This window comes from Microcaecilia unicolor, chromosome 1 (genome assembly GCF_901765095.1).
Source record: "Microcaecilia unicolor chromosome 1, aMicUni1.1, whole genome shotgun sequence".
In the NCBI taxonomy this organism is placed as follows: domain Eukaryota; kingdom Metazoa; phylum Chordata; class Amphibia; order Gymnophiona; family Siphonopidae; genus Microcaecilia; species Microcaecilia unicolor.
In genome coordinates, this window is record NC_044031.1 from 713,874,031 (window position 1) to 713,993,089 (window position 119,059).

General features: G+C 43.1%; 1 protein-coding gene across 1 annotated transcript; it reads right to left on the reverse strand.

Moving 5' to 3' along the window:
• Positions 1-9,775: 9,775 nt before the first annotated feature.
• SCG3 (secretogranin III) lies at positions 9,776-92,989 on the reverse strand. Its single transcript, XM_030189407.1, has 12 exons — positions 92,790-92,989; positions 92,109-92,161; positions 83,735-83,774; positions 83,421-83,636; positions 82,006-82,148; positions 77,327-77,482; positions 70,813-70,990; positions 65,456-65,572; positions 39,269-39,349; positions 31,721-31,852; positions 15,025-15,102; positions 9,776-11,073 (listed from the first exon to the last, which is right to left on the reverse strand). Exons 1-12 carry the CDS (start codon positions 92,875-92,877, stop codon positions 10,955-10,957), a joined length of 1,401 nt encoding a protein of 466 aa, XP_030045267.1. The 5' UTR covers positions 92,878-92,989; the 3' UTR covers positions 9,776-10,954.
• Between the last annotated feature and the right edge of the window lie 26,070 nt (positions 92,990-119,059).

Consider the following 119,059-nt stretch of genomic DNA (forward strand, 5'->3'; position numbering starts at 1 on the left):
TTCTCCAAGGACAAGTGAGACACGATATTTGCACATATGGGTGATGTCATCCAATGGAGCCTGGGTGGACTTCCCAGAATATTCTAGAAGCGTTTGAAAGACATGCTTGCACACCTTCCCACTGCAGCCACGGGACCAGACAGTCTCTTCTCATCCACAGAACAGTGAAGACGTGTTGTGCCGTCCTCCCCTAAGTTTGTCTTAGTTTGGTTTTTGGTGCTTTTTTGTTTTTGGTCTGTAAGTGCTGCGCAAGACCAGTTTCCCCCATCATTTATTTTTCCCTTTTATTTTGTTGGTGTTTTCAACACTTATAAACTTCTTTTATTTTATGCAGCTCATCGTCCCCCTTAGGTCTGAGCAATCTACTGAAATCAAATTTTATCTTTTATTTTTCAACCATTGAGCTGTTTGATTTCACTTCGGCTGTTTCCCTTGATATGTCACAAAAACATTGCTGGAGGTATTAAGATGCGCTCCTGGTATGCTAGGACCATGTCACTTATTGACATTCATACTTTGGTGCCTGTCATGTCTGTGACTTTGACCGTGTTTCTTTTTGTAAACTCGACAAATGTCAAAAAGAACCATTAGGAGTTGAAGAATAGCTCAAAAGTGTGTTTGGTGCTGAGAAGTCCATTCCATTGACTTCAGCATTAGCAGCATCAGTCCCCATGGCTCCTAGAGCTCTGCCGGACACTGGGGATGCATCAGTATCTAGAGGTCTCTATCTGTTTCAACATCAAGCATCAACGATGCCTGTTGGGGCCAAGCATCCTCGGATCCCACCCTAAGGACACATAATGATTTTACATTGTCCTCATGGCTTGGATGTTGAGGGGTTAAAAGTTGATTCTCTCCAACATCGTGAGGGTTTCTCCCATGTACTGCTAGCTTCCAGAAAATATTCCACTAAATAATTTGAAATGGAAGAGGTTGGCTGGCTGGTGTGAGGGCAGGGCCCTAGACCTTTTTTTTCCTATCCTTCACAAATACTGCTCGAGTTCCTGCTGCCCTTATCAGAGTCTGGACTCAAGACCAACCTTGTTAGGGTTCACCTCAGTGCAATTAAATCAGTTTATAGAAGGAAAGCCCATCTCTGTACACCTTCTACTTGTCTGCTTCAGGAGAGGCTTCCTAGTATTCAAGCCCCCAGTCGAGCCTCCCAGGGTTTCATGGGATCTCAATGTTATTCTCACCCAGCTGATGAAAGCTCCATTTCAGCCACTTGATACTTGCCACCTGAAGTTTTTGACCTGGAAAGTCACTTCAGCCTAGAAGGTTAGTTAGCTCCAGGCCTTAGTAGCTGATCTACCTTTATACAAGATTTCATCACAACAGAGTAGTTCTTTGCATTCATCTAAAGTTTCTTCCTAAGGTAGTGTCGGGGTTTGATCTTAACCAGTCAGTTGTTCTGCCAATATTCTTCCCAAAACCCAATGCCCATCCTGATGAATATGCACTCACACTTTGGACTGCAAGAGACCCATGGCCTTCTATTTGGAGCAGAGTAAGGACCCTGTTTACTAAGCCACACTAGAGGCATGCTAGTGTTTTTAGCGCATGCTAAGTATTAGCGTCTGCTAACCATGTAGATGCCCATAATATTCCTATGGGCGTCTACACAGTGCACGCTAATTTTTAGCATGCACTAAAACCGCTAGCACCTTAGTAAACAGGGTCTTATATTTCATAGGCAGTCTATCCAGCTGTTTGTTTCTTTCGACCCTAACAGGATGGGGGCAGCCATCGGTAAATGCACTTTTTCCAATTGGCTAGCAGACTAAATCTCCTTTACTTACCCCAGACTGGGTTGACTCTAGAGGGTCATGTCACAGCTTTTTTTGGAAAAATGTGCACTACTACTAATATGAGAAACAAAACGTTTGAACCGCACACCCGTACACACGTCTGAAGAATGAGAGTGCATGCATGTTCAAGTGTGTGTGTATGTTTATCTCTGGTGGGGACAATCTCAAATAAATAGAGTTCCTCTTGTGAAAAATTGGGCTGGAATGGAGAAGCCCACTGGTACAAATATTTCTGTGCCCATACTAACTGAAGGGAAGTTTGCAGACCATGGAATTTAGCCAGCAAGTTTTAAAGTTACCTAGGCCAATTCCTTTGAAAACTGTCCTACAATATACCACCTCCACTCTGTCTATTTCCTTTCAGAAACATCAAAGATAACTAAATATTTGATTTTGCTTCATCCATTTGTGAAGCTTTTTCACATGTGAAACTTTGTAAGTTTATACCTCAGACACTGCCCATAAATTTCAGTCTTTGGTGCACTCCACCCTTGGCATCTCTAGTTTGTACTCGAGGCAATGGAATGAGAAAATGACTTCCCAACTGCCCTTGCTCTCAGCCCACTGCTGTAGAGTTGCCACGTTACCCACCTCCAGGAAGGAGATCTTTTAACCAGTTCTATTTTGGAACTTATGTCCCAATTCAGTGCTTTTTATAGTCCCTGAATGTCCTCATTGAAATCAGTGCTTCATGTCCTATACTGCTCCAAGATAAGGAGGTTGGAAATCCAGGCCTGGCTTAAAATCTTCCTTGTGGGACTGGGTAACTTAGCAGCTCTCCAGCTCTAATCATTAAGCCACTCCATTCCAAGCATGTGCATGCCTAGTCTCCATACTCATTCACAAACTGTTACTGCCTCTGCATTCACAGATACAGTACCCTCTGCACTTTTCCCTGAGACTTCTTGAGAGATGGAATGTGGGGCAAGAGGCCATGCATTAAAAAAATCTTTGGGAGGGGGGACCCACAAATGTATGTTTGCCTAACTGGGCCATCCCAAGAGCTGGAAATGTGCCAGGTGCAACATGCCCCTTAGTGCTCCCATCCTACCCACTATGTCACAGCCAAGCAAAGGAGGCAATGGAGAGGACACAATTTTGTAGTCCCTGCCTCTCTTGCAACCCTGTGCAGCCTCACAGCCCGCACATAGCTCACTACAGCCCTTTTGCCTAGGGCCCAATATAGCATTAATCTGGTCCTGCTTCCAGTGCTTTATTGTCTCCCCCTCCCAATCATGTTACCATGTTGCCAATTTCAGTTGGCTCTCATTTTTCACTAAAAGAACAGTACTTGATTTAATGGCAAAAGATGAGTGTGTTACCTATGCTATGCCATACAAACATGCACAGCTGGGTCAAGGTACAGAAACCTGAGCTGAGAAGGTAACTCCAATCCCCAATCATTGGATCCTTCAGGTCATTTCATTGTAATGTAGTTTATTTCCATTACGAGTGCTTACTTGTAGTTTCTGACCTTAAATAAATAATCTCTGTTCTTAAAGACAAGCCATCAAGAAGAAACTCAAAAGCAAGAGCTTGGTATTAAAAAAAGAAAAAGGCAGAGCCCCTAAATTTAGGCTCCGAGGTTAAATGCTTAAGTTTGTCCTTTATTTTCAGTCAAACATAAGAGCCTGTTTTCGGCTGAAAATATTAAGGAGTCCTTTTACTATGCTGTGGTAACCACTAATGTGTGCTTACCGCAGCTGAAAAGGATTTACTGCGGGATGCACTGAGGCGTCTAGTAACTTTGCAATCTATATGTGCAAACCATGCACTAAAAAATAATTTTTTTTTGTAGAGAGGGCATGTCCTGGAGCAGAGAGTGGCTGTTTCTACACAAATCCACACATCTGCATTACTGTGCATTAACTGCTTAACACAGGAGTAGTGTGTAGTCCATTACCAACTACAAAACAGGTATCAGTTTTGTAGGTGGAGCTAATGTGTGCTTTTTGGCACTTAAAAGGGCTTGCGCGCACCCTGTGGTAAGTTCAGAATGTGCGCACACTACCTGCACGCTCAAAATATTTTAAGATAATTTGTCTGAGGGGGTATGTCTGGGGGTGGAGAGTGGGCGTTTCTGTGCTAAGCATTTTATTTATTAGGATTTATTTACCGCCTTTTTGAAGGAATTCACTCAAGGCAAGAATAAGATCAAACATGAGCAATAGGCAATTACAGCAGTAAAAATATTCAAGTAACAATACAAAATATGGCATGGTATACTACTTTGTGTTAAATCACAAAAATACCTAAATAGGGACCACTATTACAACATTAGAATTAGAATGGTATACTACTTGCAATGACAACACATTACGTAATGGAACATTATAATTGGTAGTGAAGGGTAAGGCAAAGTTGTAACATAGAGATGAGTAAGAAAGTAGGAAGAATTAGAGAGTAAGGTGATTAATTTGAAGAAAGTTGCACGTGATGTCAGAGAGATGGTTAAATATTATCTCGGTTAGGCTAGGAGTGGACAAACATGTCCCGCTGCAGTATTTACAGCCTGAGTCAATCCTTGAGTGTGTGAGTGAGACTAACAAGTTAGTTAGTTCTTCCATTAAAGGCTTGGTTGAAGAGCCAAGCTTTCACCTGCTTCCTGAAGTAGAGATAGTTTTGTGTTAAGCGGAGCCTTTCAGGCAATGCATTCCAGAGTGCGGGGGCTACTCCGGAGAAGGCTCGATTGCGGGTATCACATCGTGTAATGTCTTTTGGAGAGGGTGTAGTTAGTGAAAGTCCTTGGGGAGGACCTTAGTGTCCTTGGCGGTGTGTGGAGGATCATCCTAATCTTCAGATACTCTGGGCCATTTCCTTTCAGGGCCTTGAAGATCAGACATAGAGTTTTAAATGTAACCCTGTATTGTACCGGTAGCCAGTGAAGCTAATGAAGCATGTCAGTATTGCCACACACTAACTGATTAGCTCAGGATTAGCACATGAGCATTTACTGCCTACAAAAGAGGTGGCAGTAAGGACTCTCGCACTAATTTTTGTTAATGGCCGTGCATTAATGGTAACAGTGCATGGCCATTGATTTGGAAAATGGAAAATCTGCCATTTTCCGGCTGCAGTAGAAATGGCCTTAGCACATGGACAAGACCCGCATAAGAGCTTGCTGAAGCCACTTTTTACTACAGCTTTGTAAAAGGACCCCAACGTTTAAGAGTCTAAACCCTTTTTGCCCCTTATGTTTATGATTTTAAACCACTTACATTTATTGTTGATGGAGTGGTATATCAAATAAAGCTGAACATTGAATATTTGAATTGTATATCTCCCAATTTCTAATTGTACAAATTCTTACTATGTAGACTTTGACAAACCAGTCATTTCAAGAAGCTTCAAACTGAAGGAATAAGAATGTTACACAATACTGTAGCTTTTAGCAAAGATATTTAATAAAGAAGTTTTGGAATCAAGAGTCTAATAGAAAAGCTTGTACTCTGAATATCATATGTGATATTGGTTGCATTTTACGTGCCAGTATTTATTTAGATAGTAAAGGGTTCCCAGCAAATACAAACAGAGTAAAAGAAGAAAATCCAACACTTGTGACAGAGCTATAGTACCACTGTCAGTCCGCTGTAAATGTCTTGCACATTTCATCCAAATTGAATTTTTAGTTGCCTGGATGACGAGGAATCCACTTTTCCCCGGATTCTATATATGGCGATTAAAGTTGCATTTGCAAATCAGCATACACTGCCAATTTGGGCATGCAACTTAATTGATTAATGAATCAATCAGTGCCAGTAATTGGCTAACAACCAATTATTGATGTTAATTGGCCTTAATTGGGATTTACGTGTGGATCATATTTTATAAGATCTCTGTGTAAAACCTAGGATGTGTATTTTGGGGAGGGGGCGGTCCTATGAATTATGTACATTCTTATAGAATACACATGATCTGAACCTTAATTTATGTATCGGCATTTACGCCTGCTGAAAGCAGGTATAAACGCAGGTGACTTAAGGGGGCCTTTTACTAAAGCATGCTTGTGTTTTTAGCGCGCACTAAAAATAAGTGCACACTAAACGCTAAAGACTCCAATGTATTCATATGGGCATCTTTAGTATTTAGCGCATGCCTATTTTTAACGCATGCTAAAAACGCCAAAACACCTAAGTAAAAGACCCCCCTAAGTTAAGTGTGGATTAGGCACTTAGGTACTATTCTATAAAGTGTGGATACCCTTTTTAGAATACTGATCAACAAACAATTATTTTTAATTAGTGTGATAATGAATTTAGTTCTTTGCCAATAAGAACATCATGACTACAGCTTGCTCAATGATAGCGTTGATTTGATTATAGTAACATAGTCAATGATAATAGATAAAGATAATAGGCTAGGACTCTGCTCCCTGGAACATCCAGGGTTGGGGTTGCTGTGGAAGCAGCATTCATAGCCCCTATGGAGAAGGAGTCTTGGCCATTGCTCAGTGGTGACATCTAGTGGGCAGACAGGGTCCACTTTAGTTAAGATCTTGATGGAGCTGCGGTTTGTGGCCTTGACCAAGGACTTGTTACCATGGCTGACCTGAGTTGAGTGGGACATGTACAAATGGAGGAAAATTCCTTAGGCAGTTGTGAGAAAAAGCTTGTGGTGCCGTAGCCCAACAGAGACCAGTTCCATTTGATGTGGAAGCCCAAAAAGAAGCAAAAAGAAACTGCTGGGTTAAAAAAGTATCTCAAATAGATGAAACAAATATTAGCTTGCATTGGGTGGTTACTTCCAGTTAAATCTGTATCTCTGCTGTACATCCTATTCCTTATCCAGAAAGGTAGCTTCTAAGTTTTATGAAGTGCTTTTCAATTGAGGAACATTTTATTGTGTTTTAAATAGCTTGCCTAATCATTTAGCTTCTTCTTCTTTACTTGCCATTCTATTGCTAAGCTAATGCCCCTATGAACTGCATGCAAATTTATGGAACTCATTTCTGTGATGCAAAATCCAAATAAATAAATTCATATCTCTAGAGGGAAAGGTAATAAACCAGATATGCATCAAAATTTTAAGGAACCCTTATAAAATATTATTAAAAAGATATTAGAGAATTGTTTTTGAAATTGAGATCCTAGTGGAGGATTTTGATTCTGGGGAAGTGGGTTCGATTCCCACTGCAGCTCCTTGTGACTCTGGGCAATTTACAACCCTCCATTGCCCCAGGTACAAATAAGTACAAATATAGTACTTGTATATACTATATATACTGCTTTGAATGTAGTTGCAAAAACCACAGAAAGGTGGTATATTAAGTCCCATTTCCCTTTCCCTAGTATCAAAGTTATGTGAATAAGTTCCTGTTCATCATCATCACAATCTACTACTACTAATAGCATTTATATAGCGCTACCAGATGCATGCAGCACTGAACACTTGACATAGACAGTCCCTGCTCAAAGAGCTTACAATCTAGGTAAAACAGACAGACAAGACATTACAGGCAAGGGAATTACAGGGTAGAGAGGAACAGGGAGGAGGATTAGGGTTTAATCCACAAGATTATCCATGGTGAATCTCCGAGTTATATGCTCAATCTGATTGACTGTCTCACCAGAAACATGTCTGAAACTTCGCAAACTTACCTCAACCTACATTACCCCAATTGTAAAGGACTCAAGTACAAAACCTATTATGGATCCAACTTCTCCTTCTTAGGCAGCCAACTCTGGAATGCCCTCCCCAGACCCATCTGATCAATCAGCAACTATCTACCCTTCTGGAAATCACTAAAAACCCATCTGTTCAAGCAAGCCTACCCAAACGAACCAATCTAATCCTACAATCCCTTCTACCCAACACATATCCAGAAGACAATGACTCAGACTACATCTCCCACCAAATTTCCCTATGCTTTTCCCGTGTCCCATCCCCCTCCTACCCCCTCTACCCCTCCTCCATTGCTCATCTACCCCTTGCTCATACCTCTCCTACTTCCTTCACCCTTCCCCATCTCTACCTACCTATCTCTTTTATTATTCGGCTATAATTAACATATTTTCTCTATCAATTTTCTGTAATCCATATTATTATGTAAGCCGCATTGAACCTGCTTTAAGTGGGAAAGCGCAGGGTCCAAATGTAATAATACATAAATAAATCATTCTGAGAGTCCACTTTATTTCCGTTACTTTGCCTTTGAGATGATACAGACAGACCATATTAATGACTGCTCCTTTCTGAAACTGACTTACATAATTTGAGGACTCATTTTGAATTCCAGCACATTTGGAGGGGAGGGGAGTTATCAAGGTGGGCTGCTAGCTGTGTTATTTTACTGTTAACCTCAGTTATTACTAACCAGGTCTCACTGCATGAATGGGACCTGTGCTAAAATAACCCATCTTAATAGCAGCCTACATTGATAGCTTTCCCCCTTTGCTTTAAGTAGTAAATTTAGAAGAAATCAGAGAAAATATTTCTTCAATCAACGAGTAATTAAACTCTGGAATTTGTTGCCAGAGAATGTGGTAAAAGAAGTAAGCTTGGCAGGGTTTAAAAAGGTTTGGATAATTTCTTACAAGAAAAGTCCATAAGATGGACTTGGGAAATCCACTGCATATTCTAGGATAAGCAGCATAAAATCTATTTTACTGTTCTGGGATCTTGCCATGTCTTGTGACCTGGATTGGCCACTGTTGGAAACAGAATACTGGGTTTGATGGACCTTTGGTCTGTCCCATTATGGCAATGCTTATGTTCTTATATTCTTATTTCTACATGAAAGCAAACCATGTTTCTCAATTAGGGCAAAGTAAAGGTAGGGTACATCTGATTCTATTCCAAGGGCCGTAGTTGCTAACACAGTTTTGTGTGTGTTAACATGGTTAATACAAATTAGTAGTAACTAGGTCTCACTGCATAAAATGGAGACATGATAAAATAGCACATTAAGGTGCCCTTTTACTAAGCCGCGGCAATTTTGAGTTACCACCTGGCTACCGCGTGGCCCTTGCAATAATTTAATTTTTGATGCACATCAGCTATTTGCGCTGGAAAATCATTTTTATTTTCTGGTGCGTGATAAAAACTGGGCAGTAATTGTCATTCTAAGCGCGTAGATGATTACCGCACAGTTAGCGCATGATACCTTACCGCTAAGTCAATGGCTAGTGTAAGGTCTCAGACCCAAAATGGACATGCACTAATTTTTATTTTGCCGCACGTCCATTTTCAGCAAAAATTTTAAAAAAGGCCTTTTTTACAGGCGCGCTGAAAAATGGATCTACATGCGCCCAAAACACGTGCCTACACTAGCGCAGCCCATTTTTTGGCCCACCTTAGTAAAAGGACCCCTAATTCGGTTAGCACGCACTAACTGGTAGCACAGATTCATAACTCTAGCCCCAAAATGTTTAAGGACAGTGAGATTGTGATTTGCTCTAGGTCATATAATTATAGAGTGGTAGCTAGATTTCGAAAGCCATACACAAAACCATTTGTTCTCAACCCAGTGCCTGGGCCACACTCAGTTTGGTTTTTCAGGATATCTATGATGAATATTCATGAGATAGATTGCATACAATGAAGGCGGGTGCATGCAATACTGTCTTTATACATATTCATTGTGGATATCTTGAAAACCAGATTAGCTGGGTATGTCCCAAGGACTGAGTTAAGAATTCATGCTCTAAATTCTACTTTTACTACCAGAACAGATTCCTACTATGCCTAGACTTTTTCAACATACCATCCAGCCTGAAACTTTCTCAAGTTCAAGTTGCATTATATGGCTTTCTTCAAGGGGCAGTGTCTTCTAAAATGACAGTCTTGTATTTTACTCTAAAACATCTTGTAACCTAGTGTACTTGGTTCTATTTTCATATGTCATATAGGTGATGAGACTGATGCACCCATAGTTGATGTGTGAGATTTAAGCACTCTAATGTGTCTGTCACACATGAACTTTATTCTACCACTACATCACTTTGTATTTGTTCATACCGAAACTGGCGATAAGCCTCATTGAGCCTGCAAATAGGTGGGAAAATGTGGGATAGAAATGTAACAAATAATAATAATACCTGAAACACTGGGGGAAGAATGCATGGTCAGTTGACTTAAAGTACATGTGAAAAAAATGTGGTTCAAAAGAAAATGTGCAGTGACACATAAGAATTACAGTTCTCCTGAGAAGATTTTGCAAGTGATTAATGTCATTGGATTAACATCAGTTTATCTTGTTATCTTTGAGGGTGCCTGAGAGTTTGTGTGTGATTCTGTCTTAAACCATAAAGCACTCTTGTATATAATTTTTTGTATTTTGCTCTTAGACATTTACAGCTGTATACAGATAGTGGCATGTTACAAAGAGTAAAAATGGAGCCATACATAATCAAATCTACTGCAGTTTCCAGGAACAGTAATAATGCCCAGGAGAGAAAAGTTCCTTCCTGTGCAACCTCTACATTAACAGCTTGGAGATGCAAAATAAGAGACATATTAGGCCTGACTTACTAAGTTTTTCCCACCATTGATAATGAGTAAGAGAAAACCCCTAATAACTCAAGCCTATTGTCTATTTAATGGCACAAATATTTAAACTGACAGAACATTGTGAACACGCAAAACACAACAGTTGGCAAAATATGATATGCAATGACATTACATTCTTAATTTTGTATAAGACATCTCTGACATTAAAGATGATTTTTGGCTAATGCAATTTTTAATCAGAACTTGAGTCCTAAAGCAGTTCTAGCAGAAAAGTGTCTGTCAAGTACATTTTGTTTTTTTTTGCAACCAGCATCTCTGAAAGCTAAGAATGGGTATACTACTGTATTCTGAACATGACATGTCTGAACAAGCAGTTATGGTAAAAGGCATAAACAGGAACACTCCCTCCCCAGGCATCAATTTAATGATGTCTCTATGTCCTTATCTGCCCTGTTAAATATAGTGTTAGAGTATAATTTGGTTTTTTTTAGATGCAATTTGTCTGCAGATAAAATATGCAGAGCTTGTATAATAGCAACAGAGTGATAAGAACATCTAGAAAAGATTCAGTAAAATGCAAGTTAAACACATTCAAATACCATTCTGAAAAGAACCTGTTTTAGGTCATTAAATTAGAAGTGGGTCTATGCGGTATTTCCTACAGCTTCAGCAGACAGGACTCTTCATCTCTCGGTGCCTCACAAACTGCTGTAGATGCGCTTGATCGTGTTGGCTTCTTCCTGATCCAGGATTCCTTTTTCCACATAAGCATCTGCTTCTTGCTCAACAAAATCTCTTAGTTTTGAAAGATCATAGTCTGAAAGTAGAGAAGAAAGAGAGAGAGAGAGAGAGAGAGAGAGAGAGAGAGAGAGAGAGAGAGAGAGAGAGAGAGAGAGAGACGGGGCTATTCAATTGTTCTCTGAAATAAGGTCAAAGAATTGTTGGTTCTGTGCCCCTCTCTCTGAGGTCTCATTATTTTGTATGTTCACTTTCCATTGTTATAAGTTAAACATACTTACTGCAGATATTGTGGATAGCGTGAAAACCCAATTACCTCAGCAGAAAATGTCGATGTATTATGTGTCACCTCCATAGGGCTCAAAATGTGCCAGATGGATCTCATGAATGGGGAAGAGGTTCCTTCTTTGTATTATTTTTAAAATTAAAAATTAGCTCACACCTTTTGATAGTACTTCTTTGTTAAACTGTACAGTGCTGCGTAACTTTGTAGCGCTTTAGAAGTGTTAAGTAACATAGTAACATAGTAGATGACGGCAGAAAAAGACCTGCACGGTCCATCCAGTCTGCCCAACAAGATAACTCATATTTGCTGCTTTTTGTGTATACCCTACGTTGATTTGTACCTGTGCTCTTCAGGGCACAGACCGTATAAGTCTGCCCAGCACTATCCTCACCTCCCAACCACCAGCCCTGCCTCCCAACCACCGGCTCTGGCACAGACCGTACAAGTCTGCCCAGCACTATCCCTGCCTCCCAACCACCAGTCCCGCTTCCCACCACCGGCTCTGGCACAGACCGTATAAGTCTGCCCAGCACTATCCCCACCTCCCAACCACCAGCCCCGCCTCCCGATCTTGACTAAGCTCCTGAGGATCCATTTCTTCGGCACAGGATTCCTTTATGCTTATCCCACGCATGTTTGAATTCCGTTACCGTTAGTAGTAGTAGTAGTAGTACTTCAAGCTGAGTTATGTTCAGGTGCAGTAGATATATCCCTGTCTCTGGAGGGTTTGCTGTCTGTAAAGATCATTTTCAGTGTGGAATCCAAAGAACAGACCCTGCCGTGGGTGTGGGAGCTGGTGCATTAGGCACATTCAGAGGAATTCTATAAATGGTGCTTAAAATTGGGTGTGCAAATTTGGGTGCATGTCCAATTTACACACACTATTTAATTGAATAACGAGTCTCTTAATGCCAATAATTGGGCGCTAGCAATCAATTATTGGTGCTAATTGGCAACGATTTATATTTATGTGCACATCTTGCTATGCACTATTCAATAAAGATGCTTGTGTAAATCCTTTAGGGCGACACTGAAACGGGGGCATGGGTAGGTTGAAGGCATTCACTAAAGATGCACGCACTATTATATAATTTGAGGGATCCGTGTCTAATTTAGACATGGGGATTTATGCCAGGGTTCAACTGGTGTAATTCCTCGTGCTTAAATGTTGGGAATGGATCCTGGTGTTATGCACTATTCTATAAATGGCGCACAACTCAGATCACTGTTTATAGAATAGTTTTCAGCATGCATTTGTTTTCGTTGCCCAAATTTGGGTGCCATTTACTGAATTTAGTCTTCTGAGAATAATTTTATAACAGGTCACCTGCAGAGTGTTGTAGTTCTGATTTCCTCAATTACATTCCCTATGAAAAGCAAGACTACAAGCTCAACTCGACAGGACTGGATCAACCATATTGGGCAAATCCAGAACTCGCTGGGAACTCTAAGTGGCTTTTGGCCCAAAAGAAATAAAGGGGTCTTTTACAAAGGCACACTGGTGTTTTTAGTGTGTGCTAAACACTAGAGATGCCCATAGGAATATATGATGAATCAACTTCAAAAGGACACACCTAAAGGTTTATGTCATCAAGCAGATGGGGGCTAGTTATACAATGAATAGTCCCAAAAGAGCCCAGCATCTAAAATTTATATATATATATATATATGAATTTATGATATAATCAATTATGGACCTCAGTGGCGATTCGTTTTATAAGAGCCAGAACATCTCTTAACTCGCCTTCAGGCTTATTTTCAAAGCACTTTGGGAGGCTAAGTTCCATAGGTTTCTATGGAACTTTGGGAGGCTAAGTGCTTTGAAAATATGCCTCAATTTGCCTCTTCATAGGTCCAGCATGATTTTTAAATCAGATTCATTAGTTTGATCTTTTTGAATATTTTTATGAACATTTTAGGAACTTTAAAACAATTTCATATCCCATCTTAAATCTTTATCTCATATATCAAAAAAAGCAAGGTGAGCTAAGAAATATTCTGGCTCTTATGAAACAAGTTACCACTGAGGTCCATAATTGATTATATCATAAATTTATTTATATATATGAAAACATTTTGTAATTAAAATTTTAGATGCTGGACTCTTTTGGGACTATTCATAGGAATATATGGGCATATCTAGAGTTTAGAACATGCTTATTTTTAGTGTGCACTAAAAACGCTAGAGCATCTTTTTAAAAGGACCCTTAAATGTAGGAACTGAACACAGATATTTGCATGTCATAGATATCCCTTTAAAAGTGCTATATTATATATAATATATTATATTATATTACTAAAATTAGTAATTTAGCAGCAGTGTTTTATGCTTCAGAGATATTGTATAATTTTTGTTAGGCCTTTAGGACTTTTCTTCTATCTCCTGTTCCACCAACAGCAAGATCTCTGGTTCAGCCATAAAGAACAAAGGAAACCAGATGAAGGCCCAATTACAAGAACCCTTGGATGGGTAGTGAAGATAAATTTCTTTTAGGAATCAGGTTATACTTTCAAAGAGTAAATACTCATTTCTAGATGATTAAATTCAACATTTTATTCAACCAGACTAACTTTTACCTGATTGTACCATGTTCACATTTCAAGCGCCCGGTTTATCTCACAGTGATAACAATTGAGAGATTTTCTTTTGAAATAAATGAAAAATGATATTGACATTTAGGGGTAACTTTATAACAGAATGCCTATATTAGAAGTCAAAAATGGTATCTACTTTAAGCTTATTTTATAAAAGGCAAAAATGAAAACTCAGTCAAAACCAAAGTGTACCATCAAACGTTCATCAAATACCACCTAGATTACCAGTGCTATAACTTTTTAAAAAATGGAGTGTCACATCAAAAATCCTCATTGTTCACTCAAACTAAGGGTAAAGTATAATCATAGGTCCAAGTTAAACAACACCTGGGTATTTAAAGTGCAACAACTTTTCTTACTTCTTTACTGAGTTGCAATCAAAGATGAATCATATAGGAACTAGCGAAAAAATTTACTTATCTTCTTAGTAGATCTCAGTGGCGTTCCTAGGGGGGGGCGGTGGGTGCGGTCCACCCGCCCAGGGTGCATGCCGCTGGGGGGGGTGCCACGCGCACCTGTCCTCAGTTCGTTCCATGCTTCTTCTCTGCCCCGGAACAGGTTACTTCCTGTTCCGGGGCAGAGAAGAAGCATGGAACGAAGGGAGGACAGGCGCGCGCGGCACCCCCCCAGCGGCATGCACCCTGGGGGAGGGGGTGTCCTTTCACCGGGGGGGGGGGGAGCGTGCTGCATCCGGTGGGGGGCGCTGCATCCAGGGGGCGGGGCGCATCGGCGATCCGCCCCGGGTGTCAGCCCCCCTAGGAACGCCACTGGTAGATCTATATTGTGACTTCTCAATTTACTTAGAGAAGATTCTGTTATTCCCTACACCGACTACTGCCTCCTCCAGTAGAGAATACTAGATGGTGTTAATGGACAGATTGGATAGGTCATAAGGTCTTTATCTGCCATCACTTTCTATATTTCTGTTTCACTAGTGCACTGCTCCAGGTAGATTACTATCCCATGAAATTAATTTACCTACCGCAGATTTCCATTCTTGTGCTTTAGACTTACAGAATTGTGTACCAGTTGCAGAAGAGATCACTCCCTAGCCATGATATCACTTCTAAGATATGAAGACAATTGCTGCTTTTCTCGTATTCATACATTTGCAGACCCTCTCATCAAAGAGAAAGAACTGGTTCCTACCTTCTTTATTTCCTTGCTTGTTTTGTTTCACCCATTCAATGTTCTTTCTGATTGCTTCTAAATATGCCTCTGCCTTCCCTTGAAATGGAGAAAGCCAAAAAGATAAGTTATGAATGATTGATGGTGTTCATGAATTCAAAAGAATTTGGTTAGGCTGCATGGTACATTAAAGTTGGTGTACTCTACACTTTCAATGTGTGGAATAATAATCGAGATTTCAGTAGAGCTTAAATATTTGATAGTAACATAGTAAATGACGGCAGATAAAGACCTGCACGGTCCATCCAGTCTGCCCAACAAGATAAACTCATTTTACATGATATGTGTTACTTTATATATTTACCCGAGTCCTTGCCTTTCTCAGGGCACAGACCATAGAAGTCTGCCCAGTACTGTTCTTAGCTAACAACGAAGCCCCTTAAAATATACACTCCAGCCCATTCCTATCTATTCAGTCATGATCAGGGCATAGACCATAGAAGTCTGCCCAGCTCCCATTTTGTTTCCCCAATTACCAGCGTCGCCACCCAATCTCCGCTAAAATTCCATGGAACCATTCCTTCTGAACCGGATTCCTTTGTGTTTATCCCACGCATGTTTGAATTCCAGTACCATTTTCATCTCCATCACCTCCCGCGGGAGGGCATTCCACATATCCACCACCCTCTCCGTGAAAAAATACTTTGTGACATTAGTCCTGAGTCTGCCCCCCTTCAACCTCAATTCACGAAGGTATGGTAGTGGTTTACATAAGAATAAAAACAAATAACTATAAAAACAACAAATGCCAAGCACATCACCAAAAGATGTGATTGCCTTTTTTTTCACAGCAAATCCATTTCCAAAACATGCCTTAAGAAGGGGGAAAGGGAATGGGACTTGCTGTGTTTTTTTTTTGCAACTACATTCAAAGCAGTTTACGTAGTATATACAGGTATTTATTTGTACTTGGGGCAATGGACGGGTAGGTAACTTGCCTAGTCACAAGGAGCTGCAGGAGGAGCGTAGCTCACGGTGGGAGGGGGACAGAGCCTGCGGTGGGGGGCACATTTTAGTCTGCCACCCTGCCGCCACTCCCCCTCACCTCCTTGCCACTTCCCTTCACCGCCTCGTAGCTCCCAACAAAAAAGCAAATACCTTTGTTGGCGGGGGTCCCCAACCCCCATCAGCTGAAGTCTTCTTCAGCGCTGATCTCCAGCAGAGCCACGTTTGCTGCCCTGCTCTTTCTTCTTGCTGATGTCCTGTGGACACTCCTTTACGTGAAACTGAGCATGCTCAGTTTCACTTAAAGTAATGTACAGGATGTCAGGAGGAAGAAAGAGCACAGGGCAGGGAACGCGGCACTCAGGAGACCGGCACTGAGGAAGGCTTTGGCTGGAGGGGGTTAGGGACCCCCGCCAGCAAAACCAGGGGCCCGGATGAAATTTGGGGGGGGGGGTCCAGGCCCTCGTGGCCCCCCTAGCCATTCCCCTGAGCTGCAGTGGAAATCGAACCCAGTTCCCCATGATCAAAGTCCACTGCATTAATCACTAGGCTACTCCTCCACTTAACAAGGCCCATCATAAGTTAAATAGAGCCATTTGTATTCAGTGTCAGTAGCTCAGCAGATCTGACTATGCCTGTATGAAGAGTTAAACTGTTTATCTTTTAGAACAGTGTTAGGTCCATCCCTGTAAAGTGAAAACAGTTTTATACCCACATCAATCAGACGATCCCTCCAAAGTCAGTAGTCATGAGTTAAGGAAACTGCAGAAAAAGGTCACTTTGATGCCAAAGATTGTTTTAAAAGAACTACAGAGATTTTTGACTGAGATTGAGATTACTTCCAGGAATTTGTCCAAACCTTTTTTTAAAGTCCAGCTACTAAATGCTTTTACTACTTGCTCCAGAAATGAGTTCCAAAGCTTAACTATAGGTTAAGTGAAAAAATATTTTCTCATATTTGTTTTAAATGTACTACTATGTAACTTCACAGAATATTCCCTAGACTTTGTACCTTTTAAAAGAGTAAACAGTCGATTCATATTTACCTATTCCACTTCATTCAGGATTTTATAGACCTCTATTATATCTCCCCTCAGCTGTCCTTTCTCCAAGCTGAAGAGCACTAACCTCTATAGCCTTTCCACGTATAAGAGTTTTTCCATCCCCTTTATCATTATGGTCATCCTTTTTGTTCCTTTTCCAGTTCCATTACATCTTTTTTGAGATGTGGTGACCACAATTGCACACAATACCCAAGGTGTGGTCTCACCACGAAGTGATACAGAGGCATTATGATTTCTTCCCTAATAATTCCTAATAGTCTGTTTGTATTTTTTGGCCACTGCCACACAATGAGCAGAAGATTTCAAATGTATTGTCTATATTGACTCCTAGGCCCAGATTCTACAGATGGTGCTCTTAATTGCGCACACAAATTTGAGCACATGCCCAATTTGCACATGTAATTGGTAAACAAGCCAATTAGTGCTAATAATTGGCAAAACGTATGATTTACACATGCATCTTGCTAAGTGCTATTTTATAACGATGAGCGTGTAAACCCATCAGCGAGCAACTGAAAAGGGGTCATGCTATTGGAAGGGCACGGGTGGATTGGGGAAGTTCATCAGAGATGCACACAGTATTATGGAACTGGGGGACTACATGTGAGGATTTACACGAGCTTTTAGTTGGACTAAATTCCTGCGCAAAAAATTGGGCGCGGATCCTGGTGCTAAGTGCTATTCTATAAATGGCACCCAACACAAAGCACCATTTATAGAAAAGCGCTTAGGGCTGTTTTCTTTTTTGGCGCCTGAATTTGGACACCATATATAGAATGCAGGCCCTAATGTGGAACCTAGCATCATGTAGCTATAATTTGGATTTTTCTTCCCAATGTGAATCACTTTGCACTTGTCCAAACTGATGGAAAGCATGGTAACCAAACAACTTACAGACTATATAAACAAATTCTCAATATTACATGAATCACAGTCAGGTTTCCGCCCCCTCCACAGCACTGAAACAGTACTACTCACTCTCCTAGCCAAATTCAAACAGGAAATAGCAATAGGCAAAAACATCCTTCTCCTCCAATGCGACATGTCTAGTGCATTTGACATGGTAAACCATAATATTCTACTAAGACTACTAGATAAATTTGGGATTGGCGGAAACATACTTAGCTGGACCAAGGGCTTCCTAACCACAAGAACATATCAAGTAAAATCAAACTCTAGCATATCATCACCGTGGAAAGCAGACTGTGGAGTACCACAAGGATCACCGCTATCACCGATCCTCTTCAACCTAATGATGACCCCAGTAGCCAAGACCTTATCCAACCAAGGCCTCAACCCTTTCATATATGCAGACGATGTCATAATATACATCCCCTACAGAACCAAACTGACAGAAATCACTAACGAAATAAACCTCAGCTTGAACATCATGGACTCATGGGCAAATGCATTTCAACTAAAACTCAATAAAGAAAACACATATTGTCTCATCCTCTCATCCCAACACAGCGTGGACATAAATAAATAAATAAATAAATAAATAAACCCCACAAGAATCAACACACCAGACTACACCCTCCCTATCTCAGATAGCCTGAAAATCCTCGGCATAACAATGGACTGTAACCTAACACTAGAGAGCCAAGTGGCATCCACAACAAAGAAAATGTTTCACTCAATGTGGAAACTCAAATGCTTAAAACAATTCTTCCCGAGGGAAACATTTCGCACCCTGATACAATCAATGGTACTAAGCCACGCAGACTACTGCAATGGAATATATGCGGGATGCAAAGACCAAACCTTAAAGAAACTTCAGACCGCACAAAACACGGCAGCTAGGCTTATATTCGGAAAAACGCGATTTGAAAGCGCAAAACCACTCCGCGAAAAGCTACACTGGCTCCCAATCAAAGAACACATTGCTTTCAAAATCTGCACCCTGGTTCACAAAATCATCTATGGTGAAGCCCCGGGATACATGACAGACCTGATTGACTTACCAACCAAAAACCTATCCGAATCAAAACGAACATTTCTAAATCTTCACTACCCAAGCTGCAAAGGTCTTAAATGCAAATCAACCTATGCATCCAGTTTCTCCTACATAAGCACACAACTGTGGAATGCATTACCAAAAGCCTTGAAACTGACGTATGACCACCTAAACTTCCAGAAATCACTAAAGACTAACCTGTTTCAAAAGGCATACCCTACCGATCCAGCTTAAATGCCTGAGCTCTGCAACACAACAAAACTAGAGTACGTAATGGACATAACTCAACTCTTCTGTTGTAAGATTCCATAATGTGGCTGTGCTACATGAACTTTATCTTACCACAACATCACTTTGTATTTGTTCACCGGAGTCTACAAATGGCTCTTCGGTACTATGTAAGCCACATTGAGCCTGCAAATAGGTGGGAAAATGTGGGATACAAATGTAACAAATAAAATAAATAAATAAACTTTTATCTGCCATTTGGATGCTCAGTCTTCTAGCTTTCCAAGGTCCTCCTACAATTTTACACAGTCCGTGTGCAATTTAACAATTTTGAATAGTTTTGTGTCATCTGCAAATTTCATCTCACTAGTCATTTCCATTTCCAGAGCATAGTAACATAGTAGATGACGGTAGAGAAAGACCTGCACGGTCCATCCAGTCTGCACAACAAGATAAACTCATATGTGCTACTTTATGTGTATACCTGACCTTGATTTGTATCTGTCATTTTCAGGGCACAGACCGTAGAAGTCTGCCCAGCACTAGCCACGCCTCCTAACCACTAGCCCCGCCTCCCCCCACCGGCTCTGCCACCCAATCTCCGCTAAGCTTCTGAAGATCCCTTCCTTCTGAACAGAATTCCTTTATGTTTATCCCACACATTTTTGAATTCCGTTACCATTTTCATCTCCATCACCTCCCGCGGGAGGGCATTCCAAGTATCCACCACTTTCTCCGTGAAAAAAATACTTCCTGACATTTTTCTTGAGTCTGCCCCCCTTCAATCTCATTTCATGTCCTCTAGTTCTACCGCCTTCCCATCTACGGAAAAGGTTCATTTGCGGATTGATACCTTTCAAATATTTGAACATCTGTATCATATCACCCCTGTTTCTCCTTTCCTCCAGGCTATATATGTTCAGGTCAGCAAGTCTCTCCTCATATGTCTTGAAACGCAAATCCCATACCATTCTTGTAGCTTTTCTTTGCATTTATAAATATGCTAAACAGCACTGGTCCCAGATCAGATACTTGCAGCACTTCCCTATTCACTTTCCTCCACTGAGAGAAATGGCTATTTAACCGGCGGGGAAGCTTTCTGTGATAGATGAGGTGGAGATGGAGAGTGGAGCTCCAGAAATGCAAGATAGCATGATAAATGAGGAACAGGAACAGATGTCAACTGAAGAGGAAGAAGAATTGAAGGAGAAGAACCCAGAGGTGGAGGAATTAGCAGTTGGGCTGCCGGCTTATATTGATATAGATAAATTTGCTGGGCTTCAGGAGAGAGAAAAGTTACTCAATTTGAATATAACACCTAGAGTAAGGAGTTTGATAAATAAGATGAATAAGGCCATTATTTGTATGAAAAGACAGCTTTTGGATATTTTGGAAATCAAACAGATACACTATTGTGCAGCCAAAATTATTACAGAGAGGGTTTTATCACTGAGGACCTGGCCCAAAAGAAAAAGAGATACAACAACTCCTCCTTGGAAAACTTACATTGAGTGAAAAATAAAATCTTTGTGAACAAAGGTGTCCTTAATAGATGGGTATCTAAAAGGATCACAAACACCAAAGATACTGAGGAAGATCCGAAATATCAAATTGAAACATGCAGAATGATGGAGGAAGATCTTATATTCATATGCTCCAATAATAAATTGAAAGTAACATTTGAAGCACAAAAATTGTGGAGTATGAAGAAAACAGACATATCAAAATAAATTATTTAACAATTCTACAGTGAACTGGGAAAGAATATCCGTACAGTGAAAACACCGCCAACTAAAGCAGAAATAGAAACATTCTGTAGAAAGCTTTATGAGGACTCTGTAGAGCATAACGAAGATGCAGAATGGTCACCCTGCATACAGGAGTGTGGCAAAATGGTGAACTTTCCAGCATGAGAATTATAAGAATACTAGTAAAAATGGCCCGTTTCTGGCGCCGATGAAACGGGCGCTAGCGGGCACGGGACTCCCTTCCCCTCCCCTTATGGTACCTGTTCCGGGAAAGAAAGAGTCCCCTCTTTCCTCCTGTAGCGGTGACTTCCTTGCTGCATGGTGTGGGAGTCCGGCTCTCGGCGTTTCAAAATGGCCGCCGAGAGTTGAAGTCTCGCGAGGCAGCTTGAACTCTTGGCGGCCATTTTGAAACGCTGAGAGCCGGACTCCCACACCATGCAGCAAGGAAGCCACCGCTACAGGAGGAAAGAGGGGGCTCTTTCTTTCCTGGGCCGATGGAACAGGTACCTCTAGACCACCAGGGAGACACGCGTAAGGGGAGGGGAGGTGACAGGGAGGGAGGGAGGTTGGTGAGGTTAAGCGTGTGCTACCGTGGGCGTGGCTATGTGGCGAAAGGGGTGGGGTTCATGTACACGTCAGCGGCGGCTAGGATTTGTTGGAAGGGGAGGAGTAGGGAACCTACTGCTCCCAGTGCGTTAATTTGTTTTCATGTTCCGCCCTCGACGTCATCACGTGTGACGCAAGGGCGGGGCATGAAGATGTTGTGGTGGCTTCACCACCATGAAACCACGAACCTGTGTGTGAGTGACTTCAGTGACGTCAGTGTCCTCAGAACGTTGAGGCTGCGTTTTATTATAGTAGATTTCATGAGGTCTTTTTCTCTAGTTTAGCCAGCAGGTGGTGCATGTTTATGTTTAAAGCTGTTATAGAAAAAAATGACTGTTCCTTCTTTAGTTTAACACAGAGAGGAAGTAGCCTGTAGTGATGTGGCCAGCTACTTTTAAAAACTTATTGTTCTGGGCTCTGATTGGCCCAGGAGCTCAAATTCAGTCTGGAAATACTAAATTTCTCTCATTCTCAGATAGGGAGAGGAGAGAGAAAGATCTCTTCACTGAGGCCTTTTGAACAGTTATATTCTATAATCTGTGAGCAGCTATATTTCCTGTACTCCCCAGGCACTATTCAGGTAGTGAACAAGTGTTAGATAGTTTTAACATTGATTCCTGTTTGCGTTTGCTGTACTTTTCCATTTGTTTTATATGATTCACTGTTCAACTGTGACAATAAAGTCTATTAGTTTATTGGCTCTGATGGCTTGGACTGACTAAGAATCCTAGTGGTTTGTGTATTGGGTCTGTGGGTGCTTTCCAGGAACTGTGAGACCCCTGAGAGTGTGGCCTCAGTGTCCTAGAAATCAATGGGGAATAACTTTTGGGTGGGAGACTTGCCCAGAGGCAAGTGGAACCTAATGCGTAGGGGTGGACGGTTGACCAGTATAGAGCACATGTCCAGGTGGGCCTGAGCAGTGCTGGGGATAGACCCTCCAGGTGGCCGTGGGGATAGCCCCAGGTGGGTGCTAAGCGTTCCATGACAAGGAGAATTTGGAACGGGTAAACATTACTCCTTTGGAATGGCTTGAAGTCAGTGGCGTAGCTGGGGGGGGCGCGCAGGGGCCTCTCCTCAGGCGCTTCCCGCCTACTGTAATGCAACTTCCTGTTTTCTGCAGAGGTGGGACGCACCTGAGGAGAGGCCCCGACGCTGGCAGAAGGCTGACTGTGATTCGCTGGTGCCGGAGGGAGAACAGCGCTTCAGGGAAGTAAAAGTGACCACGTGGACGAGGAAGAGAGGGAGAAAGATGCAAAACTCGGGGGGGGGGGGGGAATGGAGAATGGAGAAAACGCTGCTGACAGACAAAGACCAGAGTGGAAGTGAGCCTATCTACTCCACTGTAAGCAAGGAAGCCAATTGTTTCCACTTTCCACCCCTCCTCCTCCCCCGCGCAGCAGTCATTTCAGTTCACTCAAAACAAAGCGAGCAAACTTATGAGATGTTGCACCCACCTTGTCATTCTTTATTGTTGCTCCATCTTAAAAGGTGGAGGAGAAAAGAAATAACAATTGAATATCACAAAAACAGCTTCAAAAATTACTGTAGCTGGTAGAAACTGCAATTATAAACTCTATAGTTTGTGCTCATTTTTCTTCACTTCTTATATATAGATGTCCAGATTTCAGTGAGGCTATCCTGTTTCCTGATGGGTTCATCTTAACTGTAGTTGTAATCTGCCTTCGGAAGCCTGGTGTTATAAAGATGATAGAATATACTGAAATTAAATGGAAGTAGAATTAAACTCTCCTTTCATTGGGGCACATGGAATCACATCTTCATCTGTTTTGTAGACGTTTACCTTTTAGAAACACAAAGGGATTATTCTGTTTTGAATATGTTTCAGGGGCAAGTAGTTTTATAAGTCAAAATAAAAATAACTATTTTGTTTCATGCAGATCTCTTTTGTTTAAACATAAATGGGCTATAAGCCCCTAGTTCAGTCCACTGGTTTTCTTATATTTTGTTCTTGTGATGACATATTATGCCAAAACTGAAAACTCTTACCTCTATCTGGTCAATAATAAAAGGAACACTATCTGCCCTAAAAAGTTGTTTTGTGGCTCTACATGAGGAATTGTGATATTAATAAATAAGTGTATGTTTGTGCCCCTAGTCATGCATCCTACGTTTATATAATCCTTTCAAGAAATCCAGTTAATTGTTTAACATTAGTGGAACATAGCCACATAGGCATGGTATGGTTGCCTTTGGCTCCTAACCACTACTCATTTGCCCCCCTCCTCTTTACCCATTAATTCCCTTGCCCGTGTCTTGTCTATCTGTTCTACCTAGATTGTAAGCTCTTTGAGCAGGGACTGTCTCTCTATGTCAAGTGTTCAGCGCTGCATGCGTCTGGTAGCACTATACAAATGCTATTAGTAGTAGTAGTAGGGCCTAGCTAAGAAACAGGTTAGAGTTAGTCTTCACTGGACCAAACTTGCTTTCCTTGTGCCATCACTATCCAGCAGGATAGGCAGTGTCTTAAAAGGTGGAGGATAAAGGATTTTCTTTTTTTAACAATAAAGAGTGATAACGTGGATGCAGCAGCTCATAGGTTTGCTTGCTTTGTTTTGAGAGTACAGCAATGACAGTTGTGTGGGGAAGGGGAAAGTGAGATTGGCCTAATTGGTTTCAACATTTTGATGTCACTTGGTCTCCTGTCTATTAAACCTCCTTGGAGCTGCCAGAGGATGGACCGTGGGAGCAGGCCAGGGAGATATATGGCCCCAAGGAGGATGGGGAGCGCTGAAAGAGACAGGGAAGAAGGTTAACATGGGGAGAGGAAAGGGTAAATGCTGGACAGGGAGGGAGAAGGACACAGAGTCGATACTGGATAGGGAGAGGAGAGGGACATTGGAACGCAAAGAGGCAGTGCTGGAAAATGAAGAAATGGGGACACAGGGGCACTACTGAAAAGATGGGAGATAGGGACACAGAGGGGCACTACTGAAAAGGGGAGCAGGAGGAGATAGGGACACAGAGAGGCACCACTGGAAGAGGGGAAAGGAGATATGGGGACAATGGTGAAAAAGGGGTGAGATGGGCACAAAAAGGTAATGCTGGAAAAGGGAGAAGATGGTAACACAGGGGTAGTGCTGGAAAAAGGGGGAAGATGGGGACACACGACAATGCTAGAAAAAGGGAGAGATGGGGACACCTGGATGGCAGATGCTAGAAAAGGGGGAGATGAGGAGACCAGGTAGGCTTCTGCTGAAAAAAGGGCGGGGGGAGATGGGGACACAGAAATGGAAGATGCTGAACTGGAGGTAGGATAGGGACAAGGGACACAGAAGGGAGATGCTGGACAGGACAAATAGTGGTGCAGAGGAAAGAAGGATGGTGCACTTGGAGACAGAAGAAATATCAGATGGGCAAAAGACCCTGTAAAGGTAGAAGAAACAGAGAAAAACAGAAAAGAGACAGCGGGACCAAAGCAAATGAGAAAATAAATTGTTCAAACAACAGTAGAGGGGTCATTTTGGATGTACTGCAGCACAGATTTTGATTGGTAGAATCAGGGACTGCAAATCCCATATGAATTTGGGATGTGAGTTCACACTAGGACTGGTTGAAAAATCTCCCTTCTGGAATTGAATCATGTGGTAGCTCTATACACATCTGATAGTGGGGACGTAAAATGCAAGATGTAGTGAAGGAATGGAAGAAGACAAGAGGCGAGAGAAGAAATGGAAAGGCCAACCTGGAAAAGAATTTGTAAGACTGACTCATGGAACATGGAAAAAAAGACTGGGACCAGCCAAATTTCCAGACAACAAAAGTAGGAAAAAATGTTTTTATTTAATACTTTGTAAGCACTGAGATGTACCTGCTTTGTAAAATGTACATTTTTTTCTATTTTTATTTTGCAACGTACAGGAGAAAATGCATTTCTGTCTCTTTTTTTGCCAGTACTGTACTGTTTAGAGTCTGGCTTCCTTGGGTAGGGGGTTTCTATTTCAATTTTTGTTGTTGTTTTTTGGGGTTTTTTTTTGTGGCTCCCTATTCTGCATTAGATTGGTAGCATGGAATGTTGTCACAATTTGGGTTTCTGGCAGGTGCTTGTGACCTGGGTTGGTCACGTTGGAAACAGGATACTGGGCTAGATGGACCATTGGTCTGACCCAGTATGGCTACTCTTATGTTATATAGATGAGGGTCTGTCCATGTTCTGCATGTGTGACTGAGGTGAAGGATAGCATGTAGGATCTGTGTAGGAATGTGTAACAGTGCAGCTTGTTCCAGTTTCCCAATAGTAGGTATATTGGTGCTCCAGAGCCCAGTGTAATATATATAGCACTGTCTTCTTATAGGTGGGTTAGGGCTGTTATGATGTGGTAAGTTTTGTGTTCTAGGGCAGTCCTGGAGTACCCCCTTGCCAGTCACCACACAAACAAAAGCCCATCTGATTTAAACAAGGTGTCTAGCAGTGGAAGGAATGTGTGTGCTATTCCTGAATATTTTTACTTTGTAGTTAAGAAGACAGGTTGCCTGCTCTGGCCAGTCCAGGGACCTCTTCTACATCCTGCCTCTTGATGTAACTTACTGTTTCCTTGTAGGCAGGATGCAACAGAGACAGCCTGTATTAACCATTGCCTGCCATAGCACCTGAGCAACAACACAGACACTGCTGTCTAGCTGACACCAACCAGCGCCTATTTTATAAAAGTCTGCTCCCCCTGAGATCAGAACCTGGCTACGCCTCTGCTTGAAGTAACAACAAAAGAGTTGGAAAACAGGTTTAAAAGATCCCCAATTTGGAAGAGTCCTGGCCCAGATGGAGTGACCAACTTTTGGCTCAAACAATTAATATCTCTTCACTAAGACATGGCAAACTGCAAAAATCAGTTGACCAGGCAGCCAAATCTGACACCACATTAACTAATATCAGGCAGAACACTTCTTCCTCCAAAGAGAGATCCAAGTAATATTCCTAAAAATTATAGACCAATAACTTGTCTACCTACAGTCTATAAGTTGTTAACTGCAATAGATGGCAATAGACTATATGATCATATAGACTCTAATAACATCATGACAATACAGCACAAGGGTAATAAGAGGAGCATATGGAACAAAAGACCAGTTAATGTGATCATGGTCAGTGCTAAGAAAGCAGAAATCTTAGTGTAGCATGGATTGACTAAGAAAGCCTTTGTTAGCGTCCCACATTCCTGGATAATAAATTGCCTTCAAATGCACAAATTACATATTTCAAGTTTACCATGAAAATGTGGCAAACCACACTCCACCTGAAGTAGACAGATGGACAATTTGTCATTCCTACTTCTGTTTTGTTTGGCACTTAATCCACTGAATAGGGGGTACTGCAGTGGACTTCGGAAATTGCTCCCAGGTACATAGCTCCCTTAACTTGCATGCTGAGCCCCCAACCCCGCCTAAAACCCTCTACCCACAACTGTACACCACTACCATAGCCCTTATGGGTGAAGGGGGGCACCTAGATGTGGGTACAGTGGGTTTCTGGTGGGTTTTGGAAGGCTCGCTGTTTCCTCCACAAATGTAACAGGTAGGGGGGGATGGGCCTGGGTCCGCTTATCTGAAGTGCACTGCACCCACTAAAACTACTCCAGGAACCTGCATACTGCTGTCACAGACCTGAGTATGACATCTGAGGCTGGCATAGAGACTGGCAAAAAATATGTTTAAAGATATTTTTTGAGGGTGGGAGGGGGTTAGTGACCACTGGGGGAGTAAGGGGAGGTCATCCCCGATTCTCTCCGGTGATCATTTGGTCATTTTGGGCACCTTTTTTTGCCTTGGTCGTAAGAAAAACACGACCAGGTAAAGTCGTCCAAGTGCTCATCAGGGATGCCCTTTTTTTTCCATTATGGGTCGAGGACATCCATGTGTTAGGCACGCCCAAGTCCCGCCTTCGCTACACCTCCGATATGCCCCCTTGAACTTTGGCCATCCCTGCGACGGAAAGCAGTTGGGGACGTCCAAAATTGACTTTTGATTATGCCAATTTGGACGACCCTGGGAGAAGGACGTCCATCTTCCGATTTGTGTCGAAAGATGGGTGTCCTTCTCTTTCGAAAATGAACTCGAAAGTCTCTTCAAACGTCCTATTAACAAAAACAGAAGAGGACTGATAATATAGACTGATGAAAACTGCTGATACAAATGTTCATGTTGAACATTATATTTGAAGTCACTTGTAATCTCAAAGGCGTTCATAATAATGCAGTTCCCAAAAAGATGAACCCAGTGCATTACTAGACTTAACTCTCCGTTTGAAAAAAGATCTTGAACTTACCTGCATTCTCAGTGATCCTCTGTTGATGGAACCAAAATAGATGATTGCTCCTTGTACTCTCCACTGTGCAAAATACTACCGCCTATGTTTACTAAGCGGCGCTATGGGCGCTTTAGCATTTTTAACACACGTAAATGGTTTATGCGCATTAAATACCAATGCGCCCATAGAAATGTATAGGTGCACTGGTGTTTAACGTGCCTTAAATTTACAGGCGCGTTAAAAACACTAACGCACCTTAGTAAACATACCTCTATATTCCCCCTATGAGAGAGATCTGCATGGATACTGCCTCCATTGTATGCAAATTACCTCAAACATATTCATGAGGGATATCCTGAAAACCTGGCCTGTTTGTGGCAATCAAGGCCTGAACTCCTACAGTTACAGTTAGTTACAGTTAATTCACTTATAACCCACCGGTCCCATATAAATAGTTCACAGTGGATTACAGCAAGATTCTAGAACACAATAGTCTAGGAAATTACATAGTATGATTACAAGATGTACTTGAACCTAAACAGTATCATAAGAGAAAAATAGATAATAAAGCTAACTGCAATCAATTATTTCTTAGTCACATATATCTGAAGCAATGTCTTTAAGCCTTTCTTAAACATAATATAGTTAGAAATAAGTTGTAAATTAACTGGTATAAATTTCCAAAATTTAGCAGCTTGAAAGGCAAACGGATAATTAAAAAGATTTCTTTGAAGTAATACCTCAAGGACTCGGTAAATCAAATAATGCCAGCTTTCGAAAGTTATATAAATAATCGCCAATGAGTAATGCACAAGAGAAATCATATATAATGGAACTTGTCCAAATCCAATTTTCCATAACAAGTAACCCAGCTTAAAAAGTATCCTGACCTCAACAGTTAACCAGTGAAGCTTAACAAAGTAGGCAGTAATTCTATCTGTTTTCTTAAGGAAGAATATTAGGCGTAAAGCCATATTTTGGACTGTTTGAATTTTTCTCAACAGATATTTTGGTAAACCCAAATAGATAAACTCCTGCATCCCTGAGCTGTCATCTAGTTGTAACTGTACTTGCAGCTTATCAGACTATCCCAGATGCTAATTAATTCTATCATTGCAGCATGCCAGACAGACCCAGTATATGAGCACCTACATTTTCAGTGGACTTCCAGTTAGAGGCAGATGCACTAAAGCTAAATGAGCCTTTAATGACCCTCCAACGAGGAAAATTTGATCCGTTGCATGCATCAAAGGGCTTTTACCGAGGAAGCCAGCAGCTAACGAAAACGGAATGGAGATGAGCAATTAGTGTGAAAACCCCATTGAAACGACATGCACTAACCTTTTCCGATTGCCTTTACGCAGGAAAAAGGCAGGAAAACTAACGAGAGGTCTGGACCTCTCGTTAGGACAGCTCTGTGCCAGGAAAAATCATTACGTGAAAAAATAAACAAACTTTGAGCCAATCCCAGCGCATTAGCAGAGCTAAAAGCGCTGTGATTGGTCCAAAGGACGTCAGCAAACACATCAAATAAAAAAAATAAAAAAAGGATCGGGAGGGGGCAAGGGCGCTCATCAGGAGCGTCCTGTATGGACAGCCTTGCCCCCCCCCCCCGCTGCTCCCCACTTTCCGCCGCTCCCCCCCCCCCCCGAAAAAGCAAAATGCTAGCTGCCCCGGTCCCCCTCCATTCCTGTTCCTGTGTTCTGCAGAGCTAACTCCGCCTCCCGTCATTCTTCTGCCCCGTGCCCCGCCCCCGCTGCCCCCCCTGAGGTCGACTACGCCGCTCCCCCCCTCCACCGAGACCCCCCTCCCTATTAACAACCCGAGCAGCGCCTCGCACCTCTTTCAGAAGCGCTGCACGGGCAGGAAGATCTATTGTGTTGGTTGTAGTCTCCATGACGTCTCTTCTTCCCTGGCCTAGGCCCCGCCTCCTTCTGACGTAAGTAACCTACGTCAGAAGGAGGCGGGGCCTGGGCCAGGGAAGAAGAGACGTCATGGAGACTACAACCAACACAATAGATCTTCCTGCCCATGCAGCGCTTCTGAAAGAGGTGAGAGGCGCTGCTCGGGTCGTTAATAGGGAGGGGGGTCTCGGTGGAGGGGGGGAGCGGCGTAGTCGACCTCAGGGGGGGCAGCGGGGGCGGGGCACGGGGCAGAAGAATGACGGGAGGCGGAGTTAGCTCTGTAGAACACAGGAACAGGAAGGGAGGGGGACCGGGGCAGCTAGCATTTTGCTTTTTCGGGGGGGGGGGGGGGAGCGGCGGAAAGTGGGGAGCAAGGCCGTCCATACAGGACGCTCCTGATGAGCGCCCTTGCCCCCTCCCGATCCTTTGTTTTTGGATTTTGCTGACCGGGTAGCCACGTGTATTTGTTGTGGCTTTTTTTTTGTTTTGTTTTTACGTTTGCAGCATGCGCAGAGCAGCCAGCAAAACGCTTGGCTGCTCTGCGCATGATTTAGGGGCCGGTTACCGATGTGTATTGTGATTCTTTGATACATTGTACGTTTGAATACCGATCTGAGCATGTGTGACTTTTTTTTTTGGTGCATTCTTCGTTTTTTAAAAATCGTTAGGGACTTTAACGATTTTGATTTTTTTACGTTTGGTTGCTGCATCTGCCTCTTAGTACTGTAATTGCAGGCTGGCAGACAGACCTAGCTGCTGATTAATTGCATCAGTGCAGTCCACCAGACAGACCCAGCTGCTTGGTTGCCTGGTTTTCTACTAGAACTGTAAGCTATCAGTATACCTGTAGCCTGCCAGAGAGAGGCACATTATTTAGTGGTCATACTTAAATTGTTTAGTCTACCTTTTTGACTTTTTACTTCCTGTGTACTTTTGCAATGTTTAAATAATTTACTTTGAACAGACTTTTGCATTTGGTTGGAGGAGGGTTACAGATAGGAGTGAGGTTACTGCTTTCCCTGATGACAGTCTGGTTTGGGGACTGAAACACTCAACATGAGTTTTAAATGTTTGTTCAATACTATACTTCTACTGGCGCCTTTTGTTTTAAAAGAAGTACTGGAAAGAATATGTGAATTTAATTATGGGCTCCTTTTATTAAGCAGCGGTAAGTCCAACGCAGGCTTACTGCTCGCTATAACGGAAGTAGCGCCAGGCTACAGCAGCAGCCCGGTGATACTTTCCACTCTTACCGTGCTGTCATTTCCGGCACTACAAAAATTTATTTATTTTTGTAGTGCCAGACTGTACCTGGCGGTAATCGGGCAGTGGTTACCGCCAGGTTAGCACGAGAGCTCTTACCGTCACCTCAATGGGTGGCAGTAAGGGCTCCTCCCAAAATGGACACACGACAAGTGCTTTACTTGCTGCCCAGCCATTTCCTGCAGGAAAGTGAGACTTTCCCTTTTACCAGCTGCAGTAAAAGGGGCATTGGCGTGCGTGTAAAACACGCTGGTGCCAGCACCGGCTCCCTTTTGCTGCAGTTTGGTAAAAGGCATGGAGGAGTGAAGGAGTAGCCTAGTGGTTAGTGCAGTGGAGTTTGATCCTGGGGAACTGAGTTTGATTCCCACTACAGCTCCTTGTGACTCTGGGCAAGTCACTTAATCCTCCATTGCCCCTGGTACAAATAGTACCTGAATATAATATGTAAACCACTTTGAATGTAGTTGCAACCCCCCCCCCCCCCCCCCCCCCCCCCAGAAAGGAGTATATCAAGTCCCATTTCCCCTTCCCTTTATTAGTACTTAGGGAACTGAGGGACACCAGAAAATAAAACTCAGTGTGAAAATAGAGAGTTCTGCAATATTCTGAACTCTTCTGAAAAGACAAAGCAATCTGAATTTAAAGTTCTCACTTCTATAGAGTAAATGTAAATGAAATACCTGTCGGTTCTTCTGTATTTTGTGACATTTTTCGCTCTGCATTTTTCGTGGAATCTTTGAATGTTGAATATTCTTTTTCCATGTTGGCTGCTGCTTCTTTTGTGCTGTCTCTTTCTTCGGTGCTTTTGTCTCCTAAAGATGAAGCGCAGAACCATTTATCTGCTTATTATGTAGAGAATTCTTTCAGGTTTGGAAATAACTGAAATTCCTATTATATTTCTAAATATATACAGTGGAAGTTCTGAGGCTTTATTTCAGTGATAAAATATATCTGAATATAGAGATACATGTTTATGAAGAATTTTGCAATTTCATGACCCTTGCTGTCAAAAAATAAAGAGTCCAAACCACATGCAAGAGAAAAAATGTAACTATGAATTACAATGGGGCCCTTTTACAAAGGGGTGCTGAAAAATGCCCTGTGGTAGTGTAGACGCGTGTTTTGATCGTGCACAGAATCATTTTTCAGCGCACATGTAAAAAATGCCTTTTCAAAATTTTTGACGAAAATGGATGTGTGGCAAAATGAAAATTGCCGTGCCTCCATTTTGGGTCTGAACTTACCGCCAGACATTGACCTAGCAGTAAAGTCTCATGCGGTAACCAGGCGGTAATGACCTACGCACATTAAATGCCACTTGGAGTGCGCCCATTACATGCGTCCGAAAATAAAAATTATTTTTCGGACGCCCATATCGGGCATACACCAAAAATGAAATTACCGCAAGAGCCACGTGGTAGTCAGGCGGTAACTCCATTTTGGTGCGCGTTGGGCGCTCGCACATGCTTACGCAGCTTAGTAACGGGGACCCAATGCGAGCACAATCTTTTGTGCTTTTGGAAGTAGTTAGACTCTCCTTTTCAGGCAGACATTTTTTATTGTATAATATCATATTGCTGATGTGGTTTTGAAAGAAATTCTGCTGTCCAGATAGATTATGAAAATAGTAAACACTGCTATATTTATGAGGGTTTTTTTTTTTTGTGTATATGGGTGATTGCATTTACCTCCTTTGTGAACTGTGATGTGCTTTTGCAGAAGCAATGCTCTAACAAATGCAAATAAATAAATATGCGAATAATAATATAACCATATCACTGCTAGAAATGTGAATATAGAATTAACATTTAATATAATTAATTATTTGAAAATATTTATAACCTTAGAATCCTTATCAACCAGATAGGTTCCATCCAGTATGTGCCCCTCTGTCCTTCCCACTTCCATCCAGCATTATGTCTTCCTTCTCCTCCCCACTTCCATCAGCCATTTTGTTCTCTCTCTCCTCCTCACTTCCATCCATGTGCCTTTTTGTCCTCCATACTTCCATCCAGCGTCTGCCTCCTACTCTGACAACCCTGCAGCTGCTGCTAGATCTGCAAACCAGCAGCAAAACAAAATATAAACATTGCAGTACTGCACTGTAGTACCTGTGACTTCCGGCTGTGCCTCGAAACAAGAAGTGATGTCAGAGGGGGCAGGACCGGCAGCCAAGAGAATGTACAGTGTGGCCCCGCAGTGTTTGTACTTTGTTTTGCTGCCACTGCTGCTGATGATTAGGGAAAGTAGCAGCATCGGTAACATAGTAACATAGTAGATGACGGCAGAAAAAAAGACCTGCATGGTCCATCCAGTCTGCCCAACAAGACAACTCATGTGTGCTACTTTTGTGTATACCCTACTTTGATTTGTACCTGTGCTCTTCAGGGCACAGACCGTATAAGTCTGCCCAGCATTATCCCCGCCTCCCAACCACCAGCCCCGCCTCCCCACCACCGGCTCTGGCATAGACCGTATAAGTCTGCCCAGCACTATCCCTGCCTCCCAAACTCCAGTCCCGCCTCCCACCACCGGCTCTGGCACAGACCGTATAAGTCTGCCCAGCACTATCCCTGCCTCCCACCACCGGCTCTGGCACAGGCCGTATAAGTCTGCCCAGCACTATCCCCGCCTCCCAACCTCCAGCTCCGCCTCCCACTACCGGCTCTGCTATCCAATCTCGGTTAAGCTCCTGAGGATCCATTCCTTCTGAACAGGATTCCTTTATGTTTATCCCACGCAGGGCTCACTGGCTGCACAGTGGGACAGGACAGCTGCATGGCCTCTTACCAGAAGATGTGTGGCTGCGCAGCTGCACAGCTTAGAGAGAACAGTGCTACCCATACATCATACTGAATTGTTTTTAAAGAGTTAACCAGTTAGAACATGAATGTAATGGGAGGCTGCCTAGAGCAGGTCTAGAGTGAAAGCATTAACACATGTCAAATTATCATTGACATGTACAGTGGGGGAAATAAGTATTTGATCCCTTGCTGATTTTGTAAGTTTGCCCACTGACAAAGACATGAGCAGCCCATAATTGAAGGGTAGGTTATTGGTAACAGTGAGAGATAGCACATCACAAATTAAATCCGGAAAATCACATTGTGGAAAGTATATGAATTTATTTGCATTCTGCAGAGGGAAATAAGTATTTGATCCCCCACCAACCAGTAAGAGATCTGGCCCCTACAGACCAGGTAGATGCTCCAAATCAACTCGTTACCTGCATGACAGACAGCTGTCGGCAATGGTCACCTGTATGAAAGACACCTGTCCACAGACTCAGTGAATCAGTCAGACTCTAACCTCTACAAAATGGCCAAGAGCAAGGAGCTGTCTAAGGATGTCAGGGACAAGATCATACACCTGCACAAGGCTGGAATGGGCTACAAAACCATCAGTAAGACGCTGGGCGAGAAGGAGACAACTGTTGGTGCCATAGTAAGAAAATGGAAGAAGTACAAAATGACTGTCAATCGACAAAGATCTGGGGCTCCACGCAAAATCTCACCTCGTGGGGTATCCTTGATCATGAGGAAGGTTAGAAATCAGCCTACAACTACAAGGGGGGAACTTGTCAATGATCTCAAGGCAGCTGGGACCACTGTCACCACGAAAACCATTGGTAACACATTACGACATAACGGATTGCAATCCTGCAGTGCCCGCAAGGTCCCCCTGCTCCGGAAGGCACATGTGACGGCCCGTCTGAAGTTTGCCAGTGAACACCTGGATGATGCCGAGAGTGATTGGGAGAAGGTGCTATGGTCAGATGAGACAAAAATTGAGCTCTTTGGCATGAACTCAACTCGCCGTGTTTGGAGGAAGAGAAATGCTGCCTATGACCCAAAGAACACCGTCCCCACTGTCAAGCATGGAGATGGAAATGTTATGTTTAGGGGGTGTTTCTCTGCTAAGGGCACAGGACTACTTCACCGCATCAATGGGAGAATGGATGGGGCCATGTCCCGTACAATTCTGAGTGATAACCTCCTTCCCTCCGCCAGGGCCTTAAAAATGGGTCGTGGCTGGGTCTTCCAGCACGACAATGACCCAAAACATACAGCCAAGGCAACAAAGGAGTGGCTCAGGAAGAAGCACATTAGGGTCATGGAGTGGCCTAGCCAGTCACCAGACCTTAATCCCATTGAAAACTTATGGAGGGAGCTGAAGCTGCGAGTTGCCAAGCGACAGCCCAGAACTCTTAATGATTTAGAGATGATCTGCAAAGAGGAGTGGACCAAAATTCCTCCTGACATGTGTGCAAACCTCATCATCAACTACAGAAGACGTCTGACCGCTGTGCTTGCCAACAAGGGTTTTGCCACCAAGTATTAGGTCTTGTTTGCCAGAGGGATTAAATACTTATTTCCCTCTGCAGAATGCAAATAAATTCATATACTTTCCACAATGTGATTTTCCGGATTTAATTTGTGATGTGCTATCTCTCACTGTTACCAATAACCTACCCTTCAATTATGGGCTGCTCATGTCTTTGTCAGTGGGCAAACTTACAAAATCAGCAAGGGATCAAATACTTATTTCCCCCACTGTATACACAATTATCTATCTGTTGATTTTCTATTGACTATTTTGTTTTTGTTTTAATTGGATCTTATGTTTATTTATTCTTATTTTATTTTCTGAGATTATATTTTGGTTGCTGTTTTCTCTTGATATTTATGTATGTTTGGTTAGAATCTGCCTAGGAATTTGGCAGAATACAAATGAATGAAATAAATAATGGTAAAACAAGAGGACATGAATTGAGGTTGTGGGGTGGTGGATTTAGGAGTAATGTCAGGAAATTCTTTTTCATGGAGAGGATGGTTGATGCCTGGAATGCCCTTCTGAGGGAGGTGGTGGAGAAATAAATGGTGGCAGAATTCAAAAAGGTGTGAGATGAACCCAGAGGATCTCTAATTAGAAAATGTTATCAATAGAAATCAAACAAAATAAAACATGGAAAAGAAAATAAGATGATACCTTTTTTATTGGACATAATACATTTCTTGAATGAATGAATGAATGGCATAAAAATCAAAACTTAAATGGTTGTGTGTTCAAATGTCGAATACTGCTTAGATAGCAACTCCAGCTGTGAAGAACTAAGCTTGCTGGGCAAGCTTGTACAGTCTGCGTCCCGTGTATGGCAATCAGGTTTAGGATGGGCTGGCGAGAGCTTGAACAAACTCCAGTAATTTGTAATGTGAGGATAGTGCCAGGCTGACTTTTACGATCTGTGTTCTGCAAATGACAAGATGGATTTGGATAGGCTGGAGTGGGCTTCGACGGCAACTTCAGGAGTTTGAATCTAAGGCCAGGGCCGGGCGGACTTCTACGGTCTATGTCCCAGAAATGCCAGAGAGACAATGATTAAGTATTTTATATCACATTCATTGTTGATTTCATCATGACTTGATAATGGGTGTGACTGTTGGGCAAACTGGACGGACCGTTCAGGTCTTTACCTGCATTCATTGAGGGCCCTTTTTCCATTAATATGTTACTATGAGGGGCATTTTCGATATGACATCTAAGTCCAACTTTGGACATTTTGCATAAAAATGTCCAAAATTCAAGTGGGGAATATAGCCATTTTCAAAACAGAAAAAAAAATTAAATTGCCTTGTCTGCTGAGCCCCCTAAAACCCACCACCCCCACTACCATAGCCCTTACAGGTGAAGGGAGCACCAATATGTGGATACAGTGGGTTTTGGAGGACTCACAGTTTCCTCCACAAGTGTAACAGGTAGGGGGAGGTAGAAGCCTGGGTCCACCTGTCTGCAGTGCACTGCACCACTACTAGACTACTCCAGGGACCTGCATGCTATTCTAATGGACCTGAGTATCACATCAGAGGCTGGCAAGTAATATTTTTAATCACATATTTTTTTGAGGTGGGAGGGGGTTAGTAACCACTGGGGGAGCAAGGGCACACTCTTGCATGGAGTGGAAGAATAGTCCAGTGATTAGTGTAGTAAACTTTGATCCTGGGGTAGTGGGTTCAATTCCCACAGCAGCTATTTGTTATTTAAAAAAAAAGGTGTAGCTCAAAACATCTAAGATTTAGTCCTGAACGTTTTTGTTTTGTTCCATTATGGCTGAAAAACATCTAAGTCTTAGGAATGCCCAAGTCCCGCCCTGAACACACCCCTGAAATGCCCCCTTGAGATTTGGACATACTTCAGAGAAAAACGTCTAAAAAGAGGTTTCGAAAATACTGGACGTTTTGTGAGCAAAACATCTAAATGCAGACAATCCCCAGCGGCCCTCACTGCAGTGGCGTAGCCAGATCTGACATTTTGGGTGGGCCCAGAGCTAATATGGGTAGGCACTGTGTATATAGGTATGAGTAGTGATTCTTGGGATACTACAAAATAATGCCTTAGAATGCACTTGATGATGGATTTCTAAGTAGTCTGTCCAACAGCTGCCCTGTATCAACCTAAAACACATACTGTAGCCCTGCCCTTCCTTCCCCCCCCCCCCCCCATCCATCCCTGTATCCTGGCATCAGCCCTTCCTTAGCCTACCCTCCCATCCATCCCCATATCCCAGCATCAGCCCTTCCCTTCCCCACCATCCATCCCGTATTTGGGCATCAGTCCTACCCTACCCCCCACTACTCGTTGTAGCCTAGCGTCAGCCCTGTCCTACCCACTACCCATTCTCCCACAGTCTGGCATCTCTTCTGCCCTTCCCAATCTCCACCCCCCACCCTGAAGCATACAGCATTAAATATAAAACCTTTGTTTGTTTGTTTTTTTTAATGTCCTGGGCACTGCAGAGCCAACCCCCACCCACCCACATTAAAAATAAAACTTTTTTTTTTAAATTTGGTGGACACTGCAGAGACCAACCCTACCCAAAAACTTACCAACATGAAATACACAACCTTTTAAAATTATTATTATTTTAACCTGGGCACTGAAGTTAGGTTGGAGAGGGTTTGGGGAAAAGGGCCATGGGGGGGGGGGGGGGGGGGATTATAAAAACGCTTGATGGCACGTAGTAACTGTATAAATGTATGTATCGCATTTATTGTCCTGTATATTATGGATACTGACTATGTACTGTGAAATGTTCCATCAATAAAATTGTTAAAATATAACCTGGGCACTGAGCCCATCCCTGCCAAGAAACCCACCAACATTAAATACAATTTTAAAAAAAAATTTAACCTTGGCACTGAGCTCACCCCCACCAAAATGTTGAAGTCTTCCGGTGGTTTGGGAAGGAGGTAGCCTCTGCAACAACACCATGAAGACTATTTTAGGGCTGAGCTGGGGGGGGGGGGGGGGGGGGTGGAAAATTCAGAATGAGTTGTGGCTGTATTAGCATTTTAAAAGAATACCTTGAGTGTTGTGTTCAATTCTGGCACATCTCTTCAACAAGGCCTACAAAGAGAACCCATAACCTCACAAAACTACCTCAGCAATCCTTCCAATTATCAAAGTCCACCTTCCATACTATCTTGCCTAACACCTTCCTACTCTCTTCCCTTACTTAATCTTTATTCAATACTATGTATATCTGATATCATGTAATGACTATGTCATAACAAACTCTGTAAGCCACATTGAGCCTGCAAATAGGTGGGAAAATGTGGGATACAAATGCAATAAATAAATAAATAAATTCTGGTCACTGTGTCTCAAGAGAGATATGGTGGAATTGGGCAAAGGTTCAGAGGAGAGTGACCAGGGTGGTATGGGAGATGGAACTCCTCCTGTACAAGGAAAGGCTACAAAGCTTAGGGCTCTTCATCTTGGAAAAGAGAGACTGAGGGGGGTTATGATTAAGGTCTATAAAATCCTGAGTGGTGTAGAATGGATAGAAGTGAATCAAATTTTCACTCTTTCAAAAAGTACAAAGACCAGGGAACACTCAATGAAATTACATGGAAATACTTTTAAAACTAATAGGAAGAAATATTTTGTCATTCAAAGAATAGTTAAGCTCTGGAACTTGCTGCAAGATGATGTGGTAACAGCGGTTAGTGTATCTGGGTTTAAAAAAGCTTTGGATAAATTCCTGGAGGAAAAGTCCATAGTCTGTTATTGAGATGGGCTTGGGGGAAGCCACTACTTGCCCCGAGATTGGTAGCATGGAATGTTGCTACTAATTGGGTTTCTGCCAGGTACTTGTGACCTGGAATGACCACTGTTGGAAACGGGATACTGGACTAGATGGACCAGTATGGCTATTCTTATGTTCTTACCTTCAAATTTGTTTTTGGAGTAACTTGATATTATTCCAAGTTTATTCCTTGCCTGTACTGCTATTGCTGCATCTAGGTTTTCTACAGAAAGAAAAAAAAAGGGATTTACAGTACACATATATTTTCACCTGGGTTCTTCATATTTTGTTCACAAATACAATAGAACAAGTTCCCCATTTCACATAGAATGTAGAGATCAGAACTAAGATGTCCAGGTCAGAACTTGCTCAGTTCCAGCAGTGCTTTAGATAAGAATCTGCCAATGCAGGGCCTTTTCCAAAATACCTGCAAAAGTGCACATGTATTTGCTGGTACATACAGTGGGAGCAACATTTTAGAAATATACATGTTGAAAAAATGAACATGGACCCGGAAGCTTCCATAAGGAGGTGTCAGCACTTTCACATGGAAGAAGTGATTTTGCAGCTTCTATGTGTAAGTGGCATCACTTCCTTCTGCAGTTGTCCCATTTCACAAATCTACACATATAAGTGCTGCAAATTAAGTAGTGAGGTCATAATTTTTACTTGGGTTCATTTTGGAGACAGAAATAAACTTCATGGGCTTAAGCAGAATGACTCCTTAATCCCTTGTGGAAAGCCCTGGCCCCTTGTGGAAAGCCCTGGCCGAAATGAGCACTTTTAAAAATCTACTTGTGCATTTGAACTGGTGTAAAACTCAACATGAAGATTTTTTCCCCATACACATGTATTCCCTTTGTAAAATGGGGAACACACATGTGGAATTTAGTCCCACCTGAGTCTTCCCAAACCACACCTCTTTGAAATCTCTACATGGTGTGGATCACCATATATAATAGTGTCTTTCTGAAATTGATATTTATAATATTTTATTTTATTATGATATTTCTATCCCACATTTTTATAAGAATACAACTATTAAAAAAATTCTTGTCATATTAGCTGAACACAGATCTAAAGAAGTGGACTTTAAGTAAACTTCTAAATGACATATAATCAACTGAGTGTCTGATACGCTTGGGAAATGAATTCCAGAGTTTGGTACTTTGGTAAGAAAAATTAGCATTATGGATAATTTTGTAGGTTAACCCTTACCGCCTACAAAATCGGTGTCGGTAAGGGCTCTGGTGCTAATGCCATGCGCTAATGGTGAAATTAGCATGTGGCCATTAATAGACAAAATGGAAAATGGGGCCATTTTACTGTTGCACAAAAAGTGGCCTACTACTACTACTACTACTATTTAGCATTTCTATAGCGCTACAAGGCGTACGCAGCGCTGCACAAACATAGAAGAAAGACAGTCCCTGCTCAAAGAGCTTACAATCTAATAGACAAAAAATAAATAGATAAATAAATAAATAAAGTACGCAAATCAAATCAATTAATGTGAACGGGAAGGAAGAGAGGAGGGTAGGTGGAGGCGAGTGGTTACAAATGGTTACGAGTCAAAAGCAATGTTAAAGAGGTGGGCTTTCAGTCTAGATTTAAAGGTGGCCAAGAATGGGGCAAGACGTAGGGGCTCAGGAAGTTTATTCCAGGCGTAGGGTGCAGCGAGACAGAAGGTGCGAAGTCTGGAGTTGGCAGTAGTGGAGAAGGGAACAGATAAGAAGGATTTATCCATGGAGCGGAGTGCACGGGAAGGGGTGTAGGGAATGACGAGTGTGGAGAGATACTGGGGAGCAGCAGAGTGAGTACATTTATAGGTTAGTAGAAGAAGTTTGAACAGGATGCGAAAACGGATAGGGAGCCAGTGAAGGGTCTTGAGGAGAGGGGTAGTATGAGTAAAGCGACCCTGGCGGAAGATGAGACAGGCAGCAGAGTTTTGAACCGACTGGAGAGGGGAGAGGTGACTAAGTGGGAGGCCAGCAAGAAGCAGATTGCAGTAGTCTAAACGAGAGGTGACAAGGGTGTGGATGAGGGTTTTGGTAGAGTGCTCGGAAAGAAAGGGGCGGATTTTACGGATGTTGTAAAGAAAGAAACGACAGGTCTTGGCAATCTGCTGGATATGAGCAGAGAAGGAGAGAGAAGAGTCAAAGATGACCCCAAGGTTTTGAGCTGAGGAGACAGGGAGAATGAGAGAGCCATCAACAGAAATAGAAAACGGGGGGAGCGGGGAGGTGGGTTTGGGGGGGAAAATGAGAAGCTCGGTTTTGGTCATATTTAATTTCAGGTGGTGTTGAGACATCCAGACAGCAATGTCAGACAAGCACGCTGAAACTTTGGTTTGGATGCAAGGTGAGATATCAGGAGTAGAAAGGTAGATTTGGGAGTCATCAGCATAGAGATGGTAGGAAAAGCCATGGGATGAGATTAATGAACCAAGGGAAGAAGTGTAGATAGAAAAGAGGAGGGGACCAAGAACAGAACCCTGAGGTATGCCGACAGGCAGAGGGATAGAAGTAGAAGAGGATCCACCAGAGTGAACACTAAAGGTGTGGAGGGAGAGGTAGGAAGAGAACCAGGAAAGGACAGAGCCCTGGAATCCAAGTGAAGACAGGGTATCGAGAAGTATGCTGTGATCAACAGTGTAAAAAGCAGCGGAAAGATCAAGAAGAATGAGGATGGAATATTGACCTCTGGATTTAGCCAGTAATAGGTCATTGGAGACTTTAGTAAGCGCAGTTTTGGTTGAGTGGAGAGGGCGAAAACCAGATTGTAGTGGGTCAAGAATAGCATGTGAGGAGAGAAAATCAAGGCAGCGGCGGTGACCAGCATGCTCAAGTAATTTGGAGAGAAAAGGAAGGAGGGAGATGGGTCGGTAATTAGAGGGACAAGTAGGGTCGAGTGAAGGCTTCTTAAGGAGAGGTGTGACCACAGCATGTTTAAAGGCAGCAGGGACAGTCGCAGTGGAAAGTGAGAGGTTGAGAATGTGACAGATAAAAGGAATAAGAGCAGGAGAGATGGCATTAAGGAGGTGGGTGGGAATGGGATCAGAGGAACAGGTGGTACATTTGAGGAAGAAAGGAGAAGTGTAGTTTCCTCAATAGTAACTTCAGGAAAGGAGGAAAGGGAATGAGGGGAAGGAGAGAGAGGGGAGTGGACTAGTGGAGGGAGAGGTGGTGAGGTAGAGAAAGCAAGGTTTATCTTTTGAACCTTGTTGTGAAAGAATTCAGCAAGGATCGGAGGAGATAATGAAGGAGGAGTTGGGGGAGGGGGCACCTTGAGGAGAGAGTTCAATGTGGTGAAGAGAAGTCGAGGATTAGAGCTAAGAGAGTTGGTCATTTGGATATAATAATCCTGTTTGGCACGTAAAAGAGCAGATTGGAAGGAGGTCAGCATGAACTTAAAGTGTAGGAAATCAGCAAGGGCCCGAGATTTCCGCCAGAGGCGTTCAGCGGAGCAGGTACAGGAACGTAGGTAGCGGATATTAGAAGTCAGCCAAGGTTGGGGTTTTGTACGCCTTACAGGGCGGGTCATCAAAGGTGCAAGAGTGTCTAAGGCAGAGGATAGAGTATTGTTGTAAGAAGAAACAGCCTCGTTGACAGACGTGGACGGTGCCACAGTAGAGAGGAGGTTTGAAACATGGGAGGATAGAGATGAAGGGTCAATATCGTGAAGATTCCTAGATAAATTAGATAAGATAGGACAGGACTGGGAGGGAGGAGATTTAAGTGTGAAAGTTATAAGATGGTAATCAGAGGAGGGAAGATCAGAGGCAAGGAAACTAGAGGGTGAACAGTTGGAGGAGAAGATGAGATCAAGACAGTGACCATTTTGATGAGTGGGGGAGGTGGAGCATAGTTGGAGATTAAAGGAGGACGTTAAAGCGAGTAACTTGGAAATATAAGAGTTGGAAGGATCATTAGCAGGAATATTAAAGTCACCAAGGATGAGAGAGGGGGAGGAAGGATCATGGAAGAAGGCAAGCCAGGCGTCAAAGTCACTGAGAAAGGATGAAAGGGACTTATTAGGGGGACAATAAATGACCGCTATTCGAAGAGGCAGAGGAGAGAAAAGGCGGATAGAGTGGACTTCAAAGGAGGAAAAACAGAGAGATTGAGGTCGAAGAAGGGGTTGAAATCTGGAGGAGGGACAGAGAAGTAGTCCAACACCGCCCCCACGGCCAGCAGGGCGAGGAGTATGTGAAAATAGATAACCGCCATGGCACAGGGCTACGACTGAAGCAGAGTCATCAGGGCAGAGCCAGGTTTCTGTTATGGCGAGCAGATGGAGGTGACGCGAGATAAAGAGGTCCTGGATATAGGCGAGTTTGTTACAGATAGAGAAGGGCAGAGAAGAGGAGGGGAGTAGAGAAATAGAGATGAGGTTAGAGAGGTCGCGGTGAGATCTGTAGAGTTGGGATAATAGTTGGTGAGGGGGGGCCAGGATTGGGATTGATGTCACCGGCTGAGAGTAAGAGAAGGAGTAAAAGAGAGCAGAGGAGAGTAGGAGAGGTGTGGCCACGAAGGTGTCGAAGGCGAGAGGTATTTAGGTGGAATGGGGAAGGCAAAATGGACGGAAGAAAGAGGCGGAGATTAAAAGCCAAGAGGGAGGAAGAGGGTAGGAGAGAAGGTGAGATGATGAAGTCAATGGATGGGCAGTGAGTTCCTGTAGCGGAGAGAGGTAGGGGGTGAGGGAAAAGATTAGGAAGGGACAGGGCTAGGAAGAGAATGTGAATAGGGGCCATAAATGACTGAGGTACTGTAGCAACTGGGAAGATTAGATGTAAAGAGAAAAATGCACCTAGAGCGGAGGCCCTGAGTGGATTGGAGTGGACCTGGGTGTCACCCCGGAGAAGGCTGTAAGGATATGCAGATGAGCTGCAAGTCCTCCACAGCACCTGAAAGGCAGCCGGTGGTAGAGCTGGGCACCTCTCAGCTGAGGAAAGGCTTACCAGGGGTTAGGCCGAAGCCAGCATTCCTCCCCCTGAGGGTAGCCTGATCCTAGCCAAAAAGCACCTGGAAACTCTGTGCACTTGGAGCGAGGGCCCTGGGAAGATCGGGGTGGAACTGGAGTCACCCCGGATACAGCTGTGAGGAAATGCAGAAGGGCTGCAAGTCCTCCACAGCACCTGGTGGGAGTGCTGGGCACCTAGAGCGGAGGCCCTGAGTGGATCGGAGTGGACCTGGGTGTCACCCCGGAGAAGGCTGTAAGGATATGCAGATGACCTGCAAGTCCTCCACAGCACCTGAAAGGCAGCCGGTGGTAGAGCTGGGCACCTCTCAGCTGAGGAAAAGCTTACCAGGGGTTAGGCCGAAGCCAGCATTCCTCCCCCTGAGGGTCCCTCAGTGAATGGGAAAGCCCCACGCTGGGGATAGCGTAGGCCAAATTTTAGTGCAGCATAGTAAACGGGCCCCATTCAAAAGCATATCATGGCACTTTGCATTTGGCCTAGTTTTGGGACATTTCACCCCTCTTCCACCAAATCGACACCTTTAAATCAGTGCTTATCAAACTTTCTGTGGCTGCAACCATAGAAGGGAAAGGGAAAGGAAATGGGACATGATATTCCACCTTTATGTGGTTGTTTTTTTTTGTTTTTTTTTTTTGCAACTACATTCAAAGCAGCTTATGTAGCATATACAGGCACTTATTTGTACCTGGAGCAATGGAGGGTGAAGTGACTTGCCCAGAATCATGAGGAGCTGCAGTGGGAATTAAACCCAGTTTCCCAGGATCCAAGTCCCCTGCACTAACCACTAGGCCACTCCTCTACTCCAAGCAGGAGACTCCCAAAGGCACAGCTGATGATGTTTGTATAGATAGCTCATCAAGGTCCATTTGGGATTGCAACCTACAGTTTGAAAACCCTGCTCTAAATTCTCACAGAAAATATGTTACTTTATTTCCACATTAATAATATTTTCAGAACCAGTGGATCCCTTTTCTATCTCTTTGCATTTGATTCTTCTCTTTCCTGCTGAGCGTTGATTGCTTTTTAAACATTTGTAAATTTTTTGATGTTGGTCCTTGATTGCAATTGATATACTGATTTACCTATTATTTCTTTTTAAGTGTGTGCATCTTTGGTATAAATTGGTGAACATTTCAGTAGGTAATTTATAAAACAAATTCCTTTCCTTGAGCTTGTTTTTACTTTAGTTTTCAAACATGAAAGCAGAAGTTCACAAGAAAACAAAGGTTGCCTTGATTTGTATGAGAATACACCTGGGACCAATCATCCTGAGCAATGACAATGTATGTGCTTAGTATCTAAGCAACCCAGTATCCTGGTACTTTTATAGACGCTAATGACTGTTCCCATTTTGGTTTCCTTGGAAACACATTCTTTTTGATAGTAGAAAAAAGTCCTAGAGGACCTATCTCTTCACTAGCCTAGCCACTCACCTGCCCTTTTATCAGTCAGTAAGGGCAATAGACGGAAATGGCTCTTGTTGGCAAATCAGAATTTACTGCACAGGATTTAAGGCAGTATGAGAACTGTTGCCGGTTACCAGCATGCTGGAAATAATTTCTACTACTACTCCTACTTAACATTTCTAAAGCGCTACTAGGGTTACGCAGCGCTGTACAGTTTAACATAGAGGGACGGTCCCTGCTCAAGGACTCTCTTTTCACTCTATACCAGGGATGTGCAAACTGGGTGGCAGCAGCAGTAACTGGCATGGGTGAGTTTAGTTTAGAGACAGCAAAAAAAACAGTGGTGGCCTAATTGGGCTAGAAGATTAGAGGTGGCCCAGCAGATGAGCGATCAACAAGAATATGAGGAGCAGGGAGACAGAGAAAGACAGAGCGACTAATAGGAAGAAATGGGATAAGAAAAAGACTAATGTGTGTGGGGAATTATGAGTGAGAGAAACAGTTTGGGTGGGAGAGAGAGAGAGAGAGAGAGTGACTAATGAGGTTGGGGAGGGGAGAGAGAAATGTATTGGTTGGGATGAGAAGAAAAGGAGCAAAAGATTGATGAGAGAAGGTGAGAGTAATTGGTGGAGGGAAAGAAGGAAAGACAGGAGTTGAAGGATAAAAAGAGACTAATGAGGATGGGTGGGGAAGAGATAGAATAATGGCATGTGTGTCTAAATAGGGGGAATCATGTGGTTGGGAGACAGAGATAGAAAATGGGGAGAGAGACTGATGGAGGTGAGAGGAGGGAAAGGAGAGATGGAGAAAGAAACTGGGGTGGATGAGATTTTAGCTAGTAAATAAATAGTACTGGGCAGCTACAAACTGGAAATTATTTTTAAACTAGAAAACAAACAGAACAAGTTAGAAAGTGCACACTTAGAATGATATAGGTGCATTTCCCCTTCCTCTGGTAGCTCCTAGCAATCCTCCCTCTCCCTACTACTACTACTACTACTACTATTTAGCATTTCTATAGCGCTACAAGGCATACGCAGCGCTGCACAAACATAGAAGAAAGACAGTCCCTGCTCAAAGAGCTTACAATCTAATAGACAAAAAATAAATAAAGTAAGCAAATCAAATCAATTAATGTGAACGGGAAGGAAGAGAGGAGGGTAGGTGGAGGCGAGTGGTTACAAGTGGTTACGAGTCAAAAGCAATGTTAAAGAGGTGGGCTTTCAGTCTAGATTTAAAGGTGGCCAAGGATGGAGCAAGATGTAGGGGCTCAGGAAGTTTATTCCAGGCGTAGGGTGCAGCGAGACAGAAGGTGCGAAGTCTGGAGTTGGCAGTAGTGGAGAAGGGAACAGATAAGAAGGATTTATCCATGGAGCGGAGTGCACGGGAAGGGGTGTAGGGAATGACGAGTGTGGAGAGATACTGGGGAGCAGCAGAGTGAGTACATTTATAGGTTAGTAGAAGAAGTTTGAACAGGATGCGAAAACGGATAGGGAGCCAGTGAAGGGTCTTGAGGAGAGGGGTAGTATGAGTAAAGCGACCCTGGCGGAAGATGAGACAGGCAGCAGAGTTTTGAACCGACTGGAGAGGGGAGAGGTGACTAAGTGGGAGGCCAGCAAGAAGCAGATTGCAGTAGTCTAAACGAGAGGTGACAAGGGTGTGGATGAGGGTTTTGGTAGAGTGCTCGGAAAGAAAGGGGCGGATTTTACGGATGTTGTAAAGAAAGAAACGACAGGTCTTGGCAATCTGCTGGATATGAGCAGAGAAGGAGAGAGAAGAGTCAAAGATGACCCCAAGGTTTTGAGCTGAGGAGACAGGGAGAATGAGAGAGCCATCAACAGAAATAGAAAACGGGGGGAGCGGGGAGGTGGGTTTGGGGGGGAAAATGAGAAGCTCGGTTTTGGTCATATTTAATTTCAGGTGGTGTTGAGACATCCAGACAGCAATGTCAGACAAGCACGCTGAAACTTTGGTTTGGATGCAAGGTGAGATATCAGGAGTAGAAAGGTAGATTTGGGAGTCATCAGCATAGAGATGGTAGGAAAAGCCATGGGATGAGATTAATGAACCAAGGGAAGAAGTGTAGATAGAAAAGAGGAGGGGACCAAGAACAGAACCCTGAGGTATGCCGACAGGCAGAGGGATAGAAGTAGAAGAGGATCCACCAGAGTGAACACTAAAGGTGTGGAGGGAGAGGTAGGAAGAGAACCAGGAAAGGACAGAGCCCTGGAATCCAAGTGAAGACAGGGTATCGAGAAGTATGCTGTGATCAACAGTGTAAAAAGCAGCGGAAAGATCAAGAAGAATGAGGATGGAATATTGACCTCTGGATTTAGCCAGTAATAGGTCATTGGAGACTTTAGTAAGCGCAGTTTTGGTTGAGTGGAGAGGGCGAAAACCAGATTGTAGTGGGTCAAGAATAGCATGTGAGGAGAGAAAATCAAGGCAGCGGCGGTGAACAGCATGCTCAAGTAATTTGGAGAGAAAAGGAAGGAGGGAGATGGGTCGGTAATTAGAGGGACAAGTAGGGTCGAGTGAAGGCTTCTTAAGGAGAGGTGTGACCACAGCATGTTTAAAGGCAGCAGGGACAGTCGCAGTGGAAAGTGAGAGGTTGAGAATGTGACAGATAAAAGGAATAAGAGCAGGAGAGATGGCATTAAGGAGGTGGGTGGGAATGGGATCAGAGGAACAGGTGGTACATTTTGAGGAAGAAAGGAGAAGTGTAGTTTCCTCAATAGTAACTTCAGGAAAGGAGGAAAGGGAATGAGGGGAAGGAGAGAGAGGGGAGTGGACTAGTGGAGGGAGAGGTGGTGAGGTAGAGAAAGCAAGGTTTATCTTTTGAACCTTGTTGTGAAAGAATTCAGCAAGGATTGGAGGAGATAATGAAGGAGGAGTTGGGGGAGGGGGCACCTTGAGGAGAGAGTTCAATGTGGTGAAGAGAAGTCGAGGATTAGAGCTAAGAGAGTTGGTCATTTGGATATAATAATCCTGTTTGGCACGTAAAAGAGCAGATTGGAAGGAGGTCAGCATGAACTTAAAGTGTAGGAAATCAGCAAGGGCCCGAGATTTCCGCCAGAGGCGTTCAGCGGAGCAGGTACAGGAACGTAGGTAGCGGATATTAGAAGTCAGCCAAGGTTGGGGTTTTGTACGCCTTACAGGGTGGGTCATCAAAGGTGCAAGAGTGTCTAAGGCAGAGGATAGAGTATTGTTGTAAGAAGAAACAGCCTCGTTGACAGACGTGGACGGTGCCACAGTAGAGAGGAGGTTTGAAACATGGGAGGATAGGGATGAAGGGTCAATATCGTGAAGATTCCTAGATAAATTAGATAAGATAGGACAGGACTGGGAGGGAGGAGATTTAAGTGTGAAAGTTATAAGATGGTAATCAGAGGAGGGAAGATCAGAGGCAAGGAAACTAGAGGGTGAACAGTTGGAGGAGAAGATGAGATCAAGACAGTGACCATTTTGATGAGTGGGGGAGGTGGAGCATAGTTGGAGATTAAAGGAGGACGTTAAAGCGAGTAACTTGGAAATATAAGAGTTGGAAGGATCATTAGCAGGAATATTAAAGTCACCAAGGATGAGAGAGGGGGAAGAAGGATCATGGAAGAAGGCAAGCCAGGCGTCAAAGTCACTGAGAAAGGATGAAAGGGACTTATTAGGGGGACGATAAATGACCGCTATTCGAAGAGGCAGAGGAGAGAAAAGGCGGATAGAGTGGACTTCAAAGGAGGAAAAACAGAGAGATTGAGGTCGAAGAAGGGGTTGAAATCTGGAGGAGGGACAGAGAAGTAGTCCAACACCGCCCCCACGGCCAGCAGGGCGAGGAGTATGTGAAAATAGATAACCGCCATGGCACAGGGCTGCGACTGAAGCAGAGTCATCAGGGCAGAGCCAGGTTTCTGTTATGGCGAGCAGATGGAGTTGACGCGAGATAAAGAGGTCCTGGATATAAGCGAGTTTGTTACAGATAGAGAAGGGCAGAGAAGAGGAGGGGAGTAGAGAAATAGAGATGAGGTTAGAGAGGTCGCGGTGAGATCTGTAGAGTTGGGATAATAGTTGGTGAGGGGGGGCCAGGATTGGGATTGATGTCACCGGCTGAGAGTAAGAGAAGGAGTAAAAGAGAGCAGAGGAGAGTAGGAGAGGTGTGGCCACGAAGGTGTCGAAGGCGAGAGGTATTTAGGTGGAATGGGGAAGGCAAAATGGACGGAAGAAAGAGGCGGAGATTAAAAGCCAAGAGGGAGGAAGAGGGTAGGAGAGAAGGTGAGATGATGAAGTCAATGGATGGGCAGTGAGTTCCTGTAGCGGAGAGAGGTAGGGGGTGAGGGAAAAGATTAGGAAGGGACAGGGCTAGGAAGAGAATGTGAATAGGGGCCATAAACGTCTGAGGTACTGTAGCAACTGGGAAGATTAGATGTAAAGAGAAAAATGCACCTAGAGCGGAGGCCCTGAGTGGATTGGAGTGGACCTGGGTGTCACCCCGGAGAAGGCTGTAAGGATATGCAGATGAGCTGCAAGTCCTCCACAGCACCTGAAAGGCAGCCGGTGGTAGAGCTGGGCACCTCTCAGCTGAGGAAAGGCTTACCAGGGGTTAGGTCGAAGCCAGCATTCCTCCCCCTGAGGGTAGCCTGATCCTAGCCAAAAAGCACCTGGAAACTCTGTGCACTTGGAGCGAAGGCCCTGGGAAGATCGGGGTGGAACTGGAGTCACCCAGGATACAGCTGTGAGGAAATGCAGAAGGGCTGCAAGTCCTCCACAGCACCTGGTGGGAGCGCTGGGCACCTAGAGCGGAGGCCCTGAGTGGATCGGAGTGGACCTGGGTGTCACCCCGGAGAAGGCTGTAAGGATATGCAGATGAGCTGCAAGTCCTCCACAGCACCTGAAAGGCAGCCGGTGGTAGAGCTGGGCACCTCTCAGCTGAGGAAAGGCTTACCAGGGGTTAGGCCGAAGCCAGCATGCCTCCCCCTGAGGGTCGCCTGATCCCTACTGCATCCTGCCCTGCAGACAGGCTTATCAAAGAGAAGCTAGTACCAGGCCACTGATAGTGGTAGCAGCAACTGCAGCAGCAGCAAGGTGTTATAAAGACACACAGAATCTGTCAGTGCACATCCTACTCCCAGACCCCGTCCTCTTCTGGCTTTCATATAGGATGTAGGGCATGGGAGAGAAATGTGCTCTGATGGGACCTGCACCTTGCTTGTCTTTATAACACCTCGCTGTTTATGCTATCACTATCAGTGGGTCTGGGACAATCAGAGGAGGGTTACTGGGGCAGTCATTGCTGGTCTTCCTTTTCTTCAGGTAGTGGGGCCTGGGCTCCTTGTCACCCCCACAGCTTCCAGCTTCTGTTTGCCTGCTCAGCAGCCTGACTTCTACGTAAAGCTTGCAGATATGACCACACTTCCCCCCCCTTTTAATACAATTACTTTGGCTCCCCATCCAATACATAATAACATAGTAAATGATGGCAGATAAAAACCTATACGGTCCATCCAGTCTGCCCAATAAGATAAACTCATTTTACATGGTATGTGATACTTTATATGTATACCCGAGTTTAATTTGTCCTTGCCTTCCTCAGGGCACAGACCGTAGAAGTCTGCCCAGTACTGTTCTTGTACTAAGTTCTGAAGCTAACATTAAAGCCCCTTAAAATTTACACTCCAGTCCATTCCTATCTATTCAGTCACGATCAGGGCATAGACCGTAGAATTCTGCCCAGCTCCTGCTTTGTTTCCCAATTACCGGCGTTGCCACCCAATCTCAGCTAAGATTCCATGGAACCATTCCTTCTAAACAGGATACCTTTGTGTTTATCCCATGCATGTTTGAATACTGTTCAATCTTCAAAACTCTCTTTTACTCATAAGGCCCTTCAACTAGGCTTCATCTCCTATCTTTCTTCTATTTCCTACACCCCAGACTCCGGTCATTAGATGCCAATTGTCTCACTCTGCCAACATCTCACATGGCCAAATACGAGGCCATTCCCATTCCTCAGCTTTTTATTTCCTTGCCTCTAAACTGTGGAATGACCTTACCCCACAAATTTGATCCGAACCTTTCTTCTCTGAATTTAAGTTGCTTTTGAAGACTCATTTCTTTTGCATTGCCTTCAGTATTGAGCTTCGACAAGTTTTGACCTTGCTGTTCTCCACACTAAGACCTTAGCTAACAGATTCCGCACTTCTTGTGTGATTGCTTGGCTTTCCTGATTATAAATGGCTTTCTTTTATATTATTTTAGTTTGCTAATTGTTTTTTTATTGCTAACTGCTGTGACCAGTACGGTGCTTTATCAAATACCAAATAAACTATAAACTATAACTATATATTATCAAACTTGGTTCCACACCAATGGAATGTGTCGGTAGTGCTCCATTCAAACCACCTCAGTCTTTTCTCTTTTAGGTCAGAGATACATGGAGACAACACAGATATATATTCAGGCTTGTGAAAGTGCTCATATCTAAACCATAGGCAGGGCCGCCGAGAGAGGGGTGTTAATCTGTTCGTGAGCCCTTGAGCACAGTCTGAGGCCTAGGAAGGATCTTGGCCAAGGCCTAGGGTACACCAAACAGGCACTATGCACAACCCCAGCCACCAAGCCCCGCACACACAGGACAAGCAACTAGCACCACCAGAAAAAGGGAGATAGACCACTCAGGCAGGCATCAAGGCCGAACGGGAACCCACTCATACAAAGTCCAAGTGTACGGGCCTCATGGCCGAAAAGGAACCGAGTCATACACTGGGAAGGGAGAAAGAACAATGAGGGGTCCCCCAAGGGACTGGAGCATAAGCAACGCACACAGCGCAAGCTAGAGACACTAGGGAAAGGGCGACTGACAGGAGCTACTATAGGAATACACAAGGTTGTGCCACATGGCAGTCAAGGCTAAAGGAAGCCACTCAAAGGAATACTCTAGGTTGTACCATACAGCATTCAAAGGTAAGGGGAAGCCACCTATAGGAATACACAAGGCTGTGCCACACAGCACACAAGGGTAAAGGAATTCACACACAAGAATACACAAGGCTGTGCCACACAGCTCACAAAGGTAAAGGTAAGCTGCTTATAGGTATCCACAAGGCTGTGCCACACAGCGCACAAAGGTAAAGGGAAGCAAACAGAGAAAGTTGTCTTAACATACACAGATCAGACAAGGAGCAATGCTCCCAAAAACAGGGAGACAGATTCAGCAAACAAAGGGGAGAAAACAGGCTAAATGGAAGGCTGCTTCTGGAACAGCAACAGCAGGAAGCAGGGCAAACATGACAGACCAAGGTAAGGCAAACAAAGGAAAACTTAAACAAACAAATAGGAGCAAATACAAGGACAGGGAGGCTGCCGACAGAGGCAGGACTACAGAAGGCAAATACTAAATTCAGCACATTAAGGTTTACACTGAGGAAAGGGAAACTAAACAAACAAACTGGAACAATACAAGGGACAAGCTTACCACAGACCACACTACACCAGCAAGCAGGGAACACACTCAGGTGCAGGGAAGTGAAACAATCAAGCTAACGCTGGGAACACCCAGCAAACACAGAAGCTACAAGCTACGAGGAGAGAAGACAAAGTCCAACAAACACACAGTGTGCAACAGCACAGACTGAGAGAAAACTTTAAAGCATGGCCTGTAGGGAGAGGTAAGCTTAAATAGATAGATCAGGCTTCTGACGTCTACTGCTTCAGACGTCAGCTCAACCCCTGACAGGTCAATCAGAAGTGAATCCCAAACATTCCCCTGCCTGTCTAGTAGAATCATAACAGGGGGGCAGGGGGGAAGGAAGATTTCCCTGGGCCCAGTCTCCAAGGGGGGTGCAGCACCAGCAATAGAAAAGTTGCTTTCTTCAGGCTTCCAGTGCCAGGAAGAGGCAGAAAGCTGGATTGGTCTCCTGCTCCTGTGTGCTGGGTTATTGTGTTAAATCTGCACTGACAGCCATGTCCTGCCTCCTATGTGACGTACTTCCTATTTCTGCATAGGCAGGAGGGGGCATAACAGGAACAAGGACCCATGGCTGGCAGCGCAGAGTTAATGTGATAACCTGGCACACAGGAGCAGGAGGTAGACAGAGCGAACAGTAAGCTACTGCCAGGTAGGGGGTGGGGGATCGCCCTCAAGATTTTTTGCCCTGGGCCAGGCTTATCGGTGGCCCTGACCATAGGTATGTATTTGACTTGTTACACTAGTATATTCTATAATGAAAAGTAGGCATCACCTTTCTTTATAGAATAGGCTTCAAATAGGCAAGTTCTTGGTGCCTAAATAAAGACAACCATTTCTAGAATTACCCTCCACGTGATGTGTAGGAGGATGAAGGAGGGTTTGTGTTGGGTGAAATCAGTTGAGGGGAATGAGGGTGTGTGTGTAGTGTGTAGTGTTTGAGGGTTGGTATCTGTATTGTAATGTGTGTCTGGGAGGATACCTATGGCTGCATGTGTTTCTGTGCATGAACAAATCCTCAATATTTTCCAAATATCCTTTCCCATTTACTCTCCTCACCCTCTCTTCTTACCAGGTGCAGGACTGCAGCATCAAGAAGTATCAACCCTGGCCAGATCAACATTGTTGGTGGGTTGTGAGGGGCTACGCTGGGCATTGGCTAGGGGTCTCTGCTGGCCAGGAGTGGGGTAGCTGAGGAAGATTTTCAGCTGCTGCCATTACAGATCCACCATTTCTTTGGATGGTGGGACCTGACCTTCCCTGCCATCCTGCTGTTCCCTGAAATGCAACAGCTCTTCCACCCTTGGGTGGTAGGACCTGATTCTTCCCACTGCTGGCACCAGCTCCTCCTTGATTCAGTAGTGCAGTCTGGTCTCCTTGCCACCCAGCTGCCCCTGCCACCTCAGCCAGCAACTACTTCCTGAACTTCAGTGGCCGAGCCTGACCCCTCTGTCACCTTTTGACTCTGATGTCCCCCTCCCAACTCCCTTCTCAGTTTATATACATACATGTGGACAGATGATAGACTGAGAGGCAGAGGGATGAACTCTCAACAAGAGGCTGTATTGCAGCTGCAAAACTGGTCTAAAAAGCCTGTAAGTTTAGACAAGGGAGTAATTTTTTTAGGGGCCCTTTTACAGAGCGGTGGTATGCCCAATGCGGGCTTACCGCTCACTGTTCTGGGACTACCACTGGCCTCATGTGGTTGCCAATGGTAGTCCCACCCTGAGCCATTTCCCGGGGGAAAAACAAAACCCCCCAGAAATGGCTTGCATGTCACTAACCTGGCGGTAATTGTGCATTGCGATGCCCGGTTACCACTGGGTTAGTGTGGGAGCCCCTATCGCCATCTCAGGGGGTGGCAGTAAGGGCTCCCCACTGCATGGCCACACGGTAAAAGAACTCTTACTGCACACACCTCCTCATTCCCCTCACCCCATTGCACCCAACACAAACCCTCCTTCATCCTCCTATGCATCATGTGGAGGGTAATTCTAGAAATGGTTGTCTATATTTAGGCACCAAGAACCTGCCTATTTGGAGCCTATTCTATAAAGAAAAGTGGTGTCTACTTTTCATTACAGAATACTAGTGTAACAAGTCAAATACATACCTATAGTCAGGACCACCGATAAGCTGGGCCATGTGTGTCTGGGGGCTTTTTTACCCGCAGCTTGGTAAAAGGACCCCTAAATGTTTTGATGAAAACAAATACAAACTTCAGGGATGCTATAAAAAGAGCAAACATAAGAGTGAAACTAATGTTTTTTGTCCTTTTCTCCTTTTTCATGAGTGGTTAAGCTTGAGGAGTGGCCTAGTGGTTAGGGTGGTGGACTTTGGTCCTGGGGAACTGAGTTCAATTCCTGGCAAAGGCAGCTCCTTGTGACTCTGGGCAAGTCACTTAACCCTCCATTGCTTGCCGCATTGAGCCTGCCATGAGCGGGAAAGCGCGGGGTACAAATGTAAAAAGATAAAAAAATTATAAGAGTAGGCTCATACAGTGATAGAAGAGCAGAACAATAAGATACATGCATGATGATAGAATAATGAAAGGTCCCATACTTTCAAGCTTTAATGGACAATCTTTTATAGACATTGGACCTGGTGAACTAAACAGCCTCCCATTGTGAATCAATGAAGCACAGCATCATCTATCTGGTGCTTTACTTGGCAACGTCCCTAGTAACAGTTTCCCCTCAGCATTCTTCTTTGATTGTAATTCCCTAGAAACCTCTGAACTCACTAAACAGACAGCAGATCAGAAACAGTGCTCTTGAAAATAGAAACAGTACATTGCAGGAAAGCATTATGAAAGGAAGGAAGAGCAAAGCAATTATCCTGGCACTTATTCTCAGAATGATTCAAGAGAACCTTGGCCATGTGCTTATCACTTGAATCCCACTGAAATGAGCAATCCTCAAGTCACCAGCTCCTGGTCTTCACACGGAGTCCTTAAGGGCTACCAACAGGCCAGGTTTTCAGGTATCCTGATTGTGGCCCTCAAGGACTCGGAGTGAAAACCAAAGGGCCCTTTTGCTAAGCTGTAGTAAACACTAACATGTGCTTACCATGGGGTGTGCTGAGGCATCCCACAGTAATTTTTTGATGTGTGCACACTACCCACGCGCTAAAAAATTATATTTATTTGGCTCCTCCTCTCCAACCAGGCAGAATATGGATACTGTATTTAATTACACTTCTTGTATAACTGGGGTGTGTGGTGCAGTGAAACCAAGAGTAAGAGAGTCGAACAACTTATAGTCTCCTCCCAGAGCTACTGCTGGAATATGGTCTGATTAATCATCAATGCCTGCCGCTATGTGGCCCAAAAGATCTCCTCGGTCGGTGGTTGGAGAAGAGGGGGAGAAGAGATCTGCACGGCTATAAAGGCATCCTGCAGTGTGTCGAAAGGTGGGAAACGGTTGTGACAAATGACACGGCAGCACTAGAATCTACACCATTCAACCTCATGCCAGGGTCTCTCTCTGAACGGGCTGTCCAGGGATGCGGTACCTAAGATTAAAGGCCGTGTGCTGGCTCTTTCCAGGCCATTTGATGGGATAACTTCAACTCATGCCTTCACCCACCATCTGGCTACTCCTTGACCACCACAGGAAACCAGTTTTAGTTCAACAGCAAGAGAATGACGACCCACTCACCAACTCCCACACAATGGGGAATGAGCGGGCCAGAGGCAGGGTTACCACTTGCTGTTGTTCAAAACCACTGTTTTAGAAATTAAAGATTCGTTTAAAAACCAAAAAAATATATATATATTTATTTTTAGTGCTGGGACAATTTGGGGGCAGAGAGTAGTGCCAAGCGCTAACCCAGTGGTTCCCAAACCTGGTCCTGGAGGCGCCCCAGCCAGTCAAGTTTTTGGGTTATCCACAATGAATATTCATGAGAGATATTTGCAAGCGCTGCCTCCATTGCATACAAATCTCTCTCATGAATATTCATTGTGGATATCCCAAAAACCTGACTGACTGGGGTGCCTCCAGGATTAGGTTTGGGAACCACTGCGCTAACCGATTAGCACAGGTTTAGCGCGTGAAACCCTACCGCCTACAAAATGCACTAATGGGAAAATTAACGAATGGCCATCTATATATATAAAACTCACCCTCAACGTTCTATTTGCACTGACGTCACTGAAGCCAGGTTCGTAAGTTCGAAGCTCTGAAGCTACAGAAAATCACAGTCTGTGGGCCCCGCCCTCGCGTCAAACGTTATGACGTTGAGGGCGGAGCACATTCTGAGCTCCAACGTTGTACTGCACTGTATCTCTGCTCCGCCCTTGCGTCAAAACGCAATGACGTCGAGGGCGGATCACACGGGGGGCGTGCCAAAAGGGCCAGGGTCACACATTCGCACGGAGGCTGCAGGGGGGGGGGCGGCGACACACGGAGACACAAAGGGATGGAGGGGAGCCTTGCTAGCGCCCGTTTCATTGCGATTTGAAACGGGCCTTCCTTACTAGTTAATACAGAAAATAGAAAAATCGGACATTTTACCCTGGCAGTAAAAATTTCCTTAATGCATGGGAATGACCCGCGTAGGAAGATGCTAAGGCCACTTTTTACCACAGTTTGGTAAAAGGGCCTCCAAGGCACCAGCCTCTGTCTATTCTTTTTCATTGTATTATGAAATACAGAGAATGCATCAGTGAAAAGAATCATAAGACCATAGGAATATCAGCTTGCCATACTGGGACAGACCAAAGGTCTATCAAGCCCAGTATCCTGTTTCCAACAGTGGCCAAGCCAGGTCACAAGTACCTGGCAAGATCTGAAAACAGTAAAAACAGATTTTATGCTGCTTATCCTAAAAAATAAGTAGTGGATTTTCCCAAGTCCATCTTAATAATGGCTTATGCTTTAGGAAAGTATCCAAACCTTTTTTTAAACCCTGTTAATCTAACTGCATTTGCCACATTCTCTGGCAACAAATTCCAGAGATTAGTCACACTTTGAGTGAAGAAATATTTTCTCCACTTTGTTTAAAATTTACTACTTAGTAGCTTCATTTTATGCCCCTTAGTCCTAGTATTTTTTGAAAGAGTAAACAAGCGATTCACATCTACCCATTCCACTCCACATATTTCATGTAACATAGTAACATAGTAAATGACGGCAGATAAAGACCTGTATGGTCCATCCAGTCTGCCCAACAAGATAAACTCAATAAGTGATCTAAGCTGGTCATTCCCAAAACTGCCCTTGGGGATTCCCAGCCAGTCAGGTTTATAGGATAACTACAATGAATATGTATAAAAAATTTGTAAGCAATGGAGCCAGTGAATGCAAATCTCTGAAGAATATTTACTGTGAATATTTTGAAAACCTGACGTGCTCATCCACTGGACAGGTTTGGGAACCACTGATCTAAGCAGTGATTAAAAGTGAAAAAGTGAAAATATGTCTTAGTCACTTTCCACAGAGGAGGAATCTATTTTCTTTTTGCTTGAGAAATGTAAACGAATTAATGGTGCATAGGCTTTCTGTTCTTCTTGCTCATTACAAGCATAAACTGCAGGGGTGCACAAGTTCAGTCCTCTAGGGCTGCAAACAGTTTTCAAGATATCCCTCATGGATAAGCATATTCACCACCATATTATGTTCTTTATTGAATTGCAAATATCAAACTTTCTAAAAACACTCACGTCAACAATAACACAGATACACACACTCTCTCTCACACCCCACATTCATCCAAGCCTTGTTCCAGATCTTACTAATACATCATATACCTTACTACCACAGTGACCCCACCCAACACTTCTTTTAACAAATAACCTATAACAAGTGACGGTTGTTTTAACACATTCATTTAAATCATTTGCAGCGTCCTTTACTTGTCGACCACGCCATACTATACCAACTTCTTAAACAACTGTCCTGTTAAGCACTTTGTTGATTATCCATATTGTACAGATTGTCCTGACAGCATCCTTATCTGATCAACCACGCTGTACTTAATACCAACTTCTTTAAAGAGCAATCCTAATAAGCGCTATGTTGATTATTCATATTATTCATGTTGTCCATTAATCAATCATTAAACTCATATTATTTCCAGAATGTTCTCCTCTACTCCACTATTCACTTTCCACAGTCAACGAACTTCACTGTCATTGTCACTGATCTTCACAACAGCTCCCTCTATCACACACAGTACCCCGCACCCTACACAGCCTGTGTTTCGCTAATTGAGCGTCATCAGGGGTCAGGTTCCATTAGTGATTCCATTCGATTCATGGATATTAGGCAAACTGGACCGCATAGCACTTCCATGCATCCACGCCCCAGCTATCACTGTGTGTGATAGAGGGAGCTCCCCTTCCCCCACTCTCTATTTCTGTCGACAACACCCTCATTCTTCCTGACTCATCTGCTCGTAACCTTGGGGTCATCTTCGACTCCTCCCTCTCCTTATCTGCACTTATTCAACAGATTGCTAAAACCTGTCGTTTCTTCCTCTATAATATCACCAAAATTTGCCCTCTCCTTTCTGAGCACACTACTAGAACCCTCATCCACACTCTCATCACCTCTTGCTTGGACTACTGCAACTTGCTTTTCATAGGTCTTCCACTCAGCCATCTCTCTCCTCTTCAATCTGTTCAAAATTCTGCTGCATGATTAATATTTCACCAAAGTCACTATGCCCATATCAGCCCTCTTCTGAAGTCACTTCACTGGCTCCCTATCCGTTTCCGTATACAGTTCAAGCTCCTCTTATTAACCTATAAGTGCATTCACTCTGCTGCCCCTCACTACCTCTCCACCCTCATCTCTCCCTACACTCCTTCCCAGGAACTCCATTCACTAGGCAAATCTCTCCTAATTGTACCCTTCTCCTCCATCGCTAACTCCAGACTCTGTTCCTTTTATCTTGCCGCACCTTATGCCTGGAATAGACTCCCTGAGCCATTACGTCAAGCTCCATCCATGGCCGCCTTCAAATCTGGGCTAAAGGCCTACCTGTTTGATGCTGCTTTTAATTCCTAACTTGTCACCTGCTCGTAACCTTTATCTTGTCTTCCTCTCTTCAATAGTCCCATTTCCCTATGTGTCCTATCTGTCTGTCCTACCCTTATCCCTTATTTGTCTTGTCTGTCTGTCCTGATTTAGATTGTAAGCTCTTTTGAGCAGGGACTGTCTTTTCTTCATGTTCAACTGTGAAGCGCTGCGTACGACTGGTAGCGCTATAGAAATGATTTGTAGTAGTAGTAGCAGTAGTTGTGAAGATCAGCCTTGAGGATCCAGATGCAGCAGTGGAAACTACTCACTACTGGCGTGCTAAAAAATTTTTTTCGCTGAGGGGGTGTGTCTGGGAGGTAGAGAGTGTCTGTGCTAATCAATTAACGCAGCTACATTACCATACGCTAACTGAGTAGTGCAGGTTTAGTGCATGAACCCTTACCACCTACAAAATAGGTGGTAGTAAAGACTAATATGCTTTACTAATTTTTGTTATATTAGCCGTGTGTTAGTGAAAACATTAGCGCATGGCCATTACATTGCAAAAAGGAAAATCGGCCATTTTCCAGTCGTGGCAAACAGTGGCCTTAGTGAGTGGAAAAGACCTGTGTAACGGTGTGCTAAGGCCACTGTTTGCCACAGCTTAGTAACAGGACTCCTAAATAAGCTGCAATGCCAAATGCAGAGATCATTTTAAAAATTAACAACGGGGAGGGGAGGGGTTTTGTAGTTCTTTGGAGAAATGAAGGAGTTGTACTATTTTGGGATCTTGCCAATTGGTCACTGTTGGAAACCTTTCATCTGTCCCAGTATGGCAATACTTATGTATTTATATGTACTTATGAGATTGATCATTGGTTGAGATAATGCATTACCATAATCATATGTTTCCTCTTTAATTGTGTTCTGGAAATTAAAATAAACAGAGGTCCAATACTTTGGGGGGGGGGGGGGGGGGGGGGGGGAGGGGAGGGTTTCTTTAATGTAAAATGCACTTGGAATCTTATTCAGTTTTTTTGTTTCCAGCTAATAATCTTAAAAGTTGTATATGTATGCATGACTTCCAATTTCAATAAACAGATTTTCACATAACAATTAACATAATAAACCATTTTGTAAAAGTGCAGTTAGGTTATCCCTGATTATAAGAACAAGGTTATGACTCCTTGGGAACTGGAATTGATATGGCAGAAAGGTATGAATGAACATAGGTCATCCTGTTAAATATATTAGGACATGCAACATCCATACATTTCATTTCATTTTCAAACGTATAAGCTGCCTTTCTTATTAAGAACAACTGAATGATTTACAGTATGAAAGATATAATCAGCATAAAATGCATCAACCTAATAGATCAGCCGACCCCTTTCCTCTATTAGTATGGATGGGCATCGCCATACGGAAACTAAAATACAACCTACACAAATTTCCCTTTTTTCTTACAAAGCAAAGAAAGCTCAGCCCCTGCAAATCAGTGGGGGGTGACCAAGATTACTAGCAGCACACAAAACATCCACAGTGGGGCAGCTGTAACAGAGGGGTTGCAGTAGTTCTAGGTACAAGGTAAACCCCCTAATCCTATAGAGAGGCATATTTTCAAAGCACTTAGACTTACAAAGTTACATTTTAACCTATGGAACTTTGTAAGTCTAAGTGCTTTGAAAATGAGCCCCTAGAGTGTGCCAAAAGTTAGGCACCTAACTTTAGACACTCAACTAGAAGTTAGGCGCCCAAACAGGGGTAAACAGCTGTTAGATACCTAACTGTACTTACATGTTATTTTATAGGTGAGCCAGTAGCGTAGCCAGACCTCAATTTTTGAGTAGGGCTCGAGGTGAAGTGTGTGGGCATGACCCATGCATTTCCTCTCTGTCTACCCCTCCATAAAGATAAATACCTTGACTGGCAGGGATCTCTGGGCCCCACCAGCTGGAGAATCTTCTGGAGTCCCCCGAGTCCAAGAAGTCTCATTCCATGCCAGCCACTAGCATGTATCCAGTCACCAACACCGGCACTGACCCCCCCCTCCCCGTGCATGCTCAGTTCAACCTGCAACCCTGTGCACACATGCACGGCTGTGCCAATTAAACTGAGCATGCACAAGAGGTGTGTGTGTGTGGGGGGGGGCAGTGCTGACATCAGCGACTGGAAACACGCTGCTGATTGCTGCGGGGTTGAGACCACTTGGGGAACTCCAGGCAAAAAGGACTCTTCAGCTGGCGGGGCCTGGGGATCCCTACCAGTTACACCAATGATGTGTGTCACCACTGGGTGGGCCTGAAGTAGAACTGGGTGGGCCTGGGTGTCTATGCCACTGAGTTGAGCTCCTAAGTATTTTAGTGCTTAACTGCAAAGGGGGAATGCACGTGGGTGGCGTATGGGAAAAGCACACACTTAGGCGCCAAACCTATAGACAACTGCAAATTGCATGCCTAGGTGCCCGCATGTGGTGTAAAAGTTGGTGCCCAATTGGCAACTTAGGATCTATTCTATAACAGAATCTGGGTGCCAAAATGCTATTATAGAATACTATCTTTGCACACAGATTTTCGGTACCTAATTTTTAGTGCCCTTTATAGAATTGCTCCCAAAAAGTGTAATACAAACAGAGGAACCTTCATTGATTCTAAGAAAGTATTAGCTGAGAGGCCACCTGGAATGAGAGTTCCAATATTGATCGGTATTGTGTGTTTTTGAGAAACTGTAATTCTGGAAAAGGATTTTATTATGCTCAATGAACTCCTGGAAGAAGCTGTCTTTGGCACAAGACAAATGCTAAACCCTAAAGATTGAGATCATATCCAACATATCCTTACTTAGAAGAGAGATTCATTACTGTTATGGTATGCCAAAAATAATGTTGGTAGGAAAGATTTTTCTTTTTGAAGTTTATGCTACGATTTGGAACAGGAGTGATCTATGAAAGCTTGAAGAGTATTCATGCTTGGCATCTAACATCCAATGCAGGCATGTGCTGAGTCATGCATTTGGGGTAGAAAAAGTGAAGAAAGCAGAATACAGTGGATATGCATATTACAGGAGAGATTAAGGGAGGTATCCTACCCTTCTAAAATGAAACTAAATAAGGATGACAGTCTCTGTAGTTCATTAGGAGCTTTTGCACATGTAAGTTTCCAAAATGGCCAACATCCATGCATGATTGCTGACATGTACACATGTAAGTTTTGAACTATCACCCTGCACATGTAAGTATTGTCACTTACATCTGTAAGTGGCTGCATTTCCTCTGGTAATGTTTTCCACATTAATAAGTGTAAGATGGATGCTTCCACCACACATGCCTTGGTATGCATGTGCATTTCTGCATCAGAAAAGGCTCTGTGCAGCAGATCCTTTTCTAAAATACTGTCAGAATTGTCCAATCCCAATGTGGACATATCAATTCTGATTTCTATATTCTATCTGAAATAGGCCTTCATGTGTCAATTAGAAGCACTGACATTTCTATTATATAGCAAAAGGCACCAGTGCAGTTCAGAAAGCTTCAGGCAGTGGTTCTCAACAGTGGTGTAACTAGCTCGGTTGCCAACCAGGGTGGAGCACCCCCTGCCCTCCCTCCTCCAAGCAGTGATGGAACCACAGTCTACAGGCATGCGTGGCTGATGGCTCTGCCGATCCCCTGCCCTCTCTGACGTCAACTTCCTGTTCAGGGGCAGGGGACCGGCAGAGCTGACAGCCGCATGCATGTAGACTGTGGCTGTGTGATTGCATAATGCACCCCCTTACTGCCTGCACCCAGGGCAGATCATACCCACTGCCCTGCTCTTGGTATACCACTGGTTCCCAAACCTGTTTGGGGGTGGGGCAGCCAGTCAGGTTTTCAGGATATCCGCCAAGAGTATTCATAAAATAGAGCCACTGTATGCAAATGTATTACATGCAAATTTATCTCATGCATTCTCATTGCGGATATCTTGAAAACCTGACTTGGCTGGAGCTCCCCAGGTCAGGTTTAGGATCCACTGGGCAGTGGTCTCCAACACAATCCACAAACCGCATGTGGCCCCAGAAGTCCTCCATTGTGGTCCTCAAGCAGTTGGGAGAAACGGTCTACACCTCCCTGTGGTCCATGTCCTCTCATTATCAGCTCCATCTACCTGCCCTTTTTGGCCCTCCGAATTTGTCTTTAACACTGCCACACTGAAGACATGCATGCTGCTTCTCTTACTTGCCTGTCCTGGCTTTTCTGACAGAACGTCCTGCTTCCAGGTGGGATGCTACAGAGACAGGCTTCAGGTGGGTGGGAGAATCAGCATGCCTTAAGCGTGGAAATGTTAAAGACTTGTTTGGAGGACCGAGATAGGCAGGTAGATGGAAACAAGAGTGAGAGGATGTGAACCATGGGGGGGAGGGGGTGCAGGAGTGACAGGAAAGGTAAGTAGAGGTGCCTGGAGGAACAGCGAAAAGAGATAGATGTGGGGCGGAGGTTTCAGAGGGACGAATGCTGGAAACAGGGGATGGAAAAGCAAAGAAGGGAGATGGTGGCCATGGAGACAGTGCCCGTGCAGAGGAGGGGAAAGGCAGGAGATGGCGCCCATGTAGAGGAGGGCAAGGGAAGGGGTGAGAAGGGAGATGATCCTGCCTATGGATGGAGGGGAAGTGAAGGAAAGAGATGGAAACTAGATAGATCTCAGAAGGAGGAAGAAAAGTTGATGAAAGTTGAATGTAAAAGATGGATATCGGGCAGGAAGCAATATAGGAACAAAATGATTAGAAAGATAAAATCACCAGACAACAAAGGTAAGAATAATGATTTTATTTTTTATTTTAAAAGTTAAACATGTATGCCTGAAATCTTTTGGTGACCTTCAGAGCTTTCTCATATCCACTTTGTGGCCCTTAACATGAAAAAGGTTGGAGACCATTGCAGTGGGTTAGTGTATTTGTACTTCTATGGAAATGTTTAAATTTGAGTGAACTGGGTAAGCCACCAGCAGAAATATTTCGAATGATAGTAAAGAACCTAAAAGACAATTGCATATCATTATTCCCTATGCTCCTAGGGGAGCAATATTCAGCCGCAGTAGTCAGCATTTCTTTATATGATGGCCAAAGCTGGCTAAATTAAAACTGGATATTCAGCGCCAGCACCTATCTGGGTCTGGGGCGGCCACTGGGAGTTACTCGGGTGCTGCTGTTTACCAGTGGTAGCTGGATAGCTACCTGGTTCGTTTAGAACAGCCTTTTTTCTGTCCTAAGTTAATGGGTAGTTATTTGGGTACTGCTGTAGAATATCTGTGGTGTCCAAGTAACTCCCTGCTTCACCCCAACTCCACCCCTGGTCTGCCAAGCACTGCCTGGATGGTGCCATTGTGTCACAGCTGATAATCATTGACACTGTCTGGTCACATGCTGCTGAATACCAGTGCTGGCCTGGTCAGCACAGGGTAACCAAGTAGGAGTCTGCTTTCACAGGTGAGCCTGTTTTACAAGAAAGATGACAAAACATTATTCAGCCTAGAGAAATACGCATTCTTACCTAAGTAAGAAACGCCTTCTTCTGGTGTAATTGTTCCATATTTAACCATCTTCTTCACAAAATCAATTAAGGTCTTCATTATTGTAATCAGTGTTTCTTTTTCTTTTTCATCTTTCTCTGTGGAAAAGGAGAAGTGAATGTTTGTAAAACAATTCAGCCTTTGACTATTGCTTCTCTTTCTCTTTAAACGCTGGGTGAGTCCCCCATTATCATGACATTTCAATAGGAGGTCTTTACCTAGTAGTATTTACAGGGCTTTTTTTGAGGGGGGTACTTGGGGGTACTGAGTACCGGCACCTTTTCCACTGTCTGCTAAACTTGACCCATGGTTCTCGTATTTTAATGAAAGAGCTCAGGTTCTGCATACACATTCTGCCTTGTCATAGATTCTGTGACTGGTTGCAGGGGTCCTGGCTATTGTAGGGTGGGTCCCTCAATGATCACTCCACCCCTGAAGGGTGGCCTGGCATTTGAGTACCGGCACCTTTTTTGCTAGACAAAATGCACTGAGTATTTATCATGTTGCTGTAACTTTTTTGGATAGAGTGGGGCACGTTTTATAACACAGTCTTGTCTGAAAATAACTGTACATAATTTGTTTGAAGAGAGCCGGCAGTAAGCGGATAATTTTAAAAGGAATTTGCTACCTTTTAAACAGTTCTCTGAGTAAATTTTCCAGGCTGCAAATTGCTCTTCCTTTACCTATGCAAAAGAGGAGATCCTGGGATGAAAAGTACATAGGGTGATTTCATTTCTAACCCCCCCCCCCCCCCATGTACCTTACCATGCAGGTACAAAGTGTGTAGGTACTTTTGCAGCTGTGGTCCATACTGGCACTGAATTCTCAAAAGGGAAGGCTGCAGGGACAGGTCCAGAAGGTGTCTATGGTTTTTAAACCCTGCTGCTTAAACGTACATTTCTGGGGTCCTCCCTTTCACTTTATTTCCATTATTTTTTCCACAGGTACAGAATGGTAAAATTAAATCCAAAGTTTTAAAAAGTGAAGTAGGCAATCAGAAGACTGCTGAATCCAAAGTAAATCTTGTATCAATCTACAACTACTGGGGAAGATTTACAAAACGATCTGGCATCTAGCTATGGATGACTTTAAGGAGGTAATTGTAGAAGGCTTTTGTGTCATCTACACATTTAGCTAGTGACATTTACACATGTAAATACTGATTTTACAATGCTGCTAGGTACACATATAGATTCTGCAGGCTGTCTAGATTTTTTTTAACTTTAATTTTTATTGTGCAAACAAACTAACAATTAGAATAGCCACAGCCTATACACAGAGTCTCATGCAGACTGCCAAAAGCCATCAGGAAATAACCCTTTCACAATAAATTCTGCTTCAGATAACTGCAAATAGTGCACTGGCATATATAAAAAACAAACAAACAAACAGATAAGAAGTCCTCCTATACTAGAAAAACCATACTTTCCCCATAGACCCCACCAATCCCAAGCTCCCATTGTAACAATAAGAGAGCAATAACTAAAAGAGACACTTGGTCTGGACTCAAAGAAGAATCAGAATGACATCAACCAAAGTCTGAACAAATTAATGAAGAGTCAGGGTACAGTCAACCAACAATAAAGATAACAAGAAAACTACTACTACTACTACTACTAATAGCATTTATATAGCGCTACCAGACGCACGCAGCGCTGAAAACATTCCAAAAGCTGAGGTATACCAACGCCTCTCCCAACAAAAATCCCAGGGTGTAAAGATTTGAAGAGGGTATGTTCTGAATATGGTTTGGGCAGTCTAAAAAATATACATGTATTTCTCATTTTACTTTTTTTTTTAACTTGAAAATTAAATAATTCTCAATAAGAAACATCTTGCAGTAGCATACTAGAAAAGGCCAAGGAGAACATATTAGAAAAACTAAAAAGCTTTTAAAGGCCAAGCTTAGGCCATAATATGGGGGGGGGGGGGGGGGGGGATAAATCCAAATCCACAATATAAGGATATAAAACTATAAGACAAAAAGGAGAAAAAACAAGCTATAGAAGTGAGATAACATTTATCAGCACATATTACATAGTTGGAAGAGAGGAGAGGGAAGGTAAAGGAGCAACAGCCAGGATCTCAGCAATCCTCGCTGAGAGAAACCTTGTGCTGTAAGCTGAGCTGGTTCATAAAAAATAGATTTCGAATTATTATATTTAACTGTTCAAAACACCGCAATGTGCCAACTCGCCTATGCCCACAAGTTTGACCATGTCTCGCCCTTGCTATCCCATCATCACTGATTACCTATTTCATTCTGCACTCAGTTTAAGTTCTTTATCCTGGTCCACAAGGCTCTCTATACTGGTTGTCCTTCTTACCTATCTGCTTTGGTTTCCTCCTATACTCCGTCCAAATCTTTGCATTCTGTACTAGCCTACCACCTCTCCCTTCCCCCTGCCCGCTCTTTCCGCCTCAAGTGTACCTGGCACTCGGCTTTTTTCTGTTTGGCCCCCTCCCTATGCAATGCCCTCCCCTAAGATCTTCATGCTGAGCAGTCCTACCCCCATTTTTGGGCAGGTCAGTGTTGTCATAGCTTTTTTGTGTTTCTGTGCTGGTTTTGGTGTCTTTTGTTAATCTAAGACCACTACTTCTAGAGGTTTCTCCTCTTTCATGACTATATGATAAACTTTAACATCATCTACACTAATAGACCCTTGAGGCAAGTGGTTTCGCCAAAACATGGACCATGTCAGATCTGTTTAATATAGTATTGAGTTGACACCACCACTCTTGAAGGCTCCTTGTGCTTTTTGTTCTAACCTAGCCAGCGACAGTCAGCATTTTAAAATGTATTGATCACTACCAGTTGAATATGGACCAGAAAGATTTAATTTTATTATTATTTTTTAATGCTGCAAGAAAATGACCATTTGGGTTTGTGTTAGTGATGATTAGTATTTGGTAGGTCAGCCTTTACTCTTGCAGATGATGGCCTTGCACCATCCTGGCAGTGAATGGACCAACTTTAGAAGATGGTAGCTAATGACTGATTCCAGGCTGCAGTGAGTGTTCCTGACAGGTCTCTTTGATGAAGGATGTTGCTTGGATATTTGGAGTGCTATTTCATACCACTTGTTCTCAATTGGATTGAAGTCTGGTAACTGGGTTGGCAAGTTGAGGGTAGAGATCTTCTTAGATTTCTTCCAGTCAACAACAGTTTTTGCTTGATAACATGGAGTATTGTCGTCCTGGAATATGTAGTTACCTAGAAAATGTTTCTTTGCTGATGGAATCATATACTTCTGCAGTATATCCATGTATTCTGTGGCATTTACCACATCATTGATGATTTAAAGATGTCCCACCACCATCTTCAATGGATGTTTGACAGACACATTCAAAGACTCTGGCTTGCATTCTTCACACGGAAATCATCTTATGTATGAGCAAGCCTGGTCTACAAAGAGGCAGAAGTGCATTTGTCACTGAAAAGTACATTTTCCCACATCTTGCAAGTTCATTTTGAGTATTTCTTTACTCACTTGCCTCTGCCAACAACAATTTCTTCTTGACTTATATCCCCACATTCTAGGCATCTTCTACCCATGGTAGATGAAGAAACTGCTACTCCACAGTTGTCAAACCACTTCATTAGTTGCTGAGGTGCAGTCAAAATTATGTAAATGTAATTGGCTGAAATTGGATCCACTTTTTCTGCAGGATCCAATTCTGCTTAACTTTAGTATTCACTAAAGAATGAACAACATGAACACATATCCAACGTGCAAAATTATTTGGATTTGAAAGAGGAGTGAACAAGCACATCAGCCCATCTCAGACAACCTAAAAATTCTCGGAGTAACAATCGACCAAAATCTCACTCTACAGAACCAAGTGAAATCTACCATAAAGAAAATGTTTCACTCAATGTGGAAACTCAAACGCGTGAAACCATTCTTCCCGAAGGCTATATTTCGCAACCTGATACTAAGCCACGCAGATTACTGCAATGGAATTTATGCGGGATGCAAAGAACAAATTATAAAGAAACTTCAGACCGCCCAGAACACAGCAGCCAGGCTTATATTTGGAAAAACAAGTTATGATAGCGCCAAACCCCTCCAAGAAAAACTGCAGTGGCTCCCAGTCAAAGAATGTATTGCTTTCAAAGTCTGTACCCTGGTTCACAAAATTATCTACGGCGAAGCCCCGGGATACATGACAAACCTCATAGACCTACCAACCAGAAACACAACAAGATCAGCATGAACTTACCTAAATCTCCACTACCCAAGTACTAAAGGACTCAAATACAAATCAACTTATGCATCCAGCTTTTCTTACTTAAGTGCACAACTATGGAACGCTCTGTCAAAGATAAAAACAACGAACGACCACCTAAGTTTTTGGAAAGAACTAAAAACAAACTTGTTCAAAAGGGCATACCCCACCAACCCAACATAAAAACCTAAGTTCCTGCGACACTGCAAAGCCAAAGACTGTAATGGACATACCTTAACCCTCATCCCCCCTCCCTAACTTCCCTAATGTATCTACCAAACACAAACCTTCTTTTACCACAATAACACCTGTATTTGTTCATACCGCAACTGGCGAACACCGTTGTGGTACCATGTAAGCCACATTGAGCCTGCAAATAGGTGGGAAAATGTGGGATACAAATGAAACAAACAAATAAATAAATAAATACATTTTAGAAGCGCTCTTCATGTTTTGGCTCGGAAAACCAGCATTTAGACATCCATGTTGCATGGATGTCCAAATCCCTTTTATAAAGCTGGGATATGAACATCTAAAACTGCAGCATGTCCTTTTGGCAAGGGGGCATGTTTCATTTTGGGCAGAACTAGGGAGGGGCCAAAATATGGAAGTCCAACTTTAACTTCAGAAGGGAAAGGGACTTCTATGTCCAAAAAGACTGATGTTAGTATTTAGACCATGTACCTGGCACATCCAGGTTACAGATAGGTACTCCAATTCAGCAGTTCTCCACTGGAGGGATTAGGGAAGTCACAGCAGGTATTTTTCTGTCCCTTCAGGACTCACAGTTTAAAATCACATCTAGCCACATTGGGATTTAAATCGGGGTCCTCAGGTTCTCAGACCACTGCTACCCTAACTAGTAGGCTGCTCTTCTATGGATGTCTATGTGGCACATACATGAGAAATGGACGTCCATATGTGACATATTGACTTGGACGTCCTTATTCTGAGTTGGACATCCTTTCTAAAATGCCGTTCATGACGTATGATGTTTCACCATACTGAAGTTTCAAAGAGCATTAAGAGCTGCTTATTCCAAACTTCTGTGCACCACTGTAGATGTAGAAACAGATTGAGCATCCCATTCAGATATTACATAACCTACCTGATTTTAGATTTGTCAGGAGTCTATAAAAATTGGGAAAATACTGCAGGTCTTCAAAGTTGTCTACAGCTGAGAATTGATTTCTTCTCTCCAAGCCATTTGAAGAACTCCCAAGTTTATCCTCAATATTATCAATGTTTCCAATAATTAAACCATCCTGACCTTCATGGTTTGAGTTCTGCAAAGATATAAAGATAAAGTTGTAAGTAAACGTAAATCCAGATGCAATTATTCAAAAACCATTTACTAATTCTCTGTATCACAGACATTTAATGGCAGTTGAGTTAAATATTGTTCCAGAGGCAGAGAATGAGAGAGCATCTGGTGTTTTCTGTTTAATAGTTTTTGTAATTCATTAGTGAATATTTTTGCCAATCTTTATGCTCTCACTCTCTTTATATTTGCATATAGTACAATCTAGACTAAATAAATTACAAATACATTAACATGAATGAATTCCTACATTCTGCATAACTTGGAGCAAGTGATTCATGATATTACAAACTGTGAGGTGTCAAATGATATTACCATTCAAAGAGAGAATTTCCTATTTTATTTCTCACAAAGAATGTTCCTTAAGGGATTAATTTTATGAAGATTTTTCTGTGTGTACAGTCTGTTTCACACATGGAAAAGGCCTTTTATACAACTGCACAGCAGTTTACATATGAATAAACATGTGCTGTGACAAGATGATGTGTACTTTTACGCACATTGTGTGTAGGCTTTACTACTACTACTACTTATCAATTCTATAGCGCTACTAAATGTACGCTGCGCTGTACACTGGATATAAAGAGACAGTCCCTGCTCAAAAGAGCTTACGAAAGAGCTTACAATCTAATTAGGACAGACAGGACAAATAAGGGATAAGGGAATTACTTAGGTGGGAATGATAAAAATAGGTGCTGAACAAGTGAGTAAGGGTTCGGAGTTAAAAGCAGCATCCAAAAGGTAGGCTTTTACCCTAGATTTGAAGACGGTCAGAGATGGAGCTTGATGTACAGGCTCAGGAAGTCTATTCCAGGCATATGGTGCAGCAAGATAAGGTTTTACTGGGATATAGCTTGGGTGGAGCATCATTATGTGTGTGCGTATTTTTTAAATATGGGAGTATACACCTAGGGGAAGATTCTAGAAAGAGCACCACAATTTAGGCAGTGGATGATGTGTGCTGAGGACAAAGTGTGATTCTGTAAACTAGGCCTAAAGTTAGGTGTAGTTTATAGAATATGCTCAGGTGCCATTCTTGTGACTAAAATTTAGGTGCACCCAGTGGCGTAGCAAGGGCGGGGCGGTGGGGGCGGTCCGCCCCGCATGTCAACGGGTGTGGGGGGGGTGCATCCGTCCACCCCTCCCCCCAGCGCAGCGCCTCCCCCCCGACACGGTCCCCACCTGCCTACGAGCTCCATCCATCTGCAGCGCTGCTGTAAAGAAGAAATCGCTTCGTCGGCCCTTCCCTCACTCACTGTCTCCCGCCCTCTGACGTAACTTCCTATTTCCTCAAGGGCGGGAGACAGTGAGTGAGGGAAGGGCCGACGAAGCGATTTCTTCTTTACAGCAGCGCTGCAGATGGATGGAGCTCATAGGCAGGTGGGGACCGTGTCTGGGTGGCGCCATGCCTGGGGGGGGGTGTCGTGTTGGTCTGCGCCGGGGGGGAGGGTGCAGCAGCGATCCACCCCGGGTGGCAGCCGCCCCCGCTACGCCACTGGGTGCACCCATTTAGTCCACCTAAAACCAGGCCTAAAAAACTGCGCCTAATTGGGTGAACAGTTTTTTGAAATGCCCACAAACCTCCTATTCTATGCCCATGGCCACATCTCCTTTTCAACTGTGCGCATTAGAATTTACATGCACTGTGTTATAGAATACGCCTAGAAAGTTGTGCGTGTAAATTCTAATTAAAGCCAATTAGTGCAGCTAATTGGTTGTGAAGTACCAATTATTGGCGCTGACTGCTTGTTAATAAGTTGTGTGTGCAATCTGGCCATGCAGCCAGATTAACGTGCTCAACTTAAGGTGCCATATACAGAATTTGGAGGAAATTCTGTAATGACAGTTCTGCGCAGAACCACCATTATATAATACTATAGTAAGTCTGCAGTTTTGCACCTAACCTTAGGCATGAGCACTTACACGATGTCAAAGACTGGTGTAAATGGTGGCATCTAACTGTTGGCAGTCAGGCATCTAATCTCTAGTATTCTATAACCTGCACATCTAACTCCTAGACATGGTCCTGACCCACCCATGCACCCCCACATCCATGTCCATTAGAAGCTACACACCATAGAAACTGAGCACACAACTTCTAGAATAGCAACTAAGGGCAGTTGCATATGCAACTGCTAATTGATGCCAATTAGTGGCAATTAACACAAATTTAGGGAAAGGGAATGGGACTTATATACCACCCTTCTGTGGTTTTTCCAACTACATTCAAAGCAGTTTACATATATTCGGGTACTTATTTTGTACCTGGGACAATGGAGGGTTAAGTGACTTGCCCAGAGTCACAAGAAGCTGCAGTGGGAATCAAACCCAGTTCTCCAGGATCAGAGTCCGCTGCACTAACCACTAGGCTACTCCTCCACTCCACTTTAAACCAATAATTGAGTATTAACTCCAATTAACAGTCAATTATTAAATTATATTGTGCCGTTTTTACAAAGCCGCGTTAGCGATTTCTACGCGGCAAATGAGAGGAAGCCCATTAAATTCCTACTATTCTAAATATTGCCAATTAGTGCTCATTATTGCTTGTTAAGTGCTGTTAACAATGCTTATTAGCTTGTTAAGCCAATTAAGTTACACACATTGTTATAGAATACGACTGGATTTCAGTGTGGAATGCTAGGCGCGCTATTTAGAACCCAGGAGTATGCGCTTAACTGTTTACAGTTACACTTACATTTTTGGCTGGCGTAAGTGCTTGCAGCTAAAGTTAGGCATAGAACTGTGGACTTCACCGGTAATCTATGATGGAATTTCTGCGTGGAACTGCCATTATAGCATTTGCTCTTAGCCCACATCATCCCAGCACCTAAACGTTGGTGCCCTTTCTTGAATTTATCCCATAGAGTACACGCACACTTTTGGAGCAAGTGTACATTTCTGCAAGAGCATTTGTTTGCTATAGGGGCTGGTTTTGGGAGCTTATATAACAAAGACTCAGGGGCCTATGGGGCCTTTTTATTAAGCTGTGCTAGGTGCTAATACAGCTAAAAATGGAGTACCGCGGGGCACATCCGGGATAGTGAGAAATGGACCAATGCCTTAAGAGACTGGGACAGCTGGATCATATATAGGAAATATTTTATTACAGACTCAACACAGATCTGTGTTTCGGCCACAGGCCTGCCTCAGGAGTCTATAAAAATATTTTAAAAACATATACATGTAAACCAAATAGTAGAATAATACTAACTATATGATGTAGTTAAAAAAGATAATAAATACATAATGTAAATATAAGAACAATTATAATGTAAAGATAAAGATTACACATATAATGGACTTGAAAATAAAATGAAAAAGCATAAAAATGTATAACATCAATATGTGTAATGTCAAAAGACATATAAAAATAGAATAAAAAAATGATTATTATATGTAAAGTATGTATCATAATGATAAAAATAATGAAAATCATGATAATACAAGAATACATATTGGTGTTCTAAGGAGACAATCAGGCTTATTTTTGAAAGAGAAAGGCGCCCATCTTTCGACACACATCGGAAGATGGGCGGGCGTCCTTCTCACAGGGTCGCCCAAATCAGCATAATCAAAAGCTGATTTTGGGCGTCCTCAACTGCTTTCTGTCGCGGGGACGACCAAAGTTCCCAGGGGCATGTCAGAAGCATAACAAAGGCGGGACTGGGGTATGCCTAACACATAGGCATCCTCGACCGATAATGGAAAAAAGAAGGGCATCCCTGATGAACACTTGGACGACTTTACCTGGTCCTTTTTTTCTTACGATCAAGCCACAAAAATGTGCCCTAAATGACCAGATGACCACCAGAGGGAATCAGGGATGACCTCCCCTTACTCCCCCAGTGGTCACTAACCCCCTCCCACCCTAAAAAAATTTTTTAAATATTTTTTCCAGCCTCTATGACAGCCTCAAATATCATACCCAGCTCCATGACAGCAGTATGCAGGTCCCTGGAGCAGTTTCAGTGGGTACTGCAGAGCACTTCAGGCAGGCGGACCCAGACCATCCCCCCTAACTGTTACACTTGTGGAGGAAACAGCGAGCTCTCCAAAACCCACCAGAAACCCACTGTGCCCACATCTAGGTGCCCCCCTTCATCCCTAAGGGCTATGGCAGTGATGTACAGTTGTAGGGAGTGGGTTTTGGGGGGCTCATCATACAAGGTAAGGGAGCTATGCACCTGGAAGCTTTTTCTGAAGTCCACTGCAGTGCCCCCTATGGTGCCCGGTTGGTGTCCTGGCATGTGAGGAGGACCAGTGCACTACGAATGCTGGCTCCTCCCATGACCAAATGGCTTGGATTTGGTCGTTTCTGAGATGGGCGTCTTCAGTTTCCATTATCACCGAAAACTGGGGACGACCATCTCTAAGGTCGACCTAAATGTTGAGATTTGGGCGTCCCCAACCATATTATAACATAGTAACATAGTAGATGACGGCAGAAAAAGACCTGCACGGTTTATCCAGTCTGCCCAACAAGATAACTCCTATTTGCTGCTTTTTGTGTATACCCTACTTTGATTTGTACCTGTGCTCTTCAGGGCACAGATCGTATAAGTCTGCCCCGCACTATCCCCGCCTCCCAACCACCAGCCCCACCTCCCAACCACCGGCTCTGGCACAGACCGTACAAGTCTGTCCAGCACTATCCCCGCCTCCCAACCATCTTGTTTCGATAATACGGGTTTCCCCGCCCCTTTGTGGGGACGTCCTGCGAGGATGTCCTCAGGAAAACTTGGGTGCCCTGTTCGATTATGCCCCTCAATAAGGACCATCCTCCAAATCAATAAACAAGCAAGAAGTAGAACCACACATTCTGATTAAGTACATCCATCATAAAATGACTAAAATATAATTGTAATGGTACATAAAAAGAAAACCTTGATATTATTATGTGATAATTAAAAACTCAGTGTGCGGGGCACATTCAGGCATCCTGTGGTAACTTCAAAAATATTTTTACTTTTTGTGAGGGGGCATGTCAGGAGTGGAGAGTGGGTGTTTCTGTGCTAACCAGTTAGCGCAGCTATATTACTGCACACTAACTAGTTAGAACATGGATACTGTGTGAACCGCTACCATCTACATAACAGGTGGTGGGTAAGTGATCATGCAGTACTTTTTAAAAAATGGCTGCAGCTAATGGCAACATTAGCACATGAAACTACAAAAATACTGGGAAAAATATTCAAAAATACCTAACATAAATAATGCAGTCTGTTTTTTGGTTCAACCGGAAGAGATTTTGCAGCTAAGTATTTAAAGCTATTGTTTTTGCTAAGTTTTGCTTAATCTGTGATTAGACTAAAACAAATCCATTTGGGAGGTTTTTTGCCAATGATGATGAAGCTCTGCTCTTTTAGCTGATAGCTGGGACCTTTTTTGAGGCTTTTTCCTCCCTATATAACATTTTCATTGCTTATGCATGAGTATAAAAAGAATCTTTATTTATTTATTTGTGTTGTTAAACCTTAGTGCATGACCATTAAAGCAAAAATTAGTAAAATGACGTTTGTATTGCTGCAGTAAAAATGGCCTTAGCGTGAGGAAAAGACCTGCATAAAGGCATACTGAGGCTACTTTCTACCACAGCTTAGTAAAAGGACCCCTATGTTGCCTTTATAAAATCCATTGAAAATAGGCACCTTTTCCTAAGGGGCCCTGGTATTAAATTAGTACCCAGAAGAGTGTTTACTCCTAGATTCTATAAAGGTCACCCAAATTTGGGTGTGGATCCTAGATCTGCAAACAAACCAATCAATAAATAAGCCATTAACAATCAATTATTGATGTTAATTGGCAGTAATTAACACTTACATGCAGCTCCGCCTAGGCGCCATTCTATAACAATGTGCACCTAAATTGTCTTGATTGCACCTCAAAAGAGGGTATGGCCAGGGGAGGGGCATGGGTGGATGCAGTGTTATAGACTAGCGTCATTTACATGCTCAACTGCTATCAGTTACGTGACAGCATTTACATCAGCAGGCGCAAGTCCTCGAGCACAAAGCTGGGTGTGGGAATCCGAGCTAGGTGCTATTCTATAAACATTGCTTAGCGCTAAGCGTCCTTTATAGCACTGGCGCTTAGCGAAGATCTTCCCAGCACCTAAATTTCAGTGCCATTTACAGAATTCCCCCTTTAACCTATTGCTTCTATCAGAATAAAGTTTCCTTATAGAATTTATTTAGCCTCTAGACTGATGCAATTATTCCCAAAGGCAAAGACCATCTGCTTTGTATTCCTTGTCCCAGATAACAGAATTGATTACAAGTACAGGAATTATCATTCCCACCTCCTTTTTATCGGCTCCTGTGTCATTTTCTGTTCTAATTGGGTGGTAATCAGGATCTTCAGAGTCTTCATCAGCATACTTTGCCTCATTAACAATTATCTTCTGTAAAGCCTCTGCCACTTCATCTTCTAATATATACGCTTGACTTTCCGTGATCTGTAAATAAATGAATTAGTCTCTCAGTATTCTGCACTGATCAAAAGTAACAGTGGTGCTTTAACAGGGATGCAGCTCTCCTCATACTGGCCCACCATTGTACCATAATATTATTATACAGCTAAGAAGATTGCTGCATGCAATCACCATCGGCATTGCTGATATTTACTGGGGTGGGGGGTGATCAATATACAGAGTTTTGCTATCGGCAATGCGATTTCTTTAGCACAGATGCTACTGATTTAGTTACTGTTTTTGTGGATTTTCTGGAGATGCAAATGACATGACAACATTTTAGATCCCTGAGGCAGGCCAGTACGGCCGAAACACAAGTCGTGTTGGGTCTCATTTGCTATAGAATCACCTGGAAGATTTAACAGAGAAAAATTTGGACACCATCTATAAGTACATAGGTATTGCCATACTGGGACAGACCAAATGTCCATCAAGCCCAGCATCCTGTTTCCAACAGTGGCCAATCCAGGTCACAAATACCTGCCAAGATCCCAAAAAAGTGCAAATCATTTTATGCTGCTTATCCCAGAAATAGTGGATTTCCCCCAATTTAATAATGGTCTATGGACTTTTCCTTTAGGAAGCCGTCCAAACCTTTTTAAAACTCTGCTAAGCTAAATGCCTTTACCACATACTCTGGCAACGAATTCCAGAGTTTACTTACACATTGAGTGAAGAAAGCTTTTCTCCAATTTGTTTTGAATTTACTACTTTGTAGCTTCATTGCATGCCCCCTTCATGTCTACCCGTTCAACTCCACTCATTATTTTATAGACCTCTATCCTATCTCCCCTCAGTCGTCTTTTCTCCAAACTGAACAGCCCTAGACGCTTTAGTCTTTCCTCATAGGGAAGTCGTCCCATCCCCTTTATCATTTTCATCGCCCTTCTCTGCACCTTTTCTAATTCCACTGTATCTTTTTTGAAATGCGGCGAACAGAATTGAACATAATATTCAAGATACGGTCGCACTATGGAGCGATACAAAGGCATTATAACACCCTCATTTTTGTTTTCCTTTCCTAATAATAACTAACATTCTATTTGCTTTCTTAGCCGCAGCAGCACACTGAACAGAAGGTTCCAATATATCATCAACGATGACACCTAGATCCCTTTCTAGGTCAGTGACTCCTAACGTGGAACCTTGCATGATATAGCTATAATTCAGGTTCCTCTTTCCCACATGCATCACTTTGCACTTGCTCACATTAAATGTCATCTGCCATTTAGACGCCCAGTCTCCCAGTCTCGTAAGGTCCTCTTGTAATTTTTCACATTCCTCCCTCGATTTAACTACTTTGAATAACTTTGTGTTGTCAGCAAATTTAATTACCTCACTAATTACTCTTACCTCTAAGTCATTTATAAATATATTAAAAGGCAGCGGTCCCAGCACAGACCCCTGGGGAACCCCACTAACTACCCTTCTCCATTGAGAATACTGACCATTTAACCCTACTCTCTGTTTTCTATCTTTTAACCAGTTTTTAATCCACAGTAAGACAGTACCTCCTATCCCATGACTCTCCAATTTCCACTGGAGTCTTTCATGAGGTACTTTGTCAAACACCTTCTGAAATTCCAGATACACAATATCAACCGGCTCACCTTAATCCACATGTTTGTTCACCCCTTCAAAGAAATGTAATAAATTGGTGAGGCAAGATTTCCCTTCACTAAACCCATGTTGGCTTTGTCTCATTAATCCATGCTTTTGAATATGCTCTGTAATTTTGTTCTTTATAATAGTCTCTACCATTTGGCCCAGCACCGACGTCAGACTCACTGGTCTATAATTTCCCGGATCTCCTCTGGAACCTTTTTAAAAAATCGGTGTTACATTGGCCACCCTCCAATCTTCCGGTACCACGCTCGATTTTAAGGATAAATTACATATTACTAACGATAGTTCTGCAAGTTCATTTTTCAGTTCTATCAGTACTCTGGGATGAATACCATCCGGTCCAGGAAATTTGCTGCTCTTCAATTTGTAGAACTGCCCCATTACATCCTCCTGGTTTATAGAGAATTCATTCAGTTTCTCTGACTCGTCAGCTTTGAATACCATTTCTGGCACTGGTATCTCTCCCAAATCTTGCTCAGTGAATACCAAAGCAAAGAATTCATTTAATCTCTCTGCTACGGCTTTGTCTTCCCTGATTGTCCCTTTTACCCCTCGGTCAGCTAGAGGTCCAACTGATTCTTTTGCCAGCTTCCTGCTTTTAATATTCCCCTCCCCCCCCCAAATTTAACTATGTGTTTTTGCCTCCAATGCAATCTTTTTTTCAAAGTACCTCTTTGCCTTCCTTATCAGCACTTTGCATTTGACTTGACATTCCTTATGCTGTTTCTTATTATTTTCAGTCGGTTCCTTCTTCCAATTTCTGAAGGATTTTCTTTTAACTCTTAGCTTCCTTCAATTTTTGACCATGCCGGCTGTCGTTTGGTCTTCTGTCCTCCTTTTTTCATACGTGGAAAATATTTGGCCTGGGCTTCCAGGATGGTGTTTTTGAACAGCATCCACGCCTGATGTAAATTTTTGACTCCTCTATTGTTTTGCACTTGAAAAGTGCATAAGCTATTATTATGATGGACTTGGGAAAATCCACTGCTTATTTCTAGGATAACCTGCATAAAATCTGTCTTACTCATTTGGAATCTTGCCAGTTACCTGTGACCTCGATTGGCTACTGTTGGAAACAGGATACTGGGCTTGATGGATCTTTGGTCTGTCCCAGCTGGGCAAAGCTTATGTTCTTATGCACTGGTGCTGTACACATCACAGCTGGTGTTTAGCATATTACACATATATTCAGCTCCATTGACAAAGGTGGTTAATTTAGATGCTGTATTCTTGTTTTGGATATCTGAAAGCAGGCATTTAGACATCTATGCTGCCTGGAAATCCAAATTCCAATTTCACAAAGATAAGATATGGACATCTAACACTGCAGTACATCCATACAGCAAGGGGGTGTGGTCTCAGTGTGTTTTGGGTGGGACTAGGGAGGGCCCAAAATACGGACGTCCAATTTTGATAACAGAAAAGGAAGGGATGTCTTAGGCCTGGTACTTGTCATGTCCAGGTTACAGAAAAGTGCTCTGAATGAACAGCTGCCCACTAGAGGGATTAAGTGGTATCTGTCCCCTTCCTCTCCCCTGAATTTGAAACCAGCTAGGGATATCAGGCCATATGACAGCTTCAAGTATTATGGACATTCTTAACAGAGCAGCCTGCAGATGTGAAGAGTAGTGTAGCGGTTAATGCAGTGGACTGAGAACCAAGGGTCCCAGGTTGAAATCCCACTTTGGCTTTTTATTTTTTTTTTAATTGTGAGCCTTTCAGGGACAGAAAAATACTTACTGTACATGAATATATAAGACACCTGCAAGCCTGAAGGCTATTGCAGTGGTGTATATTCAGGTATAGTACATATTTTTCTGTTCCTAGAGGGCTGATAAGTTAAAGAAAAATCACAAACATATGAAGTGGGATTTGAACCTGGGTCCCCTGCATCTCAGCAGACTGCTCTAACCATTAGGCTACCCCTCTGCTCTGCTTTGTGTAGATGTCTGTGTGGCCATTTTGTAAGATGGATGTTCCTCTGCTGCCACACAGACATCCATGTCCCTTGTTTTCCCCTGTTCATAACTTGGACATTTCAGTCTGTAAAGTGGACGTTCATGCTGGATGTTTACAGTACATGCAGGGCCGGTCTTAGGCAGGGGCGACAAGAGCGGTCGCACAGGGCCTCGCGCCTGCAGGGGCCCCACGGCGCTTCCTGTCGCTCCCTGCCATATTGTCACTCAGCTGCTTTCCTTCCAGCCGCCCTGAGTTTAAAAAGTTGCAGTGGTGGCAGCGGCAGCGAAAAAGCAGGCTCGCCTCTAGCCTTTAAGCCTTCCCCTTCTCTCTCAGCCCACACTGAAGCAATTTCCTGTTTCCGGTTTCCGCGAAGGTGGCACAGTGCACGCTGAGAAAGAAGGGAAGGCTGGTTTTAATTTTGCCACACGTCCATATTCCAGCACAAAAAAAAATACCTTTTTTCCAGGCGTACTGAGGAAATGGACCAGCATGCATCCAAAACATGCGCCTACACCAGCTCAGGTCATTTTTAGGCATGCCTTAGTAAAAGGGCCCCTTGTGTAAACAGACTGAAGTAGAATAATTGAAAGGTAAACTCCACAGAGGCCATACTGGTCAGGGATAGTATGTTCTGAAATGCGAAGGGCACCCGTTTAAGATTGGACGGTGGCTTACAAAGGCCCAGGAAAATAGAAAGGATGGTTGTTGGTATGTGACAGTTCCTGCCAGTCAATAGGCTGCACCAAGGGCGCACCTTACAGGAGATGCTCTTCTCACTCTTGGGCTACCAAGGATTTTCAGAGTTATCCAAGCATGTCATATGGGGATGCGGCGTGAGGATGAACAATGGATGAGGGATTATGAAAGGGAAACAGGGAAACCTTAGTAAAAACAAAAATATAGTGCGACTGGTGAGAACATACCAGACCAAGATTAAGAAGCTTTGAAACAATCTTGTCAAATACACCTCTGTCATTTTCTTCATAAATTCTGGTGGCAATCTTCTGGACAATATCTTCAGCTGTTAATGGAGTGCCATCTAATTGGTGAAGACCATCCAGATCATCTGCAAAAACCACATATTTACTAAGCACTGTCTGGCTCTTTTAATATTCCTCTGTCATACATGTTAACAGGAAATAATTCCCCGATAGGAAGGGTTCTGTACACTGATAACTTCTATGTAGCTTTTGTAGCCATGGACGTAATAATATTCTGTATTCCTTTTACTATGTAAGCCGCATTGAGCCTGCTTTGAGTGGGAAAGCACGGGATACAAATGTAATAATAAATAAATTAATTAATTTGTTCCTCAAATGTAAAACTGACTAGAACAACATTTTTGCAATCCTGTAGTTCTTGAGAGTAATGAACTAACGCAGCTTTATCCCTTTATCCACTTAGGGGCCCTTTTAATAAGCTGCCTTACACAGTAATGCACGCCTAATACAGATTAAAATGGTTTTACCATGGGATACGGTCAGGCATCCTGCAGTATCTGCCAAATCTGTGTGCGCTAACCATATGCTAAAAATATTTTCTTTTTTTTTTTTGAGGGGGCATGTCAGAGGCGGAGAGTGGGCATTCCTGCCCTAATCAGTTAGCACAGCTATATTACCACATGATAACTGGTTAGCACAAGGATAGTACATGAGCTCTTACTGCCTACAAAATGGTGCTCATGCGATAAATTTATTTTAATGGCTGCACTCTAATGGCAACATTAGCACATGAACTAAATCTTCAACTGGAAGGTGAGTTTCTTTAAAGGACAATACCAAATCATATATTTAGGAAAACTCCATGTGTAGTAAGCAAACTCAATAGAGGAGGAGGAAAGACTTCTACTGAAGGAGGAAAAAGCCTCAAGAAGTGCCTTTCCATACACAATTGTGTTAAGGGAGCTTGGACTGCTTCATCATAGGCATAAACCTCCTGTTTTGTGATATACAGCCTACTAAAGCTAGTGTCAAAAGTTCAAGTGAAACAAATTTCAAAAATGTTAAATAATCACTTACCATAGGCTGTTGAATCTCGCCATTCTTTTTTCCCTTCTTTCTGATTATCTCAAATTTTTCAATGACCGTGGTCAACGTTGGCCACCATTTCGCCAATTTTGACTGGTGGTTCTAAAGCAGCATTGGTGAAACGGTGGCCAACGTTGACCACGGTCATTGAAAAATTTGAGATAATCAGAAAGAAGGGAAAGAAGAATGGTGAGATTCAACAGCCTAAGCATGAATCTTTTTTTGTTTGTAAATCAGTTTTCTACTAGGAACTATTTAGCAAGGCATCATTTGCCCCAAATTTTCACTAGCAGAAATTTGAGGACAAATACCTGAAATCTTATAATCCACTCTACTCTTTGTAGAGTCATATTCATCCACTAGCTTGCGGTTCTTTGTTGAGTCTCCACCATCAAAAGCATGTTGTTGATCATTAAGGGAGCTTCTTATCGATTCCCCTTTACCCCCGTTTCTCTCTTTTTCCACTGCTAACATGAGTAGTCTTAAATCATCAGCAAAAGAGTCATTGCTTAAATCAGTATTGGTTTCTAGAAGACAACAACAGCAAAAAAAATGCACGCTTATTTTATGAATTAATAATATTCCATATAATAAAATCTGTGTTCTATAAAAATGAGGGATTTACCTGCAGCATCTGTTTTGCTCCCTGTATCTGCCTCAGAAATCTTATTGGTGGAACAGAAAAGGAAATGAAAATTACCAAATTTTATAATACACTTTAAAATCAAGTATAACAATTAAAGGGCCCTTTTACTAATCGGTGGTAAGCCCACCATGGGTGTACCGCATGCCAATCTGGAGCTACCGCCGGCTCAACACGGATGCTGGTGGTAGTTCCACCCCCAGCATGCAGCATTTCTTATTGCATGGCCATGTCTTTTTTTCATCCTTTTTACCCACTGCGGTAAAAAGGGCTGTAGCAAAAACGGCCTCCACTGCTAGCATAGGCCCCTTTTTACCACAGCTTAATGAACAAGCAGGATATAATAGTAAGTGCTCCTTTTACTAAGGTGTGCTATTGGATTTAGCATGTGCTAAGTGCTAAGAAACCCATTTTAACCTATGGGCTTCTTAGAATCTAGCACTCACTAATCGTTAATGCATGCTAAATCTATTAGTGCACCGTAGTAAAAGAACATATGTTTTCCAAAAATTTAGAATTTTACAAAAAAAAGTTAAACTCTTGTAGCTTGTACTTTGCTGGTTGTAAACATTTTAATTATATATATATATATATAATATGTTCATTTTGCTTATGTAGAGGGTAATTTTATAACAGGTCACCTAGGCTGTAAGTCTGAATAGGAACCTATTTTGGGGTTATTTCATAAAGGTACGTGGGAGCTTACATGTCTTTTTAAAATAGCCTCTCAAAACCTGCAACAATTGCAAAAATATACACACACATAAATTTACATAAATGTTATTTTATTAAAGCTCCTTTCCATAGGCAAAGCAGGGTTTACCCACAGGAAAAAAAAGTTTATAAAATTACCTCTACAATGTACACAGGGCCAGCTCAAGGGTATGCGACACCCTAGGTGAACCTCCAACTGTGTGCCCTCACCAAGGGCTGACTCAAGGCACCCATGTCCAGCATCTCTCCTTCCCTTCTCTACTTCTAAATAGTCCAGCATCTCCCCTTCCCTATCTCCTTCTCAATATGGTGTCCAGCTTTCTTCTGCTTCATTACCTTCCCTCTGAATTGCCCATCATCTCCCCTTCCCCCTGATATATTCAGCTCACTTTGCTTTTCTACCCATCCCCCATGGGTTTAGCATTTCCCTTTCCCTCCCTCCATCCCCCAAGGTGTTCAGCATCTCCCCTTTCCCACTTCAGCCCACGAAAAGGTGTCCAGCATCCCCCTTCCCTATCTTACCCCAGTGTGTTGTTGAGCATCACTTTACTTTCCTACCCACTCCCCAAGGTGTTCAGCATTTCTCTTTCCCTCCCTCCCCCACTAAGGTGTTCAACATCTCCACTTCTGCACTTCAGCACCTGGCAAAGTTCCAACATTTCTCTTCCCTACCTCACCTTCCCTCTCATTCCTCCCTCCCCACCCACCCAAGACTTTCAGTGGATTTCCTTCCTTAACCCCTCTGGGGCAGCAGCAAGGCAGCCACAGCTTGTTTAACGAAGTCTTATTGCAGGACCTTGAGCAACTATGCATGCTTAAGGTATTCTGGATCCCATCCCCTCTGAAACAGGAAGTTCATAGGCGATGAAATCCAGCAGGCCAGAGTGATTGGGTCTTAATTATAAGAGCTGATGGCTAACTTGGTGCCATCCCTAAATTGAGCTGCCCATATACACTTATAATATCGCATTTTAAATCTGTGTCTTGTTGGAATTAATAGAATAATTTTTGCATGTCCTCCAGTTTAACCTCTATTGTGTGAAATGTAGAAGTGTGCAAAAAATAATGCATGTGAGATCTTAAGGGAATGGCCTTCATATGCAATATCTTTATGGCAGGATAAGATAAAATATCTCCAGATATTTGGCCATTCAGCTAACTTGAAATTTTGTGGAGCCAATTCTATGTGTCCTCAATGTCCGTTGTCTATGGACATACCTGGATACCCAGACAGACCTTTCAATTAATACTCAGGTGAGAGATCTAGGGTTTATTTCAGAGTTTAGGCACCGAGTGTTACATGTATGATTATCTCCCAGTTGGTGAGAGGTTATATGTGTGTGCTCGATGCAAAGCGCTCCTAGCTCTCAGAGAATGAGTCTGTTCTCTTGAGGCTAGAGTAGCAGACTTTGAGGAACTGAGGGAAACAGAGAGGTACATAGAGGAGGCTTACAGGGATGTTGTAGAAAAGTCCCACCTCCAGTCTAGCAGCCCCTGTGCTGCCTTGGAGGAGAGAGGCCTCCTAAATGGAAAGCGTCACCCTGGTGAAGTTGGAAATAATCCAGTAGTCAGGACCAGTCCACCAGGGGATGCAATATCCTCTCATACTGAGGATGTGTCTCCAGGAGTTTCTGCCCAGGACGGACGAGTTAGAATGGCTGTTGTGGTTGGTGATTCAATTATTAGGCATGTGGATAGCTGGTTGGTTTGTGGATGTGAGGATCGCCTGGTGACTTACCTGCCTGGTGCGAAGGTGGCAGACCTCACGCATCACCTAGATAGGATTTTAGATAGTGCTGGGGAGGAGCCATCTGTTTTGGTACATGTAGGCACCAATGACATAGGAAAATGTGGGAGGGAAGTTCTGGAAGCCAAATTTAGGCTCCTAGGTAGCAAGCTGAAATCCAGATCCTCCAGGGTAGCATTTTCAGAAATGCTCCCCATTCCACGCACAGTGCCCAAGAGATAGACAGAGCTCTGGAGTCTCAATGCATGGAAGAGATAATGGTGCAGGGATGAGGGTTTTAGATTTGTTAGGAACCTGGCAACATTCTGGGGAAGGGGAGCCTATTCTGAAAGGATGGGCTCCACCTTAACCAGAGTAGGACCAGGCTGCTGGCATTGGCATTTAAAAAGGAGATAGAACAGTTTTTAAACTGGAAACGAGGGAAGGCTGACAGTCACTCAAAAGCGCATGGTTCAGAATAAGGTGTCTTTCAAAGATATCAACAAAACAGGGAAGATAGGGCATCCCGATAACGTGGTTGCAATAGAGAGCTTAGTAGACCAGGAGGGGCATAATCGAACGCGAACGCCTATCTCCATGGGCGTTTATGTCCGAAAACGGGTACGTGAAGAGGAGGGACAGACCGTATTTTCGAAAAAAAAATGGACGTCTTTGTTTTGTTTCAAAAATATGGTTTGCACGGACCAAATGCCATAGATTTGTTCGTTTCTGAGCTGGGCAATTTTTTTTTTTTAGCGATAATGGAAACTAAAACCAGCCAGCTCAAAAACGTCCTAATCCGAGCCATTTGGTCATGGGAGGGGCCAGGATTACATGCCAGGACACCAACTGGGCATCCTAGAGGTCAGTGCGGTGGACTTCCGAAACAGCTCCCACATGCATAGCTCCCTTACCACGGGTACTGAGCCACCAACCTCTCCCCCAAAACCTACTACCCACAAATGTACAACACTACCATAGTTCTTAGGGGTAAAGGGGGCACCTACATGTGTGTACAGTGGGTTTTGGAGGCCTCCCATTTACCAGCACATATGTTACAGGTAGGGGGGATGGGCCTATGTCCGCCTGCCTGAAGTGCACTGCGGTACCCACTAAAAGTGCTCCAGGCCTCTAGGACTTGTTGCTGCTGTAGAACCTTGGCACACCAGTTGACACCTGAAGACTAATGTCTCCGAAAACGTCCTTTATTGGAATAAGCACATTTACTCACAGTTAACTGCAGATCAGAGGTTGTGCCCCACTGGCAAAGAGTCTCCCTGGTACTGAGATTAGCAGTAGGTCAGAGCTGGCAGAATGCTGTACAATGCCCACTTTCAGTAACGTGGGTAACACATGAAAGGAAGCTAAAACTGGCTTACAAAAATGGCCACTACCTCATGGACTACCGGAAACAAAACAGGGCACACTCTGACCCAGTAAGCAGAGGGGAAAGCACCATGGGAGTAGAGCCTACCCACTACCAACATTGTGAGCATTTAACACAAGCTAGTGGAATCATGGAGCCCAATACTCTACACCCACCACAATGTATTGCTGATGTGACTCTGCAGTGCGCATAAAAGAAAAGGTGTCACACTCACCCGAGAGCCACAACAGAACCAGGGAAAGGCTGTCAGAAGATAGAACACATTCTGCTGTCATGGAGGTGGGTACGGCATTTGAGGCTGGCATACAGGCTGGCAAAAAAGTTTGTAAAGTGGGTTTTGTTTGGTGGGAGGGGGTTAGTGACCACTGGGGGAGTCAGGGGAGGTGATCCCCGATTCCCTCCAGTGGTCATCTGGTCAGTTGGGGCACTTTTTTGGGACTTGGACCTGAAAAAAAGGGTCCAAATAAAGCGGACCAAATTCTCGTCAAAAACGCCCTTCTTGTTTTGATTATCAGCTAAAGACACCCATCTCTCCTCGGATGATAACCACGCCCCAGTCCCGCCTTCACCATGCCTCCGACACGCCCCCGTCCACTTTGTTCATTCCTGCAACGGAGTGCAGTTGAAGACACCCAAAATCGGGTTTCGATTATACGGATTTGTTCGCTCACGGGAGAAAGATGCCCATCTCCAGATTTGGGTCGCAATATGGGCGTCTTTCTCTTTCGAAAATAAGCTGGCAGGTGTCTTTAAATAAAAAGCAGACAGATTTTCAAGATTGCACAGTATCACTGTCAACTGCTGAGCAAGATGTAAATAGGAACAACAAACATAATCTGAAATGTCTATATGCGAATGCCAGAAGCCTAAGAAATAAAATGGGAGAGTTAGAATATATTGTACTAAATAAAAAAATAGTTATAATAGGTATTTCTGAGACCTGGTGGAAGGAGGATAACAAGTGGGACACTGTCATACCAGGATACAAATTATATTGCATTGATAGGGTTGGTTGAATTGGTGGAGGGGTAGCATTGTATGTTAAGAAGGGCCTTGAATCGAATAGACTACAAATTCTACAGGACACAAAACACATCTTGGAATCTCTATGGACTGAAATTCCATGTGTAAAGGGGAAAAGGATAGTGATAAGAGCGTACCACCATCCACCTGGCCAGGATGATGAGACAGATGTAGAAATGTTATCAGTATATACAGGAAATTCAATTCGCTAGCATTGAACTTTCAAAAAGGAGACTATGATAAAATGAGAAGAATGGTGAGAAAAAACTTAGAGGAGTAGCTGCGAAGGTCAAAAATTTACATCCGGCATGGATGCTATTCAAAAATAACATCCTGAAAGCCCAGGCCAAATATATTCCACCTATTAAAAAGGGAGGAAGAAAGACCGAACGACAGCCGGCATAATTAAAAAGTGAGGTGAAGGAAGCTATTAGAGCTAAAAGAAAATCCTTCAGAACATGGAAGAAGGATCTGACTGAAAATAATAGGAAACTACATAAAGAATGGCAAGTCAAAAGAACAGCACTGATAAGGAAGGCAAAGAGAGACTTTGAAAAGAAGATTGTGTTGGAGGCAAAAATGCATAGTAAAAACTTTTTTAGGTATATTAAAAGCAAGAAGCCGGCAAAAGAATCAGTTGGACCACTAGATGACAGAGGGGTAAAAGGGGTACTCGTAGAAGACAAGGCCATAGCAGAGAGATTAAATGATTTCTTTGCTTCGGTCTTCACCAAGGAAGATGTGGGAGACATACCAGTGCCAGAAATGGTATTCAATGCTGACAAGTCAGAGAAACTGAATTAAATCTCTGTAAACCTGGAAGATGTAATGGGGCAATTTGACAAATTGAAGAGTAGCAAATCACCAGGACCAGATGGTATACATCCCAGAGTATTGATAGAATTGAAAAATGAACTTGCAGAATTATTGTTAGTAATATTTAATTTATCTTTAAAATCAAGCACGGTACCAGAAGATTGGAAGGTGGCCAATGTAATGCCGATTTTCAAAAAGGGTTCCAGAGGTGATCTGATCGATGAGCCTGATGTTGGTGCCAGGCAAAATGGTAGAGACTATTATAAAGAACAAAATTATACAGCATATTCAAAAGCATGGATTTAGTGAAGGGCAATCTTGCCTCACCAATCTACTACATTTCTTTGAAAGGGTGGACGAACATGTGGATAAAGGTGAGACAGTTGATACTGTGTATCTGTATTTTCAGAAGGTGTTTGACAAAGTACCTCATGAAAGACTCCAGAGGAAACTGTAAAGTCATGGGATTGGAGGTAGTGTTTTACTGTGGATTAAAAATTGGTTAAAGGATAGAAAACAGAGAGTAGGGTTAAATGGTCAGTGTTCTCAAAGGAGAAGGGTAGATAGTGGGGTTCTGCAGGGGTCTGTGTTGGGACCGCTGCTTTTTAACATATTTATAAATGATCTAGATAAGGGAATAACTAGTGAGGTAATTACATTTGCTGATGACACAAAGTTATTCAAAGTTGTTAAATCGCAAGAGGATTGTGAAAAATTGCAAGACAACCTTACAAGACTGGGAGACTAGGCATCCAAATGGCAGATGATGTTTAATATGAGCAAGTGCAAAGTGATGCATGTGGGAAAGAGGAACCTGAACTATAGCTATGTAATGCAAGGTTCCGCATTAGGAATCACCGACCAGGAAAAGGATCTAAGAGTCATCGTTGATGATACTTTGAAGCTGTCTGCTCAGTGTGCTGTAGCAGCAAAGAGAGCAAATAGAAAGTTAGTTATTATTAGGAAAGAAATGGAAAATAAAAACAAGGCTGTTATAATGCCTTTGTATCACTCCATGATGCGACCGCACCTTGAATACTGTGGGTAATTCTGGTCACCGCATTTCAAAAAAGATATAGTGGAATTAGAAAAGGTACAGAGAAGGGCAACGAAAATGCTAAAGTGGATGGGATGACTTCCCTATGAGGAAAGGCCGAAATGGCTTGGGGTTTTCAGCTTGGAGAAAAGACGGCTGAGGGGAGATATGATAAAGGTATATAAAATACTTAGTGGAGTGGAATGGCTAGATGTGAATCACAAGTTTACTCTTTCCAAAAATACTAGGACTAGGGAGCATGCAATGAAGCTACAAAGTGTTAAATTTAAAATGAATCTGAGAAAATATTTCTTCATTTAATGTGTAATTAAACTCTGGAATTCATTGCCAGAGAATGTGGTAAAAGCAGTTAGCTTAGTGGGGTTTAAAAAAAGGTTTGTATAGCTTCCTAAAAGAAAAGTCCATAAGCCATTGTCAAAATGGACTTGGGGAAAATCCACCGCTTATTTCTGGGATAAGCAGTATCAAATGTATTATATTGTTCTGGGATCTTGCCAGGTACTTGTGACCTGGATTGGCCACTGTTAGAAACAGTATACTGGGCTTGATGGACCTTCGGTCTGTCCCATTATGGCAACACTTATGTACTTATATATGTTTTATAGAGCAGCACTTAACTTGGCAGGTTGCTACTATTCTAAATAAGAATCAGTTAACAGTCCAAGTTAGACTATTGTAATAGACTTTTTCTAGGGCTTCCTAAGAAGCTTTTACAAGGCCTTCAAGTAGTCCAAACTGTCACCAGGATTATCAGTGGTATGAGTTAGAGAGAAAGTATCCTGATTTTGGAAAGATTACATTTACTTCCAGTAACATTTAGAACTTTTTGAAAGATTGTTTTGATTCTAGGTTTATTCTTGGTGGTGGAATGCCAAATTATCTGAAAGAATGGTTGGCTCTCTATGTTACTAGCTGGGTTTTGAGATCACCTCAGGTTTCTTTTTTCTTTTTTTTGTTGAGATCCCATCACTGAAATTAGCATAGTTGAAAACAACTTGTGAGGATGCTTTTTGATATATTAGTCTAGTAGATTGGAACCAACTGACTTTAGAAGCAGGAGTACATGTCCTGTCCAAGTAATAAAGACTTGGTGATTTAGGAAACTTCTAGGTAACAATTTAATGGGGCTTTTTATTTTGATTCTTTAAGGTTGCTTTATTTGTTTTAGTTTTGTTTATATCATATTGGTTTTATGTGATTTTGTTGTAGATATTTTATGATTGTCCCTTGTTTGTAATTTTTTGTAGTAGTGAGTTATAAATTGAAGCAGTAAACATTGAAATTTAAATTAATAACAACTGCTGACCAAAAATGTCAGATAAAGAGATTTCTTTTTTCATTAAGTTCATCAAGGCAAGTGAGATAGTGACTTGCCCAAGGCTTCACAGCCAGCCAGTGGGCAGACAAGAGTCTTGAATTCTTGTCTCAGAGCAGAGCATTTCTACAATCATAAGCCAATTTGCTCACCACTTATTCCTTCCAAAACATTTTGTTCATACCTGTTATGCTAACCCTGTATCAAACTAAACTGGCTTACTAGTTCAGTACCTGAAAACACAAATACTGTTTCTAAAAGTCAATATTAGTAAAACTGTTTTCAATAACTAACAATATACAGCATTGTTTCACTTACCTGTTCTTTCAAAGGTCTTTCTACACTTAGCTCTCTATTGTGTATGGCTTTATCTGGAATACATATGAACATTCATTTTATGATGCAGATGGACATATAAATAACATTTTGTATAAGTAAATAATTAAAACCCTTATAGGATAGTAAGAATTAGGGTTAAAATGCACAACATTGTAACATTTCTATCATTAAAATACATGTTTTTAACATTGCCTTAGACAACCGCGCAAGGGCTTGGCTAAAATAACCATAGCTTGATCAGACTGGAGTACTCGAAGGTCTATGACACAAGAGACACAGAAACTCTTACCTGATATTACAGTGCACAGAAAATCATAGTGCTTTTCTAGACTAGAGTATCTAAGAATAGAATGTCAGTAGATAATTTCATGGTTCCACCCCTAAGGCTGTTGTGAACAAACAGAAATCCAATAGATTAAACGCATCACTATAGCAGAGACTTGATTCAGAAATTATTTAGACCTCCCCCTTTCTTCATCTCTCCGTGAACAATGGCACTCCCCACTTTCACCTTCAACTTCTTAGATTTAAATTTTAAAATTTGATTTCTGGCAAGTATTTTTTTTTTATTTCTATTTAAAGGCTCGAATTCGCCTCTGTGTGACAGAATTTGAAAAAAGTTCTTATTATGTAGAACCTTAATTCAGGTTCTGGACTTACCTTTATTGCTGTCAGGCGTGGGGAATGCTTGCATTTGGCATACTATCAGCGCCAGTATTTGTATACAGACAGGCAGCTGGAGACTCATCCTTGGGAAAGGTCTTGCCCTTCAGGAAAGCAGCACACCGGTTCGGCTGGGATCCTGCTGGGAGCTGGCAAGGTCTGCTTCCGGTCTGGGGAATGACAAGGAGCAGAGATTTGGCTAAACTCAGGTGTCAGCCTCAGCTGGCTGCCTGGGGATGATGCGGAGCTGTTCGGTGCCCGTGGTGCTGAACTCCAAGAAGCAGCTGCAGGAATCGCGCGAGCGTAGATTGGAGGCGAGTGCAGGGCAGGGTGCTTAAGGGAGCCCGCACTTATTGTTCTTCGCCAGCAAACGGGGATGTGCTAGTCCCTGATGACAGCTCCGGGAAAGAGAAGAGGGCTCAATGCACATGCTGACGTCACTAGGCTCGGGCAAAACGAAAGGTGACTGGAGCTTTTCTCCGACGAGCTGTAAATAGGTCCCTGATAGGTCACTCAAGACAGCAGCTCCTCACAGAGCAATGAAATTTCCCCTTCTAATTGGCTGGTTGCAGTTTGCTCAGCTGATGTAGGAAAAGACGGATAGTCGTTGTGTTAAACCTCTGATTAGGTTGTTGACTATTTGTAAGCAAGGTATTGTTATCTTAAGGGAAGTATCTATCTATCTGTATTCATTTTTTTAAAACTTTAAATTATAAATGCTCCTTTAAAACAATGCTTGCCAACCTTTTTCATTTTGGGAACACTTTCAAGCTTGAACACCATACCACATTTTGCAAAGTTGTCATATTTGTTAGTCATTGGCCAGAAATTTTCTTTCTTTCTTTCTTACATTTGTATCCCACATTTTCCCACCTATTCGCAGGCTCAGTGTGGCTTATATAGTACGGTAAAGGCATTCGCCAAGTCCGGTAAAGAAACAAATACAACGTGATATTGTGCTCAAAGGTACATGTGCTTCAGGTACAATGGGGATGGAGGAGAGGAAAAGTTATGTAGTGTTCATTACAAGCTTTGGTTTTGCTGTGTTGCATTTTCGACTCCTCCCTCTCCTTCTCTGCACATATGCAGCAGACTGCTAAAACCTGTCGTTTCTTTCTCTATATCAGCAAAATTCACCCTTTCCTTTCTGAGCATGCTACCAGAACCCTTATCCACACTCTTATCACCTCTGGCTTAGACTATTGCAACTTGCTTCTCACAGGTCTCCCTACTTAGCCATCTCTCTCCTCTTCAATCTGTTCAAAATTCTGCTGCATGACTAATATTCTGCCAGTGTGGTCATGCTCATATTAGCCCTCTCCTCAAGTCACTTCACTGGCTTCCTATCCGTTTCCGCATACAGTTCAAACTCCTCTTATTGGCCTATAAGTGCATTCACTCTGCAGCTCCTCAGTACCTTTCCACTCTCATCTCGCCCTACATTCCTCCCTGGGAACTCCGTTCGCTGGGTAAATCTCTCTTATCTGCACCCTTCTCCTCCACTGCTAACTCCAGACTCAGTTCCTTTTATCTTGCTGCACCATATGCCTGGAATAGACTTCCTGAGCCAGTATGTCAAGCTCCATCTCTGGCCGTCTTCAAATCTAAGCTAAAAGCCCACCTTTTTGATGCTGCTTTTAACTCCTAACCCTTATTCACTTGTTCAGAACCCTTATTTTATCATCCTCACTTTAATATTCCCTTATCTCTAATTAGGACAGATAAACAGGACAATCTCTTGTTTGTCCTGTTTGTCTGTCCTAATTAGATTGTAAGCTCTGTCGAGCAAGGACTGTCTCTTCTTGTTCAAGTGTACAGTGCTGCGTATGTCTAGTAGTGCTTTAGAAATGATAAGTAGTAGTAGTATTTATTAAACTAAAAAGTACAGTATTAAAAATCCTAAAACATAATTAGACAGGTAGAGATTCAGAAGAGTATAGGGACCATGGCATGATTCAATATATAAAGCAGTAAAACAAAACTGTTCCTCTCTCTGTTCCTCCTATGCACAAGTCCATCCTGTCTTTTCACCCATTGTACACTGTACCTCTTTATACTTCCCCCCCACACATACACACCCCATCTCATCCCAATTTTCCCCCCAAATTCATATGGCCAGCCCATCCTTCTCTCTTGACCCCCATGCACAATGCCACTTCTTTCTGCCCCACACACTCATACACATAAAGCAAACATGTCCCTCTTGCCCCGCCCCATGCACATAGAGCAAGCTGTCCCTCTCTCTGTACCCCCATTGCACACAGCCAGCCTTTTCATCACTGCCCACCTTCAACAAATGCTCACTACCACTTCTTTCTACCCCATCCCACAAGAAAACATACAGCCATCCCATCCTCATTTCTCCCCACCTTTAATTCACATGGCCATACTGTCCCTCTCTTTTGTCTCCCCCCTCACTATGCACACTGCCATCTCTTTCTGCCTCATACACTCACATATCTACAGCAAACATGTCCCTCTCTGTCCTCACATACAGAGTCAACCTGTTCCTCTCTCTGCCCCTCCCCAATACCAGCCTGTGCTCTCCTCTCTGTTTCCCAAATGCATGCTGTCACTTTTCTTTTTCCCAAACATACACCTACAGCCAACATGTCTCTCTGTCCCCCCCCCACACATATTGACAGCCCATCTGTCCCTCTGTCCCTCCATTGCACACAGCCAGCCTCTCCGTCTGTCCCCTTACCCCATGCACACTACCACCTCTTTCTGCCCCACCCCCCACACACTCATACTGTTAGTCTGTCCCTCTCTTATGTACCCCACCTCGCCCTCAATTCACATGGACAGCCTGTCCTCTGTTTTGTCTCCTCCAACATGCACACTGCCACCTCCTTCTGTCCCACACACTCACACATCTACAGCTAACATGTCCCCCTCTGGCAGTTATATATTCTAAAAGCTGACATTTTCTAATCAGTACAAAGAAAACAAAATAATGTTTCTGCCTTTATTTATTTTCTGGTCATTTGATTATTTAAAGATTGTATTGGACTATGATTTTATTTCTATTTTCCTCTGTCTTCTTTTAATTCTGTTGCTAGGGTCTTTGGTCCCTTTGACATTTCTTCTCTTTTCATACCCATCTTCCTTGTTCCTAACCTCTTTCCATGTTTAGCATCTCCCTTCTCTGTGTCCCTATTCTCCCCTTGTGTTCAGCATCTCCCTTGTCTGAGACCATATCTTCATCTGCACAGCATCTCTCTTTTGTGTCCCTATCCCTTCCCCTGTATTTATCACTCCTCTGTGTCCCTGCCCCCTTGTTCAGTTTCCCTATTCTCCAGTCCAACATCACCCCACTGTGTCCCTATCCCCCCTCCCAGTGACACTCATTTCTGTCTCCCTGCCCCTATGCTCCTGCCATGCCAACATACTAGCTCTTTTGTGTCCCTTTCCCCTTCATGTCCATCATTGCTTCTTTATGTCTCCACTCTCTCCCCAGAAAACAACAAGGCAAGCGATCTGCAAAATCCAATGTGGAAAACAAACTGGCAGATCAATATAATATCCAAACCACTTTATTGAAGATACCATATGTATTTGTCTTACATACGTTATCTTCAATAAAGTGGTTTGGATATTATATTGATCTGCCAGTTTGTTTTCCACTCTCTCCCCATCCAGCAGTGCCCCTCTGTCTCTGTCTCTGTCTCTGTCTCTGTGCTTTCCCTATGCTCAGGATCTCTCTTCTCTGTCCCTATCCCTCCCTGTTCCCAGGTTCTTCTTTCTCTGTCTTTCCTACACAACATGGCCCAGCATCTTTCCTATTCTTCCCACGCGGTCCAGCATCTCACTGTCTCTCTCCTCTCTATCCACACCCACCATCCAGCATATTCCCCTCCTTCTGTGGGTCTAGTATCTTCCCCCTCTCTTCCTTTTATCCCTCTGTGGGATGGTCTCTCTCTCTCTTCCATTTCCTCTCTACAGTTCTTCACTATGGGGCTCTTAATCAAAAGACAAAAATGCCTAAAAAGTGGCATAAATCAGCATTTGGACGTTTTTCTCACAAAAACATTCAAATTGCTATTTTCAAAACCAATTTTTAGATTTTTAAAAATGAAGTCTGTCAGAAGTGCATTCAAATCACAAGGGGGTATGTCAGGGGTGTATTAAGGGCAGGATCTTGGCGTTCCTACATTTTTCTGCCATAATGGAACAAAACAAAAAACATCCAGGGCTATAAGTTGGATGTTTTGGACTAGACCTGTTTTAGTAATGAATAAGCCACAACAAAGTGCCCTAAATGACCAGATGACCACTGCAGGAATAAAGGAATGACACCCCCTTACTCCTTCAGTGGTCATTGACCCCTCCCACCCTGCAAAGATGTAAATGAAACAGTATATACCAGCCTCTATGACAGCTTCAAATGTTATTTATTTATTTTTATTTTATTTATTTGTTACATTTGTATCCCACATTTTCCCACCTATTTGCAGGCTCAATGTGGCTTACATAGTACTGTAAAGGCGTTCGCCAATTCCAGTATGGACAAATACAGTAATGTTGTGGTAGAATAAGGTTTGTGTGGCCAATCCTATTAGAACAGCAAGCAGGTTCTTGGAATAACCTAGTGATTACATAGTAACATAGTAGATGACGGCAGAAAAAGACCTGCATGGTCCATCCAGTCTGCCCAAGACAAACTCATATGTGTATACCTTACCTTGAATTTGTACCTGTCCTTTTCAGGGCACAGACCATATAAGTCTGCCCAGCAGTATTTCCCGCCTCCCAACCACCAGTCCCGCCTCCCATCACCGGCTCTGGTACAGACCGTATAAGTCTGCCCTCCCCTATCCTCGCCTCCCAACCACCACCCCCTCTTCCCCCCAACTGCTCCGCCACCCAATTTCAGCTAAGCTTCTGAGGATCCATTCCTTCTGCACAGGATTCCTCTATGCATATCCCACGCATGTTTGAACTCCGTTACCATTTTCATCTCCACCACCTCCCGCGGGAGGCATTCCAAGCGTCCACCACCCTCTCCGTGAAAAAATACTTCCTGATATCTTTCCTGAGTCTGCCCCCCTTCAATCTCATTTCATGTCCTCTCATTCTACCGCCTTCCCATCTCCGGAAAAGATTCGTTTGCGGATTAATACCTTTCAAATATTGGAACGTCTGTATCATATCACCCCTGTTCTTCCTTTCCTCCAGGGTGTACATGTTCAGGTCAGCAAGCCTCTCTTCATACGTCTTGGAACGTAAATCCCATACCATCCTCGTAGCTTTTCTTTGCACCGCTTCTATTTTTTTAACATCCTTCGCAAGATACGGCCTCCAAAACTGAACACAATACTCCAGGTGGGGCCTCACCAACGTCTTATACAGGGGCATTAAAACCTCCTTTCTTCTGCTGGTCACTCCTCTCTCTATACAGCCTAGCAATCTTCTAGCTACTGCCACCGCCTTGTCGCACTGTTTCGTTGCCTTCAGGTCCTCAGATACTATCGCCCCAAGATCCCTCTCCCCGTCCGTGCCTATCAGACTCTCCCCGCCTAACACATATGTCTCCCTTGGATTTCTACTCCCTAAGTGCATCACTTTGCATTTCTTCGCATTGAATTTTAATTGCCAAACGTTAGACCATTCTTCTAGCTTCTTCAGATCTTTTTTCATGTTTTCCACACCCTCCGGGGTGTCCACTCTGTTGGAAATCTTGGTGTCATCTGCAAAAAGGCAAACTTTACCTTGTAACCCTTCGGCAATGTCACTCACAAATATATTGAACAGAATCGGCCCCAGCACCGATCCCTGAGGCACTCCACTACTCACCTTTCCCTCCTCTGAGCGAACTCCATTCACCACCACCCTCTGGCGTCTGTCCGTCAACCAGTTCCAAATCCAGTTCACCACTTCGGGTCCTATCTTCAGGCCGTCTAGTTTATTTAAGAGCCTCCTGTGGGGAACCGTGTCAAAAGCCTTGCTGAAATCTAAGTAGATGACGTCCATAGCATGTCCTTGATTTAATTCTCCTGTTACCCAGTCAAAGAATTCAATGAGATTCGTTTGGCACGATTTCCCTTTGGTGAAACCATGTTGTCTCGGATCTTGTAACTTATTGGCTTCCAGGAAATTCACTATCCTTTCCTTCAGCATGGCTTCCATTACTTTTCCAATAACCGAAGTGAGGCTTACCGGCCTGTAGTTTCCAGCTTCTTATCACCACTTTTGTGAAGAGGAACCACCTCCGCCGTTCTCCAATCCCTCGGAACCTCTCCCGTCTCCAAGGATTTATTAAACAAGTCTTTAAGAGGACCCGCCAGAACCTCTCTGAGCTCCCTCAGTATTCTGGGGTGGATCCCGATTGATGCAATGTACTGTAGAGAAGGCGACTCAGGCTCATAATCCACTCTATTACACTTGTGGTGGAAAGTGTCAGCTCCCCAAAACCTACTATACCCACATATAAGTGACACCTGCAGCTATAAGAGGGCTATTGTATTGGTGTATAGTTGGGTACATACAGTAGGTTTTTCATGGGTTTTGAAGGGCTCACCATACAATATAATGGGATAATGGTGAGATGTGTACCTAGTACCTTTTATGTGAAGTCCACTGCAGTGCCCCTTAGGGTGCCCCACTGCTTTGCTGGGATGCCTGTGTGACCAGTCTACTAGGAAAGCTGGCCATGCAGGCTTGATTTTCTACGTATTCACTTAGACTTAAAATGGCTATATTCTCCACTTGAATTTTGGACGTTTTGTGCAAAATGTTCAAAGTTGGCTTAGACATATCGAAAATGCTCCTCTATGCCTATCAATCCTGTCTTTTCCCTCCATTTCCCACAGTCCCACATCTAGGGTTACCATATGGCTCCAGAAAAAGGAGGACGGATTGAGCCAGCCGGGTTTTACTTCCATTGCTTTCAAGCAATGGAAGTAAAACCCGGCTGGCTCAATTACTTCCATTGAAAGCAATGGAAGTAAAACCCGGCTGGCTCAATTACTTCCATTGAAAACAATGGAAGTAAAACCAGGCTGGCTCAATCCGTCCTCCTTTTTCTGGAGCCATATGGTAACCCTACCCACATCTCCTTGTCTTTTTCTTTCTCACTATAGTTCAGCATCTCTCCCTGTTCCTCCCCTCCTTTCCTCTGGCTTTATTTCCTATCCACCTCCCTTCTGGGGGCCCAGTATCTCTTCTTCCCCTCCCCCTGCATATTTAGCACCTCTCCTGCCTCCTTCCCCTGTGACACCAGTTTCTCTCCTGTCTCCTCTCCCCTGCAAGTCCAGCATCTCTCCTGCCCCCTTTCCCCTATGAGTCCAGCATTTCTCCTTCTCCCTTCCCCCATGAGTGCAGCAGCTCTCCAGTGGGTCCAGCACATTTTCTGCTTCTTCCCATCACTCTCTCATGAATCCTCCGGGTCCTTCAAACCTATTATCTCACTATCTGCAGCAGCAATAAACATACACTGTCTGCAGCCAGCCCTGGAGCCTTCCCTTTGTCACGTTCCACCCATGCACAATCAGGAAGTTATGTTAGAGGAGGGCAGGATGTGGCAGAAGGCAGGCTATAGGTCCAGCTATAGGCAGCATGTGTTTGTTTCTGCTGCAGCCAGCAAAGGAAACAGGTTTGAAGGACCGGGGGAGGGGGCAAGAAAGGTGCAGAAAAGGTGCTGGACTTAAAGGGGCTGAGCGGAAGAGGAGGAGCTGGAGCCATGGGAGGAGGGAGGAAGGAGGCCTGCTGGATTCGCAAGAGGGAGGAGGAGGCAGGAGAATTGCTGCACTTGCAAGGTGGAGGGGGAGGGGAAGAAGCGCAGAGAAGCACAAGATAAATACCATTGCAAAACACTCAAAAAAATAAAAAAGAAATAAAAAACAAGAGACAACATCATGGCAGGGCTGGGGATTCACTGAATTCGTCAAAGGCCCTGACTGCACACCACTGATTGCTGCGGCACACCATGGAACTCTCCAAGGCACACCAATTGAGAAGCACTGCTCTAAAACTTGGGATTCTGCTTGTGCTATTGTTTTCCATGGAGGTTTTTTTGACACATTTTATTGATTTCCATTTTCTCTTAGACCAATCCTGGAAGACATGCTCCTCCTAATTTATTTATTGCATTTGTATCCCACATTTTCCCACCTCTTTGCAGGCTGAATGTGGCTTACAATACATCATGAATAGTGAGATTAAATGAGAAGTATGCATTTAGTATAATAGAAGGATTTTGGGTAACATGATAATGGTAAAACATGATAGTATTTTAGCAAGCAATCATAGTAAGAAATAATTAAGAATTGTATAAGAATTATATAGAAAATGTGCATTTAGTAATAGTAATGTCTCCTTGTCTGGATTGCTGCTTCTACCCCACACATTACTACTACTACTACTACTACTACTACTACTTATCATTTCTAAAGTGCTACTAGATGTACGCAGCGCTGTACACTTGAACATGAAGAGACAGTCCCTGCTCGACAGAGCTTACAATCTAATTAGGACAGACAAACAAAAGGTAAGGGAACATTAAAGTGAGGATGATAAAATAAGGGTTCTGAACAAGTGAACAAGGGTTAGGAGTTAAAAGCAGCATCAAAAAGGTGGGCTTTTAGCTTAGATTTGAAGATGGCCAGAGATGGAGCTTGATGTACCGACTCAGGAAGTCTATTCCAGGCATATTGTGCAGCAAGATAAAAGGAACGGAGTCTGGAGTTAGCAGTGGAGGAGAAGGGTGCATATTCAACCAGGGCACTTTTTCCCTAGGAAGAAGACTCTAGCTATTAGATCATATGTTTGCAATGTGCTACCTTCTCTCTCAGTTCACTAATATCTCCTTGTGCCTCTCAGTCTCCTCTTTGGCAGATATGGGGCTGAAATTAGAATTAAAGAATAGAATAAGTCCATACCTGCTCATCAGAAACTCTTCTCTTAAGCAAAATGGAAGTCCACTTCAGTCCAGTAATTGCAGCTCCTTTATTGATTGCCTCTTGACTGGATTTAGAATATGGAAAGGCTGCTAGTCTGAACTTTATCTATGTCTTCTGTAGCAGCACAGATGCATAGTTTTTCTGTTAATTCACCACCTCTCAGGATTCTCCGTGCTTGTCTGATCATTTTGTAAACTTCTTTACTGATTTATTTTGCTTTTCCATTTCCCTTGATAAGTTGTTCCATGCATCCACCATCTTCCTATGATTAAATATTTCCTTACAGTTACTAGTGAAACTATCCCCTTGTAGCTTCATACAACGATCCCCTAGTTGGGGCTACTACTGCTACTATTTAACATTTCAAAGCGCTACCAGGGTTGTGCAGCGCTGTACAATTAACAAAGAAGGACAGTCCCTGCTCAAAGGAGCTTACAATCTAATGGACAAAAATTGCAATCAAGATTGAGGCAGTCTAGATTTCCTGGATAGAGGTACAATGGTTAGGTGCCGAAAGTGACATTGATGAGGTGGGCTTTGAGCAAGGATTTGAAGATGGGTAGGGAGGGGGCTTGGCGTATGGGCTCATGGAGTTTATTCCAAGCATAGGGTGAGGTGAGGCAGAAAGGGCGGAGTCTGGAGTTGGCGGTGGTGAAGAAGAGTACTGAGAGGAGGGATTTGTCCTGTGAGCGGAGGTTACGGGTAGGAGCGTAAGGGGAGATGAGGGTAAAAAGGTAGAGAGGGGCTGCAGATTGAGTGCATTTGTAGGTTAGTAGTACAAGCTTGAACTGTATGCGGTACCTGATCGGAAGCCAGTGAAGTGACTTGAGGAGAGGGATGATATGAGCATATCAGTCTAGGCGGAAGATAAGACGCGCAGCAGAGTTCTGAACAGATTGAAGGGGGGATAGATGGTTAAGTGGGAGGCCAGTGAGGAGTAGGTTGCTACCTATCCTACAGAAAGTGTTTGCTTCTAGTGCTCTATTTATACCATTTAGGTCCATCTATTTATCTGCCATCTTCCCACATTTCTTCCTCCCTTAGAATGTAAGCCTTTTGGGGACAGGAAAATACCTACTGTACCTGAATGTAACTCACCTTGAGCTACTGAGAAAGGCATGAGCCAAATAAAAAAAAATCCATTTTACTATACTACTTTGTGAGTCCTTCTCTGGATTGCCTCTGCTCTGAAAATGGCTACAGTAGTCCTCCATCTTGTCAATGATTCATATTCCTATTTTTGGTGGAGATAAGGAAAAAGAGAAAGACCAATACAGCTGATCCTGTGGATTAGTGGAAGTACAGAACTCTATAATGCAAGAGAACAGAGTTTGATTTCTAAGCCCAGCTTCTGCTCCTCAGACTAGTTTAGGCTGGGGATGTTGTGGAACCAGTATTCACAGTTCCTGTGGGGAGGAAGTCCTAGCAGTAACTTAGCATTGACACCTATAGGCCATATTGTGTGTAGGTATTCCAGGTTCTGGGAGGAGCCACAATCTGTGGCCCCTGGCTAAGGACTGCCTCTACAATAGTTGACCTCGATGCTGGGGTGGAGAAAGATAGTGAATATAAAATGGGGAAAACCATTGAGTACTTGATGGTGGATCATGATGTCATAGCTCATCAGAAGCTAGAGGAGCAGAGGTAACATGCTGGGCCAAAAAAGGGAAAGACAAGTATAGTACCTCTACTATTTGTGGGAACAGGGACGCATGGAGGCGTATTTTCAAAGCACTTAGACTTACAAAGTTCCATAGGTTGTTATGTAACTTTGTAAGTCTAAGTGCTTTGAAAATGAGCCCCATGGTATACTTGAAACTCTTATAGATATTAGTGATGCTAATTCTAGAGAATTCAGAATGTGTTAGGCCAGATCTTCCTATAACAGCGTACTTTGATAACTGTCTGTAACTTGTCTAATCTTGATCTGGCTATTCCTAGCCATTATCGCCCTATATCCAATCTCTGTTTCATGTCTTAAGGTTCTGAGAAAGTTGTGTTCTCCCAACTTTTTCAGAAAAGATTTTTACATTGCATACTAGGCAGTCGGGATGTAGACCTCATTTTAGAACTGAGACCATCATGGCAGCATTATTAAGTGAATTGCACCCCCATCTTGGCAAGCACAATGTAGTTCTAGCAGTTTCCCTTGACCTTTCAGGAGCTTTTGATCTTGTTGACCACTTTTTACTTCTTTCTCATCTTGCCACCCTCAGGATTGAAGGCACTGTTGTTTCATGGTTCACCTCACTTCTATCTCATCTCTCCTTTCAGGTTCTTACCCCTGATATCACTTCAAGGAAGCAACAGTTACACTGGTTCCTCATGGCTCAGTTCTTTCCCCTCTCCTCTTCAACCTCTTTCTAAGCCCCTTGCTGCGTGTGATACCCCAAGCAGTTTGAGGGTGAGTCTGCGAAATAACACAGCTGAACAAAGGTATATAAATGAAAATAAGTGGTTTATTAACTGAATCCTGAGGCCTGTTACATCACAGGGCCAGGAACACAAGGTGAAATGCCTCTGTATTTCAGTAAATACAGCCTCAAGCAGGCATCTGGCTGGCAGGCCCAAAACACAGTTTGTGGCTGATGGAGATGCCATGCCCCAAACACAACCTGTAAGTTCTTCTCTGAGTTCCAAGTCTGGCTCCAGTTTGACCTTAGAGCAAGGCTTGCTATTCTCAAGTGAGGAAACAAAAGCGGCTTACGTCATCCAGGTCACAATCGTTAGATATAAGCTGTAGAGGCACATGCTGGGGCTTCCATTCTTCCTTCCCTGGGCCTCCTTAACCTCAGTCTGGCCCTGTCTTTTATACTCCTGGTTCTGACTCCATCCTTCCCAGCTCATTTCCTCCTGGATTGGGACTAGCGACCTTAAGGTGGCTCAGGCTGAGGGATCCTTCTTAAGGGTAAAGGGCAGTGTTCTGTATACCCCCTCATACTATGCTTATTCAATCTTCTGGAATCTCAATATATTTCTATGTTGATGACATCTTTCTTGTCCAGTGGTAGCTGATTCCATAAATAAGGGTCATACCGAAAAAGCTACCCTACCTAGTGGAGGTAAGGTAAGCTGAGGAATGAGGGGGAAGTAACAATAGTGCTTTATCCTGTGATCTTAATGCCCTAGCAGGAACATAATGTTGTAATAAATCCGCCAAGTATTCCGGCCTTCCAGTAGCCAATACTCGATACACCATTGTCAGTATTTTACACCTTAGAGAATATTCCACTGGGAGCCAGTGATATCTAGCATATAAAGGGATAACATGATCCCATAATGTCAGTCCTCCTAATAATCCCTGCATTCTGTACTGTACACAGCCACTTGAGCAAGCTCTGAGACAAACCCTGGTAAGCAACATTACCATAATCCAACCTGGACATTAGCAAAAAATGGAGAACCATATAGAGTACTGTTTCATCGAAAAATGGGTGCACCACCCACAATAGTCTTAGGGGTCCTTTTACAGAGTGGTGGTAAGCCCAACATGGGCTTACCGCTTGTTCTTCTGGGACTACCGCCGGCCCAACAGTCACTGGTGGTAGTCCCGCCCCGAGCGCACGCTATTTCCGGAGGAAAAAGAAAACCCCTGGAACTGGCTTGCACGGCAATAACCTGGTGGTAATCAGGCATCGCCACATGCTGCTCGGTTACCGCCAGGTTAACAAGGGAGCCCTTATCACCACCACAATGGGTGACAGTAAGGGCTCCCTGCCGCATGGCCATGTGCTAAGAGTTCTCTCACCGCATGGCCGAGTGTTCTGGGGGCTTTTTTTACCTGCTATGGTAAAAAGGGCCCTGGTGCACAGGAAAAATGGCCCCCGCCACTAGCGCAGGGCCCTTTCTCCTGGGACCTGCTTATCAAATTTCAATCTTTAATCAAGCCATACTCCCAAACCCTTGAATGAGTCTGAAAGATGCACCTTACCCTGCAGAAAGGGGGGTAGGACTTTGGGACACAACAAATGGCCCCACTTCAGTCCTGTTTAGACCGAGTGGAAAACTGGCTAGTTGCACATAGACTAAACAGTTGCCTGTTGGTTCAGTGGCACCCTACCAAAACCCTCTATTCCATTTAAACTTTTTGGTTCTCTTGTCACCCCAGTTTTGAGCTTTTGTTACCTTCAAGTTGTCTTGGATTCTTCTTTTTTTCCTTATCCCAGATCTGCAACGTATCCAAATCATGCTTCCTTGTATTTCTCCAATTATGAACCATTCGTCACCTCTTCAACCGTGACAATTTCCATGCACTTATTCTCTCATTTTTTTAATGTGCAGACTCGTTTATCATAATATTGTCTATGCTGGCTGGCCTCGGTTCACTTATAAAAAACTTCAGATGTTTCAAAATACAGCCATCATACTACTCTGCCATGTCCATCGTATGGATTATACATTTGCTTAAAAACCATCATTGGCTACTGGTAAAATAGAGAATTATTTATAAAATTATAAAGCTTACTTTTAAGGTTTTTAGGCATGGTGCTCCAGATTACTTATCCAATCTCACGATTCCCTACTGTGCTAGTTGAACCCTTTATTCCCTTAATGACCACCGCTTAGTCTTATCCAATCCTAAAGCAGACCAACTTGAATCAACTAGACACACTGCCTTTTACATTTTGTCACCGTTTACCTGGAACATCCTCCTCCTTTCACTTTGCAGCAACTTGTCATTTGAAAGCTTCAAATCAGACCTTAAAACCTAGCTGTCAAACGAAGCCTGTAACACCTCTGACTGAACTCCTGGATTGTCTGATGTGAGTCCAACATTGTTCCTATGCTTGCCACCTTTCTTTTGCACTATTCGCCTTTCTCTCTCTACCTTTGTGTGACTGTGTTTCTGTCCTATTATAAGTGGAGTTCCTTTCCTGCTTTATGTTGAGCCTGTACACCGCTCTGCTTTGCTTCATCAGTTTGGGCAGTATAGTAAATTTTAATAAACTATAATGTATTCTAGAATTTGTGCCTTAGTACTCTTTAATCAGCTTCTAGATAACTTATGTTTAATCCTTTTTATGATTCATATAATGGTACTAACAAAAAGAAAAAGAAGGGGGTAGACTGATGTTGTTCCAAAAGAAGTGGTTTATTGAAAAAAATGGCTTAAGGCGACTCGACACAGAGCTGCGTTTTGGTGCCATTGTGCCTGCCTCAGGAGTCAAGTTATGTAATTTCTACAAAGATATAAACATAAATACATAAATAGCTATTAAAATGTGAAATGCACAGATAAAACACTAATACTTTGATTAAATGACTAAAGTTAAAAAACAAAAAAAACCATGGCTGTACATTTATTAGGATTTATTTGCCGCATTGTTGAAGGAATTCACTCAGGTCCTTTTACTAAGCCGCACAAGCATCTATGGAGTTCATTTTCGAAAGAGAAGGACGTCCATCTTTCGACATAAATCGGAAGATGGACGTCCATCTCCCAGGGACGTCCAAATTGGTATAATCGAAACCCGATTTAGGATGTCTCCAACTGCACTCCGTCGCAAGGACGGCCAAAGTTCAAGGGGGTGTGTCGGAGGTGTAGCGAAAGTGGGACTTGACCCATAATTGAAAAAAACAAGGACGTCCCTGACGAACACTTGGACGTTTTCACCCGGACCTGTCTTTCTTATGACTAAGGCACAAAAAGGTGCCCGAAATGACCAGATGACCACCGGAGAGAATCGGGGATGACCTCCCGTTACTCCCCCAGTGTTCACTAACTCCCTCCCACCCTCAAAAAACATTTTTAAAATTTGTCATGCCAGCCTCTATGCTAGCCTCAGATGTCACACTCAGGTCCGTGGAGCAATTGTAGTGGGTACTGCAGTGCACTTCAGACAGGCAGACCAAGGCCCATACCCCCCCCCCACCTGTTACATTTGTGGAGGAAATAGCGAGCCCTCTAAAACCCACCACAAACCCACTGTACCCACATATAGGTGCCCCCCTTCACCCGTATGGGCTATGATAGTGGTGTACAGTTGGGGGTAGTGGGTTTTGGGGGGCTCACCACACAAGGTAAGGGAGCTATGTACCTGGGAGCAATTTATGAAGTCCACTGCAGTGCCCCTAGGATGCCCGGTTGGTGTCTTGGCGTGTCAGGGGGACCAGTGCACTAGAAATGCTGGCTCCTCCCATGACCAAATGGCTTGCATTTGGCCGTTTTTGACATGGACGTCTTTGGTTTCGAAAATCGCCGAAAGTCAGAACATCCATGTCTAGGGATGACTAAATCTAGGTCCATTTTGTTTTGAAAATACGGGTTTCCACGCCCCTAGATTTCGCCATTTTGCAAGGATGTCCAAATTGCAACTTGGATGTCCTTTTCAAAAATGCCCCTCCACGTGTGCCCAACGCATGCCAAAATGGAGTCACTGCCCGGCTACTGCGTGGCTCTTGTGGAATATTTCATTTTTGGCGAACGTCCAATACACACGTCCGAAAAATAATTTTTATTTTTGGACACGCGTATTGGACGTGTGCCAAGTGGCAATTGATGAACGTAGGTCATTACCGCCCAGTTACCATGTGAGGCTTTACCGCTAGGTCAATGGCTGGCGGTAAGGTCTCAGACCCAAAATGGACATGCGCCAGTTTTGATTTTGCTGCACTTCCATTTTCGGCAAAAGTTTTTTAAAAAAAGGGCATTTTTTGCAGGCATGCTGAAAAATGGATCTGCGCACGCCCAAAACACGTGCCTGCACTACCACAGACCATTTTCAGCGCACCATAGTAAAAGGACCCCTCAAGGCGGTGTACAGCAAGATGAATGTAAGATGTAATAAAACATGCATATAAATATAAAGCACAGATAAAATTTTAAATCCATAAAATATAAAATTGTAAACTAAAAATAAGTGTATAGACAAAATTTAACTCATAAGATATGAAAATGAATGATGACAATGATAAGAACTATTAGTTTATAAGCTCTCACAGATATTGCAATTGCATGTATACATAAGCACAGAATGAATTTAAGCAATAAGAGCCCCTTTTACAAAGGCACACTAGTGTTTTTTAGTGCACGCTAAAAATAAGCATGCACTAAATGTTAGAGATGCCTATATATTCCTAAGGGTGTCTCTAGCGTTTAGCATGCTCTAAAAAACGCTAGCGCACCATCTCAGCATCAGGAAGCTACCTAAGACAAGCCTATCTCGGAAAGCCTACTCCAAGGACTCAACATCTAACCTAAAGTCCTTCAGAATAACATATCCATGGACCATTTTGGACTCTATTTCCCTTACCCTTATTTCTTTTTACCTTGTCCCTTCTATCCCATCTAATTTAATTGTATTTGAATAACCACTGGTCTGGCAATAGCCTTATTAGTACATTGTAAATCACTTTGAGCCTGCACACGTGGGAAAAGGTGGGGTATAAATGTGCTAAATAAATAAAAGACCCACTAGGAGACTGAAAAAGTAGCATACGATAATCAAAGGGATGGACGAGAAGCTAAAATGTATAAAAGAACAGTATCATCTACTTAGAAACACTGGGAAAAGATTAAAACAAAGAACATTTTTCTCTTGCTTTGTTAGGTCAACATACTATTGAAGTATTTCAACTTCCTGTCAGATTTTAAAAAACTTGTCTACTGTATGTGCCACTGCAGATAATCTCTCAGGTTGGTTAGAGCATTTTAAAAGTTAATTAATGCATATAAAAAGCAGATTGATGGCAAGGAATTTGTTTTAAATGAGATCTTGTTGCAAAACCTTTGTAGCTCAGCTGTTTCCTGACTAGCAACAGCATAAATATGCATAATATTATTTAAATAATGGAAATTCATGCACACCGCACGTAGTCAGAAACAGGATAAAGATGCATCAATTACCATCACAATCTTCCCAAATTGCTTCCTTGCAGTTTAAAAAATTGTCATATTAAGAATAAAAATCAAGGAACAGGAGAGGCATTATCAGAATGCATGTGAGGTGTGAGCAGAGGAAAAGACCAAAAAATAAGAACACCTAATACAAGGACATTCTGCCATTTCAAACTCCTTCACTAGCTTGCAAACATATATATATATATATATATATGTAACAGAGATACAGATAGTGATAGACATGTGTATAAAGGCAGCCTTAGACACCCAAGCTAAACCTTATCTACTGTTGCTTTACACAAATGTAAGAAAATCGGTCAAAGCAAGGGTGGGAGGGGCACTAGAGGTTGGGTATAATCTGTGGCAGTACAGCAGGCAGACTGAGTAAACCAATCACAGAAATACAGTAGTTATGGACCATAAGATCCATCAAATGTTGCCAATTTCCTTCTGTTAAAATGTCATATACTCCAAATGTTCTTCATCTTCCCTTCCCTTTTAAACAACCTATGTGCTTCTCTCATGCAATATTTTTGTTTCCACAAGCTTCCTTGGGAGGACATTTTATACCTCTACAATCCTATCTGTAAATAAAGGTTCTCTAATATTTTCTAAGTCTGCTCCCTTGGAGCCTCACATCTTAACCTCTTTTTCTGGAATTTCTTTTCCACTAAAAAGTGCTTGCTTCTTTTGCACTACTTATGCCTATGGCCCTTGGTTTCCTACAATTCTGTAGCCATGAGAAGGGAAATACAACCTGCCCGTGCGCTAAGTCCAGATTCAATGCAGCACTATTTAAAAACATTTTCCTTTTTTTTTTTGCAGGCCGTGTGCTAACATTTCCCATTAGTGCACAGTATCTGTCAAAAAGTTAATGCACAAGCACTTACTGCTTCCTGCGATGGAGATGCTAAGTACTTCCTTGTTAAGTCTACATTATTTATGGGGATTTATTAACTGCCTTTATGAATAGATTCACCCAAGGTGGTGTACAGCAGGTACAGTTTAACATAAAACTTACAATTTTGTTAACAGCATAACAATAGTAAAATGACAACCAGATGCACTAGTTGAAAAACGCTTTCATACCCATTCCCCACCCATGATATACCCCCTCCAAAAAATATTAGAAAAACTTGTAGTTGGTGTGCAGAAAAGTAGAAATTACCATAAAACACTTTCATGCATTTTGCGGTAAGCATTTTCTTGCATGTTAGGGCATATGCTACAGCTTAATACCCATTAGTAAAAGGGCCCCATAATCTTCAAAATTCCACAAAGACACAATGTTAAGAACACTAACAGGCTTATTTTCGAAAGAGAAGGATGCCCATCTTTCAACACAAATCGGAAGATGGGCGTCTTTTTCACAGGGTCGCCCAAATCGGCATAATCAAAAGCCGATTTTGGGCGTCCCCAACTGCTTTCCGTCGTGGGGATGACCAAAGTTCACGGGGGCGTGTCGGAGGCGTAGCGAAGGCGGGACTTGGGCGTGCCTAACACATGGGCGTCCTCGACCCATAATGGAAAAAAAGGGCGTCTATGACGAGCACTTGGACGACTTTATCTGGTCCTGTTTTTCTTACGACCAAGCCACAAAAAGGTGCCCAAACTGACCAGATCACCACCAGAGAGAATCAGTGATGACCTCCCCTTACTCCTCCAGTGGTCACTAACCCCCTTCCACCCTCAAAAAACATCTTTAAAAATCTTTTGTGCCAGCCTCAAATGTCATACTCAGGTCCATCACAGCAGTATGCAGGTCCCTGGAGCAGTTTTAGTGGGTACAGTGCACTTCAAGCAGGTGGACCCAGGCCCATCCTCTCCCCTACCTGTTACACATGTGGTGGTAAATGTGAGCCCTCCAAAACCCACCACAAACCCACTGTACCCACATCTAGGTGCCCCCTTCACCTGTAAGGGCTATGGTAGTGGTGTACAGTGGTGGGTAGTGGGTTTTGGGGGGCTCAGCACACAAGGTAAGGGAGCTATGTTCCTGGGAGCAACTTATGAAGTCCACTGCAGTGCCCCCTAGGGTGCCCGGTTGGTGTCCTGGCATGTCAGGGGGACCAGTGCACTACGAATGCTGGCTCCTCCCACGACCAAAGGGCTTGCATTTGGTCGTTTCTGAGATGGGCGTCCTTAGTTTCCATTATCCAAATCAGAAATGACCAAGTCTAGGGACGACCATCTCTAAGGACGACCTAAATTTCAAGATTTGGGCATCCTCGACCATATTATCGAAACGAAAGATGGATGTCCATCTTGTTTCGATAATACGGGTTTCCCCGCCCCTCCACTGGGATGTTTTGCAAGGACATCCTCAGCAAAACTTGGGCATCCCTTTCGATTATGCCCCTCCATGGCACCATTATCAAACTGTATATTAGACCATATAGAAACATGACGGCAGATAAAGGCCATATGGCCCATCCAGTCTGCCCATTCTCTGTAACCCCTAACTCTTCCTTTTCCTAAGCAATCCCACATGCTTATCCCATGCCTTTTTAAATTCTGACACAGTCCTCGACTCCACAACCTCCACTGGGAGGCCATTCCATGCCTCCACCACCCTTTCTGTGAAATAATGCTGTCTTAGATTCGTCCTAAGCCTATTCCCTCTAAACTTCATCGTATGCCACCTCATTTCAGAGCTCTCCTTCAGTTGAAAAAGGCTCACTTCCTGTACATAAATGCCCTTGAGATATTTAAACGTCTCTATCATGTCTCCTCACTCCCTCCTCTTTTCCAGCGTATACATGTTGAGGTTCATAAGCCTGTCCCTATATTTTATGTGTTCAAGGCCACTTACTAATTTTGTAGCCGCCCTCTGGTCCGACTCCATCCTGTTTATATCTTTTCATAGGTGCGGTCTCCAGAACTGCACGCAGTACTCTAAATGGGGCCTCTCCAGAGACTTATACAATGGCACTATCACCTCCTTTTCCTGCTGGTCATCCCTCTTTTTATGCATCCAAGCATCCTTCTGGCTTTGACCAATGCTTTTTCTACCTGTTTGGAAGCTTTAAGGTCATCAGACACAATCACCCCCAAGTCCTACTCTTCCTTTGTACACTAAAGCACTTCACCCCCTATATTGTACTGTTCCCTCGGATTCCTGTGACCCAAATGCATGACCCCACATTTAGATTAAATCTTAGTTACCAAATATCGGTCCATTCCTCCAGCTTCGCTAGGTCCTTCCTCATGTCATTCACACCCTCCAGGGTGTCCACCCTCTTGCAGAGTTTGGTATCATCCACAAAGAGACAAACCTTACCAGACAGCCCTTCTGCAATACCGCTCACAAAGACGTTAAAAAGAGCCAGCCCAAGGACCGATCCCTGTGGTACTCCACTGACAAAATCCTTTTCTTCAGAGCAAGCTCCATTTATCTCTACCCACATCCCCCACCTCCGTTGATCCAGGCCTGACTACTGGTTTAAACTGTGCGGTCCACAGCAGTAGTCAGTCATGGGCGACAAAAGAGGAGAATGTGGCCTAATCTGTAGCTGACTTGGGATGGAAAGGCTGGGGTGGGGGGGGGGGGGATGAGGGAGGTGGTGAAGGGACATAATGTGATTAAGAGCTGGGGAAACAGTGTCACTGAGACAATAAGGGATTGGCTGTGGATGTATGGGGTGTGGAAGCTACAAAAAGAACTAGAAGTGGCAAAAGACAACAAGAAGATAGGGTAGAAAGGAGAGACAGGTAAGGATGTGAATGGGAGCAGGCTGTACACTTCCCTCTGTCCTTTATAATTTAATAGTGCCATTATGGTCCTTTAGGAAAGTGATACATACTATCAGCATACTCTAAGTATATATAAGAACATAAGAGTAGACATACTGGGTCAGACCAATGATCCATCTAGCCCAGTATCCTGTTTTCCAAACAGTGGCAAAAACAGGTCACAAATACCTGGTAGAAACCCAAATCGTGGCAACACACCACACTACAAATACCAGGAGAAGCAGTTGCTTCCCATGTCTGCCTCACTAGCAGACTATGGACTTTTCCTCCAGGAATTTGTCCAAACCTTTTTTAAACCCAGATACGCTAACCGCAGTTACCACCTCCTCTGGCAAAGAGTTCCGGAGCTTAACTATTCGTTGAGTGAAAAAATATTTCCTCCTATTTGTTTTAAAAGTATTTCCATGTAACTTCCTTGAGTGTCCCCTAGTCTTTGTACTTTTGGAACGAGCAAAAAATCGATTTAATTCTACTCGTTCTAGACTACTCAGGATTTTGTAGACCTGAATCATATCTCCCCTCATCTGGCTCTTTTGTAAGCTGAAGAGTTTAACCTCTTTAGTCTTTCCTCATACGAGGAGTTCCATCCCCTTTATCATTTTAGTTGCTCTTCTTTGAACCTTTTTCCAATTCCGCTATATCTTTTTGAGACCAGAACTGAACGCAAATGTATTGCTCAAGGTGTGGACGCACCATGGAGCAATACAAAAGCATTCTAGTATTCACCATCCCTTTCCTAATAATTCCTAGCATCCTGTTTGCTTTTTTGTCTGTCGATGCCACTGAGCAGAAGATTTCAGCGTATTATCTACAACGACACCCAGATCGTTTTATTGAGCGCTGACCCCCAAGGTGGACCCTAGCATCAGGTAACTGTGATTTGGATTATTCTTTCCAATGTGCATTACCTTGCATTTGTCCACATTAAATTTCATCTGCCATTGTGCACTCAGATTTCAGAATATGAAACTTCAAGGGGGACATGGGCCTGAGAGGGCATGGGTGGGCTGGAGATGTGTCAGACAGTTACATGTGTGAGTTATAGAATACTATCATTTACGTGCCTTACTGCCCACATTTAGGTGTGAGCATTTATGGTAGCCATTGAACTGCTTTTATAGAATTTGCACTTAGAGGGGCATTTTAGAAAGGGGCATCCAAGTTGCGATTTGGACATCCTTGCAAAATGTATTTTTGAAACAAGATGGGCGTCCATCTTTTGTTTCAAAAATATTGCCAGAGACGTTCAAATCCTTAAATTTGGACGTCCTCTGATTTGGTCGTCCCTAGACATGGACGTTTCTGACTTTCGGCGATTTTCGAAACCAAAGACGTCCACGTCAAAAACAGCCAAATGCAAGTCATTTGGTTGTGGGAGGAGCCAGCATTTGTAGTGCACTGGTCCTCCTGACATGCCAGGACAGCAACCGGGCAACCTAGGGGGCACTGCAGTGGACTTCATAAATTGCTCCCTTACCTTGTGTGCTGAGCCCCCCAAAACCCACCACCCACAACTGTACACCACTACCATAGCCCTTGCGGGTGAAGGGGGGCACCTATATATGGGTACAGTGGGTTTGTGGTGGGTTTTGTAGAGCTTGCTGTTCCTCCACAAATGTAACAGGTAGGGGGGTGTATGGGCCTGGGTCCGCCTGTCTGAAGTATACTGCACTACCCACTAAAACTGCTCCTGGGACCTGCATGCGCTGTCATGGACCTGAGTATGACATCTGAAGCTAGCACAACATATTTTGAAAGATGTTTTTTGAGGGTGGGGTGGGATGGGGTTAGTGACCACTGGGGGAGTAAGGGGAGGTCATTCTCGATTCTCTCTGGTGGTCATTTCGGGCACCTGTTTGTGCCTTAGTCATAAGAAAAACAGGTCCGGTTGAAAACGTCCAAGTGTTCATCAGGGATGTCCTTGTTTTTTTCGATTATGGGTCAAAGACGTCCAAGTGTTAGGCACGCCTAAGTCCCGCCTTCGCTACGCCTCCGACATGCCCCCTTGAACTTTGGCCGTCCTTGCGAAGGAGTGCAGTTGGAGACGTCCTAAATTGGGTTTCGATTATACCGATTTGGACGTCCCTGGGAGAATGACGTCCATCTTCCAATTTATGTTGAAACATGGACGTTCTTCTCTTTCGAAAATGAGCCCGTTAATGCACATCATCCTAGCACCTAAATTTTGGTGACCTTTTGAGAATTTACCTTTCATTGCTTTATGAGACAATTAGGATTCCCTTCTTGTACCCCAGCCACATATTTAGCTAGGGCAAAAGCAAAACTACTGATGATAGATCTAACTGGAAACTCATCTTTCATCACTATAAACTAAAAGTAGCTGACTCCAAACAAAAATACTACAGCAGCTTAGCTGGCCGAGATACCCTCGACAATAAAAAAAGTTAGAAGTCTATCCTCCATCCACACTGCTGATAAAATGCATCAAACGTCCCTCCAATCAAGAACTAGCAGACTATTTTGAGAACATGATCAATGAAATGAGATCTAACCTAGATAAAAGCAATCCAGCAGAGGAAATCTTCACAGTCGATGATTCAGGAGCTTGATCTGGCTCAGACCCAATTCAGAGAAGTAAAGCAAACCAAAGATGGGAAGCTTTCAACTACTATCAATCAAAGACGTTAAATCACTGCTACAAAAATGCTCACATTCACGTTGCTCCCTAGACCCCTGCCTGGAATTCCTGTTCCAATCCACACCATCAGAGGTTGCCCAATGGCTAAAAGATTCCCTTAATGAGCTACTAGACTCAGGCTCTCTCCCTTTAGATATGGGCAAAATCGTTCTTATACCACTACTGAAGGGCTCAGGGTTAGATATAACCTCTACAGCAAACTATTGGCCAGTGGCGAGCATACCACTCTTTACGAAAACGCTGGAATCCTATGTTAGCAAACAATTTTCCAAATATCTGGACAAATTTTCTACCTTACACCAGTCCCAATTCAGATTCAGACCTACACGTAGCACTGAAACCCTGCTTTTAGTGCTAACAACTTGCTAACAACTTATGTCAAACAATACCTACGTAAGGGTAATCAAGTACTACTCCTTCAGTTCAACATCTTGGCGGCATTTGATGTAGTGGATCACGTAGTGCTACTTGAACGTCTGAATCAGACAGGAATAACCGGACCAGTCCTCAAATGGTTCAATGAATTCCTCTCAAACTGAAGCTACTCTGTATAACAAAACAAATGCCTTTCCAACTACTGGATCCTGAAATGTGGTGTCCCTCAGGAATCCCCGCTCTCTTCTATTCTGGTTAATTTCTTCATGTCTTCCCTCAGCTCAATACACCTGGGATTAGGAGAGCTACTACTATCATATGTAAACAACATCATACTCCTCCTTTCTCTGACATCTCCACACCAAGATCTAACCTGATTGGTAATAACCAGAATAATCACTATTCAGACTTGGCCTCTGACAACCTGAAACTGAATGTGCAAAAGACTAAGATCCTCTGATTCCAGAATCAAGGAGTGGAGATCCCAATGTCAATAACACTATCCAATGACAGAACCTTCCCAACTCAATCAGAAGCTAAAATACTTAAAGTCCTTCTAGACTCCTCCCTATCATTCTCATCCCACATTGATCAACTATGGAAGAAAACAACGTTTAAAATGAGACAACTATGACTAATCAGGTCATTCTTTGATCAAACCACTTTTGCACTATTGGTCCAAATGCTGATCCTACCACATCTGGACTACTGTAATGTCCTATATTTTGGCATTATGGTTAAATATATAAAAAACCTACAGATCATACAGAACACAGCAGCAAGATTAATTTTCAAACTGAATAGATACACTAGCATTATGTCATATCTTCCAAAACTATATTGGTTACCCATAGCTAAAAGAATTAGGTTTAAAGTTGCTGGTCTAATCTTTCAGATTCTGCAAGGCACTACCTCTGAACTGCTGATCAACATCTCATCCGTTTGCACTGTTCACTCCAATAGACTGAAAGAACAATTAACCTTAGCCCCACTGTTCTGCAAGAGCATCTGATTTCAGAAGATCTTCAACTCACTCTTCCCAGTCTCAGGGATCGCATTATGGAACTCACTCCCTCTGGTTATTAGATTAGAGTTTAACTACATCAGCTTCCATAAGAGGCTAAAAACATTCCTCTTTTCAAAGTCTGATATATAACAATCACTTCTCTTCAGGCCCCTGACGGATCATTGAACTTTCAAATGTAATATCTACCACACTCATACCCTATAATGCTATATAACATTGCACCTAATCAACAAGATTGTACCCGCCTCAATGTCCTATTTATAATATTATATTCACCTTAATGTCCTACTTATAATATTGTATCACCTTTTGTCCCACTGATGATGTAAACTGCACTGAACCCTAAACAGAGGATATTAGCTTTATATAAGACCTAAATTGAAACTGAAATGAATTGAAAATGAAAGAAGCTGATCTAGTTGGTAGAATGTATTGAATGTTGGGAGAGCCATGTGGGCAACAGCTCATTAGTAAAGAAATGGCCAAAGAAAACAAGATTACTTAGCTATGTAACTCAAGTAATCTTATTATGTGGTATGAATTGAACTTCACAAAATGGCAGCAAATTAATCATTCTAACAAAATCAACATAGCAAGAGAAATTTCAAGCCCACAGTATAATTTTGTAATGGAAAATATCCTTCAGCATTCATATGGGAGATGTGTCACAACTAAATCAAAGCCAATCACAAAATATTGGACTGTGGGGAATAATTCTGAAGCAGTTAAAGGACAGCAGAAAAGCATAATATATTTATGGCAAGAATCGATAAATATTCTTCTTCTAGAGAACCGTGCTTTTCTGACCACAAATGTACTATTTTTCCAGGTCTTTTTCTAAAAAGAAACATTTGCCTTTTTGCGGATGACACGAAGATTTGCAACACTGTGGACACCCCAGAGGGAGTGGACAAGATTAGAAAAATGCTCTAATGTTAGGCAGTTAAAATTTTATGTGAAGAAGTATAGAGTGATGCACATGGGGTGAAAGAACCCAAAAGAGCTGTATTTGCAAGGGAGCAAGAAGCTGATAATCACAGACTGGGAAAGGGTCCTTAGGGTGATGGTGTCCGAGGAGCTTAAGGCAACAAAACAATGTGACAAGGCAGTGGCCGTAGCCAGAAGGCTGCATAGAGAGAGGCATATCCAGCAGAACTAAGACGGTGTTAATGCCCTTGTACAAGTCATTGGTGAAGCCCTATTTGGAATATTGTGTTCAATTTTGGAGGTCCTATTTCACTGAGGACATCAAAAGACTTGAGATGGTTCAGTGGAAGGTGACAAAAATGATATGGGGCTTGAGCCAAAAGACTTATAAGAAGAGACTTGAAGACCTGAAAATGTATACCCTAGAGTAAAAACGAGATAGGGGGGATATGATACAGACATTTAAATGCATAAAATGTATTAATATGAAAACTAATCTTTTTCAGAGATGGGGAAGAGGTAGAACTAGAAGTCATGAGTTGAGGTTGCAGGGTGATAGACTTAGGAGAAACATCAGGAAATACTTTTTCACAGAAAGGGTGGTGGATGCCTGGAATGCCCTCAGAGGAAGGTTGTAAAGATAAAAACGGTGACAGATTTCAAGAATGTGTGTGATAAACACAGGGAATCCCTATGTGACCTCCTCGGAGAATGCCTCTGCTGTGGAACGGGAGGTAGGAGGGCCTCCTGGGGGTCACTAGGATAATGGGAGGCAGTGGAGCTGCC

What these genes read in the sequence shown, in the direction of transcription:
- SCG3 (XM_030189407.1), bottom strand. Translation starts at nt 92,877, where the DNA reads ATGAGTCTCCAGCTGCCTGTCTGTATACAAATACTGGCGCTGATAGTA. An exon ending in CAGGAGCCGATAAAAAGGAG is followed by an intron (nt 70,991 to 77,326) that starts GTGGGAATGATA and finishes ATATCTTTGCAG; the next exon opens with AACTCAAACCATGAAGGTCA. An exon ending in CTCCAAAAACAAATTTGAAG is followed by an intron (nt 31,853 to 39,268) that starts GTAAGAACATAA and finishes CTTCATCTTTAG; the next exon opens with GAGACAAAAGCACCGAAGAA.